This window comes from Tyto alba, unplaced genomic scaffold (genome assembly GCF_018691265.1).
Source record: "Tyto alba isolate M040663 unplaced genomic scaffold, T.alba_DEE_v4.0 Super-Scaffold_9, whole genome shotgun sequence".
Lineage (NCBI taxonomy): Eukaryota > Metazoa > Chordata > Aves > Strigiformes > Tytonidae > Tyto > Tyto alba.
The window spans coordinates 41,899,990-42,018,827 of record NW_024881330.1 but is presented as its reverse complement, the minus strand read 5'-3'; the positions used below and the strand labels follow the sequence as shown (position 1 = coordinate 42,018,827).

The 118,838-nt window shown below is 41.6% G+C and overlaps 3 protein-coding genes across 7 annotated transcripts; 1 reads left to right on the top strand and 2 right to left on the bottom strand.

The window, feature by feature from the left end:
* Positions 1-7,669: 7,669 nt before the first annotated feature.
* On the bottom strand, positions 7,670-60,402 carry PLAG1 (PLAG1 zinc finger). Of its 2 annotated transcripts, XM_042786293.1 has the most exons (4): positions 60,196-60,402; positions 18,618-18,717; positions 14,493-14,851; positions 7,670-13,899 (listed from the first exon to the last, which is right to left on the bottom strand). In XM_042786293.1, exons 3-4 carry the CDS (start codon positions 14,732-14,734, stop codon positions 12,636-12,638), a joined length of 1,506 nt encoding a protein of 501 aa, XP_042642227.1. In that variant the 5' UTR covers positions 14,735-14,851; positions 18,618-18,717; positions 60,196-60,402; the 3' UTR covers positions 7,670-12,635. The 2 variants fall into 2 exon arrangements, with proteins under 2 accessions (XP_042642227.1, XP_042642228.1); XM_042786294.1 differs by lacking the exon at positions 14,493-14,851.
* A 125-nt stretch (positions 60,403-60,527) lies between these two features.
* On the top strand, positions 60,528-72,005 carry CHCHD7 (coiled-coil-helix-coiled-coil-helix domain containing 7). 2 transcript variants are annotated; one of them, XR_004407257.2, is made up of 5 exons: positions 60,528-60,745; positions 63,630-63,707; positions 64,272-64,370; positions 64,461-64,559; positions 65,200-65,297. XR_004407257.2 is itself a non-coding variant. In XM_032994402.2 (4 exons), exons 2-4 carry the CDS (start codon positions 63,654-63,656, stop codon positions 65,299-65,301), a joined length of 255 nt encoding a protein of 84 aa, XP_032850293.2. In that variant the 5' UTR covers positions 60,538-60,745; positions 63,630-63,653; the 3' UTR covers positions 65,302-72,005. The 2 variants fall into 2 exon arrangements, 1 of the variants encoding a protein (XP_032850293.2); XM_032994402.2 differs by lacking the exon at positions 64,461-64,559 and having other exon boundaries at positions 60,538-60,745; positions 65,200-72,005.
* A 15,017-nt stretch (positions 72,006-87,022) lies between these two features.
* LOC104356492 (epidermal retinol dehydrogenase 2) lies at positions 87,023-103,221 on the bottom strand. 3 transcript variants are annotated; one of them, XR_006164720.1, is made up of 8 exons: positions 103,055-103,221; positions 99,768-100,111; positions 94,256-94,387; positions 93,174-93,273; positions 91,772-91,916; positions 91,072-91,197; positions 90,461-90,647; positions 87,023-87,710 (listed from the first exon to the last, which is right to left on the bottom strand). XR_006164720.1 is itself a non-coding variant. In XM_032994417.2 (7 exons), exons 2-7 carry the CDS (start codon positions 100,086-100,088, stop codon positions 90,554-90,556), a joined length of 918 nt encoding a protein of 305 aa, XP_032850308.1. In that variant the 5' UTR covers positions 100,089-100,111; positions 103,089-103,221; the 3' UTR covers positions 88,356-90,553. The 3 variants fall into 3 exon arrangements, 2 of the variants coding, with proteins under 2 accessions (XP_032850308.1, XP_032850307.1); XM_032994417.2 differs by lacking the exon at positions 87,023-87,710 and having other exon boundaries at positions 88,356-90,647; positions 103,089-103,221; XM_032994416.2 differs by lacking the exon at positions 87,023-87,710 and having other exon boundaries at positions 88,356-90,647; positions 103,055-103,220.
* Between the last annotated feature and the right edge of the window lie 15,617 nt (positions 103,222-118,838).

Sequence of the window (118,838 nt, the reverse complement as noted above, 5' to 3'; positions counted from 1 at the left end):
ACCTATACAGCAAAGCGCTTTCGAATATTCCAGTAAGTATCTTTCTGTAGCTGTTGCAAACATCTTGGAAAGCTTGGTCCCCAATTCCCACCTCCTTGCCCTTCAGAACCTTCCTCTGGATGTCAGCTTTATCAGTACTGATCCTGCCACGGAACTTCAAAGATTCACGTTGCCTGTTTCTCTGGGGTTTACCTCTGGGGAGTACTGACTCTGCAGGCAGTTCCTGCAGAGTTTTCCTGGTGTTTTCTGTTCTTTTAGTTTTGCTTCTCAGGATGAGTAATACGCAGTACAGGTGCGCCGAGGGAGGTTTCAGGGGTGCTCAGGACATGTACAAGCAGAACTGGAGTGTTTCCCCAATTGAGAAGTGTTCGGTTGTTCACCTCAACAGACTAACCTAATATGCCAAAGACTTCTGACCCTGCTTAACTGTAGCTCAGCTCAGCCAGAGGGTTTCAAGGGCATCACTCTGTAGCAAATCAGTGATGGAGATCTTCCCCATTCTGAGACTTAGGACTATGGGAAGAAATTCATTTTGACAATTCACAGGCAAGCAAACTTGGGCCAGAGATGAATGAGAATGGGGAATTTAGGTTATCACCTGCCAGTGTGAAACAGATGGGCCAGGGAAGAACTAGATAAATAGGTGCTAATATGCATTATAGGATAATAGCAATTAGCTCTCGCTTGCTAACAACTGAGAATGCAAGGAGTTAGGGATGCTGGAGGAGCCCTGGGTGGGACTGTCCCTGCAGATGGGGCTGCCTGACGACACGAGGCTCCGCTTTCCTTGTCGCTCCCAGCAGCGACTCTGCTCTGCAAGAGGCCCCTGGACTGCTCTTGTGCTGCCACACGCCCCAAGCTTTTTGTTGCAGGTAATACCCTGCTGCTGCCTGGTCCTAGGGGCAGCTACCGGGCTTGGGGGCACTGCTCAGCATCAGTTGTGCAGGGATGATTTGGCAGGTGGGGGGGGAAGACCAAAGGAGCTTTAGTGTAGCTTTGACTATGCAGTGAGGTAAGCCATGGAGACAACAGGTATTTTCCACTCCTTTTCTGAGGGGCACTGTGATTTTATGCTTGTATGCAGAAGTCTTTGTTTCTGACCTTTGCAGAGAATGTTTTCTAGGCAGGTGAGTTGTGACGGAAAAGAAAAGCTGCACTAAGCAGATGAAGCTATACTGGGAAGAGAAAGGATTTTTTAATGCCTATTTTCTGAGTACTATTAGGGCTCTAATTCTTGCATGGACTTCTGTGCCATATAGTATATAAAAGTAACAGAGGGACATCTCTGCCAGGAATTCTCCAAGAACTTCAGCCTTCCCATGGGAGAAGTGCACTTGTTGCAACCTGTTAACACCAGGTGGCAGAGAACGTTCAAAGGGAAAGTTGGTTGAGAGAGAGGAGTAGGTGGAAGGATACATGGATGAAGGGCCTGAGAGTGGATTTGTTAATCTGACAGCTCTAGGAGCATATCTGGAGGTTGCAAATGCTACAGAACACAGCAGTAAAATCTATGCTCATAAAACAGAGGGTTAGGGCTGTTCCCAAAGATCTTCGGTTGAAGTCTCCTTTAGAAGGATACAGCACACCTTCCATACTATTTTTTTCAAACCCCATGTCTCCCCCCACTCCTTCCAGTTGTCCCTTTTTTGGTAATTTTCCTGTTACCTTTTTCTGCTATAAACCTTTCTGGCTCGCCTCTGTTGTAGCAGGCATGTTGTATTGTTCTTGGGGAATACACTGAATTTTTGAACAGGAAGAGTGGCTTCTTTTGGGATCTAAGCAACCTTGACGTAACTTACTGTCCTGTCTCAAGCTGAGTGCTGGAGCAGGGGGACATCCAGGGTCTTTTGCTGTGAACGCAGTTAAAGCAGATTTAAGAGTAAGCAGGCTTTTATTCTTAATAAGCACTGTTTTCCTGTAATCTATTCATGACTCGGCCCAGTGCCTTCCCACGAGACAGGACGGCTGGAGGATGCCCTTGCCACACTCCACGGCCCTCTTTAGCTCCAGCATCACCACAGGCTGGAGGAGGGGGCCAGAGCAGTGCCTGGGGAGCCATTTTTGGGGGAGCAGGGGTGCTGGGGACAAGCTGCCCCTTCCCTCCTAGCCGCCCTTCCCCAGGGGAGCCCACAGCATCACAGCCTGCGACCAACACTGTTCCCACTTCGCTGCTCTTTCTACACGGAAGAAGGAAGCTGGGTGAACCAGAAGTCAGCAGCAGCGAGTGCAACAGGAACTTTTACAAGTGACAAGAGGGAAAGGCACAGTCCGTACCCCGGGGGGCTGCAATACGTCACAGCTACCATAACCTGTGGCAGCGATGGTTTTGTTCCAAGCTTGTGTGCCGTATTTCTGCAAGTGAAACGTGCCTGTGGATCTGATGCTGCAACAGCTGCCCGACCTAATCTGTGCTTCCAGCTGAGAAGGAAGACAGAATCAGTCTCGCTCGGTTCACCCCCATTTATATTTCATTTGTATATCAGGAATAGAGGAACTCTTTGTTTGCCATTACTGCTCGTTACTACTACTGTTTGTTGAGTTGCTGGACAGAAGTCAGCCCGATACCAAGGGCCTTAAAAGACTCATACGGGTGTAGTGCACCACAACAGAGGACACGTGTTAAACACCAGCTTCATTTCAATCAAGGTGCATCACTGTTGTGGTTCTTAACAGCCGAAGTTTTGTCTAAAACAGGAGGAGGACAGACCCAGGGATCAAAATTGCTTTCAGCAAGTTTAAGAGTGTGTAGTTATATTATTCTCCACAATCATTATTTTATTTCTTTGTATATTTGGCTGGTGTACCATGTAACAAACCCTTGAAGGCTTGGCTGTCCAGTGGCCTCTAAGAACTGCTTTACAGTATAGAGGTAGCATTGTGTTTCTACTAAATTACTTGATAATCTTGCTAAAGGAGTCAAATTTATCTCTTAAGTACTTAAATTACAGTCCTGCTCTCAAAACAACAAAGTTCCTTAGGCTGTGCCTTAGTGATTTCTGACAGGTTTTCTTCCCAGTTTCAAATCAAAGTTTTCTTTTTTCTCCATTTACTGTCAGGCCCTGTGATCTTAGTTTAGGATTTGATGATGAACCTACATTCTTCCTTACGCATATAGTGTTTCACAGCCCAAATGTTACTTCCAGTCACAGCTCATAGACCTCAAACGATATTCAGAGTTGCCTGAAAGCAGTTCTGATATGATCAACTGCACAGGTGTGAGCGATACCATTATTTGAAGCTAGTCCATACAGAGGCTAGCTCTGAATATAGGCCACTGATTAACCATTTTTTTTTTTTTTTTTTAACTACCAGCACAAGCCAGAAAAGAATCCAGTTCATGTTTCAGAGTTTGGTTGTTTTGGTGAGACAAATGACACCTTGGAATAGCAAATACAAGCAAGTCTTCGTTAAAGTAGTCAGAAGTAAGCTCAAATGCAAAGAACAAATACATCTGCAAGAATTGTGATGCTATTTTACTGCTGAGACACATAATAACAATAAACATTTGAAAAGGTTAAACCCTAGTTTATAAATAATAAGAGCAGGTTTCCAACACACACTGCCAAACAGCTGTTTGATGCTTGTTTCCTTACCAGTAAGGTTGCTCCACGTGTTCAAGAGCATGAGGCAAAAGCTCTCCTCACCTGAACGCACGGAGGTTTTAACTGGAGGTACTGGTAAGGCAGGTGAGGCTTCACAGTCAATTTACTGGGGCCTCAGTGACCACCGCAGACCAGGAATAACAATCTGGGACCTGCCGCTGTAGATTAATATCACAGTTGCAAAAGAGCACCTTGAGACAAGCTAAAAGAATCTAAACCTAGGGATAAAGATAATAAAATGTGAAATACAGGCTCTCACCCACAGCAATACTTTCTGGCCATGCAAAGGCGGGTACTTATCCCTGGCAGGTTTACTGCTGTCATATGGCAGGCACCTTATATGCTATTTTCAGCCAAAACACCCAAGATGAATTTTGCAGTCTTGCCCCTGGAGCAAAGCTGACTTTGCTGGGTCACAGAGAGATGACAAGAAATAATGGTGGAATTTGAGACTTGTAGCTTAAGGACTAGAAAATAGCTTCAATGCCTAATGAGAAAAATGAATTGCCTACAGCAAAAGGCCCCGGGAGTAACGTTAGTGCTGTTCTACTGCTCGGAGACAGCCACTTTCCCAGGGACATAGATTTAATGCTGATGCCTAGGACGGAATGATAAAAAGTGTCAGCCTCTCCCAGCAGCTCGTGCCATTTCACGAACACAGAGCATGCCCAGCTCTGTGACTCCCTACCATGGCAAATGCGGTGGCTGCCTGCAAACACCACATCTTCAGAGAGCTGCAGAGGGGAGGAGGCAAGTGGATCAGCTAGATTTGGTGGCTCTGAAATGATGGCCTGGGCATTCCGGTGGGCCCTTAAAAATTATCACAGGTTGCCCTAAACTACCGGATTTGAAACCTGCCTGATTACAATGGGTCATGCAGTTCAAGTGTGTTGTTACAAGGTTTGCATCAGTGAATAAGCAGAAGCTTCTTGTAAAAATACTGCTGAATAAAAACATGCCTAAACTGAACAGAACACATAAACTATGGGGCAATCCTGTAATAATTTATTGGCATAAGGAACCAGACACTGACAAAATAAAAGGAGACAACTTTCAGGTGAGGACAGACTTCAGTGAGTTTGGGAGTTTAGCCTGAATTTATTTGTCATTGTTTGATATTTGATATTCTTATGTTAAGGCTCAGACATTGTTCATTTATGGCATTCCCCTTAACCATAGAGAACCTGTATTTTATTTTCATTTTCAAGTACTTGTGAGGGAACGTAAGGATTTACCGTGACCGTGTGTAACAATTTAACACAAAAGCAGTAAGCCAGAGTTGAGCTTAGTTTCAGAGGCACAGCCTGCAGCACTTTTCTGCTGAAAGTGTATCTACTACCACACAAGGATAGCTGACAAACACCTTCCCCGCCGGAGTCTGTGCGCCCCTAAGATAAATTGCTGTCTCTCTTAGATTAATCAAGTATTTGGAAGAAACTCTTCCAACTTGCTTGGGAAACCACATGCTGTGTTAACTTGGAGATACCTTTACAAACTGCATGATTAATTTTGGACTTGTAAAACACAAACACTTTAAACTTTTTGAAGTAAGCCAAAACAAAATAAAACAAATTTCTCAACTTTTTCAGGTTTGACTGCCACCCTCCCACGCACCTCCCATGCATGCATACACCTACACATCCATATCTACATGTACATACATACATATATACACACACACACATGCATATACAAAAGTTGAAGGAATATACTGATTTTCAGCAACTGTGACTATTCTGGGTCTCTGCGCGGATATTTTACACACATCATGCAGAGATCGGATTGATTTCTATGAAAATGACACTACACCATTCTTCTTCTTCGTACACTGCAGTTCAGTATAACAGTGAAAAATCAGTGCCATGGGCAAACTATCAAGGACCAGTTCAAATGATTTCCAGCTCAGCCACAGCGTGCATCACTGCAGCCCCGTTTTCAGAGCACTCAGCTGACAGCTGGTGTCCCTTCAGACCCCTCTGAGGCAAACCAGCTTTGTAGCTGCCGATTTTATGACACAAATGTCCCCAAAGGAGAAGATGACATTGAAGAACTGTTAATTGTATTTTAAAAAATACCTGTTTCTCTGAAAATGTTCGCTTCTTGAGGACACACAGTGCATTACAAGAAACAAATACAATTACATCAAAATAAAAATACTGGGTAAGGTGTTACACCTTTATTAGGAGTAGAGAAAGTTTATACTGAATTACCTGGGATATAGCATGTGAGCAGGACCTTGAAACTTCATGCCACTGCTGGGGCCCATCATTTTCAACACCACTACCCCCACTGTTGTTCGAAACACAGAAACACAGCGCCGATGTTGATTTGCCAAAGGCCCCAGCTCATAGTGATAAGCAGCAGTTAAACCTCCAATACCCTCCTGAAACTTAAGCACAGACTAAATTTTGTAACAGCGCTTGTCTTGCTGTCCACCTTGCTGCCTGTTTGTGATCACGAACCCTTGCTGTGCCACCTACGGCAACTGCCACTTTGGAAAACTTAATTTCTGTCTGATTTAATACAGTGTTTTGATTTGCAAAGTGAGGAAGCCAACAGCATGTAGCTGCTCAGTTCTTGCTAGCCCAGCAGCACCTCTGCATCCCAGTTTTGGATTTCTCTGTGAAAAACCCATTCTTTATCCTAGGGTATGCTTATATGTGGGAAGGAAAAGAAGGAGAATGAAGGGGGAAACCAGAATAGTCTTTCTCTTCCATTCCTGGAGGACAGCGAGATCAGATATAGGGGATACTGAAAGACCATTTTGCTGTACTTCCTTACGCAAGTTTTGGAAAGGATTGGTTACAGGAGAGAGAGAAGGGAAGATGCCTGTGGCTCTCAATTTAAAAGGAAAGCTCTGGAGGGAGTGCAGCAAGACTTCTCTGGATAGAACACAGATATCATCCACGCAGTCACATTCCACTTATTGCAGAGGCTGACGGAGTTTCTAGAGGGTGTCCGTCTGGAGGGAGGACATGTTAATTCAGGAACAGTGGGTGAGGCCAGCGGGGCGGTTTTCTCTCAGGGTGGGTGGGGGAATACGTGGTTTTGCAGAGTATTTCATACCGTAGAGCACCTGTAGAGCTTTTGACTCTCGATATAACAAGGCCAACTCTCTCAAGGAAGTTAGAAACCTGTGACACAGAAGTGGTAAGTCAGCTCAGAGGAAAGGGGCAGGCATCACAAGGAAGGAAAAACGTCTGCGTACAGAGAAGGCAAAAGCCAACAACTCTTTGTAACAATGATTTCTCTCAGACTGGGTTACAGCAAGAAATCTAAAAAATCAAGACTTGGAAAAGAGAGGAACCCAAAGCAGGAAAACACAGACAATGCTGAAGATGTTAATAAAATACGTTCCAAAAAGCAATGAAACGTGAAATACTAGTCTTTTACTTTCCTGGCAGACAGTCTATGCTAGGGAACAATGTGTGGAACGAGCAGAGACACAACTTTCTGCAGTTGTGAGCAGGCTGCTCGCCCGGCTGCGAAGCACCTCTCCCCCCGGCATTGCAGTCACACCTCAGCAGCAGTGTCACGGGCTGACAAAAGATCTACAGGAGCAAAGCAAGAGTTTCTCCTGGAAATGTCTGAGAGACAACCCACACACTGTGCCTGGCGCATGCCACGCCCTTACAATTTATCCTGCAAACTCTAACAATCGATGTGACTGACTTGCATTAATCTGAAACGAGGGAGGATCACTCACCTACGTCTCCCGAACAAGCAGTCCCACTATGGAAACCCCAAACTCACCTTCCAGCGTCTCACAGCTTTTCAAGTGCAATTTGATGGCAAACCCAGTTGCTTCCTTCAGTTCAGATCGGCCTTGTCACGTACACAGTAGCATCATCCAAATTGTTCCTTGGTGAAATCACGAAACGCAGATACTTATGCTTTAAGTTTTTCTGAAAAACTGATATTTTACCAGTCATAAATTAGAAAGACGGTTATACCTCTGCAAACTCTGAATAACTACACCCAGCAACACTGGATGTATTCTGTAATAACTTTTTGTAATCCCAAACATGCAGATCAAGATTATCTATTGAAATGCCAGGCATAAGTTATTCATTAACTAAAACCATTCTGTAATTTTATTGATATATTTTGTGGAGTTCACATATTTTTGTACAGCAAACATAACACTGTAGGCCACAAGAAGCTGCAGCACTATTGTTTAATAGCAGCAAGGTATATTTTATAATCAGGGTATGTGGACAATAAATAGTCTGTTTCTTTGGATGTGAATGTTTAAAATGAAGTTCTGCTGCAGCTTCATAATGTGATTGCTATTTTACAGAGCTTATACACAAAAATATATATGCAATCTTTTTGTCTATATTTTATACAAATACAACAGTAGTTTGTGAATACATTTTAAAGTACATATACATGATAAGCAACTCAATTTCCCATATCACAGGATAGCAAATTTTAAATGCAAGAAACATATACAAATTCAGTCTGGAATGCAGGGTTTCTGTGTTCTTTTTTTTTCTCTATTTTTGACTCAAAAACTTTTATCTTAAAAACATTTTAGCATAGAAGTCCAAACAATTTTTCCACTAGCTAAAAATATAATTTCAGCAATCCGACTCAGGTTTGGGTGTGTCACCGTTCCCCAATATACTCTTCCCAGTTTTTGTCTAAACTCAAAGGCTTTTGGTAATATATAGTATGTTCTTCACTCCACACCTTATAAAAAGCCCACATTTAATTTTAACTAGCAGTCACCTATTTTTGTGAACAAGAGCTGGGCTTGTCAGTGTTTAAATTTGCATGTCCAAAATTTTACTTTTGCAAGTGCATATGAATACATTGTGGTGTTGCACAAAAGTTCATTAATGACAAATTAAGTCACAGTATAAAAATATATCATACAACTATAGGTCTAGTATAGTCCTTTTTTCTATGGGTAAAAATACATCTGAATGAGACAGGGAGGTTTGTAGCACCATGAGAGGAGTTGTATCCCAAGTTACATTAGCAGCATGATCCAATATAACAATATTGCAGGAGTGTTTCTGAGGAGATAAACATTCACTCTGGTTCAACTGTACCACTGAAGCTTATACTGAAAAGTGTTTACATATGATTAGCAATAGTTCTGTGTCACTTCCAGGGCTAGATAACTGTTATCAAAAGACACTGCCTTCCAACAAAAGTAAGACACCCTTATTGCATAAAAGCTTTGGGACTATCCAAACACACTTTGCACTGCTGCGGTGTTCTTTGTGTGTTGAGCGTGATGCTAAGTAGGCTGCGGTGTTAACCGTACACTGGGAGGATGCAGGATGGACAGCTAAGCCTATACAATTTACTACATACCAGATAAGTACACTTATTTCAGAGGCTTATCCATAGACTGAGAAGAATACAGGATGAGCTGCTAAACCAGTGTATGAGACAGACATAACAAAGGATGACAATCCCGCTCCCCTCGACCTTTACGGATGCAGGATCCGGCCCTAAGTTAACTTCAGACAGCAGCATAGCGATGATAGGGTATGATAAAAAAAAAAAAAAATCTGCATCAAATACTGCATGTTAAACATTTTTGCCATCGTTTACCATCCAGAACTCCAGAGGACACAGTTTGCAATTGGTGAGGACAAACTCCTAATGTTTTTTTGACTGGTATTCAAAATGGCAGTAGAAGACAGTGTAGTTTGAAACATGTAAACCTAGTAAAAACCATTGTAAAACCCTTAAGAAAGACACACTGGTTCTGTGCAATATAGCAAATTGATAAGAAAACACTGTAAAAATGTACCTGTTTAAAATTACAATGTCTACCATTTTGTACACAAAGCATTATACCAAAGGCCTACATATATGTAATCTAATGGCACTTGAAACAAATTATAATAAAAGGTTTTATAATAAAAAGCATAACCTGTAAGAAATTTTCTTAAAAGGTTTAGGTTTTCTTTTTGAAAGTGCTATATCTTGTAATATGTGTAACATAGAGGTTGACCAAGCTTTATTTTAAAAAATATTGGCCTATAATACAAGTTTAGCTCACTAGGCAAATGATCCTGAAAATATGTACTCTTAACATTCATTATTAGCTTAATAAAGCAATCAGCTCTGGCTCATGTTTCAGTCAGTATATGGTTTTTAAAAACCGCTACTGCCAAATTAACAATAAATCACTCTATTCCACAATTTACTACTAAATAAAGCACAAGCAACAAGTACACAAAAATATATATATTTAAAAAAAAAAAAAAAACAACAAAAAAACAAACAAAACCTTACTATAAGTTTAGAAGTTGCACAAAGAGTGGTGCATGATCAGCCAGCCCTCCCCCCCTCCCGCCGAGAATCCATCTGAAATCAAGCAAGTGGCGTTTAAAAACTGATGGTTTAGTAGTGGCCAATATCGACTCTGCCTAAGTGATATTCGAAAGCACTCCGGTGGTGGTGGTATTGCTTACAGTGTCGGTCTGCTTCCACACTACCATACATCCTAGTTCTGTGGCAAACACACTGGGTGCAGCCACCCACTGAAACCCTGACTGAATGAGGTTCAATATCTTGTCTGAGGTCCCTATTTCTCAAGTGAAATGTACGTCTAACTCCATAGTGAAATGTCAGTCCCTTTACGGGAAGCTAAGGCACGAACAAAGTAGTAAGGAGTCTGGCTACACACTATGAAATGGGTGTTGGCAAACTGTCTGTTGGGTTTTGTGTTTTTGGTGGAGCCTAATAGGCAACTGAGACGGATAAACAGTTGCTACGGATTGGAAAGTTGTGTGCCAGGGGCTGCCGAGCGCTCCCAGCGTTCCCCCACTGCAGGGAGAGTTGCAGATGCTCGGCTCCCTGCCGGACATAACCCACTGGAGGAGTTAAATCCCTTTATCTTCATCTCAGAGTAATTGCAAGGATTGAGAATGAGCCCAAATTCTTTCTGCGCGCGCGCTATTGTTGCTGATTTAAACTAGAATTACATTCAGTTGCTTTCACCTTGTGCTCTGTTCATCTGTATTTTTCTTTCCTTTAGAAAGGTGAAGAGATAAAAAGCAATATTGAACAAATCATTCAACTAAAGATGTAAGTAAGTGAGCAATCTGTTTCACAGAAACCAGAGGAAGCAGTCATGAAGCAGAGCTAAAAGCCCACTTTGAGATAACGTGCTCCTAAACCCAAAATCTAGGAGTAGTTTGCAGAATTTCAAAAGGTATTTTCCTTATTAATACATCCTTATTTTAATGCCTTTGGAACACAAACACATTTATAAAAATGTTATCTTTCAGTAATAAAATTTAAATACACATATGTATAAAATAGTAAAACTACACCTGCATATTGCTCCTAGAATTAAAAAAAAAAAAAAAGTAGGAGCTACTGATAAAACATCCGGAGCATGAGCTCCTTAAATGGGAGCAACTTTTGTTTCCGTGAAGTATATTTAGTTTAACCACTTAAAACCTTGTATGAACCCTCATTATTGTTTGAGAGATACTAATGTACTTGATTTCTATTTTTTAATTCCTTGTACAAAAATGACAAGGAAAACAATGCTATTGTTGAATTACAGCAAATCTAGTTTGCTTCCATGCATCACAGGGTTGGTTGTTTTTTTTTTTTTTTTTTTTTTTTCCCTCTTTTGGTTATTAGGGGTTGGGGAATAGAATATATTGCATTAGGTAAAAGTGGTGTAAGCAATATGCTTTTACTTCACTCCTAAGAGTCCTGTCTTTAAATCTTGGCAATGGGCAAAAAGTCCCTAACCAAGTACCCAGGTGTAGAAAGTGTGATTAATATCTAACTTGTTGCTTAGGAGGACATAACACACCATGTAACACAACTGAAAAGATCATTCCAATAAAAAAAAAAAAAAAAACAAACAAAAAAAAAAAACCAAACCAAAACAAAAAACTGGTATTTGCAAATTTACATTCACTCTCTGACTGCACACTAGTTTTGAACTGAAAACAGATACACACTTTCTGGCTGGACTTGATCCACCCTTTGGCGGTGGCAGCTGGGAGAAGACTGATGCCTACAAATGTGAATACACTACTGGAAGATTCCTATGCAGTACTCTTTCTATGCTACTAAAGAGAAAAAAACAGCAAGTTAAGAATTAAAACAAAAACTGCGACAAAATATTCTGCATTACTACATTACAACACTTTTATATTTCAAGATCAGCCATTAATTTTGCCTGTTTCCCTCTACCAGAGTCATGAAAGCACAACAACACAGTTCCAAATTCAACTTGAAACATTTGTCATTTAGGCAAGCAGAGATTCTCTGTTGAAATTCTGTTCAGCCATGATTTTAGAGAATTAAACTAAATTTTTTTCTTCCACTATCCATAACAGGCCGCAAAAATTTAAGCCAGAAAATGGCAAATTCTTTACACCTTTTATAATGACTTCAATACAAGTCAAAATGCTATATATATGTACATGTGTATATATGGACTTCTATATATACACACACAAGTTTTCAGAAAAATCTGAATTCTATATTTATTTTAAAAATTTAGATTTGTCATTACAGAACAGATCAGATGTGTCACCATTTGGGAAGAGGATTTGTTTGGAAACAGACTGGAGAATTTTTTTCCCAAATCTTCAGGAATCTTTTTGATACCTATTTTAACTGGATTCTTTGCAAACAGTAAAATATATTAAAAGGTAAAAGTGGCAGTTCTACCACTGACATAAAAAAAAGAGAATAGCTGGTATGGTTGAATTTTTTAAAAAGGGATGAGTGTTGAGAGTTTGATTGGGATGACTTTCTACTGAACATCTTAAATGTGTCAATTGGCAGTGAGAATGAAAACAATACAATGAGACTGGTTTTTTTTAAAAAAAAAAAAACAACAAAGTAAACACAGCTGAGAATAAACACTTTCAAAACAATTTTAAAAAGTTAATTTAAATTTCTTACTGGCTTCATGAGATTGGTACTGTACAAAAGCAGAGAATTTATAATGTCTTATAGTAGGCACTAAGTTAAAAATGGTCACCTAAGGCATTTCTACAAATAGACAGTAACAAGCCAGCTTTGTACATCTTATTGGAAAGCTTGATGAAATCGTGGTAGGGTGGTGGTTGTGCTTAGACTGCTTGTGAACGCTGCTGACAATGAGTGCAGAGACCCAAGACCTATACTATTGCTAGGATCTTGTGGATCCTGGGTTTGTGGTGGAAGTTGAGTCATAGAAGAATGTGCCTCCTCTTGCGTATAACTCATTCCGAGGTTTCCCACTGAAACAGAAGGATTATAGGGAGGGCCATTTACAGGTATGAAGTTGAACAGCTGCGAAAAGTCCAATGACGGGGTGTTTAGAGGTTCGCTAATAGGAACAGAGCCCTTGGAAAGGGAAACCTCCCCAGACCCATCATCTAGTGGCCCTACTTGTGGATCCAGCCCTAGTTTTGATGAAGATGCTTGAGAATCCTGGGATGAAGAAGGCATACCACTTTGCAACTCCATTAAGTAACTTTCAATTTCCCCTTTCAATGGCTGTTCTTTTTCAGGCATAGAAATTGCATATGAGGTAGTACCGAGCGGATATTTCAACGATAGCTGGTGAGAAGGGTGGACAGACTCCATATCTATTGGACAAGGCATTCCCAATGGTAATGATGTGGCAACCATTTGGTGTGCAGATGCAGAACTCTGCATGGACTGAATCTGAGTGTTGTAGAGATTTAATTGCAAAGTGTTTGTAAATGGCTTTGATGTCAGTTCACTGGAAGGTAAAGACATCACTGGAAGCAGCTCATCCTTAATAGGCACAGAAACATTGCAGGTAAAGGGGTCTAGAAGGTCCATTGGCTCTGTTTTGACCTTCAAAAGTTCTTGGTTGTGACTTTTCTTCATGTGGCGCGTGAGGTGATCCTTCCGCCCAAATCTCTGTGCACAGTACTGACAGAGGAAGTCCTTTCTTCCAGTGTGCACTACCATGTGTCTACGGACATCCTTTCGGGTGTAGAACCGACGATCACAGTGTTCACACTGGTGTTTTTTCTCCTTCACTCCACCCGATGACTTGCCTGCGTGAGTTTTTAGGTGCTCCAGCAGCACTCCGGTGCTTTCAAAAGTCTGCAAACATACCTTACAGGTGAGGTCACCACTTGTTGCAGCATGCAAAGCCAGGTGACGTTTGAACCCAAGCTTGGTATTGTAGTTCTTTCCACATTCTTCACACTTAAAGGCCTCTTTGTTGGGATTGTGTGTATGTAGGTGATTCTTTAGGTGATCTTTTCGGTGAAACATTTTCTCACAATAATTACACTTGTGGGTTTTCTCAGGAGAATGAGTAGCCATATGCCTTTAAACACAGATATATTCTGTAAGTAATTATTTTGATCAAAAAACACACGTGCTCATTTTTTAATGGCAGCTAAATACTACACTAAGGGCTGCTTTGCAACAGAACCTTTTAACTGAAAGCATGACACTACAAAGACAGTTCAACAAATTTAAATATAGCAAAATGTGAGCCATTTCTCTTAAATCAACACTTTAGTTTTTGTGGGTTTTAGCTACTGTAAGAGGGGTATATGGGCAAGTATGAAAGTACTTGTGTAAAAGTCCATAGCCAAAAAATTTTCAGTCCATACTCTTTTCCTTGTGACAATTCCTTATACAAATGAAAATTCTACGCTCATTTAAAAAACAAAACAAAACAAAAAAACAACAAACACAAAACAAAAGCAGAAAACAAATTAAGAAACAAAATCAAAGACATTAGCTTGCAAACTTAGGTAATTTAGAATTCTAGAAACAATCCAATAGCTACTTTAATTAACACATCCTCTCTGCAATCAGCTGAAGGTGTACACAAATATATACTTTTACACGGCTTAACACGGCCAACATAAAATAGATAATATAATCTGAAAGATAAATAGAGTTTAATACCTTAGTAATTTGTACTTAGAAACAAAGGCCTTGGTGCAGTCTTGTTGTGTGCACTTGTAGGGCCTCTCTCCTGTGTGAGAGTATGAGTGAACCTTTAATTTCTCAACACTGTTAAAGGCCTTGTCACACAGTTGGCAAGGAAAGTTTTTTCTTGGTTTGGTTTCACCACGCTTACGTTTCCCTGAAGGGACTTTCTGGGTATCTCTTACTTCTGACAAATCACCAGGAATGACAGTGGCCATCGCAGCCTAAACCAGGCCTTCTTGTTGGACACTTGGGAATTGCCCAACTCCACTAAATGATTTAGCTTTAGATGGCTTCTCAAGTTTCATGTGGTCGTAAAAGAAAGCAAAAGGGGACTGGAAAAAAAAAATAAGAAACAACTAGTTTGTAACTAAACTTAGATTTTGAAGTTTACTTGCTATGTGATGCTTCTGAATAAAACTTAAAAATAAAATTAGGTTCAGCTGGTCTAATGTAATACCTGCAGGTTTCTTTACACTATTTGCTGCAACTCTTAAAACGCATTGCTCAGGATGAACAGATCCACATATGCCCTGAAATCACACCTCACAACCTTCCCCTCAAGCACTGATGGAGGACAGCAAAATTTCTGTCAGATTATGGGAGGCATCAGGCAAGGAGCCTACCTACCCAGATGGCTTTGGGCAGTTTTGGATTTCAAAGGAATTAAAAGCCACGCCTGTGGTGTTTGCACAGACATACGCACACACACACTCATACACGCATGCACACAGTTATCAAAGCAAAAATCTGTAAGCCTCAAAATGTTTGAAAACCTGCGCAAAAAGTGGCAGTACCCATGCTGACAGTCTGGGGGGGGAAAGCTCATGTTCTCGGGTGTACCTCCTCGCTGTGACTACAGCACATTTATGGATCTACTCTAGTAAAATGTGTGCAATGATTGCTAACGCCAGGTGAAATCCCTCTGTAAATTTGCCCTCTGCTAACAGAGACTTGACATATTAACAACAGAAATCCCACAGATTAGGGGTAGATTAGACAGATTAGGGTTTTATCAACCCAGCGCTAGAGATCCCCACCCTCCTCACACTACCCTGCAAAACGTAGGGATTGTAAACGTTCAGATTTAGACTAGCTCAGGATGGAGGGCTCTTAGTCCTGCCGGGGCATTGCAAATCATGGACTAAACCAGAGGCTTCCAGTTTAGAGAAGGTGCGTGACACTCGTGCGTGACTTGCGGGTGAACAGCTTTAAATTCGTCATCTGGTACTGTCTAGTAGCAACTGGGCGCCTGCCACGACAGGGCTCTCAACAGCCCTCCTTTGTCAGGGGTAGCTGACAGCTTTTTTTTCATCATCGGAGCACAATTGCTACTACAGACACCAAAATCCACTGCTACCCGTTGCGGGAAGGGTTGAGGGTGAGTGAGCTCTGTAGCGGCGGGGGGCGAGGAGGAGGACAACGGGAGGACGGCACTCAGCGCAAGCGCTTGGCAGGGCCGGAAAGCCCCCCAGATTCGGCCTTGCTCCCCCAAAAGCGGCGACACCCCCCCCACGCCACCCCGTTCCCGGTGCGGTGGCTCACAGCTGCTGTCCACCCCGGCCCCTCTGCTGGGGCAGCTGCTGGGAGGCCGGGCGGCAGGGAGGCCGGGGCAGCGGCCGGGCCGGGGGGGGGCTCGGCGGCCGGCCGCCCCCACAGCCCCCAGCAGCGGGGCCGGGGTGGACAGCAGCTGCCGGGACAGGTGGAGCCGGGCGGCCGGGCGGGAGCCGGGCAGGCAGCACCAGGCCGCAGCTGCTCCAGCCGAACGCCACCTCCCCCTGGCAGCGAGGCCCGTTCCCCGCTGGCAGCGAGGGGAGGGGGCGAAGCTTGGGAGCGGCCCCGGGGCCTGGTCCCAGCCGCCCTCGGGCCCGGCTGAGGCTCCGCAGAGACGGAGGGAGCCAGCCACTCCAGAAGGGAGCAGAGAGCGGCACCCGGGAGGCAGATGGGGGGAAAGTGCGAACAGTCCTTGCAGGAGCCCCAGCGTGGTCCTGGAGGAAAGCGAGGAGGAAGGAGAGCCTGGGTTTTTCTCAACGCATGGCAGGACTGGAGGGCTGGAGGGGCAGCGAGGGGAAGAAGGGATGCGCCCTTTTCATAAAATGCCTGCGTCTTATGAAATCTTCAGGCCGAACGTGTACACAGAATATGTCCTTGTCTATGCCTCTTCCTCCCTCCTCCCCATGACATTTCCCTTGTCTTTACAAGAGGAGAAATGGAAACCTGCTGCCTTTCAGCCCTAAAGTCCTTAAATGGCAGGCTAAACTTTGTTACCTTCTTTAAGCAGGGAATTTTGTAAGACCACCTTTACTCCCCCCAATTTTATATTGAACTACTAACCTCTTCAAAGATACCCAGTCACAGAAAATGGGCTTCTTTAAGGACTCTCATGATTTCAGATTAGTCTCGGACTCATTCCCACTCATGGGATGAAGCCTAGAGACATCAGTTCCATGAGTGGGAACATGCACAGGTCTTCAAAGTTTCAGATCAATTTTATTTTCTGTCTCATAATCAACTATCTAGTTCATAAGTGAAAAAAATGAATCAGTTGTTTGGAGACTTGGGAGCAATAATTTTCTGCAATAAAAGTAAATGAAGACCAGTTCCAAGGAGTCTGATTCACATCAAAGTTGTGATATATTTGTGGATTGAAAGTTTTTTTTTTTCAATGTATGCTTTAATCAGAATCTGGTAATAAAATTAATTTTGCTTTCCTGTAAATGAACACACTGGTCTTCTATGCATATTGGCCTGAATACAGAACGAAATCTTGTTTTAGCATAGTCTCTCCTGACAAATGAAGTTTGGGTAGAGAAAAAAAATCCAACCCGATCTCCACTTACACAGGGTGTATCTATACCACATAGGCACCTAGGTGAGACCCGTCACCCAGAGATGACTTGGCGGTAGCCGTGGCCCTCCCTGCATGGCTAGGGCACCTACAGTCTCAGCGGGGTAGGAAAGGGCTACGACCCCTTTCACCTCCCCGCCAAATCCACACCTAGCCTGAGAGACAGGGCAGGCAGCGTCCGCGGCAAAGGGCAAGGGAACTGTCTCCACAGCCTGCTGCGGGGGAGCGTGGTTAATTTGACCGTGCTGGGTCCAGAGCTCGGCAGCAAGTGGCCTCTGCGCCCAGCCGGTGACAAGGGGAGCGAGACATAGCTGGCAGGACACGGGGAGGGACAACGGACAGAACTAGGATGGGGCAGTGGGGCCAGGGAGGCACAGGGAGCAGGAGTCGGGAGTACCATGAGGATAGGGGTGGGCTGGTAACGCTGGGGGCACATGGGGAGGAACTGAGCATGCATCGAGCTGGGGAGATGCAGGATGTTAGGGCATGCAGAAGGGTCTGATCTGAGGGCAAAAGCAGCGTTTGCTGTGGAACAGCGTATGAGGCTTAACTGTTAAATTAACAGCTCCGGCAACTTCTCACTCCTTTTCTCAAGGCAAAGATCACACCTCAGGCTGGAGGCCATCCTATATTCAGGCCAATATAACATTACTGTTATCTTCTCCAAAACTTCAGGTAACCTAGTTGCTGTACCAGAAGTAACTCAGAACATTCACACGGATGAAGAACTCAAGTTTTGTTCCTCCATGATCAAAAATAATTAAGCTGACTTTGAACTGTGCTTAAGTGTCCTCAAAAATGCATCATTAGAACAAAGTGTGGATCCAATCTTTGACAATGACAGTGTTTTATTAAAAAACATGTATGCACTATTATCTCAGTACCATTTCTCAACAGATGAGGCAATTAAGAACTTCAGTATTGACCTCTGAATGCAAATAACCACTTTCTTTCTTTCTTGTGGATATATAGACTGAGCAATGGAGATAAAACTTTAAAAACCACTGATCCTCAAATATTACACTTTCCAAAGACCAGCTGAAAGAATTTTATGAGTAATATTGCCTGTTTGTGTCTCAACATATTATCACTTAAAATCCTCATTCTTACTGGTGTTTTCACAACTGCAGGATGAATGATTATATGCAGTATCAAATATAACAAACACATTACACAAAAGCTCATATATAATACTATTTTTAAAGAAGCATATACTTAAGGAAGGATTAAAGCAGCCTCTGTTCAATGCACACCTGATGTTTGCCCACTAAAGTCCTCAGATTTTGGTCTTAACCAGTTCCGCTGACTCTTCTTGGAGGAAACCAGAATCCAGTACTTCCCATTTTTACTGGTCTGAAAAACAAAAGGAAGAATGGACTAGACTCCAGCGAAACCAGTATATTCAGAAAGGCTGGGATGTGGCAAGACTGGGGGTTGGAAAGAATCGGAAAGGAAAAGTTAAAAGGGATAGAACCAACCCATGCACAGAACATTATGTACTGTTAATTATAAACTGTAGGAACCAATCATTCTTGCATTATCAGTAGCAATTATGCACGTCAATCTGCAGTATACTTACATCATTTCAACTAATGCTACGCTGGACAGTAACACATAAGGAGATAAAATTAGACAAGAGAAAAGGAGCTTTCAATACAGTTAAAACCAAAACAAAAAAATCCACAGACCAGAAATAACTTAGAAATAACAGCAAAACTCATGAAATGCTGGGCCCGGACTTGAATTTCTTACTCAGAAAGGACTGAATAAGAGAAGATTTCTGGATTAGGGCCAACTTTACTAGAACCTAATGCCTTCATTCTGCTTAATTATACAGGAAATAGCAGCTTAAAAGGTGACCTGCAAAGGAAAATAAAATTAATTTAAAAAAAAATAATAAAGCCTCTTAATGATGTACATGCTACAGGTAAATCCCAATAAAGGGCAAGTCTAGGTGTGCCTGAGAAAATCCAGAGGGCTTTTCTGGAATTTCCCTTATATTTCCCTTTTCCCTGCCACCATTCTTTTGTAAATTTGCAGCATGTCTTCCTTATCTTGCTAGAAGGCCTCCTGGATGACACAGGTACATGCAGAAAGCACGTTCAGTGCCTCATTGTAACAGGGAGGTTTATCCCCTCCGACTCTTCCAGATACGTAAGGGCAAAGCCCTATACAGTGCACATGCCCCACGTGGCATAGCAAGCTGAAGATATTTGGCAGGAGCCCCAGAGTAATGTAACACTTCCCCCCGCACAAAGCATTTTCCCTTCTCACTTCCCATTCACTCCAGTAAAGTATTCTTCCTTTTGGTACTGCGTTCAGCTTCACACAGCCCCAGCCTCCTCTGCTGGTAAGCACAACCGTGAGCAAACCGGCGTCTGTGAACACCTATTAAAGGCAAAAGTGCTTCAGAGCAACCCACTGAAGCTCTCTTACAGCTGAGGAGCGTTTGTCTGGGGCTTTGTACACACAGGCAGGAGGTGGAAACAGTTCCAGTACCCAAAGAAAAAGTGAAAGCTCTGTTTTCAACTAATGAGCAAGAGAGAGGGCACAACCCTCACCTCCTCTTTAGGAGGTCCCCAAATCGCCTTGTTTCAGGGAGAAAAAGCTGATGACTCCTTACTCCCTCCCCCAGCAAGACCCCTATAAATTCGTTACTCTGTGATGCCTATCTCAACGTCTTCCACGATTGCAGCAAAAAGGAAGAGCTTCATTATCCAGATGTCTCTACTAGCGTAACTCACGGTAAGTAGACAATATTTAAGACAGCCGCATAAAGGTAATGGACTAAGTCTTCGTGGACCCAGTCCCTCCACTATTGGTATTTACAGATTATGTCCTGTTCAAAAAAAAAAACCCCAATTCTATTTAAAATATAATGCCCTCTCAACAGTATTCAACATTTTCTCTTAAATGCTTATGGTACTCAATTCTCACCACGCATCTTAAGTCACTCTAGCCATTAGAGGCATGGAAAGACTGTTGTACCAGGGGAAACTGAAGCAACTGGAATGAGTAAATAAGCAAGATAAACACCAGATGTAGGTAAAATGATGAAGAGAATGTAGGAGGAAATTCAGGTACTCTTGTTCATTACCTTATGAATATAGCAAAATCACAGTGCAGTGGATCCAGATGAGGGCAATGCTATGCCTACAATTAGCTGGGATCTCAACTTCTACAAGACCATTATTAAGCAAAGAGCTTAACAACACACACACAAGAAGTGGTAAATTTGTATGAATAATGAAGACATCTACTACATTTGACAGGATTAAGTGAAAGCAGAAAATAATATAATTCCTATGCTTTGTGACAATAAATCAGCTATTGGATAAAAGACTTTTTCTTGTGCACATAATACAGAAGTTGTCCATGATAGTGCTGATTTTTAGGCCACCTCTCTTAGAAGCTTTTGGTGCTAGAAAATCTCTGAGGCAGAATACCGGACAAAGATGTACCATTTTTCTCATAACTGCTTATAGTTATAGTGTTATTAAGTTTTCTTCTCAACTAGACGAGTTAGGAAAGATTTTTAATGAATAACAAAGCTCAAATTATTCTCCACATGAAGTAGAGAAGCATCACACTTCAAAAAACATTGTCACATGCACATGCCTAAAACCCATTTGGGAACTAGTAACAAAATACAACTTCTATAATTTGTCACATTATAATTCTTAAAATTTATCAGATCTTCCAATATCCATGAGTCACTAATGTTGCTCACTATCCAAACATCCAGATAATTCCAGGTTAGACAATATCTGAATTTCTACCATCTGAGGTGTCAAAGAACACTAAAAAAATTTTTTAAATGCCCTCAAACCCTAAGATAAATCACTTATTCCTGTTTTTAATATTAAAAAGAGTAACATGCTTTTCTTTTTTTTCAAAATTCACAGTTCATCTTTAAAAATATGAAAAAATAGGTGCACTTGAAAATGTTTCAAAATATTTGATATCTAAACTAAAAAAAAAAAAATAATAATGAAGACATTACACAAATGCAACCAATAATCCTCCTCCTAACTTGCATTTCTTGCTTTTCTTACGAGTGTCTAACCACAGTAAAGGAAAACACCAGTTTCATGGTTGTTTTCTTTCAAAATAAGAGAGCAATAATGGAGAACACAATATTGAGAACACGGTATCTGTCATTGTGCCTTGCACTCAGAACAGTGAATCTAGCTTCAGTTCCTGAAATTAATCAGTTTTAAACCAGAGGATGGGTCCTAGAAACATCAGAGTCATCATAACGGTGGAACTGATAAAGGACTTAATCGTAGAATCAGAGTCATCCTGGGTTTTAAATATTTCTTTAAGGAAAGAAAATGAAAAGTGGTTACTTACCCTATGGAAACCGCGATTCTTTAAGAAGTGCTGTCCACACAGATCCCAGGTGAGCATGTACTCACACGACCAGGATCAAGTTCTCTGAAGACAGTAATGTCCGTCCAGGCTGTGCCTGTGCACCCTCCCAACTGCTACCGGCAAAGGGCTCCTGCACGCTGCCACGCACGGCATCGCACCACCTAACGCTGTCTGCAGCCGCGGCAGCTCCCGGGTCTGCTCTTCACTCGTGCCGTGGGGCAAGAGCCGTCACACGTGCCACTGCCATCAACGTGCTGCTTTGGGTAGCGGCAACCTCCCTCTTCGGTGGCTGCTGTAGCCCTGCGGCTCCCAAACCCGTGCTCCCGTCTCAGGGTTTTAGACGCTGATGTGAAGGAGCTGGCAAGGTTGGTTGTGGCTGATGAAAGGGAGCAGGGCCACGGGAGAGAAATACATGGGCAAGAGTTGATGTCCTAGCTGGGGGGGTGGTGTGAGGATCAGCGAGCTAAAACGCAGACTGGCACCCTGGTTTGGGAAGAAGGAGGACGAAGTCACGCTGCCCAAAGAAGCCAGGAGCTGCTGCTGCCCAGGGTGGTAATGGAGCAAACTAAGCACAGGATGCCCCAGTCTAACCTCTCGGGCTTACCAACAGTAAGGACTGCTTCAGAGTGAAGGACAAGAGATCCCCTGTGCTGCCTCTATGGAGAACGTGCCTGGAAGATCCACAATTACTGTAGCATAAGCAAGCATCTTTCTTCTTTTCTGTATCGGGTGACTAATAGTCACTGACTAAAAAAAAGTACTGGAATTGGAAACCCGCTCTGTCCAAGCAGTCAGGGATAGCTGTAGGAGCTAAGCTGGAGCAAGGGACAGTCAACGTAACCACTTACTGTGGCTCAAAGAGCCAAAGTAACAGTCAGACAGCACCTCCACTACAGAGTCACAGAACCGAACTACAAATCTTACTTCTGCCCCTCTCAGCTAGGGCTGTTAAAATGTCATCAGAGCTCCTGAAGATGAAGGGATCTACCCCCCGGTTAAGGCAACCAAAGAAGCTTACACACAAACCTCTCACTAGGCAGTTCAGTTTGTGGAGGTGCAGATTTCACCCTCCTTCCTTCAGATACCTCTGCTGGGACAGCTGTTGGAAGAGGGGGGCTGAGGGCGTAAGTAGCAAAGTGCCTGCGTCACTCCAGGACAGCACACTGGGACCTGCAGCCCTGCCGGGCTCAGCCATCCTTCCTGGACCATCTAGGATCAGTATGCCTGCTCCACACTTGCACTGACCTCAGGGCAAGCAGTGGGTCTGATGGATTTTGTAGAAAAATGCTAGGCTTTTTTGCAGAAGCTGCCTCTTTTCAGAGTAGCTGCAGGTAGCAGAAGGGCTAGCTGCCAACCCAGGACTTCCAGAGGTCCCTCTTACAGAGAATTAACTTTCAGTAAGGGAGGATCTCAGCTTGAGAAGTTGATCCCACCAATGGAAACAGTCAAGCAGGTAAGAAAAATCCATGCTTAACTAGCAAAATGCTAAAGTATGGATGATGACTTCAGGGCTGCCTTTCTCCATGTTGAATTAAAATGTCTTCTGATTGATGCAGGGGGTCTACATCACTCTTTATTCTTGGCATGCCATCTCATCTGCATTTATTGGAACAGCACGTCACTCTTTAAAGGAGACACCCAATGAAGCCTGTTCACCTTCGCCCACGTTTAGAGGAGAATCCTGTCTTTGGTAGGAAGATGCTGATTCTCTCCCATTTGTTCTTGGCTGGAGGGGCCCAGAGCAGGAAGGGGGCAACAAAGGGAGGTGTCTCTCTGTGACACAAGTTCTCCTACGTCTGGAAAAGCTCAAGCTGAGGCTTTGGTGCTGGAGGACAAGGAGTAAGAATGGGCATTGCTGGGGTGAGGCTGTTAACCAGAAGGTGGGCTTGACCAGGGAGCCTGCCTAGGCCAGGAGGAGCTCGCACCTGCACTTTCACAAAGCGATACTTCATTGAATTTTCTGCCTGTTTTATAGTGTAATTTGGAAGAGATTTGAACAGCAAGCAACAGGTACACACACGTTTCTGCCCTAAGCAACGAAGACACCTGGCATGACTGTCTATAAACACGGCACTGTCAAACGGCAGGAACGACAGATCTCTACCCCTCAAGCCTTGCCTCTGGCCATCGTGGCCTTTCGTGGTAGGCAGTGAGAGGGAGAGAGCCAACAGGTACACTACCTGACAGCAGCTGGGAATTGGCCAGGGTTTTACAGCTCCTGTTCTCTCACAAGCTGATGGAGAGATGTAAAAAGACAAAGGGTCCCAATGCTGAGACCCTGGGGGGATAAGATGGCACTGAGGTGGATGAAGCCAGTTGGCCTTTTGCATTTTTGGACAACAGTTATTGTAAACAATCATTTACAGATGTAGGCACTAGCCCTATCATAGAGCAGTGTTTCATGTAAGGGAAGCACACACACCTATGCAAACTAATCACAAAAGAACAGATAGTTTAGTTGGGTTTTGGTTTTTTTTTTTTTTTTTGTTTGTTTTGGTTTGGTTTGGTTTTTTTTTGGCATTTGTTTTTTGGGGTTTGTTTGTTTTAATGTATACAAGGCTGTATTTATCTTATCTTGAACTTCAGGACTTCTTATAGCAGGCAGCTGAGTTCATAGAAATCCTTCTCCACGGATTCAAGCTCTAGCCTACAGTGTAGAGGGCTGGCCGAGGGAGCACGGTAGGACAGCAGCGAGTGCATGCACAGGCTGCAGGAAGACACAACCACATCCAAGCATGCAGCGGGAGAACTGCCTGTGAAAGCTGCTGCAGGAAAATGGAATGATGTGGGCAAAACAGTGAAAATATCTATCCAGCGATCTTAGATATAAACATAAGAACGACTTAGAGATAATAACACATAAGACTTTACCCCTCAGGGAAACAGCCTAACATCTAGAACATAATGAATTAACATAAACACTGAAAATAAAACCAAGCAACCATTGTAGTCTACTGTTAGTGACAGCACATTACTAATATCTACTGTGTGCAGAACAATGATTATGCTGCAAAGCGTATTATATAGAAGGTAGAAAAATACAAGAATTAAGACATTTCATCAGTTCAAAATTTTAATGAAGCCTTTGGTTTTTTTTTAAAAAACATCCACAAAACTGAGAAACTTACTGAAATTGCATGAAGTTGAGCAGGGAAAAACCCTGATCCTTTCAAACTAATGTGAGATATGGGTAGCAAGGGGAAGAAATGAACTAAAATGATTAAACTCATTTATTTTCTTCTGGACAGTAAATACACAAATTCCACTAGTAAACATCTGTTAAATACACATACCTTTTATTAATAAAGAAAGCATTTGGAGGAAAAAAACGCTATGTTGCTGTGGGACAGTAACCATCATACAAAAGTAGGTATTTATATAGATTTGATTATTAAGTACAACATGTTTTTTTTTCATGATCATAACACTATTTGCAATTCTTGAAAGCTGTACTACAGTAATGAAATTTGGACAACCAGCTTTTTAATTTTAGAAAATAACTCATTTTTATAGTTTGCTATACTAGAAAGAGTATTACATAATCTTTTTCAGAATATAGAAGAAAAAGTCTATCATGCTTGACTTTTTTTTTCTTCTTAAGTTTCTGAAAAAGTAGAACATGAACTTACCAACTTTTATTTTATCATGACCTAATAGTCTGTAATTTAAAGAAAAAAAGAATCACAATACTATCCAGCATCTATTTGTGGGCTTTCCATGTTTCAAATTACTTAGGTCCACTTTAAATCGAGAGCTCAGTTTTGGTTACTGAATGTTCCAAAGGATTCCTGATTATATACTAAATTAAAGGAAACAAGAGCTGCCTAGAGCTAACCCGTCTGATGATTGTGGTTTTAGGGGCTTTTTAAGAATCTCTATGGCACTGCATAGATGTTTTTAGAAAAACTTTGGAGAGGCTGTGATACGAATAATATTGATACTGTAATTACTGTTAGAATGTTTAAAACCTGCAAAAGTACTTTCATGTATTTTAGAATCACACCACCGCTCTCCCCAAGAACAATCTGCATCCATTTTTAAAGTGATGATGCTCCTGTGAAAGCAAGCTTTGGTTGCTATCTGATTGGCGTATAGGACCATGTAATTTTTATAATAAACCCTAATCAAAAGCAAATCCTGTGTATGTACAAGTAAACATAAACACACATCTTAAAGGCGTGTAACAGATTATACACAAATAGGATCAGGAATTAATTGATGTTTGTAAGGAACATTATTTTCCTTTGTCCCAAAACATCTTAAAATGGGACTAGGTGTGCGGGCTAGATTAACGGTACATCTAGGCCAGATTCTGTCTCCAGTAATAGCCAAAAGTATAGAACAGGTCATGAACGTGTGATATTCCTCACTGATACTCTTCTGACCCCCAGCTACTTTCAGGTCAGGGACTTCCTGAACCGTACGTGGTTTCTGTTAATTTAGCAACTTTCAGCACATCACCCTTCCAAGCAATAGTCCACGCTCCTCCTGGAAACCACATCAGTTTCCAGTACCTACAGCATACTTCTGGAAAGTCATCACACAGGTCTCTCCCACTACCGATTTTATGGAGACCCTCTTCCTTTTGAAGGCTCTGAATCTGCCTTCTTTCCTAACTGTGTATAGTCTTGTTTTGAAAGACAGTGGTTAGTCTGCCTCTTCCATCATCTGCAGATCTCTCCATGACATTGCCCTCAATTCATTCCTTTCCCAGACCAAAGTCCCAGTTTACAGAAGTGTTCTTCATGTGGAAGCCACCCCACGTAGGTCATCACCCTTGCTGACCTTCACTAAGCCTCCTCCAGTTCTAATAAATCCTTTCTGAGATGAAGGCTCCAGAGGTCCACACAGCACTCAGGAGGCAACTGGACCATACACTCTTGTAATGACATTCTTAATTTTATTCTGTATTTCTTTCCTCTGACATTTGGGTTGACATTGGGTTTTGGTGACCAATGGGTTCATGATCTCACAGAATCACCAATCACAGTCCCCAAATCTTACTCCTCAATGGTAATACTCAATTCAAACTCATGATCTTATATACAATCAGGATTGTTCTGCCCAGTGCTCCTCAGTTATCCTCATTTATCTACGCTGAATTGCATCACCCATTTTGCTGCATGTCCTCAGCAGTTTAATGTCCTTCTACTGTTCTCCAAATCTGGCTCTCTTTTTCATACTCTTTTTCAAACCTGATCATCCAATTGCTCATCACTTTACTGATACCATTTACAAATGTGTTGAACAGCACAGATCTCTGTGGAATGTAACCGAGACCCTCTTTTAATTGAGAATTGACTTTCTACCCTTTGATCTTATCTTTTAATCTGTCATTTACTTGTGCAAAGACCTTCCCTCTTATACTATGGCTCCTTAGTTTCCTTAAAAAGCCTTTTTGATAAAGTTCACTTTGATTTTTGAACCAGAACATCTTTAATACTTGATGCCTCCAAAGAACTCCAACTCCCTAAGACAGGACTCCAACAAATGCTGCTTTGACTCTTCCCAAATAATCACACCTACCCAGGTGGCCACCAATTCTATGCTTGATTATAGCATCTACCAAAATTGCCCAGTACAGATTTCAGATTTGCCGAGTGCAGTGCTGCCTGGGCCAGACCATCCCTGAAATCATGATTTTACATACTTCTATTTCAGAAGATTTTTCTAAACCTGAATACTTATGTTGTTTAAATGGTACATCCTAATTAGGTTGCAGAGCACAGCTATACAGGATAGGAAGTTACAAATTCTGCTTTTTGAGACAGTCTCATCTTAACTTGAATCATAATGCAAGATTTTTTTAACAGTTTCAGTAATAGGTCTAGTAAAAGAGTTTTTGGTGCTCTAGTCTGCTAGGTGAAAATCACAATGATATTAGTGAACTCAAGATAAACTCCACTCACATATGTCACCACACAAGACGATCCAGTGCAGCTAGTGATCTCTGTTTGGTCAGAAAGAGATGGTTTGGAACGGCACAGAAAAAAGCAGCCACTAGTCACTCCACTTTGTGCTGTGCTCCTCATTTAAGACAAAAGTAAAAACAACTAAAGAGCTCAATGATTTCACCTGAGGGTCTGCTAGGCAGACAGAACACAAAGGAACTGGATGTGCTGGAGAAATTAACAGGGTGCCAGAACACAGGGACAGGTTTAAAATAGCAAAGTCTGTAAAAGAAGCATGGACTACAAGTCAGAAAACATGGGACTACAATTATTCAATCAGTGATTCATCCACTACTGTGGCTCAATTTTTGAAGGAGAGGAGAGGAGAGGGAGAGGGAGAGGAGGTACCCATCTAGCTAACACAAGGTCAAATAAGAGCGGCAGGGTGGTGGTATTTGAAACACTTGCAATACCAGGTAGAAGCTGCAAGGACTGAACTAGGACACCACCTTTCACAGGAGTTAGATTCTCCTCATGAGGTTAGGTGAGATGGTTGGGAAGCTCACATCTGGGACAAAAAAACAACTTGTGAAGAACGATATAAAGTGGCTCAGAGAAAGGGTAGCACATACACCCCCCCATCCGGGGTGTAGGTGGTAACTATGCAGAAGTCCAAAGAACATAGTGGAAGCCCAGTTCTGTCCTGAATCACACTACCTGAACAACATCGTCTGGGGGCAAAAGCTGTGACAGGGTTTAGCACTGTTTTTTTCATAAGCTTGGATTTTCACATGATTTATTGGAGCTATTCCAACTAAAATGCTGATCCTGGCTGCCCCATCTCTTCTGCTTCCTATCCCAGCCTCCAGAGAAAGGCAGCAAGTAAGAAAGAGTGCCCAATTTCCAAGCAGCTGCTAATCTTCCAATACACCCTACATTCATGGAACTACTATTCTATCTGAAAAGAAAATACTTCACAGATTATTCTAACTTTACATTAAATACAAAGTGTCATGTTTAGTCATGATGGCCTTTGCTACTGCTGCTACAGCTGTGGTGCTGGGTGATTGTATCAATGACCTTATGAGCTAAACCACAAAAGCCTTAGGAAAGGATAACTAAAGATGCGAAATACTCAGGGTAATACCAAGGCAAATCCCTCGTCAAAGCTGTAATCAGTGAGCCTCTCAGAACCTGCACAGTGCAGACACGGAATGTATTTCTGACCCTGTTCATGTACCAACTGTGTCTATGCAATTTTGATAGCATATACCTGAACAGCTTACTGATTACGGTGACTTCAGAGTGTTTGCATCCTTGTTAATGAGGTAAGTACATAGCTCTGTGCTTGTTCTCATTTACCATTTGGCACATTGAGCAGCTCATTTACAGTGCTCTCTGCTTCAGTCTGTCACGCAGCGCACTTTGGGATGCACATCTGAATCTGTAAGAATTCAGAGATTTGATGCTGGATTAATGAACAATTAAAAGCAGTCATGCATAATTCAGAGCTACAGGATTGAACATAGTAGAGGGAGATGAAGCCAGGCAGCTCGTATCCAGAACAGTCACCTGGAGTATAGTTTTTGCATGGCAACAACTACTGGATTCAGTTTCAGGCAGCAAAGGCAGAACCTGCCAGAAACCCACACAGATTCTGTCCTGGAGCTGCACCAACAGCAAACCAATCGGGGATGAAGTGTCATAATGATGTAGTCACCAATTAAATAGTTACCACTAAATCACAAGCTTGTTATTGGCAGGGCAACCAGGTCAGGAAGGCTGACAGTAGCACGAGGAGGTTTCTCCATGTCACATCAGTGCACAGGAGGTCACAGACAGCTTTGAAGGGACAGGGCTCCCCTGGCCCAGAAGCAGGTTGTGAGATGCATACCTGTTGCCCTACTCTCTCCCAGCTGCACCTCACAAACACACAGGCTTAAGACCTTACCAACACCATGGCATATTCCTCCAGAGTCCCCCTAGACAGAGTTTATCACAGTAAGCATTCACCAGTACTAGAAGACCTGTGTGACTTCACTTTGAACAGCTGCAGACTGCCAGGGGGACAGGCTTCCAGAAAGGTAGAAGGGACATGGTGACAAAAAAGATGGAGTAGTCTACGACTGTATGGTGTGCATCAGTGTTTCATGCACGTTATGGGGAAAAAATCCTGGAGGGCAGATAGAAACATGAAATGGAGATTCTTTTGTGAGTCCCAGAGAATGTATTCCTCCAAAGTACTCTCCAACAAGACGCTTGAGCTCCTTTCACACTGTGGGAAAGTAGCTGTAAGCTAGTAAAAAATTTGCAATCAAAAGGTATGTTTTAGTTTAATTTTATTTTTAAAAAGTTGTGAAGAGACGAGTTTTACAGTAGTCATGTGTTCAGTTAATTTTTCAGACAGGTGTTTAGAAAAATGAATTTATTTACTGATTTAGCTGATGGTGCTTTTTCAATGAAAAAATAATGACCTTAAAAACAAAGAAGGTCATGCAAGGAGTGCTCCTCTAGATTATGTACACAAAATTCTGAATACTGTCAGGAAACATTACTGATTAGCTCAACTGACATAGTGGTCTCAATATGGAACATCTCCTATGCTTTGCAGGGTGTTGGAGGTAAAGTGCTTGACCAGTGTTTTGTTACAACTGTTTATGTTTAGCACCTTTGTATTGCCTGTTTCTTGTCCCCTTCCAGAATCGCATAATCCTTTTCAATCTTCTGTGAGTTCTCCAGGAAACCCTCCTTTCACCGTTCTGCTTTTGCAACCTCCTGCTGAGCTGAGCTGACAATTTCAAGGTTCAGATCCACCTTTCGTTTATCTTCTGGCTATCTTTTAGCTAATAATTCCCCTCTTCATATGGGCTGCAGCTTTTCTATGTGCTAAGAGAAATCAGAAAAAATAAAGATGTTACTAGCCACCCCACTCATTACAAACTCTGTAACTCTATTTTAATACTGCTAACTAGTTTCTTCCCTCGTGACCACATTCAGATTTTCTTCCCCCAACTTTTCTTTTCATCATGTTCCGTTCAAGACTGCAAGATGCCTTCCAAATTACTTCCACATACTACATATGCTGCTGTAGGTTTTTCTGGGACATACGTAATGGGGTAAGTTGGTTGCTATTGTTTCAAAACTTGAAATGGTCAGGCACTGCTGGATAGGCATTTGAATATAAAGGACTCTGCTTTTTTTTTTGTTTGTTTGTTTGGGTTTGGGTTTTTTTTTTGTTGTTGTTTTTTGTTTGTTTGTTTTTGTTTTGGTGTTTTTTTTTGTTGTTGTTTTGTTTTTTTGTTTTTTTTTTTTTACGAAAAAAGCAGTAGGCATTACTTTTGTAACTGCACACATGTGCAACTAGCTGTCCTTATGTTGAAGGATATTACTCCCTAGCGAATTCCTGGGAGACTTAAGAGCCTCATTTATAAAGAAAGCAGGCAAACTGTGATAATACACTGCAAGGCTACCTATCAACATGCTTTATCCAGGAGTGTTAGTAGAGCACTTCCTTCAAGAAAAAAAAAAAAAAAAAAAAAAAAAGGGAAAGGGAAAAACCCCAACACCTCCTTTACCTGCAATGTTGGTGTCAAACCTCCCTCCCACACACTCTTTTCACTCTTTTTATGGTTCCTACAAATTACTGTAAAATATACTGCTAAGTTAAGAAAATGCTGTAGCAGTTGTTAGATATACACAAGCTCACTCTACTAAATAAAAGTTTTAGAAGAGCAATGCAGTTAAAAATTCCTTGTATACTTCACCCTGAGCAACGATTGAGCATGCTAATGAAACTCCGTGACAGCATAGCTTTATATTTGAGACTGCATTAAGATTTATAAACACTTTAAGCATGACTAAGATCTGGAGCAGGGGGGCAGCATAACCAAAGCTGGGGAAGGCTGTGATTAGTAAGGAGGAAATGAGAGGAGATCAAATCAGCTGAGAAAGGAGGCAGAAAAGTGCAACTCATGTTTGGGACTTGGCATAGCAAAGAAATATACTGTTAAAGCTTTAAAGTGAGACTGATGAGGGGATGCCATTTCAGGGAGGGGAGCAAGAGTTTGTTTTTTTTTTTAAAAAAAAAAAAGAAAAAAAAAAAAAAAACACCAAAAGCATCAAAAAGTGTGATCAAGAGCTCCTATATTTGTGGAGTCAGGTACTGAGGAGTCTGCAAAGCCCTGAGTCAGCAACACCGATGTGACAGAAGGACAGTGACTGGGAGGAAGGCAAACCAACACTTGTTGAACTGAAGGACATGTCACACGGGACGGGGTGTAAGCAGCAGCAGCGGGAGGAAGGACAGAGACCCACGTGATGCCATCTGTCCTCTACGACTGTGCATCCCCCCCCGAACAGACGGGTCCTTCCAGCCTTTAAACTCTTTCTCCTTACACCCACGCCAAGGAGCTGGGCTCTGGGGACTGCAGAGGTGAGGGGTGCCGCGGCTCTTGCTGTGCCGGGCTGCTTCGTGCCTCCCCCAGAGCCCCAGGGCTCCCCAGCGCAGGCAGGGAGCGGGCAGCGTGCCTCGTGGTGCCAGCAGCACCAAGAGCAGGGTCCCCTCTCTCCTAGAGACCTCAGGGCTTCCCAAACAGAGCAAGGCCACTACAGGACGGAGTGGCAAAGACGTGGGCAGTGAAGATAACTCGATGCCACTCCTCACAGGCTGGACCTCTTACACAGAGGGCTGAGAGCGCAGAGAGTGAGGGGAAGGAGAAGACACAGCGTTACAAGGGAGCTGACACAGTAAAGTTTCCGGTAAGTCCTTCAGTACAGCAAGACTGATAACTAGTCAAGGGTAGCTGAGTGAAGATGGAACAGAATTTGCTGGATTCAGCATGCAAAATTTTGGGGTAAGGCATACCAACAGTAAAGTTTGTTACTCTGGTTGAGAGGGTAAGAGAAATGAAGGGATGTAGGGACAGTAGCCAGAGTGCAGAAGTTTGGAGGTGGCCAGTGAGTGACCGTGCATCTGTGTGGATGAGGAGCCCAGAGCAAATAAATAAAACAAGAGTCTGATAGAAGTTTGAGAATGGCTAAGTTAAACGGCAAGGGGAAGCCTACTACCTGAGCGAAAGAGCTCCGCTCCAGAAAAAGTAGTTTAAACCCTCCTGTGAAGTTATTGTGCAATTGGGCATGCAATACTTACTGGATCGGTTTCCTCCTCCAGCCTCTGCAGGATCCTGTAGCTGTTTCTTGGGTATTGTTCACGTCTGATGAGTCACAGTGCTTGCAGCAGGCCCAGGCCCAGCTGGACACTATGGCATAGGTGAGGTTACTGACCGTTGTTTGCTGGGCTTTTACCTGGTCACGTTGGGCCTCTGCCGTGGCACTGTGCACCATCCGGGGCAGGGGGGCGGAAATAAATCACTGCTGTATTCAGTGGCAAAGTCACTTGCAAAACCACAGCCCGGAGCGCATAGGAGGGCACTGATCAAGAATCCCATTGTGTTTCTTTGTCTTCCGCTACATCCTTTGTGGTCTTTTCTGTTGATTCATCCCCAAGGCCAGGTCCAGGGATGCTTTCTCACGCTTGTTTATGTGGGCAGTGACTTGTACCTGTCCATCTCGTAACAATTTTTATCTGAGTAGGGTCAGACACACATGAACTGGAGGCCACCGGAGCCTTTGAAGACTCTTCAAAACTAATCGATCCTGAGGACCAACCTGCTTACAACCCCCACCGCAAAGAGCAGCACTCTGTGGCTACCTGCCAACGTGTATGGAGCATTTACCTCCAGTCAGGATGATCCTGGAGCAAGGAAGGACGTTGGTAGTGAGCCAGGTGGATGAGATACAAACTCTAGCACACAATAAGCAATTAACCCATAGAAACCTTAGAGTGGAAACTAACTCACCGCAACAAGCATTTACTGAACCTTGTTAGAGGAAGCAGTCCTTTTTGATATAACTTTGAGAATTAAGTTCAGCATGGACACATGATGCCGTAAGAGTAACTGAAGTATGCTCAAGGTAACATCCTACTGTCGATTAAGCCACAGTAAAATGTTTTTGTTAATTATTTCCCTGTGATTAACAGCCTAGACATTCTTTCTCACTACTGCCATTTTAAGGTTTACAAAGGGACAATTCTACCTATTATCTGCTTGAGTGAATCCTATGTTTCCATACTTAGAAAAGCAAAATAGAAGTAAAAAAAGAAAATGCAGTAAATTTTGCATGCAGTTTCTGTTTGTTAGGGCAAATTTTTTTTTCAACATACAGGAAGAATATCATAGAGAAGGTAAAAAAAAATCCCCACAAGAGATTCCTCACAATGTATTAGGAATCCTCATCCTCTGCCTTTAAGAGCCTAATAGAGAGCACAAATGGGTTTGAGTGACTGCAGTAACTGTTTTCAAGCATATCTTCTCTAAGCCACTGAGATGCCAAAAGAATGGGTCAGCTGGACATACATTTCAGATCTGCTAAGTCCCAGTGCTGTGTCGTTCATGGACCCCTCTACAATTCTGAGCAAAAGCAGCTCATATCTACTGCATGTCAGCATCTTTATCAATCTCCAATTGCTGCTAAAATTAAAAAAAAAAAAAACAAAGCCACTTAACTAAATTCAGCCTACCTCTCCGTCAAGTATGCCCGTCCCTCGCAACCTGACCCAACCATCCCTCGTTTCTAACGCGCAGCCCTAGCCACTCCGCTCCTGCGGATCCTCCACTGTCCATTAGCAATCGCGGTGCCACACTCCTCCTCCAGAGGTTTCACTGCTCCGATGGCAAAACCTGAGGAATCACTTCAGCTGCTCGCTGCAAAAGCCCGTAGGTCACTGTGCACTGTGAATCAAGTGTTCCAGCTTTCTATTAGATACACAGGCTGTTCTTTATTTACAAAGGCCTGGATGTTAAGAAGGCACCACTACAAACAGAAGGAGTATTTATTTACAGATATCATTAGCAATTTACAAGAAAATGTAATAAACAGGTCACATATGAACACTGAAGCACTGAGTGACTAACTGTGTATTTCAGCTATCTTAATTAACTTCAGTATTGCATCAAATGCTGTAAGAGAGCGACAGATCACTAATGCCAAGTTAGTCATTTTCAGTAACAGTTCTCATGGAATTTTTTCCTTTTAAATAATCAAAACAATTGGTCATTGGACCTTATAAGGAAAAGTGCCATACCAAACAGAATTTCATAAAATACAGCTGTTTTAACTTCATGGTTCCCTCCAGCATATCTGCAGCACCTGAATTTTGGGGCTGCATTTTTATATTTTGTTTGTTTTGGTTTTGAGTTGTTTTTGTTTTTTTTTTTGTTTTTTTTTTTTTTTTTTTAAACAAGACAACAAGATAAAGCTATTAAAATAATTAGCAGTAGAGTAACTTGCACAGATGGTTTCATCTGTTCTTACAACAGTGAAGGACATTCAACAAAACCACAGCACAGCAAATTTTAAACTAATGAACACCAATACTTTATTTTTTAACAGCAAAGTATTAGCCTGTGAGATTTCTTGCCAGAGGGTAGCATGCAGTTAGACAGACAAGACTTACATAGATAACTGCATCGTCCAGAATGATAATATGATTTCAAGATGGTCTCAGAAAAAGTAATACTAACCCTCTTTTTTCAGGACAAAGTATAAACCAGCAGAGAGTTGGAGTGGATCTTCTCTGTGTCTTACAGCTATACCACCCCTTGAAACTTCTGATAGCAGCTAATATCAAGACAAAATACAGGACTAGACAGAACAGTAGTCAGAATTCCTGTGTCCTATCAGATCTAGAGAGGATAACACTTTTGTGAACTCCAAACAGCAGCCTCCCATCTCTCCAGAGCATCTTTTGAAACACGCAGTTGAGCCTACCTCAAGTATAGCAAAGTATATGTTTCAAGACCTCGGGCACTGGGATACCTGCCAAGTCACAACAAATATGTATACATAATCTAATCTACTTAAATTTTGAGTGGAAACTCTGTGCCCTTTAGATATATCCCTCAAGGCTACGAACCGTGTACTTGTTGGATAGGATGAAGTTTCCCTGTGTAAGTACTAACTGAGCTCTTCTGGCATCTAACCACACCTCCCGCCTTCTTCTAAAACCAAAAATCAGGGAGGGAGGAACGATGAGGATGAAGGTGAGGAGGTTCGGAGATAGGGGCAGAAGGAGGTTAAGGAAGAGGAAACAGAGTCAAGTTATAGGTGGGTTAGGAACAACAAGATTCTCTTACAACAGTTATAAGAAAGCAATCTCTTCCCCCTGCCCCCACCTTTATCTGGCAGGTGACAAGTTGGTAAAAAAATCCCCAAAATGGAGACTCCCATGAAGAGGAGAAGGGGGAGTAAAAAGTGAAACAAAGCAAAAGAGAGGCAAAGCAGCAGTGTTAACAAATTGCAAGGCAACGCTCACTGTCCAACAGATTTGAATACAGAGAGGATTATTCACAGCCTTGGTATGGTCACCTTTCCTTAGGAAAAAGTGGCTAGAAAGAAAGCCAAAGAAATCCCTGGGAGCCTGTATGGGCTTGTACAGCTAAAAATAAAATTAACAAAAGTCAAAACAGTTTAGAATACACATGAATGTAAACAAACGGGCATATTTTGACAGCACAAAGCAGTTGTTAAATAACTAGGTTGCCTTCTAAAATGTAGGCATATTTCTAATTTTCTTTAAAAGCAGGTGACTATTGGGTTTGAAATTTCATACCACAATTGTTTCTATGACCTATGAACCTTCTGTTAAGAAAAGCTAAACAACTGGATAAATTTTAATAAGTGATCTTTGCATTTGGACTCTGCAAGAAAAATTTCACTGGCAGGCTTACTTCCTACCACTAACCAATCTCTTAAAATATAATATATACTAATTCTTTAAAGCATTTGGTCTAACTGCACACAATAATGGGCAGACTTATCTGAAGCAGATCTAGTGTGGTCTACACTACTTGCTTTAGCAGGATTATTTTATTTTCTTTACTCCTAAAAGATAATATTACAACTGCAAATTTCAAACTGTAACTGCCCTGCTTACCCAAATCTGCATAGCAGAGGGCAGGCAAGGGAGATGTGGAGGCTCATGCCCATGTCATCAGTGTCTGTAACTGTACAAACAAGCAGTCTTTAAGGAAAGAAATAAATACTTGTGAACATGAAGAGCAGATTCATGACCAGCTAACACTGGGCAATACAGTCTGACAGCATAGTACCCACCCAAGCTTTCAATCATTAAGAACACAGGAGAAAGTAACACAGAACCTTGGCTGCAGAAATTACATTTATTTCCTGACTCCTATTATATCACAGAGTAAAGAAAGGTATGCATCCCCTTCTGCACAGAGAGCTGGAAGCTCATCTTATTAAACCACTCTTGTTATGTATTATCAACCACACAGAATACACTTATTTCTGACCTGTAGCGATGATAATCTTCCATCCCTCTCTCCAGATACACCACTCTCTCCCAGCCCCGTCAGTTAGCACAAGCTGCCACCATGACTAGTGTTGGGGGGAAACATCTGCTAAAGGGCCAGGAACAAAATAGTTAAAAAGAGTTAGGGTTATGCAAAGGAATGGCTAAGAGAAATGACGTGCTAGCAGAACAGGTACTAAGGCCTGGTGATTTCAACATGTCCCTTTCTGAAATCACTTGTTTCTTTACCAAAGCAGAAGGGTGCTTTCAGTGGAGCCTGTATCCCAAACGAAAACATGAGAACATGTCAGACATCTGTATTTCTGTCTCATTATTATCACAGCTGTCACCAAAACTTTAGAGTTTGCACCCAAAAGGCTGTACTTGAAAAGACAAGGGCCAATACTTCCCTTGAATTACAGGGCCACAGAAACCAGCACTGTGAGACATCACTTCTTTCTTTTTTTTTTTTTTTTTTTTTTTTTTTTTTTTTTTTTTTCTTTCTCCTGTAAAAAACCCCAACGAAATAACACAAACCAAACCACTGAAGAACCTCTCAGCCTGGATATAGCTATGGTACAGATAATTGCTGCCAGTTAACCTCAAGGCCTGATCCCTCATCAGATCTGATAGCTGCCCTGGCAAGCAGCTTCAGCAGCTACCTTCTCATCTCTGGACCCAATCCCAAAAGCAAAGCAACCACCTCCAGAATTAGGTAACTCCACCCAAGCAAGCGACTCGTTTACTGGGTCGACCACAGGCAGAGACAACCGTGCGAGCTGGGCGGACAGAAGCCCCCTCCCCGCCGGAGGCTGGGCTGTGCGGTGACGGCAGGCCCGGGCCCAAACGCCCGCCAGCAGCTGGGAGGCAGGAGGTGACAGCTCTGGCACAGCACCTCGGCTAATGGTTTGGGGATTGGAGATGGACACATCTGCCCAGCTGTGACCACTGAGGAGAGCACAGCACAGCACAGCACTCCGTCAGTCTGTCCAGAGCGTGCCTCCACACTGAAACACTACAAGGTACAGTGCTTCTTCCTCCTTCTTCCCTTTTCTTCTTGCGCTGGTACGTGTCTGGCCACACAGTGTAACAGGCCAGAGATGTAAAACAGTCAAATTAACCCTACAGAAAAAAAGGCTGACCGTTTCTGTGCAGCCTAAGTGTTTGGAGTGGCTTAGTGCCAGCACAAGAGGAGGCAAAAAGCCATCTCAGGTACAGGGATGAGCAGGTTGGGATTCCTGCAGCTCTAGCCCAAACTGCAAATCTCCAAGAAACTGCACACACATTTTTTTCTATGGTTTCTTGGCACTAACTGGCTTGAGCAGCAGGAACAGCAGAAATTTCAGCACCCTGCTAAACAAGGGGATTTGGCATCACCTCTGCTTTGCAGACCCAACACCCAAGAGGGAGGCGAGGGGAACCAACCTGGCAGGATAAATTGAGCACAACAGACTAAGGGAGTACCTTGGCACTGTGAGATGCTCTCACCTTAGCAGGTGTGATGAGAGGTACTAAATGACTAAATTCACATTATTGGTGGTGCATATATTTCCTTGAATAAACTTGGTCAGAACTAAGTCTGCCAAGCACCTACAATCACAACAGAGAGCAGCACTGGGCAACTGTTTCAACTCACTATTCCGACTACAGTGAAAGTAAGGTAGAAGTTTGCAGTCCTCTGCATTAGAGATGACTACCAACCACTGAGACCAACACAGAGGCTTCTGAAAGGTCAATTAAACACAAGTATCTACTACACTTATATAACCTTACCTTTTATACAGAAATGCTATCTCCCGATTTGACAGGAAACAAGGTTAACATGTGATGAGGTGGAAGAGTCTCAGAACAGTATTAAATTCAAATAAACGCATTTTGCCTCATTTCAATATTGAGAAAAGGTGGAGAAAAGTTATCTGGACATATCATTCATGACGATAGCATGGCCTCTTGCTTGGAGTATGTTTTCAAAAAAAGAATGAAAACATGAAGGTAAAGAGAAAATTGAATAAAACATAACACAATTGTTAGAAGTTGAACCATGTCAAACATCCAACTTCTCTTCAACATGACAAAATAACTCTTTATGCAAAGGAAGCACAACAGTTCTAGTCTCACTCAGTAAGAAATCTGATACACTACCACCTGAGCAGTAGTCTGTTGAGCCGAGAGGCGTTAGTTCAAGAATAGTATGGCAGGAAAAGCAGCAGATCAAGAGGAGATGACAACAGATTTCTTTCTGAAAGGTGGAAGGATGTTATTTATGGACTTCTGCCAAGATTTGTCTTCAATCTTTTTCGATTCAACATTTTAATTTAGAATTTTTTTTATGCCTTTAAGTGAGCACTATCAAAATGTGTAGAAAATACAAAACTAGCAAGGTACCAGAAGTACAGTGCAGGCTGAAACAACACACAAGAAAAACTGCAACAAATCTTAAGGTCAACAAAGGACAGAATAATGCACTTAGAGACTAGTGGTTTCTGCTGAAAAGTGACAAATCATTAGTTGGAAGTAGCAGAGAAGAAAAAAGCTTGTGTATAACCATCCTGTAAGCAGCTAGTAAGTGTCACTAAAAAGAGCTGGTTCAGGAGAAAGAAAATATAATGATTCAAAAGAGCAGTTGTACTTCCAGTGCAGAGAGGGATATGCACATGCCAGTACAGCAGGCTACCAAGATCTTTCTGGGAACACCATGTATAAATCTGGTAATAAGTATTCACAAAAAAATTTATTTGGGATAGCACAAGAAAACATCTAACAAAAAAAAACCAAAAGACACAAGGTCTTAATAAGTACACCAATGAGACAGTCAGCAGGGCTGGCATAAAGAATAAGTGGAAATCATCAAAAGATTAGGCTGGAAATTAAAAGGGTTCCTAGACAACAAAACACTGGTTTTAAAGTTTATGTGTCAGAAGATAGGTATGTGAACAGAAGAAAAAAAAAATGTAACTAGTTCACAAGTGGATCTATATAGGTTCATAGAGACAGACGTGGTTTCTGTGACAGCAAGGCATTTGGCTCAGCCAGGCTCATCTGTGCCATTTCTGGGTCCCTTAATATTCATCAGAACACACCAACAGTCCTAGCAGGTCAGAGCAGAAGCCCATCCAGCCCAGCATCGTTGCTCTAGTAACAGCCAACAGCAGATCATGAGGAAAGCAAGCATGTAGTATTTTGGGAAGGTATCACCACTTGTGATTTAGGGACTTCCTGAGCTAGATGGGTTTGATAGCCCTCCTTTCCACTAATTTGGCAGCCCCCTCTTGTGCCCAGGTAAACTTTTTTACTCACAACTTCCTATGGCAAGGCGTTCCACCGCTTAATTTCACATTTTATTAATAACAGCTTTCTTTTATCTTGTTCTGAACCTATCTCCCACTATGTCCTTCCTCTCAGCTAATGATTTTGGTCCCCCTTTATCCCATCTATTCCACTCATGATTCCTTTATGATCCCCTGTCTGTGATGTGACATCACTATTGTATTCTCCCTTTTGTAGTCTCTTACCAAGCTGAAAAGTCTAAGCCTACTTAGGCCTTCCTTGCATGGAAGCTGTTTCACTACTTTCTTATATTCATCACCTTCTATATTTTTGCCATTCTACATCTATCTTTTGTACAGTACTCATGAAACAGATACACCACAGGTTGCTGCCTGTTTTATTTCTTTACGAACAATTAATTCCTACTGTCTGCCAAAGTACTACAGGAAAGCTTGGCATCTACATCAGGCAAGCCAACATAAACTTGAATAACAATGTGGGGTGGTGGTGGTCAGACACATGAACAAACACAATATACTAGTGAAGAGACAACACAACTTGGAAAAGGAAATCAAGCTGCATGAAGCAAGTGATGTTCTGTGAAGGAATCAATAAACATATAGAGGGAGATGCAACTGAACGGCATGCATGTATACCTGCACTGAAGTGGCTGGAGACTGACAGATGAAGCTGAACAGACTGGTAGTTACTGCCTCTTCCAATAAAAGAGCTGGAGGCATGAAATGAAACGACTAGGACACAGGCTCAAGAAGGAAATGTACCTGTTCTTCACAGGTTTCTGTAGTGGAACACCTTGCAGCACGGTGTTTAGACACTTAAGACTTTACAAAGGCTCAAGAGGTCACAGGAAAAAGTTATGGAAATAAAAGTTAGCAAATACAAACCCACCATGTCTGGCTCAAGAAGCCTTCAACAAGTGAAGATCAGGAGAACACTCTGGGAAAGCAATCCTTACACGCCTGCCCTGCTCCCGTACCTTTCACCATGCCTTTGCTTTTGCCACTGTCAGAAACAGAACACCAGGCTTTGATATGCACACATGTGTAATTATTCTTAAAAATAAAATGCAAACATAGAATTTGTTCAACATTTATCAGGTTGATTAAAACTAGTATTTGTCATCTCAGGCGTTGATTGGGCTGGTAAGACCTGTGGTAACAGTTCTCTAACAGCTCTTGATTTGAAAGCAGGACAATTCCCCTGTTAATTTACACGAGAACTGACACTGCTGTCAGTAGGTACAAATGCTAACTCAAATCCAGCATATTTTACTATTGGCAGAATGAGTAGGATCACATTTCACCATGCTGGCAAACACTTGCCATTATAAGATAAACTCCTCTACATAAGAAAACTCTGGACTTTGCCAAACTGCCATTGTTTGGGCTGAAATTTTACAAGTTAGTGTCTGCTTGAGTGTTTTGTTTCTTTATCTTTTATTCATTCAAAACACAAATAAAGGTTAATGTAAAAAAAGCCTTGTCTGTGTCAAAATAGTCTGGCAGACTTTTCCTACTTCTCCTTTTCCTGGAGTTTTGAACCGCTGTCCTTTGGGATGGACACTTGAAATTAGACAGGGATAGTGGTAGAGCTGTCATTCCTGTGAACTCTACCCAAATTTGGCCAATTTCTTGACTTCTTATTCCACAAGCCCTTTAGTCATTCAGGAACCAATCTTTTGAGTCAGATAACTGAATGCTCTCCTAGAGGACTCAGATTCTACTAGAGATCTCTGTGTCATTTAAACTGCATGCTACAGAAGAGGTCATTAATTTTCCAGGTCCTTGGCATGGGTCTACAGGAGTGATTTGCAGAAATACTTAGTGCCTGCAGCTGCAGTGGAAGGCAGCGAAAGCTGTGTTCTAAACGTTATGAAGACAATGGTTTTCCAAAACTCGGCCTAGTAATCTCAAAACAGGTTCTCACAAAAAATGCCACAGAAACCTGATTCTTGAAAAAACAACCCTCAGAAAAACCACAAGAGCCTCTTACTTTATTCTCACTCTGCATTTTATCCTGTGCATGCCCTGCAGGCTCTCCTCCTTTGGTATCAAGGTGGTTACAGTGTAACTCTCATGATGCAGGTTGGGCAAGTAGTGTCTGTCCATCACAAGTCATAAACAATGTACGAGCAGCTAGGTATTTCATGAGGGTATGAACTGTGGCTGTAAGGTAGGATTTCTCAAAGTATCCAGAGCCTGAGGCAAAACATCAAATGTGCTAGAGAGCATACCAGAACTCTGTATAAATATGTTCCATTGTCAAGATCCATGTATAAGTTTCCAGCCAGCAAACTGGCTTGTGAACTCCCATCTGCGGGATACACAGCGAGAACTAGCATCCCACCGGGTACTTGCCTTCAGTGATCCAGGGCCTGAAAAGTAGGATAGCATAGGAGAGCCCATGGTGATGACTGAAAGGAACATAAATTGACTTTGTGTAAATGAGGGACAGCGAAACGTACTATTTTATTCAAAAACAGTAGTGTCAGCCACTGTTGTTAACACACAAAATTAAACAGGGTGCATATATGCAACTGCAAGCACTTTAACTGCTTTTTCCTCTTTCCTTCCCACATGTCTCAGTTATCCTCCTTTAAGTAACACTGTAAGCTTGTCAGGGAAAGGAGAGATGCCTGCTGTGTTTTCAGTCTCTAGTACACTGAATCCTAAAAATGGATGCTACTTTTTTTGTTGTTGTTGTTAAGACATGAACAAAGCAACACAACCCGGAAAGCCTCCTTTAGTTCTATTTTTTCTTACCCAGTCATCAGTGCTTAGAAACAAACATTCTTCCTATCCGCTGCTCTCCTGTGAAAGACCACAGTATCTATAGTTACTGGGGAAGAGTGCTTCAGTTATCTAGGCTCTGATCCTTCCCGTGCTTTATTTCTCAGATTGCTCCAGAAGCCTTGCTTTCTCAGAGGGTACCAGAACCAAGATCTCTCTCTTTCCAAAGGCAGCTAACTGAAATCCTCTCTCATCACTGGGAAGCCTGTCACTGCTTAACAGAACCAAATACCAAGATCACATCTGAAACTGAAGAGCTAAAAAAAAAAAAAAATCGCTTCTGTTCAAGCTTACAACTTCCAGCCAACTTGTCAGGCCTCCCCAGGTGCAAGAAAAACGGTAAAACTGCAACTCTAGCCCTAAGAAACGCTGTCAGAGAGCACAGGCTGAGCTTTTTAAAAAAGAGAGCTACCAACTTATCCCAAAATATTTTTTCTTCTTAGTTATAGGTCTTGCTGTCAAAGGAAAGCATATCGGGCAGGTGGCATACACCACCACAGTAACACTGCAAATCTCTCACCAGAAGGACAGAAATAGCATCAGGAACAGCACCTCAACTTCCTTCAAAATATCCATTATTTTCTAACAGCCGTAAGAAGCAAACACCACGATAATTCCCCATCCTAAGAACAGAATGGCATGAGGGAGCAGGGGGACGAGGACTATATCAAGCAAGAATCTTTCCTGTTCCTTTCTTAAACCATGCCTGCTTACAAGAGGCAATCCCTCACAAATACAAGCTATTTTTGACTGATATTGCTGGGCTGTTTCTTTTTAGGTATTTGGAAATCAAACTAATTAAAGAAAATACTGTGTTTTTGGCTAGAGGTAGCTTAAGAACTTTCCTCCTTAGAATCCATGAGAAGACACTTCCCTCTTCTGTTCAGTGGAACGGCACAAATTCGCAGCTAAGAAATTTTGGGCATAATTCTGAAAGGAACAAACAAACAAGCCAAAATCCGAGTTCACACAAATATCCTCTCAGGACAGCTGTTTATTTTATATAATTCTTCCAGCTGTGCAAAAGGTGCTCTAAACAAACAGAGCACGTTGCAGAAGAAAGGGAAGCAGCTTAACACAACCTACATTACAGCAGAGTTCTTCGCTAGGAGGGGGGTGAGAAGTCCAAGCCCAGGAGGCTGCTGCGGCACACAACGCAGGGCAGCAAGACCCAGGACCTGAAACGCTGTTGGCAGATGGACATTTCTGATGGTTCATCTCAAGGAATGTGCTAAGAACAGTACACAAGAATCCAATTCAGCATTCAAGTAGTGAGAGGATCGACATATTTTGCAGGTATATCCTCGGCCACAATCTGCTAGTGCTTTATCTATAAACTGCTTACCATTACACAAGTATCTCTCTATTTCTTAGTGGCTCCTATGTCACATAGCACTATCAGACTAAGCAGTGCAGAAATAAGAACACAAACATTTTTCTTTTGCAACTGATGAGTAATATGTGACTGAAAAATGATGAAAGCAAAGTAGAAAAGCAATCTGGTACATTAAAAAAAAAAAAAAAAAGTAATTAAACATTCAAGAGAGGATGAATCAAAACCCAGACTGAACATTTCTTACAAATCAAAGATTTCAAAATACTAAACAATAAGACACTTGATTATGAAGAAATCAAAACACATGAAAAAATAAAAGGGCCAGATCAAAAGGTGTTTTGAAGTATTAAAATGACTGTCCACCTTGAGAAGGTCATTTTCAGATGCACCAACAACTCTGGACAACCTTATTTTACGCTCTTCGTTTTTTCTTAAAGATATAAATGAAAACTGTTGTTGAGGAAAACTGCACAAACTTGGAATAAACATGAAAGAGTAACAAGATAGGAAACAAGTCGTTGCTAGACAGGAAAAGAGAGAAAGCAGGAATCCAGAAAACCTGAAGCAGAATAACAAATAGTTTAATCTTTTTGAGGGCAGTGGGCTACAGCGATGATGGCTAGAAACACATACTCTTCTGGTCTTCTTTTATTATAAGGAATTTAGCACAGGCTTGACCTCTCATCTGTCTTGGCTTTTTAAATATAAACGCTCCTCTTCGGTAGATACATTCTCATATTTAAAACATAATTATGGTCTGAAAGTTAACACTAAAAATAGCACTAAGGAGCTTCATATTCATGTCTTCTTGATTTCTGTATCAATTTACTTGATGGCAACAGTCAAGTGTATGTCCTCTGGTCCTCAAGACAGAAAGGAGTTCTTAGGGGAGTTAATCCTAAAGAGGTGTCTGACAGGGTGACAACTTTGAGTTTAAATGCATAAATAATAGTTGAAATATCAATGTGTAACTGTAAATACATATATATAAAGGACAAAGCATTCACAAATGTTTAGCAACATTCTTAAGAAAAGCAAGTATAGGAGTTAAAAAAAAAAAATATATATATATATTAGGGAAACGTAAGAAAAAAAATGAAAAGAATACATATTCCACTAATCCATACTGGCATGCCAGGAAAACTTAAAGACAATTTGGAACAAACTTCACAAATTCTTACAATTAGGAAATACATGAGGAATAACATCATGAATAAGACTTCAAATTAGCAAGTGACCAAGAAGTATACGCTTTGCCAATTTCAGTTCAAATCAAAATACTTCATGATACATGCATATTTTTAGTACTTTTACAAATAAATGAGTTCTTTGGAATAAGATTCTTCACTTACTAACATTCTAATTTTTGTCCTGCAGTGTCAGAAACAGCCATTTCAAGATCATTTTTGCAAATCTGCAAATTGAAAGGGACAATTACCATGTAACCTCATATGAAGTTAGAGTATTTGAAGAAAAGACAAACATTTTTTAAATATGAAACTGGGAAAAGTTTTTGGTCTTTTTTTCTTAATTTTAACGACCATCTGAAATAACTACTGCACTAACCTGATGACACACTTATTTACTATATTTTCTTGTGCCCGTTATTCAGTTGTTGGCAGTAATACAACTTCATTTAGCAATAGCTTGGACCCCTCAGTAAGGGAACGTGTGCATAGTAGCTCTCTAATCTTGCTGCCCAGCTGCTAAGACAGTCACATGAGTCACTTGCTGCCTTTAGAGCAACACACACCACTTGCTGAATTTAGAGACATTCTCTGTTTCTGCACTGGCCATACATATAAATTGAGTAATACCCTATCCTAATCACACACAAAACTCTCTGGGTGTTTGTTTGTTTTGTTTTGTTTTTTCATTTAAACCGGTGAGTCAAAGAACATATTTTTTACTAATGCAGTTAACAACCCATCTCCACAGTGATTTATGTACCTGTTTTCAGCATTACCATTTTCACTCCAGTTAGGCTAACTTCAGGAATCAGTTTAAATGTAGGTAACTTCACCTAATTGTTCTATGAAAATCCAGCCCTGGAAAAATGAAGAACTCTCTCTGCCAGGACAATTCAGTCTACAGCTTTGGAAGAAAACACTTTACAACAATTCCTTCCTTACCAGAATTTTAAACTGTGACTGTTTGGACCACCATGTTATACAACAGTCTATTTAAAAACAATTTACATCAAGACTGGCATGCAGCACTTTGGTCTACTGATAAGTAAAACTCTTTGTTGAAGATACTTTATTAACATAATCTGCAGGGACTATGTAGGAAGTACTATCACATACAAACAGTACACAGCCTTACAGCAAGGCACTGTGAGGATAATATTTGGATTGTCACTGCATCTTCAGTGTAGGCCCTATGATGTTTCATTTTACTTTGTATAACATGCTATCTTCTTTCCCATATTCTCCCTGTGTCTCATTATGGCACTGTTCTTTGCAGATGGTTGCATATGGAAGTGATCAACAACACAACGTATTATGCTCTGGTCATACATGTTCACAGACTACCAGCGTAACAAAAGCTCCATAGAATCATACCTCAAGGTACAGGGCTAATGCCACCAAACCTGAGGAGTCTTTTGGATTATATGAAACACACTTCTCCAGTTCAAAAATATACTGGCCCAAATTGCAAAAGGTGTTTTAGTGTGCCTAAAGAAGAAAGTAGTGTGCCAAACCATACCTATCAGTTTTAAGTATGGCCAAGTTTGCCGTAAAATGGTCTTTACAGACTTCTTGACAGTAGGAAATCATAGTAGACAGTGGCCCAACTCACCAGTCGAGCAGCAGCACATTTTCAAGTTAAATACTCTGTCAGATAACATTCAATAGAGCTCCGTAACTAGCCGGAGTATCAAGTAGTAACAACTAACTAAACTTTTCACTCATGTTATGCCATTCTGAATTAGCATTTGTAAAAATAAATGAAAATGGTAATTTCTAAACTGTTTCAGCAAACTTTACGCTGTAATTCAACTAAGTACAAGCAAATTCCTTAGATTGGTATTTAACACCTAAAAAATTCTAGTCACTGATGTACACAGTGGAAGTCGATCTACAGTCAAATTTCAGACTGACACACACATATCTACTGTTCTTACAAGTCACATCTAAGATTCCTGAAGTCAAAAGGTAATGCAGGACTATATTTTTCTGTTGTGTTTTTTGCACTTCACAGAATTTTCTGCCAAGTCGGTATTGCTGTTTCCCACGTTTGTGTGACTCTTTACACGGCAACAGTATACAATTACAAAAACTGGTTGAGGAAAATACAACTTCAGAAAACAAAGTGGCAGAGGAACATGGTGCAAGATTAGCAATTGAAACTACTAATCCAGATGAATCTCAGAGTATCCAATCCAGCTGGCATAAATTCTCCTTCTCCTTGACCCTCTCTTTCCCATAATCAGAATAGCATTCCACTCAGGTATTTGGCTATCACAACATAATATTCTACATCCAAATTAGGAACTGCTACCCCCCTCACACTGAGAAAAGGTTTTTGCATATGCTACTTTTAATCAACAATTTGTCTTGAATAACCAGAATGCCTTAAAGCAGGCCAAACCATGCTGACATATAAAACAATTCTTGGAAAAAGGGCTGCAAATTGATAATGCACATATGATGCATTCTATTAAAGAAGCCTCTCTCCTTAAGAATTCAAGTTTATGTGTCTATTTCTGTGATAAGCTGAAACCTTTCAGATGGACTCTAGTAAGAGGTAGCTGCCTGCAATAAAAACATTGCCTACAGAATGATGTATGATGGCTTAGTGGATTAGCATGTTAAAAGCATAATCTCTTTTGACACAGCTATTTTTAAGCAGTCTTAAAAAAAAAAAAAAAAAGTATAAAATGTTAATTCTGTTTTCCAGTAAACATAACTTTTGATCTGCTGAGACAGAGGTGTTATGCACAACAATCACAGCAGGAGTACAATGCTATTTGTGTTTGTTTGGAAGAAAAAGCATAAGCACAATTCCATGCAAATAGAAGAAAAAAAAAAAAACAAAACAAAAAACAACACACAGCAGAATTCAATTAAAGGCAAATACACGAGAGGGAAATGGTAATTCTGACAAAACAAAACACTTGTTTTCCCAGGTACAATTCATGTTACTAGAAAGTCAACTCCAAAGCCATGTAATGTTTACATTCAGGTTTTATAATATACACTTCCAACACTGGACTAAAATACTGTGTGATCTAAGTCAGTACCATAACGCTTTTCCATATATTGCTTTTAATTCTGAATTCAAACCCACAAACTCACTAACCTTAGAAAGCACTTTATCATGCACTATCTGAATGTAGTAGCAGAGCTTTGTGTTTGTACAGCTCCCAGAAATAATCATGTCAGGGTTCTGAAAACCTGTGCATGTCTAGGTACCTCAACTTTTTGCCTCAAAAAAAAAGTTATGGATGTACATGGACACAATGTTTTGTTTTGTTTTGGTTTTTTTTCGCTTTGATCAAACTCTGATGGTTTTGTTACTGAAAATATAATTCTTCTAAATGTACCTTATGTATTATTTTAATAAATATATTAATATAACACACATTCCCTTACTGAGAGATCCAAGCTATGACTGAATGAATCTTCCACAACATCTAAGTATTATTTACTTGCTTGAAAAATATCATCAGAGTATAGTAGTTATTTTTCTTTGCTTTCAAGACAGTTAAATGTTTTTCCAAGATCTATAGTAAAAGAATTTTTGTCCTTTTCAAACACTCTTCACTTCATATGTGATTCCATTAATTGCCCTTTCAAGTTGACAGACTTGTAAAAATCATTCTGAAGTGTCCATTTCTGATACTGTAGGAAAAAAATGAAAACGTCAGTAAGTGAAGGAAGGATCTTACTCCAAATAATTAATTTATTTGTAAAAGCCAGAGTAAAGCAGTTCCCTATTCATATTGAAGAAAGAGATCAATCCTTCACTGCAGGTCTGCTCCTTCCACATTCAGGACATTGCAGTTCCATCATTAAGCAGCAGCCCCTGCTGAGAAGCACATGACTCTACTGTTCCATGATGTACCTTCAATGACCACCAGTTTCCAAATGATGCTAAAAAAATATTGAGTTTAACCTATTAAAAAAAAAAAAAAACAAAACAAAAACCTAACAGCTTGACTCTTGACAACCTGAAAGATCACCCCTTTTCACGCATGCCACCTGAAACAATCTCAAATGCATGTTACAGTTAAAAAAAAAAAAAAGAGATGGGCAAATACCAGTCACTCCCTGAGAATTATTTCAACTTTAATATCAACCCCTCATTCTGACACAGACTTAAAATGTCAGAATTACAGACTATACAGTTACCACTGTACATTTACTAATGACCCACCTAGAATTTGATAGATGGAAATAATGATATTTGGAAAGCATTAAGCAGAGGCTGAATATCTTGAAGGTCACAGTGTAAAGAATGGTCAGCATCCAACTGGATTTTAATAAGCTTTGCCAGAGGAACCTGCGACACTCATTTTTATTGACTGTTCAATTTAATTTGTTTTGATTTATAGCAAAGCACTGTTGAAGAGGCCAAGGAAACTTTCAAATAATCTGATCAAGATCAGACAGGAAACAAGTATCCCTCTCTTCCATCTACAAATTCTGTAGTTCAGGCCATTTAATATCTTTGCCAGCCACTGCAACATACTCAAAAAGTTTCAAGAAACAGACTTCCTAAACAACTGATGAATGCTACAAGTGGAGGGGAAAAGAAAAAATAAATTTTTATCTCCACATACCCAGTCTAAAAGTACCCAAAAGCAAGAAGACAGAATACTTACTCTTCAGGCCTGAGCTCTGCCATGCACAGGGGGGAGTATACGTATTTTTGACTACATACTCTCTCAGATGTACCCCCAAACACAAAATCACATAATGAATTTAAGTAACAGTTCATTCTTAAGAGGGGTACAAATACATTATGATCTCAATCCACTAGACTTCTTAACCTTCCTACAAGGGCCTAAGTTACAAAAAAGATGGAGAGATAGATAGATAGATAGATAGATAGATAGATAGATAGATAGATAGATAGATAGATAGATAGATAGATAGATAGATAGATAGACAGACAGACAGACAATCTTCAGAGCACTGTTGGCAGCAAGTGATGACAAATTTTTACATATGTTTCAGAAGGAAGAATTAACAAATCAGTTAAACTCTGTCTTCTTCAAACTATAAGTCTTACTATCTCAAAAAAACAAATGTGACTGAAGTACTACTTCACATAATTACAGAGCAGTTGCAACATGACAGTAAACTTCTGCCTGCCTTTAAGCTTTTTTATTAAACTACCTTCATAAAACCTTTATGATAAAACTACCACCAAATATCAAACTACCTCCTTTGTGATAAAAGTCGGATGCTTAACAGAAAGGATTATTTGACCTTCAACCACAGTTTAATAACTCAAACTATGACAGGAGTAGGGGAGGTTTAGGGCATCCAGGAAGTCTCTGAGGGTTTGCTCAGAGTTGAGAGACTTTCTGTGGCTTGATTCCTGATGAAAACTGGAACAAACAGCACAATACTTAAGGACTTATTCAGACTAAATCTTTAGGGAATTCAATCTGCCTGATGAAGAACTGTGGAGTTCATCTCAAGATAACTGAATATATTATCAGCTTCGACGTTGCAACATTACTGTGTGACTGAAACCACAAATTTATTGGATTTAAATATTTTGAGAGACTTAGGGGCAGTGATTTAAGTCATCGGAGCTCCTTCCTGACCACACCTCCCTTTTCACTCAAGGCTTAAAGAAAGATCCAGTCTGCTTCTACGTTCAATATTTTTATTAGTCAAACTACAGAAAAATAGAAAATATTAATACTTATTCAACCTCCCCAGACTAAAGCACCTTTCTACTCCAACCAAATGAACGAGTAATCAGTGCAGTTAAAAACTGTTTAAATGCACTTTCCTTTCAGTACAAATATTGAAGTATAATGAAGAGTAAGAAGTTTGTTTTACATGATGCATAGATAAAAACTACTAGAAACAGAAATGTATTACTCAAGATGGACTTAACTTACTTGTTCTCAAATATTCTGAAGTGCTCAAGTTTTCAAAGGTAAAATAATGTTATACTACGGGGGAAGCCTCTAAACCCAGGGTTTTTTCCAAGAAACTTACGTCATAGTTTATAATTTCTGAAAGTGTAATCTAGATTTCTGTTTGCCTTCTACAGCAATTGATGCTAGGAGCATGTTTGAGGATTTTTTAATGAGAAATAGTGATACCACTTATTTGATTAACGCTACAAGGCTGCAAAACCTGACATCTTTTCCTCATAGGCTAGTTTAACATTTATCCAACCAGGCGCTATTCTCATCAACCAAATACCACTGATTAAGTTTCCCATATTACTCTACACTCAAGTTTTACACTTGCAGCATCATCAGCACAAGTTAATTTCACAGGACTCCCCAGCAAAATTTTTGTAGTACAGAAATTATCAATATCAACACTTAATGGGATACAAATTCATTTTGAGGGAACAGAAGAGTTTTAAGTAAGGGAAAAAACTCTTGGGTTCAGAAAAGCGTATATCCCAAAGAAAAGGATACACTCATTCAGCCAAGACAAAAACTCTTTAAAATTACAACTGGGAAAACATTACATTTTACAAGTAATGAGAAATTAAATGAGTTTGATATAAATATTTCATATATACTTTTTAAAGCAATTTCAACACATATTAAAAACAGCCTGGATAATTAGGATAATTAACATATTATGATTCTCAGTTAACTTTTTAAGTAACAAATAATGTAACTTTGTTGTTTAGGAATAGAGCTGATTTCATTGTACTGGTATGCTTATAACTGTACTTAAACACCATTTAAAATAGCATGTAGCAACACCATCCTTTGACAGATGCAATAATATTTTTATTACTTTTTCTGAAACTGATTAAAATATAGCCATAAGCTATACGTTTGTGCCGGGGTATAATTAGAAGTGGTTTAGTCTAAACACAATCCCAGTATTCAAAAGAATTAAAGAAAACTGTCAAGTCACAGAGGAAGAAAAAAAATCTACAGATTCAAATTAACTGGCATTTACTGCAATCAGCTATGTCTAAGATCTTCTCTAAGCTATGTGGTTCACCATTTCCTAGTGCCCTCAATGAAACAAATTATGCATGTATTGACCACAATAACTTCTAGTGAACAAAATAAGCTTGAACAATGTCTATGTTTAGCTTTTAAACAGAGCACAAAATCCTGACAGGATTTTACATTTGTTTTATTGTAGTTTAATACTCACTCTTACAGTATTTGTGAGGGGAAGAGCACCAGTAACTGATAACAGGTAGCTAACACCATAGATTTACACCTTTGTAGTGTATCATCTTATGAAAATGCAAGAACAGCTGTATGCAATTCCTACTTTTACATATTTATATTGTATCTATATTTCCATGTGATAAATACAGTATTATTATTATTAAGCCTTGCATGTAGGCAGCTGTAATAAATGCACCATTAGTATAAATTAAAATTCCACACGTGACAGTAATAGTTTGAAGAAACTTAACATTTTCAAGCTTGTAAATGTTTTATTACTAATTATACAGGCTTGATTGAAATTTAAGAGTAAGCTGCCAGAATCTCTCTTTCTGCCTTTTCTTCAAAAAGGTCTCTTTTTTTTTTTAAAAAAAAAAAAAAAAAAAATCAATAATCCTGTATCACAACTGATTCAAAAGACATGACATTCTCCCTAAACAGCCAGATGTTTCCTTAAAATGTGTGTGTGTGTGTTACCTATATTACATATAAACGTAACAATCATGATAAATACATATCCCACACAATAAACAGTTTTATTAGAAGTGACAAGTACTTGGGACAGTAAAATCTGATTTGCATACACAGGGTCTTTCTGCTGTTCAAACAATTAGTGTAATGAGATCTCATTAATTCAGAATCAGATGATTTTCAGGGCTTTTTAGAGAACTCATGCACTAGTAAATCTGATACCCTGTAGTATACAAATACATACTCAATAAATGAAGAGGGACAGTAAGCTTTCTGACATTCTCCTTGATTTTGATTGCTTGGCAATTCATAGTAAATGTGCATAAGAAAATCAAACATCTACAACTTATTTCATAGGAAATACTTCAGATTTGACAGTCTCCAAAGTGTAATGTGACCCACAACCATAAAGAAAAGCTTTTAGGATAAAAGTTAGTGATACACAGTGTCAGGATAACAGGTAAGTTACCTGCACAATACGTAAGGTCTATGTGCAATCTGCACAGTTAAATGATATAAAATAAAGTATTATTTACAGCAATATGGAAGAGATTATTATTAGTTATCCTAACTTCAGTAATAAAAACAACTTTAACAAATAATTCCCTTTAAACACTTTCTAATCTGATTTCTAGGGATATTCTCCTTTGAGAGAGGAATTTAGCACATTAAGTGCAAAAGAAGATTATAGCAATTCAGTTTACTGTAACAGACACTTTTTGCATTTTTCCAAGTTCCTTTACATAGCTATTTCTTAACTGCATCTGAGGGCAACTCTAAGTTTTACTTTCCTGGTTCCCACTTGACTTCTCAAAGCTGATTTGAGCTATTTGACTTTGGAGTCTTGAGTTACTATTCTGTGTGTTATTGCCACACTTGTCTACATTCATTTGTTTTATCTATCTCACTTTTTGGTTTTATACTAGTTCAGCCTTGTTTGTTTTGTTTTGTTTTTCTGTTTCCTTTCCTTTCAACAAATAAAATAAAACTGTGCACATTGGGCCACATTCTACTCTCTTCATGCTCCCTTATAAGTTTATCAAAACCACAAGGGTTGGGCATGCGTAAAATAGCCCATCACTCTGGTCACGTATTTTAACGTACTTGACAAGGTATCTCTACACTCTGCACAGACAGTGAACGAGGAAAGGGACAGAAGTTATTACAAAGAGGGCTATAATAAAAAATTATTTATTCCTCCAACATAAGAATAACTATATAAGCTTTCCCACTCTTCACTGTCAAGCATGTACTTATGCAGTCATCTCAAAACCCTGCTATGTGCAGTGGTTAATTTTAATGCCATGATCCTACAGTAATCGTTTACAAGACATGCAGCGTCCATTTAAATATTAACTATTTTAATATATCCTATGAGAAGGCCCCATCCTTTATAACTGTTATCACCTAGATATTTTTAAAAGCATATTATATCTTGTAAAAAATTTAAAACACCCCTCGTTCTATTCTTTTTTGCTAACTTCTCCTTCTAAGATGAGACAGTAACAGGTGAACACTGACACTGAAGCAGACAAAAAATACTTTAACAAACCAATCTAAATAAAAGTAAAACTGAACTTGCAGTAATGGTGACCACTTATGTTCAATACTAGGTTTTCATAACTTGCGTACTATTAGAATTTTTTGCATTTGATGTTTGGTGGACAGCTGTTCATTTAAAATGCATAAGTAACTGCAATCTATTTGATTTCAGATAAGGGGTCACTATATTCCTTGAAAAATTAAAAATAAAATATAGGCAGCTGTATAAGTGATTATACTGAGAGTTAATCAATGTTTTGCATTCAAGTTACAAGTCTGAACAATTTAAAAATCAATATAAATTTAATTAAATTCCAGATGTGATTTTTTTGATTAGCAGGAAAAATACACCACTCCCTACTATCAAAATGCTCAGATAAATATAAACAAAAATATCCCCTACACTTCAGAAATTTAAACATTTTACATTTGATCAATACAAAATGTTACTCTGTTCTAATATTTGAATTATTTTTTAAATAGTTTTTTAAGGCTACCTAAACATTTGGTAATTGGTTAAAGATGCTTAACAGTTCAGTGGATAGATACTGCACATCTCTCTTGAAAGCAATTCTAGCTCAATCCTCTATTTGGAGAATGTCTCCTCGAAAGCAAATGCTCTATCACTTCTGTGGTGGTGGCTGCTAGCTCCTTTTAACTCTACACTGATTTGAGAATGGTCTAATTGCTCTAACATATTTCACATTTTCCAGAACATCTCCCCTTGGTAAACAGATAAACTTGTACAAGAACCCTCCCAAAAGGTATTTGCTGACAAAAACTGGTTTTAAATATATAAGAGGTTATAGACACAAAATTTTAAAAAAGGTATGTTTTACACTCTGAGGTAAAGCATCTCTTTTAACAAAATAACCTTGAACAGTTGCAAACAGTAGTTTCTTTAGAACATGAGCAGTGCCCTCTTTAACCCATTAATTTTAAAACACATGCACTACCCTGAATGGAGGAGACTTAAGGGCACCATTTTGACTGACTAGCTGCAGAGATGGACGACCATTAGAAGTGGCTGCACTTTGTATGCTGTGCCTTTTGGAATTACACAAACTTTAGAATTTTCTTAATTTAAATCTCAAAGTTCTACATTGGGAAACTAATTTTTCAGGATAATTGATAAATTAAAGGTACATACCAAGAGACACACTTGAACTAAGCATTTAAGAAAAGTTGAATGCATGTCAATTTAGATTCCTGTATTTGCTGTACTGTTGTAGAATACTGTAGTTATTAACTTTTAAAAACTATTGAACAGCATTGATAAGAATCTAAGAAAGATTTAAAAACGGTTACAGCTCCCCAGTTTACCTACAAAAAGTAGAGTAACTTTACCAACAACAGCCCATAGTATTTGTTTCCTCAGGTGTTTTAATTTTAGAAATTTTTTAAAAAACCCATACAGACTCATGTATAGAATCAGAACAACATACAATAGAGAAGATTGTCTTAACTCCTAGAAGTAATGAAGCTTTGAAAACAATTCTAAACAACATTTATCTTCTGCTATTATTATCACCATCTGGATTATACCTTAAAATTAAACCCAGTTTAGAAGAGTATCAAATTCTGAGAGAACACCCTTTCCTCTTCCTCCTCCCTATGCCCTGAATTTTGTACTCTGGTTGGATACGTTGAATTTACTTTGTGATACATAACTGTAAGTTAAGAAGGATACTCCACAATATGTGCTTTTTCATGTTGTTATTGCCAGTGCCTGTGCCTATTTTCAGCATTACAATATTAATGATTTAGAAGCTCTTAATTAGGTAAAAATGTAATAATACATTAAACACTTCACACCAATGGTCACAGACACAGTATTTGAAGAGTTCTTAAATACTGTTCTCAGTATGATAAACTAGTTTATTACAGTTAGCTCTGCACTTCTAGTACTATCTGTCTACACTGGTACATTAAAAACACCAACACATGGCACACTGCTATTAATTTATCAAATTTCTATGCATTTCAGGATAATGTTGCTTCAGGTATTAAATAGACCAGTGTAAGAAATATTTTGAAGTTAACTTTGAAGTATAAATTCTTGCTAAATATAAAAGGGATCTCTAAACCATAAAAGAGAGTTTTGGAAAAATGTTCAAATTCATTCCTTTATACAAACTGATTAATCTTTCTTCCTTAATGAGCTTTTTTTTTTTTTTTGCTTTTTTTTTTTTTTTTTTCTCTAGCCTAAGAGTAGTTAATGTGATTTAATTTTCACAACTGTGAGTCACTGGAAAACTTTAAGATTTCTTCCAAAATCTCTAACCACAAGACTGTCCTAGTCAACAACTACTATACAACAGCTTCTTTGGTCACACTGGCAGAAAAGGTACAGATCATTTGCAAACACATGCTATTCAACACAGAGGGCTATCACAACTGATACTCAACTTCCACAAGTTCAAAGAAAACATTTGCTGAAGTAGCCTCCCTACAAGTTCAGTACTTCATCTTCCTCCTTGAGAACCACATACCTATATTCAATTTTTAATCTAGAATTAAATAGAAAGACTACACAAACAAGGCACATGTAGAGGGAACATCATAACTCCTCATAAAGGTATCAAATTGCCATGTTAAGAGGCAATGCTGATTTTTTTTAATAGGATATTTCACTGAAAATTAAAATATACAGGAGATAATAGAGACAAGCAGAGCATTTCACATCATCACAGTTAAGCATTTACAAGTTAAAAATTAAGAAAAAAACTGTATCAGCCAGAATCCATGCTAAAAGCATGCATGCACGCACACATGCACACATATACATGAAACTAGACCGCAGTTAGGATGATTTTTCTTTTTTTAAACAAAGCCAGAGGCAATTCTTCCAAGTGATGTTATAATTACACAGCTAAGGTGTACTTGTAAAAAGCCCCTATTTTGGCCAATTGAAACCTACAGTTATTCTCACTATTTTCAAAACCTTTGGGGATTCTTCAGAAGATTTAAGTATAGAACAAGCTCTACAATACTTTTCAACAAGTTCAGGTGTTGCCAACAAAACTGGACTTATTCAAAGTACAAATAATGCACTTCACAACTTCTACAAAATGTCTGTGAAATTGCCCTATGCACACAGGTCTCCTCCCAGGGAACTCATAGCTAGCGGAACAGCACTAGGTTTTAATATTAAACAACCTGAGACTATTTAATTTCTGCAACACCCATTCCAGAAAACGCTCTCCAGAACACAGCATTTTAATTAACACACCAAGAAAACTCCCCTCAAGACCTGCTACACACAAAAGAATTGCTTTGATCCAAACGAATCTGCACGTTTCCCCCTATTATCCTGCCTTAATTTATCAGACCAGGGACGATTTGATAACTTTCCCCTAAAAAAAAAAACAAAAACAACGAACCCTCCCTCTGCTAGAGCCAGAGGTGCTGCAGAGGTGATGATAACCCCAGGAAAAGAGAAGCTGTCTCTTTAAAATGCCCTGCTATGTCCCTGATCCCACGTGGAACCAACATCAGCAGCACTTTCGCATTAACTTCAATGTGAGGCGAGATGAGGCATCATTATTTTATATAAATAAAACGAGGAGGCTGCAGAATACATTCTTTGTAGGAGACAAACAGGTGAACTGAACGTGCCAGGGAAATCAGCAATCACCCGCAGGAGAGGTGCCCTGCCCCTGAGCCATCTCTGCTTTCCCTATGGAGCATTACCTCAACCCCACACTACTCTGAAATATCCAGTTTAAATAGAGGAGGGAGACACCAGGAAAACTTGAAATTCAAAGGCAACGAAAATGCACTTTATAAACCGGAAAGGTTTACTCTTTGCCTCACACATCCTAATTAGATCAGGAAAGTGACACTACAAAGGCATTACATTCCGGTCCGAAAAAAAAAAAAAAAAAAAAAAAAAAAAAAAAAAAAAGGAAAGAAAAAAAATAAAAAAAGACAGAGGAAAAGAAAGGAGCCCCCATCTCCCAAACCCCCCCCAACATACCAAAAAGCATTAAAAAAAGGAAGTTATAAAGCAGCACATACAGCATTTATCTTATCTAGGATCACTCCACATTACCCCCAAGTTATGCACTTTCTGCACTATCATCTCCCCCTACCTCTCTCTCCTGAAAGGGATTTTCACGTTTTCTCATTGTCGGTGGCGAGTTATAAGAGGCTTTTGCCTTTCCAAAGAATTCATCAACAAAAAAAAAAATAATAAATATTAACTCCTTGCTCCCTGAAACCTTAAAACGGTCTCGGGAAGACACGGGTTTTATTCTGTTACCTTGAGGAAGAAAAGGGGGAGCAGCCCCGATTTTTAGGTATTTTTTGGCATTTTTTTCTGATTTTTATTTTGTTATATGCCTCAGTTCTCCCTCCATTTTGGTTGTTTATGATACTGACAACAAGCTGTCCCTGCTCTCTCTCTCTCTCTCTCCGGATTTCTCCTGCTTTCAGTTAGCAAACCCCCCTCCCCAATGCAACACGACTCAGCACTTACTTGGGTTCACACTTTTCTCTAAACACACACCGATGGGGAAGGGAAAAGCTTCTGGGCCACTCGGAAGGGGAGAGCAGGCAAATTCGTTTCTTTATTACGAAAAAAAAAACTTTTGTCCAAAAAACGACGGGAAAGGGGGGTCGAGTCCCCCAAAGTCACTCCGGATCCCCCCAAAGAGGCAGCCGCCAGGTCCGGGGGACACCCCACGGGTAGCCGGGTCCACGGGGGAAATTTCTGTGCAAAATTCGGCCGGTTTGAGGCGGGGGGCGAATTTATATTAATTTTTTCCCTCATTTTTCGGCACCGCGGTCTCTAATGTCTTCCGCTCCCTCTCGCCGCTTTCGCCGCTGTCACTGCATTCACAGCACAGGCTCCGGAGAGGCGAGGAGGGGAGGGGGCGGCCGCGCAGCTCCCGCTCCTGCCCCTGCCCCGCGCCGCGGCCCCGGCCCCGGCCCCGGCCCGCCGCGGGGGTCGGCGGCGGGCACCCCGCGCCCTCCTGCCGTCCCCCGGGCAGACCGCCGCCTCGCCCGCGAACCAACGGAGCGCCGCGGGGAGGGAGGGAGGGAGGGGAGGAGTGGAGGAAACTCCTGAGAGAGGTTTTTCTGAAAATCATCTCTTTCTCCCTCCGAGGGAGGGGAAGGGAAAGAGGGGGGGGGGGGGGAGGAACGGGGGGGGGGGGCGGGGGGGGGGGCACCGCTCGCCTCGCCTCCCCTCCCCTGCTTTTCCCCTCCGGGGGGGGGGGGGGGTCCGACGCGGGGTGGTGGGGGGCTGCGGGAGATGGGGGGAGAGGGCTGGAAGGGAGGGATGGTTAACACAAACTTTTCCTCACTGCTCGCCGCTCCTCTCCCCCCTCCTTCTCCTCCTCCCCCTTCATAATTTAAATAACCCTGATATTTCCCTGCTAAACCCCGGCGCCTACCCCCCAAACCCGCAGCAGACTCACCGCGGGAGCCTCAGCATCCCCTCTGCGCCCCGTTTCCACCCTTTACAGTGTTCTCCGATTTTTCTGTAATTTTTTCCCCATATTTCGGGCTGGACGCGGCGGGCCTGGAAATTGTTTGCTTTCCCGTCTTTCCAGCAGCCATTGTAGTGTATGCGCTGCGGTGCAGCCCAGCCTGCCGCACACGCCGCGCCCACACCGCCCGCCGCCCACACGCACCGCGGGTTGGACGCCTCCCCCAGTCAGTCAGGGCCGCGGCCGCGCCCCGCCGCCGGCGCCTGCGGCCCGCGCCGCCCGCCCCGTTGGTGGAAGGAGGCGCCGCTCAAGGCCGGGGCGGGCCCGCCACCGCCGCCATTGGCGGCCCGGCACTGCCACTCAGCGCCGCCGGGGCGTGGGCGGCGGCGGCGCTGGGCCGGGGGGAGCCGCGAGGCCGGGAGCGGGGTAGGCTGCGCCCGTACTTAAGCGGGCTGCCCGAGCCGCTGACGTCTTTCGAATTGGAGACGGGCTGCCCCCCTCCCGCCGCGGGCGCCCGCGGACACAGCCGGGGACGGAGGTGAGTGCCGCCGCCTCCGCCGCGCCGCGCTGCCCGGGCGCCGCTTCTCCTTTCCCCGCCGCTGGGAGGGGAGGGGAGGGGGGTGGGACGACGCACGGAAAGCTCCGCTCGTCCTTCGCCGCCTGCGGGGCGAGCCCTGCCCGGGCTGGGGAGCGGCGCGGCGGCAGCTGCTGCTGAGGGGGGAGGCTGCGCGCGCGCGCGGGGCGGCCGCCGTTGGGGCGCCCGGCCGTTACCCGCGCGAGGCGGGGAGCGCGCCCCCCCCCCCCCCCCCCGTCCTTACCGGTGAGGGGCGGCGGGGGCCGGGTGGTTGGGCGCCCGGCGTCTTCCCGGCGATGGCCGGCCCCGCGGCGGCCCGCCCGCCCCTCTGCACCTGACTTGCCCCGCAAGCCCCTCTTGCGAGGGCTTGAGGTGGGCGAGGCATCTCCGCGGTGCCGAGCGCCCGACCCCGCCGGCTGCCTCCTCCCGCCCCCGGCTCGTCCCGCTGTGATAGCGGTGCAAGCTGTGGGAGTTTTATCCGGCCTGCCCTCCAGGGTTGAAGGTTTCTTAAGCCGGTCTGTATCGCAGCATAATTAGCCACTTTGTATGTACGTATCTATGCATTTAAAACAACCCAAACGCTTTGCAACGGAAGGGAGCCCGTAGAAAAATGGCCTGGTGGTTTATGAACAGAAAAAGCCCCAGGGTTAAAGAGTGCTAGCAACAAATGTATTTCTCTGTGCTACAGTTCGCAACTGTTAATGTGTTAAAGTGTAATTAAGAACTGCGGAAGAGACAAGCCTTTGGTTGTGGTTGGGCTCGGACCTCTAATCTGAAAGCAGGAAGGGAAGCCTGTGCATGTGCAAAAGCTGGGGGGGAAAGTTTGCTTCCTGCCCAACTGCTCATTCAATCGCACAGCAGCATTTTGGTGTGACCTGCCCGCCCTTCTAGCTGATAATGTTTCAAATCCTGAAGTGCTTCAGAGAGGGGAAGAGAGGAACGCGTGCAGGCGCTGTCAAACCTTTTTGGTAGTACTAAGTATGGTTAAGCATTTGCCTACTCTGAACTAAGCAGCTTCATGAGAACCTGAACTGCCTGTTTATTAAGTACGTATTTAATGTATTGTGTGCATTGTTCCTTAAACTGGGCACGGTTGCAGACTCTGGTAGCGTAATCAAACCGAAAATGTTAATTGCAGTTTGTGTAATGAACGCCGATGATGACACCTCCTACGACTCATGAATACTCTTTCAGGGAGTAAGGCTGAAGCCAGTCTAATACCGTACACCTTGAGGCATGTCTGCTTAGGTGGTACTTACACCTCTAGTATCAATGAAACACAGAGCTATAACAGGCACAAACCTCTAAAAACATTGTGTCTGTGGTACTGACTTAAATGAGGCATTGCGATAGGCTGCTTTTGTTTTCTTTTACTCCCCCCTCCCCCCTTCCTTGAAGTCTGGGATGTTGCTATATGTTCTACAGGCTTGTGTTTCCATTTGAGTTGGAAGCGCCTGCTCAGAAATCCCCTTGCACCCACAAAAAAAGCAAATGTTTGCCTAGCTTGTAAAGTTACCTTAAACACTGGATAGTTCTCAAAGGAAAGTGGAAGGGTTTCCCGATGCTGTTCTTTAAAAGGCCCGTTTGCAGAAAACGTTCATGTCAAATGCAAAAAAGACACCAAGCACCGGGAGAGCGTACTTGTGCAGGATGTAAAATCTATGGCTTATTCAGCTAGAACAGCTTACTCTTACCCAAAGAGCCACCTTCATCTAAAACATCCTTTGAGCTACTAAGTAGTATTTGATTTTTGTTCACTGATAGAGAGCAAAACTGGCTTTTTACTGCGAAGTTGCAGTTATCAGTCTCTAACATGAACAGAGAAGGATTTAAGTTTAGAATTAGCAGCAATGTTTTTAGGAAAAAAAACAAAACAGCCGACAAGATCAAGCAAGGATGTTCTTTCACAGAACATCTTTCCCCCCCTTCATCAGCTGTACTTCAGTTTGATGAAAGGAGCTCTCTCTTCCGCAGTCCTGTGTTTCTGCTTGCATTGGCTCAAACAGTCATCTGGCCAACATTAATATATTTTTGGTTATATTTAATATTTGTTTGGAACAAATACCTGCATAGCCATATGTGTGGCAGAGGCAATGTACGGGAAGTTATAAAGAGAATGAGGGTCTGCTGTTTGTCTTGATGTCATCATCTTGGATCAGTGTAGGTTCTTGGCACTGAGCTCTGTGTGTCTCAAGTTTGCAGTTCCTAGAGTCAGTGTCAAACTACAAAACTGGTGAAAAATGTGATTCAAGTTGTCACACACGGTGTAAGGGGGGTCTGGTCCATCCTTGTAGTGAAACCATTTCTTCCTCTGTGAAATACCTGATACAGCAATGCACTTGTTGCACCAGGAAAAGCTCAGTGAAGGTACAGATGTGATCCAGCGAAGGAGTAGGCACAATTCTGGAAAAGTTTGCTTGTACATTTCTCCCCCACACTATTTGAAGTGTCTACAGTGTGTTGGCTGTGAATAGCTTCTGTGGAGCTGTTTCTCCTAGATGTGTTCACTTCCTCAACAATGTGACAAGCAGGTATGAGAGTCACTGCGGTGGCTTTATTCTCTGCAGGAATTTATCAGGGAGTAAACAGTCTCAGTGACAGGCTAAACTTGCCCGAGTCTGAGTTGTCTTGCTGTTAGTGCTTTTTGAAGTAACATTTTTGCAGAAGTTTTGTGGTGCTGTTTGTGTTTTTGTTTTTATGTTTGGGTTTTTTTTTTTTTTTTTTTTTTTTTTTAAGACAACCCAACTGTATACGTTACTGGAAGACCTTTATTACATGCTGAAGTTCAGACTTACTCCTGAGTTACTAATCAAAGTAGATACTTAACTTGTTTCTTTTCTGTTTCTAGCCAAGATACGAGTGTCTGTCTAGAATGCCCAGGCATGCACAGCAGCTTAGAGACCCTGATATAAATCCATGTGTAGCGGTAAGATGATCAACTTGGGATTTCTGTTTGTATGTTTCAATGCAAAATAATGTAATTTCTAGAGGATTTTTTTATGGATAACACCCTTCCATTGGTGTTTTGCATAAAGTTTCTTAAAGAGTCTGAAGATGGGAAAAGCTGAAAATCATCCATTATAGTAAATGTGAAATAGTGAGTAATTCCTCATAAATAAGACTAATACAACTGATAGCAATCTCTTCAATGTTTTGTCCTTAAAACCAGAGCCTGAAATCCTGGTTAGACAAGCTTGGTTGATTCTTAAAAGTCTTTTGAGGGTTATAACAAGCATCTTTGTAAACAACTATTCTGTGAACTCTCTCCTTCCTATTTAAAGGGTACAAATGTCTGTTATCTCTAAATGAAGTCATTGTTTGGAATTACTGATTATCCTTTGTGATAGATGTTCCTTTGCTCTCTTTGATAATATTCTTTCATCTGAGAAGCTGCCTCCTATCTTCGTAGGTATTCTGGGATTTGTTAGAATTTTTAGATGCTGAGTACAGTAACTTCCCCCGGCTCTGAAATATGTTTTCCCTATTAAAGGAAACAGATGCCTCTAGAAAATGTATGGATGACAACAACTATAACAAGGATATGTGTACTGCTTATTTTTTGAAGTACAAAAGCTGTAGAAAGTTCTGGGTAAGCACAGTAGATTTTCTAAAATTTTATTCCATACTTTGCTTCAAGTACATTACTTCTGACACACTCACTGTTTTCTGAACTCTTCAGATTTTAGCTAGTGCTGTCTGCTGCTGGTTTTAGGGTGACTTGCAGATCCAGGTAGTCTCAGTACGTGTTACTGGAAGACTTAAGCAGATGCACAACAAGGTACTTCATTTGGTTCTCCTAAGTTTACCCTCTAAGATTGGTGTCAGTGCTCTTGTAGTACCTGATATGTTTCCCTCTGAATTTGAGTCAGATGTTTTTAGTAATAAGTTCTGTTTTAAATGGATATTGTGAAAAAATTTTGAAGTAGGAGAAGTTCATCTCTTTTTCCATTGTTTTGGGTCATATTTACTTTAAGAGAAAGCTTAGGAAGAGTTCATTCTTATTTGGTGGTGTCCTTATTTCCTTTTCTCTTATGATAGAGAAGTATAATGAGGAATTACATGTAGTTAAACTGTTCTCTGCTATTTTCTTTCCTTATGCCAGTAAAGAGTCTTTTAGCTTAGCTTTTAAGTACTTGCACAAACTAGCAAAAAACTATTTACAGACAATTGCACATTAGTCTGACGCAGCGTAATGGCAATACCGTAACTTCACTGTCTTCTGAAGCAGCAAGGTAAACTAACAGATATATTCAAGTAAATACTAGTACATTTAGTTAACAGCTAATCAGACTTAGAGTATCTGGATCTTGATATATAAAGAGCACTTCTATTAAATAATCTTATTCATTCAGAGCTCAGAGGCAGAGACTTCTGAGAAAGAAATCTGTGTTCTCATGGTCACTTTCTTCTGTTTTCAGCATGACATTATGATGCAGAGGAAAAGAAGTGGTGTAAAACCAGAGATGCCCTCAGCAGAAGAGAGAAAGAAAATGTTGGAAACAATGGAGAAGCCCTACTGACTAGAAACTTGCATTGATTGACTGTTTTCACTGTATATATGAAAACTTAGCAGCAAGTTGCCCTTTTATGAACTGGACTTTACGGTTGCCTTGGATTAAAATAAGTTCTTAAATTTTGAAATGTGTAAGCTTTCTAAGATAGAACTTCTTGGTTTTATTCATATTCCCTGTCATGGCAACTTGGTCTCTCACTGGAAGACATGGCTATCAACACAACTTATGTCTAGACACTTCAGAACTAGAAACTAACTTGCTGTGAAATGCTAAGTAGAAAATGAATGGGACTCACAGAAAGTCTGTTTGAAAAGTCGGGGCTGGTGACTGTTGCAGTGCAGTTGTAAGGGTGGAGCAGGTTGGGAGACTGATGTGTGCAACATGTTTCTTGTATCCAGCTATTCTGCCTAATAGTATGGATTTATCATGTGTGATCTTATCACTGTTCACATGAGCTGTGTTCTGCGTCCCTGCTTTAAATAAGACTGTTCATGAACTAAAATCCCAAAGCTTGTCATTCGGTCTGCCACTGCACTCATTGGTGACAGCAGAAGCTTGCAATAAATCAGATCTGCAAGCTTCACTTGTTACAAGGTTAGAGAGGTTGATGAAGATAGAACTGGACTCCTTAGGTCTGAACTGAGTGGTACCTTCTGTGGATAGTAAATAGATACTTTGCTGGTGGGGAGGCGGGGTGGGGACGAACTTGTAACCATGTAAACATATACTCTGAGTGACATGGCAGGTTTAACTATAGTACATCTATCTAAGACTGGACAGCTGAAGCCCTGGGTTTGGAAATGCTTACTCATACAAGACTACAAAGCTCAGTTTGAACAGGTACCCTGATCTTAAGTAAGATTGATTCCTTAACTAAACTGAACAACTAGTAAGCATAAATGGGTTGCCGTCTAGTGGAAACACTGTTTTCTTACATCTAGTACCTTCTGGTGTCCTGGCTTAAAAGCTTGCACCCTGTGGTAAAACAGAAAAACCACTGTCATGAGCTCAAGTTCCATGTGAAATCCTTTAGGACTTACTGTGATCAAGTTGGCAGAACTCTGGCTGACCTCATGGAGGATAGTGTAAAAGTGTTGTGTCTCTATTTAGACTGTTTTGGAAAGACTTCATGGCTTCCTGTTTCTCCTTCTGTCTGGCTTGTCTTGTTTCTTTCCACTGGAGGCCTATTTCTATGCTTAGTGGGATTTTTATGCTGTTTCCAGCTTCCCCCTTGTTATTTGACCTGACTAGTAACTAATGGAGATCTGCTTTTCCTCTTCCTCTTCTTTCTATCTGTTCTCCTTGTGCAAATGAGTTTTGAAATTAATTGATCGTACCCTTTCTGTTATTAGAATGAGTGTGTTACCCTATGCCTTTTGAGTATGCAATTCTCTGAGCATAGCTGTGCAGCCTGCAAGCCATGTCACAAGTTTTCTAGTCAGTTCTGGCAAGGGAAATAGCCTTTCTTCGATCAAGATCAGCAGATTCTTGATTTTAAATTACTTTCTCTGCACTTAAAATTAAAACTTTGGCTCTTTTTTTTTGTGTGTGGAACAGAGAAGAACCTTTCATTACAGATTTAAAGGCTCTTTCTTGCCCACAGCCTCCTTGTCATCTTCTTCCAATGCCTTCCTACATAACCAGTCTTTTTTTTTCTTCCCCTCCCCATTTGGCACCAATTCTTTTTTTACCAATTTGAGCATTTTGGTCTGTTCTCCTTCCAAATTTTTTCTAGTAGCGTTGTTCTGTCTCTGATCTAACGATGTAGTCCTGTCATGACTTTCTAACACAGGTCCTCTTGTAGGTCTTGTGTTCTCTGTTGTCCCTGTCTTAGTGAGAGGAATATTCCTTGCTTTCATTAGTCAAACTTAGCCATAATACTTTAATGGCCATGCTTCTATTTGACCTTCCTGTTCATCTGGGGTTTTGGAGGAGCTGATTGACCCCTTTCCCTTAGGGCTGTGTCTCTCTGGACTCTTCTGGTTCTGCTGCCTTGCTTGTCTAAGGGCACCTTCTCTCGCACTTGGCACAAGTTTGTCATTTGGCACCTCTGCTGTATCTTTGGGCATGTTCTTTGCTTCTGTGGCTTTAGCTACTATTCTAGTGCTTGCTGTTTTCCTGTTGCTGCGCTCTGATGTTCCAGGCTTACATTAAAATCTACTGCAGGTCTTAGTTCTAGGAAAGAAAAACAGCATCTTCTCGTGATGTGATTATGCTGATTCTTCCTTGCATAAGCTCAAATTCCTTAAAGTCATTTATATTAGGTTTTCCTTTCAAGTTTTCTTTGAGTGTGGAAATGCCCTTTCTCCTAGGTTAATTGTTACATTTACATTTTTTTTTTTTTCTGCTGATGCTTGGAAAATTTCCACTGTTTTTGTTTTCTTTTAAAGGATGACTAACTTATTTTTAGATTTTAATAGGTACCATGCACTACTTTGTAGAGCGTTTGCAAGGAACTAGTACTGGACTTCAGAAAGTCAGAAAAGGCGATGCATTTTCTGCTTTCAAGTATCGGTGCAAGAATGTGGGCTCCCAGGACAGGCTAAGGCACATGTAATGCAAGAACTGTATTCTAATATTAGACTTCCTAATCGTCAGTGGACACACATGGTAAGCTCTCTGTGGGTGTTACGACACAATTGAGTTTAGTGAAGAACTGAGGGCAGTTTAAGCAGTGACCTTGTAGATTTATTTCAGGTGATCAGTCACAGGTTGTAGACAATGTCATTTATTAATTTATTCTCATTGTATATGTTTCATAGTTACTGTTAAATAACACAATGTTATGAAAAATCTTGTCAAAGCAAGAAGGTTTCTTCCTCATGTCCTAATGCTTCTCAAAAGTGATCTTAGTTCAGTCTGAGTTTTCATCATTTTTCCCCCTCACTGGAGGTTGCTGTTCTTGCTTTCGCTACTGAAGCTCAAGAGTGGTAAGTTATGATAGCTAAAACATAGGTTCTTATGTATGAAATGTTTGAGTTTTTTCCATTAATTTTTGTAGTGCAATTAACTGTCTTTGGTTGTGAGCCAAAGATAATGTTCTTTTCCTCATACCTGAGAGCTTATATTCCACACTTCACTGAAGCGCTGAGGTAAGCTGTAGCCTGCCAGTCTTACTGGGCAGAAGTAAACTGGGCTGAATTCTTAGTTTTGCTAAAGCACACTCTTGTGTACTAACCCAGAAAACATAACACAGTGGATCAATATAATTAATTCAGAAGCAGGGAAAAGACCTGGGGGTTCCTTTTTTTTGTTGTTGTTTAATAGGTGTAATTTTTCATTTTGCTTGTGGTACAAGGACCAAATCTGGATAGTGGCATTAATGTTTGGATTTTTTTTTTGTTTGACAGCTGGATGGTGCTGTTGCACAACAGACTGTATGAAAACAGAATCGCTCCACCCACTACTGGCTTTTTCGAGCTTTTTTAGCCTCTTCCCACCGAGATAGCAGAATTCTTGCAGGAGTAGGGAAGATTGGTGCTGTCTCTACACTATGAACAGAAGAGAAGGATGTGTAAATCACTACTGGAAAATAAGTTTCTGTGCAGCCTGAGAAACTTTGGAATATGGTCCTTGAAAGAGTATTTTTCACTGTGGTCATTTGGTCACAGCTGAGCACTGAGCAGCAGCTGCAGGTTCTCTGCCAGGCCCATGTGAATGTCCAGACTCCCATCTGCACGTTTTACCATCTTACCTTTCCCATTACTTTATAGTGCAAGGCCTTTGTATGTTTGGCTCGGGAAGTTTGCTGCTGCCACAATTGGGATGAGAGTGTGCTCTCAAAAGTGTTGAAGTCTTCTAGCTCTACAGTCCCGAAAATTTCTTTAGGTTTAATAGCTGAAACTTTGAAAGGCAGGGTGTTGCATGCTGCAGCCCTTGGGTCTGTTTTGTGGTCTTCTAATAAAACCTTTGCACTCGTGTGAACAAGGGCATGCATATAGGGGAGGTTTCCCTAAAACTCCTGCAGAATAGATGGGATGAATTTAGAGTATAGAATGTTACTCTGCTGTAATGCTTAACTTCTACTAAGTGTCTGCATCTTTAATGTCTGTCTCCCAAAATAGCTATGAAAAAAAAGTAATGGTAGTATGAAAAAAGTTTGGATAAATAGTACACTCTTGCAGACTTGTATTCTCTTGCAAGAATTTGAGGCAACTGGAGGCAGTAGTTCTGTAAGTATTAAAGTAGTAAAAAGCGTACTATTTCAGAGTTTTTTTAATTTTTGTTGCAGCCTATTTGATAGGAAAAATGTAAGAGGTGGGTCATTAAAATAAAACCTTAGTATGTTTTTTTTTTACATATGATACCACGTATGTAGTAACTAAGAAACATCAGATATTGAATAAGTAATTTCCATCCTTTAGGTTTCTACCCTGATGCCTCCTATATCAAAATTATTTTTCTGAGAATTTTCAGTTTTCAGGCCCTCAATGTAACAATCCTCAAATGACACGTGACTTACTTCCCTTTTGACAATTGAGCCGCTAAACTGAATGCAGCTAACTTGAAATTCCTTTGCAACTTGCCTGTGTCTCCCTTCAGTATCCCTTTCAATAAGTTCAGCCTCTTGTTTTCTTCACACTGATGCTATATTCTGCCCTGTGGACACTTCTATTACATTATTTTTTTGATTTTTATTCCTCAGGTATAGTACTGATTCATCTCCTGGTTTTGATCAATTACTCTGCTTTCCACCCTGTTGTGTAATTTTGTGATCACCATCCATACCTGAGGTTCAAAGTTCATCTCGGAGGTTTCATTCTACAATTCTATCCTCCCTAATTGGCTTGTGCTTAGTTCTCTTTCAGAAGATAATTTTCATTAGCTCTGGCTGGAATGCTTCCCTGCCCATATATGCATTATACAACTGATTTTTGTTTTTCCCCAAGTGTCTTTTTTACAACACTATCTTTCCCTTCAACCCAAAAATGTACTTCTGTAGCTAATTCCCTGTGATTAAAAAAAAAAAGGCTACTCTAGCAGCAAACATGCATATCTATATAAAATGCTAATTAGGTAGCTAGTGAAATAATCTCCCTTATTTTCTAAATTCTGCTAGCCTGTTCTCAAAGTTTTTCAGGTTCACTTCTATGGTGGTGCATCATGTTTAATTCAGGCTGTCAGCTCCTTGAGCAGCAACCTGCCACTTCTTATTAGTCTGTAAAATGCTGTACACAGCTGTGGCACTGGAGAAACAGTAAAAATCGTACTGAAATAGGTTAGGCTGAGAGCTCCAACAGATTTTCATGTCTTTCTGATACTGAAGTAACATGGCAGATGGCCTAATTATTATTAGCAGTTCCTTCCCTAGCAAATCTCTTCTGAGAAGAGACATGAGGACCATTTAGTATGAAACACTCCCACAGACAGCATCAGAAATTCCTTCATGATAGAATATCTAACAAAATCAGACAAGTTGCATGGCATGGCTCTTCCATCAATAGGACCAAGGTTTCTTTTGGTGGTATTTTTGTAAAGCTAATAAAATTTTAATTGTCAAGCTAGGCATACATTTAATTTTTTTTCCAAGAACATACTTTTAAAATTAATTTTGATAATTGTTTCCTATATCTAGGCTTTTTCTCTTTTTGCTTGCTAAATTGTGATATTTGCATTAACTTGTAGATCCTTTATACCCTGAGGGGTTATTAATATTCAGTCTCCCTATTTCAGGGGCTGCATGAGTGTTCTGAGGTATTCAATTTGAGTGGGTTCTGGCTAGACCCCCATCCCCATGCTATTTAAATCAATCTGGAGCTATTCAACAACATGCTATTGTTGTGGTTTTTTAGTTTTTTTGTTTTGGTTTGGTTTTGTTTTTTAAACTCAAACATTAATTGTTGGTGAATTAGGTTTTGCATTACATTGCAGTATTCTTCCAATCATTGCTCTCCAAGTCCCACTACCCTTGGGCTATCCACTACCTCTTTACCCATTTTGCTTTGATAAACAGCTGTGCATTGCAATTCCTTCCTCATGTTTAAGTGACTTCAGCAGAACACAGACTTGAAACAAAAATGAAAATTGCTCAGTCTCTGTGATTTTCTTTAACAGTTTCACTTTCAAAACCATCTTGCTTCCCCTCTCTTTTTCATATTTCTTCAGGGTCACATCAGTGAGTGCAAGCTATGAGCCACCCTTTGAAGCTGCTATGTAACAAACATTTTCTGTTAATGCCAAACTCTCATCCTATGTTGAAAACGTTTTTACCCTTCTATGGTAAACATTACTGCAAATATGGCCTCCTGATTTAGTTTTCTCTCTGTACTGTATATTTTGTTCTGTACAATATATTTTATTCTCTTCTAGCAAAGAGGTGGTCTTGTGTCTAACATCTTCAGTGGAATAGAAATGCATGCATCTTTGACTACCTGTTCTTTATCTCTCACTGCTCAGTGTTCTAAATTTACACCTTCTCCAATATACTTTGTATTTTTTTTACTACAGGATTTTTGAATGCAGCCTTTGCTTTTAAAGGTGGTGTTAAATCCCTGTACTTCAGGACCTTAGCTATGCCATATTTATGTTTTGTTTTGGTTTTTTTTAACACTTCATGTGACTGTTTCCTGGCACAAAATTGGTCCTTTGTGCCAGGGAATATCAATGTTGTCCATTGCCCTGTAAAATCAATCACCCTCAGTCATTGCAAAACACCATTTCATGTGTGCTGTGGATAAGTAGATTTAAAATAAAGAGTAACAAAACAAAAAGTGCAACCCTCTCTTTAAATTTACTGGAAGGGATGAAAATAAGGTTTCTTTAAACCTAAAAGCAGCTGAATATGAATGCTGGATGATGTTAAAAATAGCTGCAAATTACACAGTTTGGGAACTGTATGGATCAGGGCTCAGATTTTTGTTGTATATGCATATGACAAAATTGAATTAGTCAAATATCAGTGTTCTGTGTATAGATACTACTGTACTGTGTTATATCCGTGGGTTAAAAAACTGCACTTCACAGCTGTTCTGAAATGGAAAACAATTGTAAAATGAATAAGGTATATAAAGACAAAGATTATGCTCAAGATAGAAAAGAGGTACTCGCTGAATATACTGAAAGCAAGTCACAGCTGTAAGATAAAGTCAGACTACCAGAAATAGGGGGCATCAGCTCAAGCTTTAAAACACTCATAAGCATGTGAAGAATCTAAATATTTTTCATTGATGGTAAAAGATTGCAATTGTTTTGTCAAAAAAGATTTTGCAATGCTTTCAGAGAAATAGCCTGCTGGTAATATTTTTTTTTTTATTGTGCCACATATGAATCTCAATTTTTCTTGCCTTGAAACATGTGGACCCCTGAGCAGTCCTTGGCTCTAGAGTTGCATGCAGCTGTTGAAGTGATCAGTGAATGCAGTTGCATATGAAAAGCAGGGCGATGGGAATTCTGTGGTATTTTCTCCTGATCTTTGTTAAATAGTAGAATTGAATGAAATTGCTGCACTGGAAAATGTTAGCAATACAGTGCTTGCTTCAATGCATAAGTAACAATATGGAATGAAGGCAAGGGGCTGATCTTAAAGTAGGGTTTGTGTTATGAATTTGCCATAGCCCGTAGTATCAGTCTTCAGTGGTTCGGCTCTAGGTTTCCTAGGGGTGAATGGATTTGAACAGAAATTACTGATGGTCTAAAACGCTGTGTTTTAGTAGTCTTCTACTTGACAGGTGAACAAAAGCAGTTCCTTAACTTAATGATGGCAGTTAAGATCCTAGGCTGGTCCTATACAGAATGGAAGATTCACTTTGCCTCCCAAACTTAAAATGTAGATCCCCAAGGGCCTGTTCCCTTGTTGGCTGTCTCTGTGTTCAGACATCTAGAGCCTGTGGGTGCAAAACACCGGTATCTGAAGTCCCTGCTGTTTCATGTTCTGCTTTGCACTTTGCTGCCAGCAGTACTGATGAACTGAGTGTCTCTCCCCACCTCAGCACTGCTGGGATTTACAGAATAAACATTTCACTCCAACCCTGGAGAGTGATTGAGGAGTCTGCTAGTGTGTGGGTGAGCAGAAGGAAATTTTTTTTTTTTTTTTGGCAGGGTGATTTCAGGGTGATATTTTCAGTGATTCCCTTCAGCAACTGTCATCCCAAGTCCCTCCTTCCCACCCTCCAGCTGGTGCCTCTGTGATCCCCACTGTTATGTGCAGGGCTGTAGCCAGGGAAATGCATCCAGCTGCAAAACAGCGAAGGGAAAACGGGGAGAAAGGGAGGACTGTTGGTTTTCAGCCCAGCTGGACCCCCAGGCACCTCACAGTGCAGCTGCAAGCACAGTTGTGCCCCTGGGCTGGAAGGGATGATGTAGGGTATCTGAGTGGGCAGCAAAAGACAGGGAGCAAATGCTGAAACCACAGCTGCTATCACAGGTCAAGCAAGGCTTTCTGTGCTTGAAAGAAAGGCTTAGGTATCCAAAGCTGTGAGCACACAAGGGCTGTGATTCTCAAGGTGTCAGGCAGCTAAAAGCAGATAAAACCCAGAAGGAGCCACGATTTCCTAGAATCTCCAGCTGGGCAGTGTAAATAGTCTTCTTGACAGTGTGCCAGTCTTTTTAGTCTTAGATGTGATTGCATTGTAATTAAGTGCTGCAAGCACACGTGTATGAGGAGTAGAAAAGCACTGAAAAGGCTCAGTGGTAGGTATTACCTACCTGTGCATTAAAAGCAGTTTTCAGGCTTCTGCCCTTTAAAATTTAATGTTCAAAACCCTGAGAATCAATTATGTTAATAAATACCTTAACACCTCAGCTCTTTTAGGGTTGCTGTGGGACAAGAAGTGTTCACAAAATGCTTTGGTTTTCTGCGGTGTAGAAAAATTGCCAGCCAGGAGTTGGCAGAGAGCATCAGTATCTCTTGGTCTCCTCCAGTTGGCAGCTGCAGGAGATCAGCCTGCTGGAAAATCTGCTGTAAAGCTGGGTGTTTGCAAACAGCCAGCTGCCCCTTGTGTCAGGGAAACCTCAGTTGCAGTTTGACCCAAAGGGGTACAGATCTGCCTGATTTTGTACTGGTCTGTAAATGCAGGCTGGTCATTTTTGTATATGCTAAGTGAGGTCATTTGTTGCTGATTATTGCTACCAATTGGTCTCTGTAAAGCAGCGAGAAGCTGATGCTTTATAAAATCAGAGCAATTTGCTAATTTAAAATCTTAATTGATTCACTTACGGTTTTGTTTGCATCCTCTATCAGGTCTAGAGTTTCTGTTCACTTGTAGAGATTGATTTTATGTGCAAGTTTTTCCTCATGATTTATTTCCAGTTCATCTTTCACATTGCTAGATTCTGCACCCAACCCAAGAGAAATCACATTTTCTGTTCAGTAAGGGATTAATACTTTTGATGAGATGTTTGACACAGGAGGTTCACAGATGTTCTCTCACAAGTTTTTAAAAGGACATTCGACATGTGGTGTTGCAAGAACCTATTCAGCAAATTTTAGGTAAGCAAAATGACTTAACCTAATAAACCAGTTTTTGTCGAACAAGTTGGAGCCAAATCAAGTACGTTGCCAAGAAATTTATTTTTATTAGTGCAGTATGATTTGATGCTTACTAGGCGATCTGGTTCGTGCGGTGTTTTGGAGAGGAAGGAGCAGTCAGTGGTGCTGGGAGCTTTCCTGCCAAAGGAGGGCAGCTCCACCGGCAGTAGGGCGGCTGCCCTTACTGCAGAGCTGCTCCTCCTCTAGGCTTTTGAAGAAGAGATTGATACTGTACTACACAACCCATCCCTGAAACTCGAAAAAATTGTCATTTGACACGAAAGCCAAGGAAAGGTGAGCTATTTCATATGCCTGCTTCGCTGCTTTCCATTTCATCAGCGATAAAAAACCCGAGGGGGACTTGGAGTAGGAAGTTGTCACAACACCAGAAAGCGTCCTAGGATTCTGCTTCCAGTCTCACAATAACTTCTGGTGTTTCTAACAAGGGGAACCATCCACTGGGTTAAATTCACATGCATAAAGCCTTTTGTGGGTAGTGAATGCTTTGGCATATGCAAAGTTCTTTCAAAAGCCCATATTCAATACAAATGTCAACAGTTTGGGACAGCAAGCCATCTCTCGGTACACCCAAAGACTGAGAACCTCCAAAGTTAGGCACTTTATAATTGAGTGTGACCTCTCCAAAGAGACATGATTGTACCATGAGAAAGGAATTTTTTAATTTTTTTTTTTTTTTTTTTGGTGCCAGAAATTGCTTTCCTATATCACTTTCAGTAAAGATGTGTGTGGGATTCAGGATATGCTGTATCTTCACAGTGGGTCTTGGATGAGACGTTACAGATCATGGGATTTTGATTTTGTCTGACAGAGCCTGTCAGGCAGCTCACAGATAACATTGACTCCCACAGTATTTATCCAAATGACCTTAAAATGACTTAGAGGAAAAAAGAAAGAGGAAGGCTATAGCCTTCCCCTCCCCACATCAAACCCCTGAAGAGTTGTGTAAAGATCAGATTTCTTCGGGAGATATAGGAAGAAGACTTTGTTTATATTCCCCTTATTTATATTACAGCAATTGTTTAATATGTCCTGCTGTTTCTGGGTAGGTAGCACTCCCGAAGTGTGAAACACAGCTTACTAGCCTGCCAGATTGACAATTTCACACTGATTTAAAGTTTGAATTCAATTTGATTTAAACTTGATTTAAACTCTGACGACAGAAAAAAAAAAATCAAAAAGCAATTTCTTAAAAAAAAAAAAAAAATCTGGACACTTCAAAATAAATGAGATGACACCAAATAGTTGTCCTTCAATAACCTTCTTGTATTTTAATTTCTCCTTTGTCTTTTAACAGTATTATCCACTAAGGTAATCCAGTAAAGACCTTTCAGTCATTGTGTTCATAAACTATAGTCTTGGCTTACTGAGAAACATCCACGTTCATACAGTCGGTCCTAATGATCTGAGCCAGAACCTGAGATGCATGGGAGCGCTCATGAACTTCGCTGATGGATCTGAGAGAAGCTGTTAGCAGACTGCAAGGCCTGAGCTGCAGTGTTGAACCTTTCCGGGTGACTGGTAGTGAGTTTACTTCTGTGAGATGGGTGAGAAACAAACTATCAAATACTAGTTATACGTAAGAAAATGCGTGGCTTGTGTTGGGGGGTTTAGGCATTAATCTTCCAAATGAACCTCAGAATGTCACAAGTTGTTGCAAATGAGGACATCAGCCTTTTGAAATGCTCCCTCTCTGCTAAACAGAATCAAAGGTGTTTGAGGGAGCTGCAAGTGTGACAATCCTGCTTATTAGCAGGTGTGCCATCTGCTCCTACCAACTTACCTGGGGGTGTATGAAACGGCCTTGTTGAAGATTAGCTTCACCTATGGACATCGAAAGAAAGCGCCCGCAAGCTCTGGCCACCCAGCAGACTTGAATTTTGAATCAGTAAAGACAGCGGTAGGAAGCCAAAATATTTTTTTCTATTGCCAAGAAGCCAAATCACGTACCTGGTACTTTTCTTCCGCAGGTACTACAACCACCTAATTCTTGACGGAAAAAAAAATTATGTCTGGCAGTACCTCTGTGCTCCTTCAGTCTGTCCTGAATTTTGCACTGCCATCAAGGACAGCTGAGATGTTGCTTTTTTGCTCTTGGTTAATAACTTTCCAAATCTTTGCACAGACCACATTCTACCAGCTGTGCTGAAAGAAATGATGCAAGGAATAGCTAATGGCACCTCTGAAGAAGCCATCTCTAACTCCATTCTGCACACAGGTGGTTTCCCAGGTAAACCTATACCAATGGTTTGGTTGTTCAAACTTCTAGGCCTCATTCGCCTAAAAATCAAACAACAAAACCAGAGAGGAAACCGGCACACACCTGAGTAGGCATTTGAATGTCAGTGTTCACTGCATGTCTATGATTGTGTACATGTTTTCCCCCTGGTGAAGCAATCACATTTTGGCTCTCAAAGCTAGAAGTGTATTTTTCCCCTCTTCTTTGAGACATGTTTAAACTATTTGGTTGTTATTAAGTATCACTTGTGAGAATAATTCCAGCAAGGGAAATATAATGTTAAAAAAGAATATCTGAGAGTATTTGCAGACTTGTTTTGGTGTTTAACAGAACTATGTATTTATCTAAAAAAAAACCCCAAAAAACCCTCTAAAAGAGGGGGCTTACTGCCAATATAAAATCTGTCTTTTTTTTTTTTTTTAGAAAAATGCAGACCTAGACCGTAGATAATTCACTCTTTCAAACAACTTTCAGAAGTTCCTATGCACCTGTCCTGGGTTGAGTGAGTGGTGGAGGTTTTTTTGGTAGCAGGGGAGGGGGCTATAGGGGCAGCCCCCTGTGAGAAGCTTCTCGAAGCTCCCCCAGCTCCAAGTCAGCTCCACCTCTGCACCAAAACTGAGCCCATCAGCTGCGCCTCTGCGATAACATATTTAAGAAGGGACGTGGTGACAGGCAGTGGGACTGGTGAGGAGGAGTTGCTGCAGCTGCATGAACACCAAGGTCAGTGGAGGAACGGAGGAAGAAAGGAGGGGGGAGGTGTGCCGGAGCAGAGACCCCCCTGTATCCTGTGGGGAGACGGCAGGGCAGCCCCCCTGCCACCCATGGAGATCTACGGTGGAGCAGACATTGATTTGTGGCCTGTGGCTTCCGCCTGATTGACCAAGGTGCTGTGCCCGAAGAAGGCCGGGGTCTCATGGGAAAAGGCAGCCCCGCTGCTGTAATTCAGTGCTGGGAGGATTGCAGCATGCGGGGGAGTCCCACGCCGGAGCAGCTCGGGAAGGGCTGCAGCCGTGGGAGGGAATCCAGTCGGAGAAATTTGGTGACCCACAATGGAGCAGTGTGGGGAACACTGCGGCCCGTGGGAGGGACTCATGTTGGAGAAAGTTTGTGGAGGACTGTCTGCTGTGAGAGGGGACCACGATGGAGCAGGGGGAAGAAGTTCCAGGAGCTCCCCCCACCGAAGATAAAGGAAATGGCAGCACTGCCTGCACCCCCCATTCCCTGCCCCTGCGCCACTGGGGGAGGAGGTAGAGATATCGGGAGCAGAGCTGAGCCCGGGAAGAAGGGAGGGGTGGGGGGAAGGTGTTCTCAAGGTGTGATAGTGCTTCTCACTGTCCTACTCTGTTATGTGGTGTTGTTAGCGTCTTTAATAAACATATGTTCTTTTTTTCTTCCCCTAATGAGTCTGCCTTTCGCCTGTGACTATAATGGGTGATCTGCCCCTCCCGGTCCTATCTCCAATCCCAAGCCTGGCTCATTTGTCCCTTCTCATCGCTGGGAGGGAAGGGAGGAGTGAGTGGCTGTGTGATGCTCAGTTGCCCTCTGAGCTCAAACCACGACAGCACCTGTAGTACCAAAGTCCCCAAATCAGCAAATGGCAGTCTGGAAACTCTATCATCAATGGTATGTTGCATTAGAGCACGTGGATGAGGAATAGTTGTAGACCTGTGGCACCCCACAGGGCTCTTGTATTCATAGACCCAGGCCCAAACATTTTGAGTTTCATGGAAGGTTTTCAGCATGGAAAGCTGTGATTTTTAGGCAGTGTTTCTTCTCTGTGACTATTGGTCCTCTGTGTATGTCTGAAGCTATACTCATAGTATGGAAATGCCCAACCATTTGATACATCTCAAATCCTGACCTTTAACTGCTCATATCACACTCCTGGTGTTTTTACATCTTCGTTTAAGTTCCTCAAGAACCTGCAACAGATCCTAAATTTTTGATTCCTTCTCCTGTCTGAGGAAGTGGGGGCAAAAGGAGGGAGAAGATATGTTAATATTTTGTTTCCACTCATGCTCCTTTACAGAAAGTGAGCTGATTTGAGAACCCAGAGCCTAGTTCTAGTCCAGTTTTCTTGTCCTGAGGTGAAGCCAAAATTTGCCTTTCCTTTGAGAAGACAAGTGTGTTCACTCCATTCACTCCCACCCATGATGGTAGAAACTTTGCTTTCAAGCCAGGCTGCATGGTCAGTGGATGTACAGTGGATGCTCCTCCTCCATGGAAACTACACATCAAAAGTGACTTTTGGGACATAGTTTGACTGTATCCAAGTGTTCTAAAGCATTACACAGTCTGAATTTGATTTTCCTGCACTGTGGGTTAATGAATAATCTACTGTGTAACTTTATCTTGCAAAGTTTGGTGTTTAATTGTTGGTTGCAGCAGATGGAAAACAACTAATTATTACTGGGTTTGTGTTTTGTTTTGTTTTTGTTTGGTTGGGTTTTGTTTTTGTTCGTTTGTCTGTTTGTTTTTGTTTGTTTGGTTGGGGTTTTTTAAGTGGTAGCTGGGATTAGTAAACAAAACACTGTGAGTTAAATTGTAGAGCTGAGCTATATAACATCTCACCATTTTCCAATGGGGAGACTCTGCTCCTTTTACCCCATCCCCTCGCCTAGGGACAGTCTCATCTGCAACCTTCTGCCCGTTCTCACGCTTTGCTGGATCCTTCACTGAGCTGACCAAATTGCTGAGCCTAACCCAGCGGGTTAGAGAGAATGGCTTCTGTGCAGTTAATGACTGGTCTTACATAATTTCACACTTAAGCAAAGTGATTGTGCAAGCACTGGGACACATGAGCTCCAGGCACCCCACAGCATCTACTCACAGGTAACCGTTTGTGATTACTGTCCTTCTGTTCCTTCACAACCATTCGGGCCAAGAGACCTCCTGTGTAAGCCCGGGTCACCACCAACTAAAGTGATGAGTCAAGACTCTGCAACAGCTCGTATCCTCTGTGGCTCACGAGACCTCTACCACCAGAAGACTCCAATTGCACAACAGTGCATTCAATTCCAATTTTTCCATCTAATGGTTTGACTTCTTAACAACGAAAGTCTGCAAAAAATGCCTGACAAACCAGTCTTTTGAGTATTGCTTCCTGTTTTCTGGAGTTGAATCCAGAACAACACTTTGTGTAATGATGATGGACTGTTAAATAAAATTGTCTTTTTCTCTATCGACGTTGTAATAAAAAACGTAAACGATATTTTGCAAATAAAGCTGCAGGCCTAGGGGCTGTCACTCCCAGATGGCATGAATTAGTGGAGGAAGGTTTGTTGTGCTTCCTTTCCCCAGCTGTCCACCCCTCCCTGGATTTGGGATGTGCTAGCCTTGGACAGGGGTGACTCAGCTGCTGGTGAATCACCTGCTGAAGTGCTAAAAGTGATAGCTTAGTTCCCTTTCCTCAAGCAACAGTGAGCTGTCAAGGCAGACTAGCAAGAAAATTGTCTTCTGCAGCTGGGAGAATTTTCCTGCTTGCACATCCAGATTCGCTGCAATTAGAGGTGGCTGCACAGATTTGACGGTGACTTCAACAATCCCTGTTAATATCTTGCTTAATAAAAGCTTGCTTGTGCAACTCCCTGTTCTTGATTGATAGGGCTTTTCACAGGCAGTGCTGTAAAGCTTTCTTTAGCAGAAAACCAATCAGTGAATAGCTCACGTGCAATGTAACTGGAGAAATACCGATCAGGGATGTTGCACTGTTTTCCAGTTGGTGACATGGAAAGTAATGGAATATTTCTAATCGGAGAGATTATTCGTGAAAAGAGATGAGATCTAGAAAAGCCTTCTGAAATCTTGTTATTTCAGGTTACTGTTTTCTGTATTGGTAATGGTGGAGGAGGACAGGAAGAAAACTAAAAACCATGTGGAAAACTTTTCCAGGCTCTACCATCCCCGCGGGACTGCACATGTCCAACCAGCTGCTAGGGAGAAAACCATGGAGAACCTATAGTCGTTATACGGCAAGTCTAAATGTCCTTTACACACAATGATTATTTGAGAGACACAGAATAACGCTGGTTTACCACAATAGGCCTTTTTGACTATTTCTTACAGCGTTGGTACCTTCTTCCCCTTAACAAAGCACAGTAGTGTATCAGGCAGCTGCCTCTTCTCAGCGGCAGTGGCACCAACCGCCCCCGCTGCCGAGCAAGTGGACATTGTGAGACAGATCATCTTCTAAGTCTCTGCTGTGAACCTGGGCAACAACCAGCGTTCTCCACCTGCTGTGATACAGATTGGTACTCCTTAATATAACCAGCAATAGCTCCTTGAGAGGCTGAAGTTTGAAGAAAATACAGTCATAGCTAGTTACTTTGGCTGCCTACCATCAAGAGGATAGAATTCAGTAAGTGCAAAGAAAAAACCCGAAGCTTTATCTACAATGGCAATTATTTTGCTGGATGTTGTTTACTTTGGCCTCTTTGTTGTATGGCTTGATATATTTTTGGGGATTGGCTCCATCCTCAAGAAAAGCACATCTTCAGCTCTCCTCCCTCCCTTGTGGAGAGCAGCACAGGGAGACCATGGCCAGATCACCCTTTCCCAACAGGTGTTTCCTACCGTCTTTATCAGAGTCCTCCGAGCCAAAATCCTCCTGCAAACCAATGGTTGCACAATGATGTGTAAATTCTCAGACATGTAGGATAGAGCAAACAGTGCCAAAAAGGTTTATTCAAAGTTATGTATCTGTGTAACTCCTCATTGTAGCGAAGCCAGAGGGTTCATCACCTGGCAGGACCAAGCTAAATGAACAAGTGTAATTCTATCATTTCTTATTTTTGGAACAAATCTGACTGTTGTTAAGATTTTTGTGGGGAATGGTCCAAGGATGTGGCAGGCTTCCAACACGAACCAGGTTTGCTCAGCTAATCATGCTTACTCTCTCAATAAACCTTCAGGTTAGTCTTATGATAAGCATGGTGTTTGAGAAACCGACATGAAAGTTACTCAGAGGCATTCCTTCACACTTTTTTTTCCATGAACATCCCACATCTTTCATATTAAACAATATTCCATTGTCTGGAATAGCAGACATTGGACTTGATGCTATCTATGGTTCTTACACACAGAGGTAACGTTCCAAAACATCACCACAGGCAAAATGCAGATATCCAAATATCTGCAGAAAACCAAATGCAAAGGGACACATACATCTCTCAGAGGCATGTAATACTGAGTATGCTAATACTGTTCCAACCTCAGTGGAAAGCAACTGCTAAGCTGTGTGCTTAGTTGTATGACAGCACGCACAAATCTTAGAGCCAAGCAAGTACTATCAGCATTGGACTGACTGTAATTTGCCTTTTCTTCTACCTCAATTAATTTTCAGACCATCAGCCATTTTAATGTAGGAAGTCTCCAGACTAGTGAAGCTAACTATTTACCATTCTATTAACTAGATTCTAAAGTTCAGCATAATGTACGTGTAAGTTTACAGGTACTTTTTTCTCATAAGATAATTTCTTTTGTTAAGAGGGATCTTATTTCTTAAGGGATTATACTCCATTTGCAATCAACCCATTTTGCTAGTTATCTTTAAAAAATCTCTAAGATAACAGCAGTCAATCTATAGCAGTCCTTTCTCCATGCAGACAAAATACAAAGGTTCTTAATATTTTCCATCCAAGCCTCTTTACAGTCCAACTTGGGAGTGGCAATAGGACGAGAGCCAAGGAATTTCCAGAAATCTTGAAGTGCTAGTAAGTCATTACTGACGCAGTGCCTTGAATATTTGGTTGATGAAAGTTAGGTGCAGAACCATTCTGCCCCTGATTAGCAGATGTTATCAATGCATCCCAATAAAAGTCAAAGCTTCTTGCTTGCTTATACAGTGGGTAAAGAAGAAGGGTAGTTACTTCCCCAATTAGGAACAAACACAACCTTTCGGGACTCCCTGACCTCAAATTATCTCTGCAAGAGACTATTTTAGCTGCCACCTTTTCTGAGGCCCTTCCTCACCTGAAGTCATTCTTCATTTAGGTTATATTTGTTTGTCAGTGTAAAGATTAATAGATCTATTGGTGTGAAAAAGTTCTTTAAAAATAAATGTAGGTGTATAAAATTTGGAGACTAGTCCTGTGGCAAAGGGTGTTTTCCAAAACAGATTTCATGGAATACATGGGCATGAAGCCCCAGCGACTGCAGAACTTCATTAGTCACCACAGAAGCTCTAATGGTTTACATGTAGGAACGTAAGAAGAGACAGTGTAAGTTTCCTCAGGGTGATTTCCTGGATTTCAGGAGCTTCAAAATAGTTAAGAGAATTCATATTTGGTTTGTAAAGGCATAATTTTTTGTTCTATTCTATCTCCTCCAAAACCCTCAGCCAAGGACGGATGTGATCCCTGAACATCTCTCCTAGCTTGTTCCATTGATCTCTGTGTATTTTTAGTGCTCCTTTCTGGATATTAAGAGAACAATATTCAAGAAGAAGTAGAAGAAAAAAAAAAGCTAACAAAACCAACCTACAACTAAGGTGGAGAACATGGATGGCTATTCATGGTATGTCTTTGTGGCTTTGCCTGCTGTAATACAATGAGACAAAAAGCGCATTGTCCTGGGTTTGAGTGAGTGGTGGAGTTTTTTGGTAGCAGGGGAGGGGGCTATCGGGGCGGCCCCCTGTGAGAAGCTTCTCAAAGCTCCCCCAGCTCCAAGTCAGCTCCACTTCTGTTTGGGAAATTGAGCCAATCGGCTGCGCCTCTGCGATAACGTATTTAAGAAGGGACGTGGTGAGGAGCAGTGGGACTTGTGAGGAGGAGTTGCTGCAGCTGCATGAACACCAAGGTCAGTGGAGGAACGGAGGAAGAAAGGAGGGGGGAGGTGTGCCGGAGCAGAGACCCCCCTGTATCCTGTGGGGAGACGGCAGGGCGGCCCCCCCTGCCACCCATGGAGATCTACGGTGGAGCAGACATTGATTTATGGCCTGTGGCTTCTGCCTGATTGATCAAGGTTCAGTGCCTGAAGAAGGCCGGGGTCTCATGGGAAAAGGCAGCCCCGCTGCTGTAATTCAGTGCTGGGAGGATTGCAGCATGCGGGGGTGTCCCACGCCGGAGCAGCTCCGGAAGGGCTGCAGCCGTGGGAGGGAATCCAGTCAGAGGAAGTTGGTGACCCATGATGGAGCAGTGTGGGGAACGCTGCGGCCCATGGGAGGGACTCATGTCGGAGAAAGTTTGTGGAGGACTGTCTCCTGTGAGAGGGGGACCACGATGGAGCAGGGGGAAGAAGTTCCAGCAGCTCCCCCCACCGAAGATAAAGGAAGTGGCAGCACTGACTGCACCCCCCATTCCCTGCCCCTGCGTCACTGGGGGAGGAGGTAGAGATATCGGGAGCAGAGCTGAGCCCGGGAAGAAGGGAGGGGTGGGGGGAAGGTGTTCTCAAGGTGTGATAGTGCTTCTCACTGTCCTACTCTGTTATGTGGTGTTGTTAGCGTCTTTAATAAACATATGTTCTTTTTTTCTTCCCCTAATGAGTCTGCCTTTCGCCTGTGACTATAATGGGTGATCTGCCCCTCCCGGTCCTATCTCCAATCCCAAGCCTGGCTCATTTGTCCCTTCTCATCGCTGGGAGGGAAGGGAGGAGTGAGTGGCTGTGTGATGCTCAGTTGCCCTCTGAGCAAAAACCACAACACATATGTATGCAACAGAACACAGCACAGGCTTCCACAGTGGAAATAATGCAATAGCTCTTTCTTCGGATGTGAAAAAAAAAGCATTATTTCTGTGTCATGTTCTAAAAAAATAATGGCAAAAAGGCTAGCCTTGTGGCTGGGTGAATATAAAAAACAGATGTGAACATGTCAGTGTCTCCTCAGTCTGGGTTTTTAGCAGTCAGGGTGCTGCACCATAAAATACCTGCTATTTTAAAAGAGATTATTTAATTAAAGAGGGAAAGCATTGCACAGGCAAGTTACTACACGGACTCAGATATAAAACTTGAGCCTGCTATGGCATACTATATGCAAAAACTAGTTTAAAAGACTTTGAAAAAGAGGTGTATTTAGAAGCCTTCCTGTCTGCCTCAAGAAGAGGTCACGTTGCTCCTTCACTCACAACAGCTCTGATCTACCTCTTTTACCTCTGTAGAGGCAGAGTCCAAACAAAACTTAAATATTATACTTCATATATGTATAAATGTATATATATACACACAGACACTCCCCCCATGCTCACATCCCATATTCTGCTTTTCCAGAGTGCCTAACCATCTGCTTATCCTCTTTACAAAACACCTTGTTTTAAGACACAACGCTAACCTACTCCTTTTTTAGCTCAGGAAATTCTCCAAAACAGCAGAAACAGGTCTAGTCTTCAAGAATGCTGTGGACCAACAGGATGTCTTCTGGTACTTCTCATAACACCACCATGTATCAACCGATTACTCATCACCAATACCACCCTCCTCTCTTTTCTTGCATACCTCCACTTGAACTGGCGAATTAAACACCCTCACTCCTTTTTCATCCATCCTGCAGCCTTATTCTCTAAGGCAGTTTTCCTCGTTGGAAACTGTATCTGTCTCCCATCAAATCTAGCTGTCTCTCTCCAAATCTAAGAAGCAGATGACAGGACGTTGTTGCTTGAATGTGAAGTGATTGGTTAAGTGTTCTCTCCCTTTGAAGGGAATCTGAAAACCTGACCCGTTTTAGATTGGCAGCATTATAATCACACACAAAATAAAAGCAAAGATACCTTATTTTTAATTATCTGAATGCTAAGGATCAATCCATTATCTTTAAAGTGTTCATATAAATATTATTGCAGATAAAACTATCTGTATCTAAAAGCATGAGTGAAGGCAGTCAGTCATTTCATTGGCAAGGTAAACAAAAAAGCTGAAGAAACTAGCTTCATAGCTGTCTTCCAAGTCCTCAGAAAGAGATTTCTGCCTGTTACTGCACGTGGAGATAATTTCTACAAGCAAGCTTTACCTGCCTCAAGTATTTCATTTTTTTTTTTTTTTTTGTGAAATTAAGTTGGTATTCATTTTTTTTAGGGAGTTTTAACACAGAAGATTTCAACTAGATACCCTGTAATTTAACTCCCATCTTCTGTTACAGATTGACTCAATACCAGAGTGTGGAAATTACATACTTCCCGAAGGAAACACTTCAAACAAGTGCTTCACCTGGCTATTCTGGTGAGATTTGTTCCTTCTGGATATATACCCTTTACAAACGTGATTACTTGGAACTGACAGCTCTTGTTTAAATTGTTAGAAGCTTCCCAAAACACAGGTACACTATTTTGCAATAACTGTAGCATGACTCTCTATATCAGTTTTGGAATTACCTGTGCACAGTGCATTGCACGATCATGCTTCAGTGTCCGAACACACCAGACCATGTCTTAGAGCTCTGCCTCTCCCGAGTCCTTTCTGTAGTTCTTCCCTCCTGGGCAGGCTGGAAGACTATCCCAATACAAGTCCTGCAGAACCATCTTTCCTTAGACATACGTAGTTATTCACCACCTTGGATAAGGGTGGCATCTCTCAACACAGCTACACCAATAATCAAGGTTTGTTTTGATCAAGCAGTAGCTACCCAGCAGACCCAATACTGCGAAGCACCTTGGCTGTGCCTTTGTCATACCCTTCTCATGTACATCTGTCCCCCAGTCACGACGGCACTCTTATTCCTAGTGTGAATATTGCTGAGGGCAAGGGAAGGAGGTGTGAAGGTTTATGTCACCCTTATGTTTTCCTCAGGTAGAGGCTATCTGCACAACTTCAGGCTGTGAGCTTGGTGGCTTTGGCAAGCAGAGGAAAGATCTGCCAAGCTGGAGACACTTAGGACTACAGAGAAAGTCTGTTATACTCCGAGTGGACAAAAGCCAGTGCCTGTAATGCTCTCCTGCCTACTGAAGCACCCATGACCCTGGTAAGTCTCACCAGAGAGACAGTAGTTCTGCATTCCCTGAGAATACCTGATACCTGTGGATCCAAACCTGTGTCTCTTGCCTGTCACAGCAAAGAAAACCTCAGTCAGAGAAGCTAAGTTATTTTGTTAAAAGATTTATTTTACAAAGTCTGTGGTTTTAGACAGCTGCTCAGCAAAGCATGCAGCCCACACAGGTGTCTTCAGACGACTAAGTGCCACTAGAAAAGTTACCAGAAGAGAGGTATCTGCTTGGTTCCTTCCTGAAATGAGACCAGATTTCAAGCAGCTGCATAGTGCACTCGGGTATGATTTCCAAATTCATAAAATAACTAATAATAATAGAGCCTGTATCTCAGCTGCTCTTTTTTTGTTGTTGTTTTCTTCCTCAGTCTTGTTCAGAGGATAAAGTCAGTGCCAAGAAAAATTATGTTCTCTGTGCTTTGAAGCATTAAAGGATATTAAGATTTCTGCTACCACAGGAATATGAACTCACACGGAAGAGAAACACAACAGGCAACAAAATACCATGTTCTGGTCTGTTTCTGAATCACTGTATTGATGACTGTCAAGCCAATGCAGCTACCCAGTCAAATCTGGGACCCAGGAATTCTGTTAAAGATAATTTGAAGTTTCAAGCAATGGTCATGAAACCAAGAATTCCTTTGTGGGAGCTGCCTGATGTGCTTGAGGACATAGTCCCCTGCTGTTGTCAGACATGATGCTGTCACAGCTGAGATGCTCTTCCATTTCATGTTCTATCTTCTCATGCGGGTCTCACAGCAATCCTTCCGTGAGGAGTTCTCTTGCTGAGAGCAGGAAGAAAGAACCCTTGGCATCAGGAAAGTAATCAGTGAAGAACATTGTTATGCTGGAAGTAAGCCATCTTTTATCTCAAGAAGTTCCTGTCACTTGAAGATCCAAACACTCGCTCCATACCACCTCCTAAACACAGGGGAAGGATTTGTGCTGCTTGACCTCCAGGATACAACTCTATATGTGTCATACCATCTCAGGGGATGTGGGAGATCAAAACCACCAACAAGATCACCCCAGTCACACAAAGTAATTTTACAGTGACTATAAGATTGAAAGCAGTAGCAGCACACCTGCATAAAAGCAATGTTTGTGTACTGCTATCAGGACAGCTAGCTAGCGGAGATTTCTTTAGTGAAGCTCTGGATGACAGATTATGCACACTCAACCTACTACAGCACTTGGTCTCAAAGATATGAAAGTACTGGAGTGAGTCCAGTGAAGGGCTGCAAAGACAATTAAGGTACTGGAGCACCTATCATACCAGGAGAGGCTGAGAGAGCTGGGACTGACCAGTCTAGAGAATAAAAGGCTCTGGCTCAGTGTGCATAAATACCTGAAGGGAAGGTGTAAAACACAGAGCCAGATTCTTAGGAACAAAAGGCAATGGACACAAGTCGGAAAAAAAGGACATTCAATTTAAACATAGTTTACATTTATTTGTTTTTAAACTGAGTATGGACAAACACTGGAACATGTTGTAGAGGTTGTAGAGTCTCCAGATGTAAAGATATTCAAAACTGGACTGGACAGAGTACTGAGAAACCTGCTCTAATTGACCCTGCTCTAAGTAGAGATCCTCTCCAAGCTCAATAATTCTGTGAAGTAGTTAAATCCCTATGGAGATGTATTTCTCTGGTACAAATTATTAAGTAAAATCCTCCCAGTGGTGTGACAAACTTCATAATCCACAAATCCCATGGCCAGACTCACTGCTTTCATTTCCCCTCAGCAGAACGTGTTCACATAGACATTAAGAGTGAAAAGCTACTTGCTCTCAAGAGCTGGAGTTTGGTACATACTGTTCATATGCATCATCCACTTCTCTCCTCCTTTGCTCCAGAATCTTGCACACCTAGTATTTCACAGTTAGTAGGAAAAATGTGAAAAGTGTGCTGTGTTGGTGTAAAAAGGTGAAGTCTGCAAGACACAGATAGACCACAGCTATCAGTGGCTGACTTTGGGAACTGTGCAATGTACATATGGACAGCACACTTAGGTAATATTTGTTTTTTAATTAGTAACTTTCATTTCCTGGAGCGTACTGTAAAATGAGTGGAATTTCTGAAGTAGAAAAGCTGCAGATCTGAAAGGATTGTAAGACGAATCTTCTCTTAATCAGTCTGAATTCTAACTCTCATCAATCCATCATAAAGGTAAGGCTATTTTTAACATGCTTGTTTTACTCAGTGTTTCTTACTCATAAGTAGTAAAAGAGTTCTGTGTAAACCTTTCTCCACTGGTAAACCTCACTAATTGTTTAGACAAGGGAAATGAAGGTAGTTTCTAGGCCATCATGGGAAAAACAACATTTAAAAAGAAAAAAAATAAATCACCCTTTTCTCCATACAGTCCTTCAATTAATTGCATGCTAATGCATTTTAGTCTTTGTTTGCAGGTGTTACCAATTGCCAGTAGAGTACAGTGACACGAGGTGGGCTTGGCTAGCATGTGCATAAATTACATCCATTTAAGGTATAATCTTCCTTTTTCCTGTTTTGGATTTACCAGAAGTCAAGGGGGCTTTCAGTTTTCTAAGCAGTCGTTATCAAAAAGGGCAAGGCTGCCTCAGCATATGTCCAAAATAAATGGATAGCCCTAAGAGGGAAAGTAAAGCAAGTCTCTATAGACACGAGGCAACCTACCACTCAATTCAGAGAAGCAAAACATAATGCTGTTACTCAAGCTATGACTGTCGGGACCCCATTCACTCCAGTTCTATCAGCATCACTGCTTTCTGAAATAATCCCAAGAGAAGCCCTGATTATACAGTTTACTTTTAGTAGCTCATTGCCTTACTTGGCAAGATGTTTGATAGCCCACCTAGACTGGCAGTCTTATGCTGTATGACTACAAGCTTCTTCAGTTTAGGAGATGAAAATTTAGAATTGTTCTTAAAATATTGCACTTAGAAGATACAATGACTTCTACTGCAAAGCTGCAGTCATAGGATTAGCTTTTAAAATAAATTAGACAAAAAGTAGATTAGCAGCACAAATACATAATTTACACCCTTCCTCCTCCCCACTCCAACATCCATGGTCATCTCTAAGTCCTGAGATCACCACCTCCAAACATTAAAATATTTCATTGGTTTTGCACCAACACAGTGCATATTTCCATTTCACAAAACTACCATTTGTATAAATTTGAATCTGTTTTTCAGGAAACTCTTGATTTCCTCAGCTTGCTGGGGAATGGTAATGGCATCAACAGTACAGCCCCTCCTCATGGTTCAGTGAATGGCAGCAAGAAGTCAAGTTCACTTTCCTGGCCCCCAGCCAAATGTGTGGTTTCTAGGTCCCTTCTCCCCCCAAAGTTGCGAATTATTAGTTTGTGATGCATGATCATATTTAAGGCATTATAGCAGACATAACCAAAGGAACTAATTTCAATTAATGTATTTCCATAATGAAGTGAAAAGAAATTTCACTGGATTAAAAATATAGTTCTTGTGAAAGCTGCTAAGAGCCAATTAAAAAGCAATTTCCTTAAAAATTGTTACTAATGAGAAGTGAGGCACCTTAAGCTCGCAGCTGCTAGAAAAGCAGACCTCTTCCACCACCATCTTTAACAAGATCCACTTTAGAGTTGCTGGTCTGAATTTTGCGCCTTTTCAGTCCTCCTTCGCTCGACCTTTGAAGCTATCCATTAAACAGGAAATTCCAAGATATTCCTTAAGGAGAACACTCACTTTCACTGGAATCATACTGCAAGGTAAGGGAGTTGAAGAAGAGAAAAAAACCAAAACAGACGTCAGAAGAGTTGTGCAGTTTTATCACACAATTAGTTTTACCCAGCTAATACTGGCAAAGGCAGTATACTCTCCAGAATATACTACCACTGGTCCTCTCAAAATATCCATTCCACTCATTTGGCAGCCCGAGTTATCAGACAGATCAGTTTCCCAACCTGGCTTTGCAGCAGTCAGAAGTGCTCTAATGCTGGGGCAAGACACCAGAGACAGTTACTGAGGAGCAGGCCCAGTCTCTACAGCCCATGGTAAAACTGCACCCCAGTGGAGTCAGCCAGTCACTGTTACACATTTCTGTCATTGCTCTGTGGTCCAAGGGTAGACTGAACCATCCCTGGACAGAAAAGAGAGAGAGGAAAAGAAGGAAAGGCATAACTTACCTTTTCAAAGCTAATAAAAAATAAATGCTGCGTGGTAGCACCAGTATTTCTTGGTCCTGCCGAATAGCAGTCATTATCTTCTCAGCCACATACTCTGGGTCCATTATGGGAAGCAGAGTTGGCCACCTGGAAGAGAAGAATCCTTACTATAATACAAATTGCTTTGGATTCACATTTTCCCCAAAGTAAGTCTCCATTTTGCAGTTATTCAACTAAAAGAAATGAATACCGCAAATCCTGTGAACAACAGAACCTTCATTATGTTAAAGAGTAAGTGGCCACTGTTATTTTCCCTTTGCATGACCTCTCACCAGACAAATCCACAGTCCTCATAAAGACACACTTGACTTTTCTCTGGCTCCTAAATTTTGTCATTGTACAAGCGTACAGAGCAAAGCTGTGCCACTGATTTCAGGAGGTGAATGGAGGTTTAGAAAACAGGGAGGGCAGCTGGAGTGTTTGGCTTCTGCAGAGGAAAGGACACCAATTATGTTTCCCATTTCAGCTTAAATGCATAGTAAAGTACTGAGAGCTCTGCCATTTGGGTAGCCCAGTCACTGGATAGCACTGTTAACATTCATCTGAGGCCCTGAAAATAACACAAGCACAGAAGAGCCTATCTCATTTTCCTACAGGAAATAGGAGTACCCAACATGCTAAATGTGAAAGTTGTGTAAATACCTCACAGGAGTTTACTCACCTGGTTCTACAGCCCTCAAACATTCCTGTGTTTATGAGGAAAGGGCACACAATTGTGGTTTTAACACCAGTCTTTCCCAGGTATCTCATCTCTAAATCAACTGACTCTGCAAAACCAACTGCTGCAAATTTACTTGCACAGTAATCTGTAAAATAAATAAAACATTAATTCCAGTTAAACATTTGAATTTACTAATTAAACTTTACTAAACAGGTTCGGTGAGTCCTACCACTGGTAGGTACACAGCAGTGGTAACAGTTTTTGACAGAGAACAGGGACAAAACTATGGTCTAATAAGTAAACTAGCCATAGGTATGGTCTTTTTTGTTTGGGTTTTTGTCGTTTTCTTGTTTGTTTTGGGTTTTTTTTTTGTTTTGTTTTTTTTTGTTTTTTTTTTTTTTACCGTGTGCAACAGCAGCACTATAGTATAAAAATTATATATACACAGTACCTGCAGGAAATTGCTGTCCAATAATAAAATACTTTACAACAGGGTAGGAACTGTTTTCAGGATTAGGTTACTAATCAAATTTGCCTTTTATGTGATTCACTCCTTTACTTTCCCTTTAACTGTTGCTCTAGACTGAGGGTTTCTCATCCCAACCCTGTCAGCACCTTTCCACTCTCTACTGAACAATAGCAAACGAAATTCTTTTCATACCAGACTTTACCTTTGAATCCATGCACTAGCTTCTTATGCAAACTCAAGCAAGCTTTCAACACTCTCTAATATGGTTTCAACTTGAAATGCAATTTGTCTTCATTATCACTGCCTTGAAAACAGATTTCTTTTACTGCTTTGTCACTTTATTTAATTTTCCTCCCCCTTTGCATACATTTTCCAGAAATGTCTTCTGAGTTTGCCTTAATATCACACTACTTCCTTTCCATCACTGTATGGGTCCTCTTGAATGAACGGCTGAGAGACAGAGAATGCAAAATGAGATATCACAGCTCTGCCTCTGCACCACATCTGGATTTTAGTAGTTCTTTGAGTTAGGGAAACCAGTACAGGACTCTGCTTATTTTGAGAACACGCTTGAAGGAAATAAAAAAAAAAAAAAAAAAAAAAAGAAAAAGAAAGAAGTGGCTTCTTCCCCACCAAATGCCTGCAGGTTAACTTTAACAACATTGAAGTTCTCAGTTTCCAGAGTTCTATATGATTTCTAGATCCTCGAACTGCCTTGGCAGAAAAGCCTGTTTCACAGCGCTGCTGAGCATCTGGAAAACTCTTTTGAAAGGAATGGTCTATTTAAGCTCAACTGCTTTGAAAGTATGATCGTTTACTTTACCTATACGCAAAGTCCCAGAAACTCAAAATTAGGATTTTTTTAAATAAGTACTGATTGCAGAGTTTAAATCAAACTAATTGTTTAAATGAACATTACCTTTAATACACTACCTGAAAGACCCCTGACTCCAGTCAGTGCTGCTGAACTTGCAATACTAACCAAGTGTCCATGGTTAGAGGCCACCATTGCTGGGAGGAAGGCTTTGTAACTCTGCAATATGAATCAGAGTTGCAATGAAACATTTTACTAAGTAAGCTACATGCTATAATATTTTGAAGGTGGTGTTTTTAAATAAATTCTCCCTACAGTTTAAATAAGCTTTACCCTTCCATTATGGAAGGGAGGGGGGAAAAAAAAAAAAAAAGTTTGTGATTTGAACTCTAACCTTCAACTACTAAACTGGGACTTCCCAGGCCCTACCAGTACCACTTTCTCCTCAATAAAGACAGATGGTAACTTGCTGAAAGCTAAAGATATAGCTTCAGCTACTTAAGTTTATTTCAGACTAAAACTCAGCATTGCAGTGTTTCAACTAAGAATGAAGTGTTCACTGTAAATTTTGTAAAATGGCAAAAATTTTAATTTCATGCCTTCCTTCTATTAAATTCATCTAATCTTTGGGATTAGATATATTTATGAAGAAACTGAAGCATGTTTTAATATCTCCTTTGCAATTCTTTATGATAGGAACACCATATAGATGAGCATCTTAAATTACTTATTTTGGACAAAAGCTCCACTTAAGAGCATTGTCTGAACACATATTTCTTACTGAAACTATCACAGCCACAAAGCAACTAGAACACCAACAGAATTGAATAATTCTCTGTTGCTAGAGCAGCAACTTTTAGGCTAGGCCTGCTTCATGTCAATTAATATTGAGGGATTATAACATATGACTAGCTTCATAATTTAGCAGATGTCAAGCTTCAGTTCTTAAGAGCATTTCTAAATATGAAGCAGTGTTGCTTCCACCTACCTCCCCCAGAAGTTCCCAAAGGATCCACTCTTCCACCCTTTCTTTGTTTTACAAACTCCCAGGCATATAAAGTAAGTTCGTGTAAAATTTTTAACTGAACTTAAAAGGAGCTATATATCCTTGTGTATTTTCCTCAATTCCAAAAGGCAAAATTAACATTGAAAACATGTCAAAAGGATGTTTTAGTATGTATATGCAAAGTACATGTATTACCCAGAAGTGTGCCATTATGTTGACTTCCATGTTTTTTTCCACAAGTGAATCTGGACAATCAGTAAATCTCTTCCCAGTTACAATGCCAGCGTTGTTGATTAGGATGTTAACATCTCCAACTTCTTTTTTAACCTAAACCAAAAAGCCTCAAGATATTATGCAATAAATATACAACATGATTTCCAAGTTTTATATATGAAAATATAAGAAGTAGAAATATTACCTACTTCAACTAAATTGAACTTATGCTTGTTATGGATCGAAACATCTCAGGTTCTTGCACGTTCTCACCTGATGCCTTTCTATTGCTGAGCTTACAGCTGGACTTTCTTTGGAGATGTGGAGCTCAGCGGCTCCACACCGGCTTCTGCCTTCAGCACCTCTGGTTCTTGCTGTGACTGTTCCAGATAAGTCTCTATTGCAGAGAGCTTAACTAACGTAGAGGTTTTGCTGCAGCAAATCCATCTTAAAACCGATAAGCAATTCTGTTTGTAGGGCCATTTTTATGCCACAGGGTGAGGCACAGTACATAGATCCTCAGGCAAGGTCACCAGATTTAGGCACATCAAATCTACCCAAGGGCTGCAGTATCTGAACTTTCGCTTGTGAGGTTCCTTGCATTATACTCTAATCCTCTTGTGTTTTCTACAGAGCAACCTGAGCACAGAAGCAGTGCTGCCACACGACCTGAAGGCTGAAGCCAGATTGCATAGTACTTGAGTCTTTTGATGAGCAGAAGGAAAATTGGATTTCCTGCTGGTAGCATTAATTGCTTGCATCTCAACAGTCCAGGGGTTCATCTCCCCCACTGCCCAGGGCAGCAGCTACTTATTAGGATCCTAGTATTTCAGGTATTTCAAGATCCTCTGTGCCATTTCCACATGTTCCACTTCTCCTGACTGCGATTGTTAAACACTGTATTTTACATTACATGTATAAAACATGTATTACACAGTAGTTTTCCCACTAGTGGTAACTTTACTTGCATTCCACAGCACACACATTAAACCAGACTTCCCCCCACAGCTTTCTGGGGGAGTAAATAGAGTCTTCTGACCACAGCATGTTGAAATCTGAATGGGCAAATGGTCACTTTATAATAATTATTCCTCATATACAGAGGCAGTGAGAAAGACCACCTGTAAAATTAATCTCCTCCTTACAACCTTTTTATTTATTCGAGTATCTTGACTACTTCAAGCAACTTTATAGGTCAGGAACTTAAGACCTTATCTTACCAAACAAAAAAGTTTTTTTTACAAGTTTATTTCTCATGAAGACAGCCTGAAAGAACACCATGTCTCCATTGACGTTAGCTCTGAGGAAAACGCAAGAAATGAGAAAACTGTAGGAAGTATAGTAGTTTGTTATGAAAATGAAACAAAAACCTGTAGAGTTCTGAATAAATTAAGATTTTAGGACACGTGCATTCACAGAAGGCAAAAGCCTTATGAGTTTCTGGGGTTCATGGTGCAGAAGCTTGTTTCTACTGCATTTGCTTCAATTCTAACACTGTACCAGAATCCTTATAAAATGGTTCCCAGAAAATAAGTTATCTAAAGAACAGTATCTACACATTTAGATCAGTAGGAGGAAGCACGGTTCTCATCTTAGCTCCAGACTGAGAACTTTCATGACCTGACTCACTAGAGAGAACAACTATAGGCCATCTGATATCAAGATATTATGCCAGATCTCAAAAGGAGAATGAAAATATTTAGTGCAGTATTTTAAATACAGTTCATTAATCTGAGCTACCTGGGAAAAAGGAAATGAGTACTCTACATGGTGTTTAACTTGTGATTTCTGGATCAAGTGTTAAACGTGCTGATCAGCAGCTTTGGGAAACCATGTTGCTTTTATGCCATCTTGCCATACAGTTGCAGATCACAGAACCTCATTTCTTAATGGCATCTCCTTTGCTAGGTGCCTACAGTGACTGAAGAAAGCACAAGTAGACCCGGTAGTCTAGCCTGTATAGCAGTAAAGAATTAAAGGATAGTTTATCATCTGTCCTTTATTCTATCTTAAACTCCTCATCTTCCTCAAACTTGTTCTAATCTTGTCCACGTTTGTTAACTAATTAAGGGTTTAAAAAACAGAAAGTGGCCTTGGTAGGATTATACAGAACAGCTTTTGTAAGAAATTCATCAGCCAGAGCCCCTCTCCACCTCAGTCATTGCTCACACATTCTTGCCTGCCTATTCCCCTCTCAAAAAGTTGTCATGTAACAATTTAAATATTTCTGAAGCAGCACCACATGATCTCCACAGGCAGCATTAGACAAGTTGTTCTAGTCACCAACCTGTGTATGTACCCCTCATCACAAGTTGTAAATAGTATGCATTCAGAGACAAATGTAATCACTAGTAAATGATGCCTTAATATTGCCTCATGTCAGATGATCTAGGAACTCTAGAAGTCTGGACCAGTACCCCAAATCTACCCTTTGGGACAAAACCCAAATATTTGAATAAGTGGTCATGTTTCTTTTGTGCGAACAAAAGACAGAGGTGGGGGATGTGGCACATAGTTTATAACTTGGTGATTAGCACATTCAGGTTAGATGGGAAAAGGGAAATAACAAGAGAACCTTGATCATCCCATTTATTACTAGCAGCAAGAACCTGAACAACCTCTTCCTTTATGACCTGTCTCTACTCAGTTTTCCAAAATATAGTCACACTTTGGATAGAACTCAAAGCAAATTCAAGTGCCTTCTTGCAACCTAGACAAATAATTCCAGCTTTACATCTCTGTTCATGCTGCTTCCCTGTAACTAGATGGGGCAGCTCTTTCCTCGGCAAACTGGATGTTTTAATTCCCTTCTCCTCTCAGCTCTCTCCTGTGCATGACAGCCACACCACTCAGCCCAGGATTCCACACACTGCTTTAAGGCCAAGTACAGAAAACCTTTACCAGGCCTTTTCCCTAGTTACTAAGTGGGACAGGGATAATGTCACCTTTCCAGAGCTCTAAACTTCTCCATTTGTGCAGTGCAAGAAAGTATGTTCCAGGTGTTTGTTTTAGGCCTAGATAAGGCAAGCATTATACAAACAGCTGATCTGTTTAAACATATTTTTCAGGTATAAATACTATTTTCTCTTTGTTTCTGCATTTATATTTATGCTTTTATACCAAAGTTTAGTAGTGAGCAATTCCCATGACTCCCAAACAGCATCCCAAAGCGTCTCCTTTCCAAGAACCACAAACCCCTCCATAACTACCTACAAAAGGTGGAAGACAGCATTGGATGTTTTATAGGCAGCATGAAATACCACCTGGAAATGTGCTTCTACTGTTGCTCCTCTGCACAAGAAAGAAGATTCTCACTCAGAAAAGTGGAAAACTGGCTGCAAACTGTCATCTTGACTAACAAGCAAGAAAAAACAGCAGATAAGCAAAAAAGTAGCATGCAAGAGAGATCCTGAAAGTAAATGTGAGCCCAGATGGAGGTTTGCAACATGATAATGAGGAAAATGCTTCACTTTCCTCACAAGTAGGAAGATCAAACACTATAGAGTTACTTCACTCTTTCAAAGCCCTAGATTCTTCAAGTTTCACTGAACTTTAGGGAGGGAGGGGCAGGTCAGAGAAGGCCACATTCTTTTGGGGGTCGGATATTTCTGGAACAGGGACTTTAGACAAATTTTAAGCTACAGCTTAGCTAGCCAAAAGCTGTCCTTCATCCTATTGGTACAGGAAAGGAACAGGGACACCACACCTGCCAGGCTTTTTGCTTTTCTTCCTACTGAAGGGACTTTTTCCTGGTCTCCCTGTGTGGCTGATGAATTACCAGAAGCAGGTATTTAAGGCTCACATACATTTCATTTTGGCTTTGAGAATGTTTTACTGGGCAAAGCTTTCACCCATACCATGTCCTGCCTACACAAGCTTAGATCGATACAGTCTTGCAAAACTCCAAGTCACTGTGTGACACAATCACCAGGCCGGGGGGAAAAAAAAAAAAAAAAAACAAACAACAAACAACCTGGAACTGTGCCATTTCATCTTGCAAAGGCAGACACTGAACACCGAGCCAAAGTCTACTACACAGCATTAAGTAAACAGTGACACCAAGCACTAACTAATACTGAAGTTTTTTTGTCACTAATAAGACAGGAAAGTTGTCAGCATGGTTCTACATCAGTTGTCAGCAGGACACGACATTTCTGAAGAGTAGTAGGGTATTTCTTTCTATGTGGATCAGCACAAGGATTATTAAAGGATCAGCTGTTAGTGAACTTCTGACAGAAGATAAGTGAGGAATCATGCACCAAGACTCATCACTTCTTTGCTCCTGTCTACCTCTGGTTTTATCAACCCTAACCTGTGTCACACACACACCTATACCCTCTTTTTATTTTTGGCCAGAAAGGCTCTGCTCCTGCTTTTCTCCATGGGACTGAAGTGCTAGCCCTTGAGTCCTCAAATCTGAAGGTTAGTTTCCATCTTCTTTATTCTAGTGTCCTTCACACTACAATACTCCCACCTCCTCCACGCCTCCCAGTTCAGCGGTAAGCACTGCTATAGGCCTGCAGCGAGACACATGTAATTGTCCTGGAGGGACACCAAATGTGCAACGCAGCTGGAGTAATGGAGCTGCAAGGGGGGCCAAGAGTAATCAGCATTACCAGAATACATACCAGCCTCTAACAAGCTGCAAGTCATGCATGAGCATCACTTATCAGGAAGTTTGCTGTAGTCATTTTCGCACTGATAGAAAAATGTAGAAGGCTAGAGCTTCTTAAACAGCACCAGAAGAAGAACATTATTTCAGCCAACAAATGTTTCTGAAGACAGCTGGGCTTTTTTTTTTTTTTTTTTATTAAAAAAAAAAAAATAGTTCATCCTCAGACAAGCACTCACTGTGGAAACTTTCTAGTCCAACAGTTAAATTTAGCAACATTTTAAGCAAATTAGGACAGGTTGCTATAATGGAAACTGTTAAGCAATTTTAGCTTTTGGCAGTTCTACTAGTCTGCCCAAAATATCTAACCACATGCTATATTTACAAAGTTCTTCAGAAAGGGAAGTAAGAAAAATTTAAGACTTCAAGATACATTTATTAATTCTGATGAGTCTGCAAAAATCTGTTCACAGCTATGGAATTATTTGAAAATTGCCTAAGCAGTTAATCCTTTTTACAATATACGGTATTTAGGGTTTAGTTTTGGTGAAAGGCTGCCAGAACTTAAAATACTGCTTTAGCTTCAATAAATTGATTTTCTGCACTTCACCAGTAAGTGCTTGCTCAGTAACTGAATGAATGAGAAGCTACCCAGTTGAAATGAGCTACTGAAAGAGAAGCAACTCTCTATTTTTAAAGGAACAGATGTACACAAATGAACTCTAAAAAACAGTATTCTTTAAATAGGTATCCTATGCAATACATTCTCAGTTAATTAATTTTATTATCTTGCTTTGAAGTCACTAAAATTTATCATACATCATACACACATGCAGGCACTCATCTTAGAATAGTGTTCAAGACACAGATAAGATACTTTACCTGATCAGCAACTCTGTAGACATCCTGCCTTTTGCAACAGTCACAGATATAAGAGTGTACTCTCACTGCTCCATTTTCTCTGGCCAGTCTGCTTGTCTCCTTGAGCCCCTCTTGATTAATGTCCCAGAGAACCAGTGTGGCTCCAAGGCTGGCAAACTTCAAAGATAAGAGTCTTCCAATGCCACTTCCCGCTCCTGTTATTAATACTATTTCACCACTAACATTCTTCTTCCGTCTGGGCACAACCCAGAACACTAGCGACTCTAGCAAGTAATAAACAACAAATCCGATGACTTTCAACGTTTCTAGGAAGAAGTTCATCTTGAGGCTATTTCTTCAGATGCCTGATGAATGTTTACCAGATAGAATAAAGCACAAAGAGAGAAAAATGCAAACATCAGTATTTCAAAATTGAAGAAAAAAAAGCATTTTCAGATCCATTCTAAATATTTTCTCTAGCCTGCTTCTGAGTGCTGTTCTAAAAAAATATATAGGCTTACACTTGCACATCTGATCCATTTATCCTGTTTCTGTATTAGCTCCAGGTTGCTTTTACTCTCCTCCAGAATGCAGCACACAACTGATTTACCATTTGGCATAGGCAGGAAACACCTGCTCTCCTCTGCTTTAGAAATTCCCCACTCCTCATATCACAGGTTTCCATCTCTGCTCTGACAGAACGTGGACTCAAAAACTAGAATAAAAAAATTGATAACCGCTCCCTGAGCATCTCAAGCGGAGATGCATGGCAATTACAAATCAGAACTTACGGCCTGATCAAATTACTTTAGTGCTCACAAGTTATCACTTTACATCAGGAAAATTTATCCTTTTGGGACCATGACTGTTTTGCTTTGTAGGTACTCCTTGTCATCAAGAAATCATATGCAGACCAAGTCACAGTCTCAACACTGCTGAAAAACTTCCAGCATAGGGAGCGTCTGAATACGATATGCTCAGAAATCTCTAAAACACACCAGGTAAAATACTGGCTGTCACAACTAGCTTTTCAACTACCAGTACTACCATTATTGAGGAGAGTCTGATTTTGCAGTGGAACAAAGTGTTAGGAATACATTGTAAAGCTGTTGAGTTTCTTCTCTTCACCTCCCTGCATTAAGCAAATGTCACGGACTTGAATCATACCATCTCAGGTATGTGTTTAACTTCACAGTCTGTACTCTCATCACAGTAATGCTGACACTGAGCAGGCATTTAAGTCCTTGAAAGAATGCTATTTAATTCCCAGTATGTGAATGTTACGCAAGAAATGCACCCTTGGTCAATGCAGGTTTCAATCTTTGACTAACTACGGTATGAAGGATTAGTATCTTCCTTCTCAGCTAAAGGGAGAGCATGCTGGCACTTACACTTCAACCTTTAGCACTACATGCCCAGTTTGATCATATCTCTTGGTTAGCATTGCTATCTATGTGTATAGGTAATCATGTTTGACAAGTGCCAAGAGATAAGTTACTTCGATCTCTCCTACTCTGAGCAAAGTTCAGGAAATTTAGCATGTGGACATACACGTGTTATCGTGAGTCTTATGTTTTGTACATAGGAAACAAAGCCAGTCCCGAAAAGGGATAGGCCACTGCTAGAACAGAGCAAGATATTTCACAGGGTTTTCTGGCAGAAAGATTAGGACATCTTAAAACTAGACTGATAACAGAAAAACTTTTGTCAAAAACATAACAGGTAGGGAAACAAGTTCTTCTTTCTGAAGGAGTCACAGGGTGAATATTTTCTGTTCTTCATTCCCTTTAAAATGGGACAAAATGTGTGCAGAGGTTCTGGCACAGACGAAAGACAGTAACACCAGTAAGAAATGGAAGAAATATCAAAACAGCACAGAAACATTTTTCTAGAGCCAATATTGACATGTCCTGTAGCAGGCTCTCATAACTATAGAGCTACTACAGATATAAGTAAAACCAGAGTTACACAGGAAAAGTGTTATTAAATTTCACGTGCATCCGAAAACCAGCAAGTTTGCTGAAACACAAGTTCTTTGCTGGGTCTAAACCAGAAGCAACAAATCTTTAAAATAAACACAGTTGCTGAATTTAGCTTGATTACACTAACTTAATGCACTTAATGTAATATCCCCCATTTGTATGAAAGGAGATTGGTATTTCTGGAGTAGGTAAGGATGCTACAGTTAAACCCTATGAAAAAAATAAGAGGCAATTGCCTTCAAAGTATAATACACAATTTGACCTAAACCCACTTTAGAACTTATGTCAGTAATTTATTAAATAAAATCATAACATACTAGTCTTGCATAGGACTGAGGCACATTAAATCTTAGAGAAGTACTGACTTTCTCTTAGAGAAAATAGTTGTGTTAGGCATGGAGATCACAGGAGACTCTGTTAGAACACCGAATCCGCATCCTTCAGTGAGATGCTTGATTTCCACTGACATGTCTCTTGCCTAACCCAATTCTGACTGGGCCAAGCTCCCCCATTCTCACTGGCATGCTGCATTATTACTTACTACCAATTACATCAGATACTGCAACAAAGCACACCCATAAGGACAATTAAATTGCCCAACACACTTGGCTGATTTTGGCTCCTCAAATAAAGTGAGCAGGAATTTATTTACAGGTGACTTAACCAAGGGTACGTTTGGCATACATAAGATCTCCGATCCCTTCTGATACCATGTATTGTTTTAGAATATTCCTACATCTACACAGACATAAGCGTGGAGGGATTTTATATAGTAGTGACGTATCAAAGGCTTTTAAATGGCTTTTCAGGTGCAGACAACCTTGCCAGCACAGCCTTTTTTGGTACATACGCTACTGCTCGCGGCAGAGCAGCTCTTGCTGTCAGCGCTCACAAAACCCAAAGACAGAATTAAGGCTGGCGCCTGAGCCACAAAACACCTCTGCAAGCCAGAGGGAACAAAGGCTGACCACACCACCACCTGAGCAAAGCTCAGCAAGCGTGAACTTGCTCACTGCACCCGGAGGGTTGTGACACCTCCCCCCCACCCCAAAACCGGGACTGTCTTGGCGACGGGACCACACTGGACAGCCTTACTCTGCCTCGGCACACCTCGCCTGCTAACCCCAAGAGCACCGTAAAAGCGTCTCCACGGGCAGTTTTCAGCTGTGGGTGCCCCGCTCACCGCCCCTCCTCAGGCCCCCCCCCGCCCCAAGAGCGGGGCCTGCCCAGCTCGCGGCGGGAAACACGGCTCCCCACGCCGAGCGGCCACGCACCCCGCCCCAGCGCATAACGCCCCAGCACCGGGACCCCCGCGGCCGTGGGTACCTCCACCCGCCGGGCTGAAGGACAGAGAGGGCACCTCGGCGCGGCGTGGCGTGGCGCGTCAGGGCAGCCAGCGGCTCCGGGGCGGGCGAGGGAGCGGTAGGCCGCGGGCAGCGGGCCGCCCACCCTTTATGGCGGCAGCCCGCCCCGGCGGGGGCTGGCCGGATAGCCGGGGGCGGGGCGGGAGGGCTCCGCGCTGCCGGGCGGGGGGGAGGCCGGGGTGCTGCCGGGTTTGGGGGGAGCAGGGGTGAGGCAGGGGTGCTGCCCTTCGGGCCCGGCCCGGTGGCTGAGGGAGAGCTGCGGCCTCGGGTGGGGGCCGGTGAGGGCGCTCAGCTCCTCGCAGGGGCTCGGGGTGAGGGCGGGGGGGCTCTGAGGGCGGAGCAGCTTGTTGGGCAGGGGGGCTCTCGGGGCGGCTCCCCTCCACTTTAGTTTCCTTTTAAAAGCAGCGGTTCTTATAAGATGCTTTTGGGGTTTGTGAGGGCAGAAATAGCTTCTGCTGGAGAGGCGATTGCCTGGGGGAAAGGTGGATCCCGTGCGGCTGGTGCAGGTCGATGCCGTAGGGCTGATGGAGGGATCAGCCCAGGTGGGCTGCGGGGGGAGCAGGGAAGCGGGTGTGGGTGCCGGGGTGTGTGTGTGGGACTGAGGGAGAGGAGGATGCCGATTTTGGCCTCGGAGGAAGTTTGGGCAGCACTGGGCTTCGGGGCGTGTAGGATTTAGGGAAACCCGCGTGAAGAGGTCGCTGCGCTGGGGTGGCGGTTGCCGCACCTGAGGGTACGCTGCGCGGGTGTGAAGAGGTGCCCCGGGCTGCAGGGCCGAACCCCGCGTGGAGCCCTGCTGCACAGGAGGGGTTTCGCCGGGGTGAACGTGGCCCTTCCACGGACGTTTCAAGGGGATGAACGAGACTTGAGCCTGCAAAAGCTGTTCCAGCTGTAATCAGAACAGAGTCTCGAGTTTGCTAATTCAGCGAAGTGCTCTGTACTTACTGCTGTAGCTACTTTCATCCCTGAGGGCAGCATTGTTTTGGAGGGGTTTATTAAAACTTATACTCATCCTTAGGTAGCAGAACTCTGAAACTGTAAGACGCTGAATATTCACAACTTCAAGGGAAGTCCATATGAGAGGATGCTTAGTATCACCAGAAGAAATGACCGAAGGTATTTTTGTATCACTGAGATCATTAATATGCCTCCTTTCCAGATTGGTATGTTGGTGTTGCTGTTACACTTCTGTAGAAGTATGAGAACACAGCTTTCTGAATCATATTTTCATCTGGTGATTTAAGTAAACACTTGCTTATGAAACACTAGATTTAATATACTGCATAATAAAGAATATAAAACAGCAATTCGTAATATGAGCTTCTTTAGGCAGCTTTAAAAATCTGCTGTTTGATCCAGTAATCTCCAGTGAAATTTTGAGAACTCCCCATGCACAAACACTCAAGGAGGAAGGACAGAAAGCATGCTTGGCAATACATACCAGTGAGGGAGCAGGTTGCTTTACTTGCTTGCTTGCCTTGGAACAAATGGCTCCACATAGTCAAAAAGAGCAGGAGTTTGAAAGGTGCTGTGCTGTTTAAATATTTTTCTTGCTTCCTCTGCACATTCTATTTAAAATATTGTCAGAAGGTCTTTAAGGTATGCAGTTTTGGGTCAGAGTCTAGGCTTTCGACTACAGACTCTGCTGCACCCTTGAGCTATTCACAGAAGAGAAACTCTCTGCTGGATTAGTAGGAGTTAATGTATTATTGTATTAATACAGTGAATTCGGGAGGCTAATGGTAGCCAAACAATGACAATGATGAAATTTGGGTTTGGCTACTGCTTTCTTTTTGTGGATTGTATTGTTTACAGTGGCTTGCTTAAAACAATGAATTGTTTAAAAAGACCCCACATTAGTTTCATTTTTAAAAAGGTTTAAATAAAATATATGCTTTGTCATAATACTTGTAAATTAATAACATTTAACATTGAGACTGACCTTACGACTGTAGTTGAAGACTACAAGGTGGGGCACCTGGCTCCTTTCCCCAGCTTGTATGAAGATTTCCTGCAAGTATTAAACTGACTGAATCAAACTTGCTGAAATAACACTCACCAAATATCTTGAGTTTACTGTGTATGATGAAATGCTAAAATTAGCCTTAAGGTAAAGAAACCCTTTTTAAGACTGTCAAATTAGTGTCTTCCACAGTCTGGGATCAGAGCAGACCCAAGTGGAACCATTACTCTTGATTCAAGTCCAGAAGTGGAACTACCTTCATTTGTATTAGATGAGGATGTCTCCCTCTTGACACACATTATTTCTGGAGCAATTTGTGAGTGCTGGTAAAATCCCAGGAGTGTAGACTTGGAACTGGCATTGTTTGTGTGTTTTGTGTAACAGTGTGCTGAATGTTTTCAAAGGAACCCAAGGTTGTTCAAGTCATAAGAACAAGTTTGAGGAACCTTGTAAGTTCTCTCACTTTTGCTTGTCTGTAGTACTTGTGCTGTGTAAGTGTACTGCTAGTCTGTAGCGATTTTTTACTGAGGGCTGTACTGTATTTTAGCCTACCTTAGTTTCCAGAAAGCTCTTGGCATTTGTTGTTGGGTAGATATTGGCACCTCTAGTGGAACAGTGTAACCAGTAGCACACTAAATTGCTATTTATGCTTCATGTGAATCTGTGGTAGATTCTTTATTACATTGACCTGGCTTCGTCATCATTTAATCTTGATTATGGTTGTGTCACAACAAATGAGGATAAAGCAAACAGAGAGTAAGGGTTGGTCTAAGCTGGATAAATGCAACTGCGTGGTGACTAGGATACTCATCCTCATTTTAGAATAATAAAAAACAACAGCCTGGCATGCTGTTGGAGCCATATTCTCCTAAAAGCTCTCTCATTTATTCATTTAAAAAATTTTATATCTAGCAGAGCACTCAACATGTGATAAACATTTTGATATTAAAGCATTAATTATCCCCCACCCACCCCATCTGCTGAAGTGGAATAGTATAATATGCTGGTAAATAGTCTGATCTTTCTGCATTCTTTTAACTGTCAAGAAGTGGGAAAGGAAGTACAGGCGATACCACTGGTGCCTGTATACTGTGATTGATTCTGTATGTCTGCTGTGAAACTTGTAGAATCCTACTAAGTCTACAGTTGCAGTGTCAGCTGCTTGAGCAATTGCAGGTACATCATTACAATTGCAGCCCACACAGACTTGTCCTTACATCACATATTGCAAGTTCCCAGAGAGGAGTGGGTCTTAGTTTGAAAATTAGTGCCTTGCTAATAGAAGTCAAATGTCTCCCGTGGTGCCTATGAAGGATGTAGGGCAAACACCACTTAGTCCGAATTCTTCAGAATTTACGTTTTCTTCCTACTCCGTCAGAAGAAAACCAGCTGGGGCAAAGATGATTCTGGTCAAAAGGAAGGATCATGATCATCCAGATCACAGAAGGCTGAGCTGCATTCTGAATTTTCATTTACCATATGCATTTCCTTTGAGTCGTATTTACCCTGTAATGGGACTTTATTGAATCCTAGTTCCTTCTGTCAGCAGACTGAAAACACAGGAAATGTAGAAGAGACAAACTATTATCTGCTGGTGCCCCATTCACTGTGTCTGGGAAGAGTGCCAAGTCCTGTTTAGTGTGGGTGAGGGGTTGAGATGTGCTGCTGACTTCTCTTCAAGGTATTTACTAACTACGCAGCAAAAATAACTGTCAGCTTGGTGCACTGAGTAGCATGCCTCTACCCCTTGCAAATTCAATTAAGAAAGGGACACGTCCTCATTGGAAGAGGAACACGCCAGCACTTAGTATCATTGTGACTTAGCCATTGGCTGCTCAGACCCCAGAGTTCACGGCCTGTTAAGCTGTGTTTACAGTATGATGGTCGGTGTCAGGATCTGATACTTTGTCTTCCATTCCCTGAGCATTTTTCTGCAGTGTGGCGAACCTCAGCAGAACTGATGAGTAAAACCCTGCAAGAAAATATCTGGGGTTTGCTTTTTCATCTGGGCCAGCTCTGTGATCAGATTCACTGCATGCCCACGCAGTGTGGAGGATTGTGTAGGAAGAGGTGTGAAAGCCTGCAAGACAAGAGTGGCTTTACTGGAGCTCCCATTGGACGTGAAAGTGTGGCATGGGCAGGAGCCCCTAACCTTGGCAACAGGTAGCACTGTAGACAGGGGTGTGTCTGAAACTGTGTCCTTTACCCACACAGGAATACCTGTTATGGAAGTCCTCTAATGCCAAAGTCTATTTTTCCCTTGTGGGCGTAGGTGGCTACACCAGCTCTTACAAGTGACTGGTGTTTGCTGTTGGTAAAAGTGGTGTATGCCCCTCAGTCATGGAAATGTGTGCCAGTCTCTCTTATAGTAGGGTTATGACAATGATGGTGTGAAGGACCTAAAACCACATTTTCAACCTCCTGGGAGGACTCGCCAAATATCTGGTTATAATTTATTTATCACATCGGCAGAGCTTTGAGTCACGCTGGACAGGTGGGTACAATATAGCTATCCGGCCAGATAGCTGTGCTGTACCCACTTGTACTTGGCACACTCTGGGCCCCTCTGGGTGCAGAAGTGTTCAGTCTATTGATCCCAAATATGCTTTGGCACGAACTAGCTGGGAGCGGCAGCCGAGGGCTGGCTCGGGTAAGCAGGCAGCGTTGGCTGAGCTCTCGTCTGCCTCCAGAGCTGACACACTCTATTCAGAACAGTGAGATGAATGAAAGAAAAGGTGCAAGTAATTCTAGTGTGATATAGATGCGTTAAAGCATATGTTCAAATACTGTGTCCAGGTGGTGTTATTAATCAGGGTCTTGTCTAGCAGTGTGATATTTTCCAATCCCTCCACTAGCTTTTTATTTGCAAATGCACAAGCTATAACTTCGATGCACAACAAACACAGGGAATCAGTAGCCTGCCATGGTCAGCTGCAAAGAAATTGCTGCTGTGTAGCTCTTTGCTCACTGTTTTGCATGCTCCCCTATGCGCCCAGGGTATATATTCCTCATAGTAGCTCTACTTTTAAGAGAACCTGCCTGTACTGCAGGAGGAAATGGCCCACAAGAGATTTATCTCCTTTCTCCATGAAAAAAAAATGTATTTGTGAGTGGTTACTTGGGGAGTTTGGGCTAAAATGTTGTTTACAATACAGATGTGTACAGGCTGTCAGGATGGATTTGAAGGGAGAAGTTGGAAAAAAAAAAAAAAAAGATAATTCATAATAATATAATCCTCACTGAATAGTAAACAGAGTGAAGCAGCTTCCTACTATTTGGAACTTGGAAAAATTTCTTCCTAATAAAGAGTAATGCAAGGTTTCTGACATGGAAAAATTAGAGATGCAGCAGGGAAGCAAAATTCGCAAAAGAGATCCGAGGTCTGTACCAATGTTTGGGAAATGAGGCAGCAAAGCTGATAGCCAGCTAACAGAAAGAAAAGTTAGCAAGGTTTTAATTAAGTATATATGAAAACAGTGGGTGGGAGAGTGTATTCTAATACAGGAATAAGCAGAGACTGGAGGAGAACATGGGACGGAAACAGCAGGATGTAACAAAACAAATAACTCATTTAAACCTCCATGCACTGGATGGAAACAGCAGGGTATAACAAACCAAGGAACTAATTTAAACATCTGTGCACTGGAGGGAAGACTCCAGGTGAGGTTGCGATCAGTACCTCATCTGGGCTTGCAGATCTGTGCCCTGATGGAAAGTCAGGACAGCCTTGCGGGTAGGTAGGGGCTGCAGGTAGAGATAAGTGAGAGGGGGAGAAGAAAACAAAGAAATAAGCATTCTGTGCCAGAACTTATTTTCATTTCTCTGCTTTTCCTTCTTTTCAAAATCTGTTGCTTTTTGTCTTGTTTTAGATGGTAATTAGCCTGGAGGCAGTGAGGTGCAGAACTTTCAGCATACTCTAATGCGCTCTGTAACATGTGGCCACTAATTCTCTGAGTGTTCAGACTCATTCCATACTTGTATCACTGCAAGCTACGTAAAAGAAGGAAACTTGTTCTTTGCTGCCCTGTCCTTTTATTATTTTGTGTTTTATAGGCCACGAGATCAGAGTTTTCAGATCTGCACCACGCCTTCTGGAATACCACCTGATGTTATTACTAAGCATCAGGATTTTAGCTATTCAGAAGTGCCTCTCAACAAGAAAAAATAGTACCCTCTGTCCCTCGGTGAAACTTTGTGAAAGCCAGAACTTATCTGTGCATCTTGTGGTGGTCGATTTTAGCTTGTGTATTTCTCAGAAGTTGAGGCAATGCTGCAAATGGCTGTGAGAGGAATAAAGGCTGCTACACTTCCCTGCATTAGTTGTTGGTCTGTAAACTGAAGAAAAATGCTATGAAGGGGAAAAACTGATGATATTTTTATATTAACTTTTATGTCCATGATATCATACTTAGCTACCAGCTGCAATGACATTGGCCCTTGAGTCTCTGCTATTTGCAGAATCCTAGTGCTGGTGCTTCTGGATTTTAACTTGACTTTTTCTTTATAATTTCTAAATTATTATGGTCTTCAGCTGCATAGAAAATTCACACGTAAAAATTTTGGTGGAACCATCTTGCCAAAGAACATATAAATTCATGAACATTGATCATGAAGTATTTACAGGAGTGTACTGACTTGGGCAAGGTTTCACTGTGTTCCCCTGGTTACTTCAGAAGAGCCCCAAACCTGCTTTGAGTGATCCAGCTGATATCTGAGGAACTAGAGATTAAATCACCTTTGCTTTGCCAGGTTTGGTTCAAACTTAAATGTCACCCTCCCACATCTACGGATTTAGATTTCTATGGTCCACTTAATAGTTTATTTAAGTTGAACAGCTCCCCAGAACATGGTAAGGGTGTACAGGCCTCATTCCCACCAGGTGGGTCTGGATGTGCCTCAGTGGTACGTGCTTACGCTGTGTGCTACACACAATACTGCATGCAGCGCAAACTGCTGTTTTCATGATGTGTAATTCTGATCTAAACCAGGGAGATGATTTATTATGTTCAGGACTTTGAGGTCTTCAGTACTGATGAGGCTATTGGCCTATGTAGTGCTCTGTGGCTTAGAAAGTTAGAGAGTATAAGGTAAAAGACATTTCAAATAAAAAGCAGGGGAAAAAAATCCTGTCCAGATCTTTTAGACATATTTCCAAACTCTTTTATATGTTTTACTACATTTTGGTGTATATTAATTACTATACTTACACTTTGATGATTTTGTTACATCAATTTGTGTACCTTTGTTTGAAATGCATCCACCGCATTTGTTAACAAATTTTTCCTACAATAAACTGTTGTATCTTTGTGTATTATACATAAGATTTATATTTTTACAAGTCACTGTTGTCACACTTCAGCTCTGCCTTTATTGCCTATACCTGGCTTCTGATTCATGAAACTGAGCATCATGTTGTGGAAAAGGGCTGATGTACAGCATACCATAGTAACAAAAAAGGGGTATGCTAAAAAAATCTCAATGAAGTTTGTGAAGAAAGGAAACCTTTCCAGGAGATCTTTACACTCAGCTAACCTTGAAGAAAAAGCTTATCGCTGCTTTGGTAGCCCTTTATCTTTCATTGTTTTTTATACTAGAAAACCTAGAAAAACAGTGCTCAGTTAAAACCTTTTTCCCCCAGTTGACTTTGAATAGTCAAAGGAGATTTTGACTTTTGTGATGTATTTTCTTTTTTTTTCAGGCATCACCTAGCTAAGTGTGGAACCTCACCCACAGAGAATCCTATGAAATCAGCTCAATATTACAGAGGCAGAATTTTTTTCCACTTTTCTTTTGGTTACTTTTGAATGCAGGATATGATCTTAGCACTCACTGTGGCATTTTTCATCTATCTGAATATGAATTAGGTTCCTTGTATTTTCTGAAATGTCTGTATTTCCTATTGCTCACTTAATTTCTGAAATATTTTTTCTGTACTAGACTTGAAATCTATAATGTGTTAATTCCATAGCTCAAAGCCAAACAAAACCATTTTTAAAAAGCTTCACTGTTGCCCATTTAACTTCCTGTAGTTGAAGGATAGTTCCACTAACGTTATTTTCCTCAGCCTCCTTCCCGTTCCCTGAAAATTACACTTAGACAAAACATGACCACTGAACCTGGTTTTAGATTGGAGTTTGTTTCAGAATCTGTCAGGCTGACAATCACTTCCTTTTTCAAACCAAAATGATTGTACCTGAATTAGGGAAAGAGCTCTGGGAGCACTGGGAAGTCAGAGTAACGTGTGCAATGAATAGTTTTTCAGGGAAGAAATGGCTAAGAAAATAGAAAGCAGTAATCACTCCATGACTTAGATCCACAGTGCACCCACATCTTCAATGCTGAGTGAAGACTATTTTCCCCGCATATTTCCCCCATTTCAGAAAGGATCTAGTAGAACTTGAAAGGTATGGCCAAAAGTGATAAGGCTGGTTACAGTATGCAATAGCTTTTGCTTAAAAGACATTTCAACAGCTTGGAAGAGATTTGAGAGGGGACAGGTGTGATAAAGGAATATAAACTCTCTAATGATGTGGATGAAGTGAATGATTGTTCAGTTTCTCACAATAAAGAAGTAGGTGATAACAAGTGAATATCATCCTTAAGTTATAAATGGAAGAAAAGAAATTGCCTCAGCCCCCTTAGTCCTGGAAATCAGACTGATTTTCCTGCTGCAAACTGTAGCTCTTTTATGAAGGTTGTTTATAAAACAGATACATGTGTACTTATTAGCCAGTGTTTCTAGTAATCACCTACCAGAAGCCCCTTTTTAGACTCAGCAGTCAGCTAAGTTATGTATGAGTATTGGACACTTTGTAAGGTGATTGCAGAGAATGTTCTTATTGTTCAGAGCAGCAGTTTAAAGAAAGAAGCATTTCATTTCAGAAAGCTAAATTACATAGTTGATCCGACATGACTGATTCATGTACCTATCCAGTACTGGCTGTAAAATAGTTCTTTACAGAAGAACAGCTGTACTGTGTTAGACAAAACATCTATTTAACCTAGTATTTTACTTCTCAGGTAACCGGCAGCACGTACTTAGGAAAGTGGTGTAAGAACAGGGAAAGCATACAAGTGCTATTTCCCCGGTGCGTACAGACACATTCAGTTCAGGGACTTCTGAAGCCACAGAAAACAGTTTTGTGTTTTCAGGGTCCTGATGGATAAATGGAGCAAAGGCAGTTGACGTGCTCAAACGTTACAGCGGCTTCTGAAAAACTACGAAAATGTTGCTTTTCTGCCTTTTGATCCAATCTGTGTGAATTTCCCCTAAAAAATGCATTTTGTATGTAAAGTGCATGTTTTCTGTTTGTCCATGTTAGTTAAAGTCTCAGGATTTTAGCTGATTTACCTGCCTTTGTAGGCATTAGAGTATGGGCACATAATATTTATACTGTGCAATTAGGGGAACTGAATAATTATTGAAGGTACCACCAAATTGGAAAACAATGTATATTAGCCTACCTGCCACATTTTAACCTGTGATCCAAGGACTGTGACATCTGTGGATCATGCCTAACGACAAAAGTAACTAAAAAAGTGAGCCTCTTCTCACTGGGCTTAAATTTGCTATATGGGAACAGGTAGCTCCATTGGAAAATTTCTAGGCATCTGCAAACTGAGATGGAAAAATATATTAAGAAGGGAAGATCAGTAAGGAGGGCGGGAAAAAGCTTCCCATCATGTTCAACAGAGACCTCCATCCTTTTTTTTTTTTTAATTTCTTTTTGTAATCAACAGGCCACCCAAACTTCTTCAAGAAAAAAACAGTGACCTACTAACTTTCTGAGCAAAGCAAATCCACAGGCCAGCTTGTGCAGTGTTGTCCTGAAGGTTTTCAGTTAGAAGCAATCAAAACCAAACCTTAGCTTTGAAGTTTCGGTCCTTATTTTCACGTCAGTCTTATTTTCACGTTCTCTGCATTTGTTTATTTGCACTCCCAAGTATTCGTGGGTACAGTTTCGTTTTGCTTGTTTACAGTGATTTGATAAACTTGCCTTTTCACATTTGGCATAACATTGGGTGAGAAAACAGTAGCCAGGAAGTATTGACGAAGAGATGGCCCAGCTACCAACCTCACCTTCCCGGTCCATCGTAGAGAAGACCATGGGAAACAAAGAGATGACTACTAAATCTGCTAATCTCAGGTCAGGTAAGAAGCAGGCAAGGGTCTGCTGCGAGTCCCTGTGGAGGGGTGCACAGCCGTAGCATCTGCCTCCCAGGGCCTGAGCTTTGCACCTGGAACAAATGCCAATAAACGCAGCCGCAGCACACAGGCACGGCAACCCTCCAACAGCCGTTCCTCGCCAGGATGTCTGCGAAGCGATCACAGTGATCGTAAACTTGATAAATTGTTTTAAAAATCAATCTCCGAAGTACCCTCAAAAGGAAGGAGCTGCTTCCCCCATACAACCACCTGGGAGCCTGCTGGAAACCTCCTCTGCACTGACTGGCACTACCCTTACTGGTCCCAGTAGGGATGGGGACTCAGTAAGCAGGCTTCCTTTTTTTAGGCTGGGGGCTCTCCCCCTTTAGGTTTGCACCTACAACTTGAAAAAAAAAACAAACCAAACCAAAAACCAAAAAACAAAACAAAACAAAACCACCAAAAACAAACAAACAAAAAAAACAAACAAAAAAAAACCAACAAAAAAAGCAACACCCCCCGCCCCCCCCCCCCAAAAAAAAAAAAAACCTTCCCCTTCCTTCCTATGGTGCATCAAGCCGTTGCTGCTCTGGAAAACCAGGAGGCGGAGGAAGGGGGCTGCACCAGCCCTTCTCAACCCACACGTAATCCCTTACGCAATGAGCATTTACGTTATCTGCCGGCAGCCGAGCGTTCAACCGGTTGCCGCAGGTGCCGGTGGCCACCGGCTAAGGCAGCCCAACCCCCCCCAGAGCGGGCAGAGGAGGCGGCGGCGCCTCCCGCCCCGCTCCCCCTCACGGGCGTCCATTGAGGCGCAACCCCCTCCCCTCCCCCCCCGCCTCCATCCCTAACGGCTCTCCCAGCAGCCCCCGCGGCGCCGCGCCACACAGGGGCCCCTCCCTCCCCCGCCGGGGCTGCTGGGAAATGTAGTGCCGGCGCGGGGCCGTGGGGCGGCGGGACGCGGCCCGTGCGGAGCGGGGCACGCGTGATTTCGCAGGGTGGCCGCGGGCCGAGGGCGGGCACGGGCACAGGCGTGGCAGCCGCCGCCGTCCGCGGCTCGGAGTGACCCCCCCCGTCCCACGCTCGCCCCTCGGGGGGCTGGCCTGCGCGCCGGCGGGCTCGGCAGCGCCAGGGACGGCTGTGCCAAGGTTGCGTGAGGGGCCGGGGCCGCCAGTGCCACAAAATGGCACCTGCGGGTGGCTGGTCGGCCGGGCGCTTCGGTCTCGGCGCAAAGCTCAGTCCCGTACCCGGCAGTGGATGAACTTTCATGCGGCAATGATGGCAGTTGAGCACTGAGACCTGATAGAGCGGCAGGTGTCTGATAGAGTAACATGGGTCCTGAAATGTTTTCTCTGAGCCTAGAGCTTAGGTGTGACCCGATGATGACATTTCCATGAGTGGGAGAAGTGCCTGGATGCTTAGATGTGAGCAGGATTCCATCGCCCAATATTCAATATTACAGGCCGTATTTTGAGTATGAGCCAGCCATGTGTGCTCACAGCCCAGAAAGCCAACTGTGTCTGGGGCTGCACCAAGAGAAGTGTGGCCAGCAGGTCGAGGGAGGGGATTCTCCCCCTCTGCTCCACTCACATGAGACCCCACCTGGAGTGCTGTGTCCAGCTCTGGGGCCCCAACGTAAGGATATGGACCTGCTCAAGTGGGGCCCGGGAAGGGGCATGAAGATGCTGGGGGGGCTGGAGCAGCTCCCCTGTGAGAACAGGCTGAGAGAGTTGGGGTTGTTCAGCCTGGGGAAGAGAAGGCTCCGATGAGACATTATAGTGGCCTCCCAGGGCTTAAAGGGGGGACAGGAGAGGTGGGGAGGGACTCTATTGGGGAGTGTGGGGATAGGATGAAGGGTGATTGTTTTAAACTGAAAGAGGGTAGATTTAAACTAGATATAAGGAAGAAATTCTTTCCTGTGTGGGTGGTGAGACACTGGCCCAGGGTGCCCAGAGCAGCTGTGGCTGCCCCCTCTCTGGAAGGGTTCAAGGCCAGGTTGGACGGGGCTGGGAGCACCCTGGGCTGGGGGAAGGGGGCCCTGCCCAGGTCAGGGGGGTTGGGACTAGATGATCTTTAAGGTCCCTTCCAATCCAAACCATTCTGTGATTCTATGATATTTCAACCAGACCTGCTTCTCTGTTTTCACATCTGTGATGTTTAAGGCTTGAATCATCCACAATTCCTGACTTGCCTTGTGTTCCTTGTAGCCTTTCCTTTGGTGGTGTTGTGTTTCCCTCAACACTTTTGGTATCAGAAACAAATCACAGTCCCTTCCTCCTTTAGGAGAATGGTGTCTATTTCCAGTGAAGCAGTTTGGAGATCCTTAACCAATGCATATTTACTACATGTTGCAATTCTAGCAGTCTCCCAAGCATTACCTCTTTGACATTTGGCTGTATCTCATATACAGCTTTTTAAGGACAGTTTCTCAGTCCTTTTCAACACTCCCTCTTTGTGCACTACTACCTTTAGCACTCTTAAAGTTCAGCAGTCCTTCCTACTCAGGAAACTGACTACTGTTTTATTCCGTTCCCCCTTACTATCCTCTTCGACTTTTTTTTATTTCACCTCTTTAAATCTTAAAAGTCAATCCCTTACTTGCAAATCCCATTGCTAAAATGGTTACCTGTGTCTCAGTCATTCCCCATCGACCTCAGAAATCTAAGGAAACTTTCCACAGAGGAGGTTGCCCAGACACTTGAATGTCAGGACAATGAAATGCGTAGCAGATCATGAAAGGCTGGTGGCAGATCAGTTCCCAGTACAGCAAAGCCAGAGAACCCCTTAAGCATCAGGGATATAAGAATGGAGAATGTGTTTTTAATGACCCACAGGATCTGATTCGTCATTCCTTTTTCTAGGGCTGGAAAACAGGGACAGGAGGACCTCTGATGCCCCCTCAGAGAAGCCTCTGTGAGGAGGGGAAACAACAGTAGTCAAAGCTGGGATAATAAACCACATAGGAACATGCTTTGCCAGCTTGACTTACACAGGTCAGGACTGCAGTATAGGAGAGGCTTCTGCTGCATAGGCCCGAACAGCAACATTTTACTGGCACCAGTCTTCCTTGACTTCTTTTCGTTGGCACTGGGAGGGTGCTGATGTCAACCATTAAGTTACCCCCTGTAACTCACTAAAAGGTTACTGTCAAGTGCAGAGCTCCTCTAATAAGAAATTAGGGGAGTATCTTGGCCACAAGCAGAATTCTTTCCAAACCCATACTAATAATGTCTGACTTATCTACTCTTTCTACATCTTGCTGAACCTTCAGATATTTAGGTCTGTCTCCGCAATTTGCTAATGTTTGTTGTTCACTTCTTCATCAGTTCTGTTTCTGTTGTATCCATATGACTGTTTTCTGTGTGTAATGAAATGTGAGTGAAATTTGGATGAGAGGCAAAGTGCTCAAGAACAATTCACCCAGTGGCTTGCTTGCCTTTTTTTTTTTTTTTAAAAAAAAAAGAGAGAAATAGACCAGTGTCTTCATCTGCCAAATATTTATCCTACTTTCACAGTGTTCAGGTGTCCCACTGGCTTTTATTTCATGTACTTCCCTGTAAACATCCTTTATGTTTAGCAAACTTGCTTTGACTGTGGAAAATTGAACTGTAAACCCTTTGAAACTAGCTTGTTTTCTTAACTTTTCCTCTGAAGCATTTAACATGTTTCCTAGCAAAGTTTATGATACTGAACATGATTTCTTGATGGCCCTATAATAAAAAAAAAATATTAAAAGCTTTCTGAGTGCCATAACTCAGATATAGTGGCTGTTTGAAAGGATGATGGTCATTGGGTGTTGCTGGAAATTACACATGCCTGTCTTTTAACAGCATACACTGGATGGAGCCACAGAAAGCCACAAATGAATCACATGTCATACAAAAGAATATTTATTCCTAGGCTTCCTAGAGAGGTGGTCAATGCCTCAAGCCTGTCAGTGTTTAAGAGGCATTTGGACAATGCCCCTAATAATTTGCTTTTCTTTTTGGTCAGCCCTGAAGTGGTCAAGCAGTTGGACTAGATGGTTGTTGTAGGTCCCTTCCAATTGATCTATTCTATTCTATTCTATTCTATTCTATTCTATTCTATTCTATTCTATTCTATTCTATTCTATTCTATTCTATTCTAGTCTGTTAAAAGTCAGAGAATGAAGACTTACATTGGGAAGTGTAGTTTTCATCTCATCCCTATATATTTAGAGTTGTATTTTTGTTACATTAACTGTCCATGTTATGTCTAAACCTGAGGACCATTGAATATATGAAGGTCAGTGCAGTACACAGGTTTCAGATTTGATAGGTTAATATGATTCATGAAACAATCTAATTTTAAAGAAGATACATTTGTACTAGCATAGAGGAGTTTCCTCCATGTGCGATTTTAGTATTATGGCTAAATCTCCTATGACTGTGAAATCTTAAGTAAAAAACCTACGCAGTGACGGGTATGTGGCTCCTTGAGCAGCTGAGTCAGCAATTGTCTATTCTGAACAGCTGAGCCCAGACTAATCAGTCCTTCCAGTGGAGCCATTACTTGTCTGTATGTTCTCAGCATCTTGTCTCTGGTGTCCCTTTGTAGAAAGTCCCTGCATGAAGTTTGCACTTTGATCTGGTTTCTCCTGTTTCTTCTTTATCAGTGTATCCTGTGAACTTCATCTTGTGTGTTCTGCCACTTCCTGCATAGGTGTAGATGCATTCCTTTGTTTGTTTAGGACCTGTAGCAACCAAAGTAAAAGGTACACACAAAGATATTTAATACATAACAAAATGATGCCTTAATTTGATTTAGTACCAAGAAAAATGGGACAAATGTAATAAGGAAGTCCTGGGCTTTCATATGTGTGCAATTAATCGTGTGCGAAACGGAGCAGGCAGGATTGTCATCATGCTGTGTTCAGCCCTAGCTAACCTCCCTACAGTTCCAGTTGCTGGTGAGTGTCTCTCAAGGCCTGACAGGACTGGAGATGAATGGGAGACATCTGAGATGAGAAGGCTCAGAAGTAAAATATGAACTTGGGCTCGCTATGGGCAGAAGTCAAAAGGCCACCTTAGATTTGAAAGAGTCAGTATGTATTTATTGCCTCATACAGGATAAGATAATTTTGTATCAGCAGTGGGCTTATTTTGCTCATATAGGTCAATGTAGTTTAGTAATAAGAAGTATCCAATCACCTTGTACAGATACACCTGTAAAATAACTTTATGTTATTGTTAAAAAGAGAAAATAAGTGTTCTTTTTCAAGGCAATGTTCCTCTAGTCCTAAGCTTGTGTTCATGTCTACTGGAGTTGCACATCTTCTCTGAAACTTTAGGTGTGCTAGGAAGGAAAGGCTTTCTTCCCTTATGGGTTATCATTCTGTTGGTGCTTGAAGTCAAGTCTTAATTTTTAATTTAATTTAAACATGTGTTCCTTTTTTTTTTTTTTTTTTTTTACATTTATTTTCCTTGTTTGTTATCCACATAGTCATACATGTCCTACACTCCATATTATTGTAATATCTGAACTTATGTCTTTTCTGTACAGTCTTGTTCTTTGTTTACTGACTGCAAAAATGTACATTTTTGGGGCTTTCGTTTTTTCAACAGAGACAAGAGCTAGGTGCTTCTTGTGAAAATCAGACATGCTTTTACAAGTCCTGAG

Bases quoted from the DNA above. Each gene is read 5' to 3' on its own strand.
- CHCHD7 (XM_032994402.2), top strand. From the start codon at position 63,654: ATGCCCAGGCATGCACAGCAGCTTAGAGACCCTGATATAAATCCATGT. The intron at 63,708-64,271 runs GTAAGATGATCA...TCCCTATTAAAG, and splicing joins ATATAAATCCATGTGTAGCG to GAAACAGATGCCTCTAGAAA. The intron at 64,371-65,199 runs GTAAGCACAGTA...TTCTGTTTTCAG, and splicing joins AAAGCTGTAGAAAGTTCTGG to CATGACATTATGATGCAGAG.
- PLAG1 (XM_042786293.1), bottom strand. From the start codon at position 14,734: ATGGCCACTGTCATTCCTGGTGATTTGTCAGAAGTAAGAGATACCCAG. The intron at 13,900-14,492 runs GTATTAAACTCT...CTGTGTTTAAAG, and splicing joins TCTAAGTACAAATTACTAAG to GCATATGGCTACTCATTCTC.
- LOC104356492 (XM_032994417.2), bottom strand. From the start codon at position 100,088: ATGAACTTCTTCCTAGAAACGTTGAAAGTCATCGGATTTGTTGTTTAT. The intron at 94,388-99,767 runs GTAAAGTATCTT...TTTTTGGTTTAG, and splicing joins TCTACAGAGTTGCTGATCAG to GTTAAAAAAGAAGTTGGAGA. The intron at 91,198-91,771 runs GTGAGTAAACTC...CTTCTCTTCCAG, and splicing joins TTTGAGGGCTGTAGAACCAG to GTGGCCAACTCTGCTTCCCA.